General features: G+C 40.4%; 11 protein-coding genes and 2 long non-coding RNA genes across 22 annotated transcripts in view; 6 read left to right on the top strand and 7 right to left on the bottom strand.

The window, feature by feature from the left end:
- Positions 1-3,980, bottom strand: part of gpr157 (G protein-coupled receptor 157) — a 4,881-nt gene extending 901 nt beyond the window's left edge. The window contains exons 1-4 of the mRNA XM_038722783.1: positions 3,348-3,980; positions 1,527-1,740; positions 551-745; positions 1-165 (exon numbers count right to left, since the gene is read on the bottom strand). The exon at positions 1-165 is cut by the window's left edge and continues 901 nt beyond it. Of these exons, the coding sequence (XP_038578711.1) occupies positions 1-165; positions 551-745; positions 1,527-1,740; positions 3,348-3,724 (951 nt within the window). The 5' untranslated portion in view covers positions 3,725-3,980. The remainder of the gene's footprint in view (positions 166-550; positions 746-1,526; positions 1,741-3,347) is intronic.
- A 1,853-nt stretch (positions 3,981-5,833) lies between these two features.
- LOC119905605 lies at positions 5,834-10,920 on the bottom strand. The gene is made up of 2 exons (XR_005444844.1): positions 10,718-10,920; positions 5,834-6,729 (listed from the first exon to the last, which is right to left on the bottom strand). It is a non-coding gene; the product is annotated as an uncharacterized LOC119905605 (long non-coding RNA).
- A 14,520-nt stretch (positions 10,921-25,440) lies between these two features.
- spsb1 (splA/ryanodine receptor domain and SOCS box containing 1) lies at positions 25,441-36,222 on the top strand. 3 transcript variants are annotated; one of them, XM_038722782.1, is made up of 3 exons: positions 25,441-25,610; positions 32,213-33,085; positions 34,716-36,222. In XM_038722782.1, the coding sequence occupies exons 2-3, from the start codon at positions 32,392-32,394 to the stop codon at positions 34,841-34,843; spliced, it is 822 nt and encodes a 273-aa protein (XP_038578710.1). In that variant the 5' UTR covers positions 25,441-25,610; positions 32,213-32,391; the 3' UTR covers positions 34,844-36,222. The 3 variants fall into 3 exon arrangements, with proteins under 3 accessions (XP_038578710.1, XP_038578708.1, XP_038578709.1); XM_038722780.1 differs by having other exon boundaries at positions 32,209-33,085; XM_038722781.1 differs by having other exon boundaries at positions 25,443-25,601; positions 32,209-33,085.
- Positions 36,223-38,983: 2,761 nt separating this feature from the next.
- slc25a33 (solute carrier family 25 member 33) lies at positions 38,984-46,257 on the top strand. Its single transcript, XM_038722778.1, has 7 exons — positions 38,984-39,166; positions 41,310-41,483; positions 42,894-42,971; positions 44,080-44,180; positions 44,592-44,658; positions 45,142-45,419; positions 45,513-46,257. Exons 1-7 carry the CDS (start codon positions 39,126-39,128, stop codon positions 45,710-45,712), a joined length of 939 nt encoding a protein of 312 aa, XP_038578706.1. The 5' UTR covers positions 38,984-39,125; the 3' UTR covers positions 45,713-46,257.
- Positions 46,258-48,639: 2,382 nt separating this feature from the next.
- On the top strand, positions 48,640-54,635 carry si:ch211-150o23.3. Of its 3 annotated transcripts, none has more exons than XM_038722774.1 (8): positions 48,640-49,014; positions 49,807-49,845; positions 49,932-50,240; positions 50,530-50,838; positions 51,470-51,784; positions 51,988-52,137; positions 52,240-52,287; positions 53,834-53,971. In XM_038722774.1, exons 1-7 carry the CDS (start codon positions 48,984-48,986, stop codon positions 52,281-52,283), a joined length of 1,197 nt encoding a protein of 398 aa, XP_038578702.1. In that variant the 5' UTR covers positions 48,640-48,983; the 3' UTR covers positions 52,284-52,287; positions 53,834-53,971. The 3 variants fall into 3 exon arrangements, with proteins under 3 accessions (XP_038578702.1, XP_038578701.1, XP_038578699.1); XM_038722773.1 differs by having other exon boundaries at positions 52,240-52,312; positions 53,834-53,970; XM_038722771.1 differs by lacking the exon at positions 52,240-52,287 and having other exon boundaries at positions 53,834-54,635.
- A 2-nt stretch (positions 54,636-54,637) lies between these two features.
- On the bottom strand, positions 54,638-60,583 carry LOC119905599 (emerin-like). Its single transcript, XM_038722776.1, has 7 exons — positions 60,390-60,583; positions 60,076-60,174; positions 59,295-59,326; positions 56,745-56,770; positions 56,529-56,579; positions 56,368-56,430; positions 54,638-55,910 (listed from the first exon to the last, which is right to left on the bottom strand). Exons 1-7 carry the CDS (start codon positions 60,469-60,471, stop codon positions 55,700-55,702), a joined length of 564 nt encoding a protein of 187 aa, XP_038578704.1. The 5' UTR covers positions 60,472-60,583; the 3' UTR covers positions 54,638-55,699.
- Positions 60,584-61,749: 1,166 nt separating this feature from the next.
- On the bottom strand, positions 61,750-65,058 carry si:dkey-183p4.10 (spore wall protein 2). 3 transcript variants are annotated; one of them, XM_038722767.1, is made up of 7 exons: positions 64,908-65,058; positions 64,537-64,717; positions 62,685-64,451; positions 62,517-62,583; positions 62,341-62,410; positions 62,148-62,267; positions 61,750-62,045 (listed from the first exon to the last, which is right to left on the bottom strand). In XM_038722767.1, the coding sequence occupies exons 2-7, from the start codon at positions 64,577-64,579 to the stop codon at positions 61,929-61,931; spliced, it is 2,184 nt and encodes a 727-aa protein (XP_038578695.1). In that variant the 5' UTR covers positions 64,580-64,717; positions 64,908-65,058; the 3' UTR covers positions 61,750-61,928. The 3 variants fall into 3 exon arrangements, with proteins under 3 accessions (XP_038578695.1, XP_038578694.1, XP_038578696.1); XM_038722766.1 differs by having other exon boundaries at positions 64,809-64,922; XM_038722768.1 differs by having other exon boundaries at positions 62,341-62,407; positions 64,809-64,922.
- A 1,149-nt stretch (positions 65,059-66,207) lies between these two features.
- LOC119905601 lies at positions 66,208-68,442 on the top strand. Of its 2 annotated transcripts, XR_005444843.1 has the most exons (4): positions 66,208-66,803; positions 67,179-67,253; positions 67,361-67,470; positions 67,558-68,442. It is a non-coding gene; the product is annotated as an uncharacterized LOC119905601 (long non-coding RNA). The 2 variants fall into 2 exon arrangements; XR_005444842.1 differs by having other exon boundaries at positions 66,208-67,253.
- Positions 68,443-68,537: 95 nt separating this feature from the next.
- LOC119905596 (TRAF3-interacting JNK-activating modulator) lies at positions 68,538-75,137 on the bottom strand. Its single transcript, XM_038722770.1, is given in 15 exon segments — positions 68,538-69,683; positions 70,019-70,135; positions 70,462-70,607; positions 70,769-70,904; positions 70,985-71,122; positions 71,320-71,460; positions 71,685-71,756; positions 72,460-72,555; positions 73,191-73,220; positions 73,313-73,340; positions 73,453-73,570; positions 73,674-73,776; positions 73,778-73,819; positions 73,925-74,368; positions 74,962-75,137. Coding segments are annotated over 14 exon segments (1,779 nt in total). The 5' UTR covers positions 74,336-74,368; positions 74,962-75,137; the 3' UTR covers positions 68,538-69,482.
- A 520-nt stretch (positions 75,138-75,657) lies between these two features.
- atp5pb (ATP synthase peripheral stalk-membrane subunit b) lies at positions 75,658-79,696 on the top strand. The gene is made up of 7 exons (XM_038722775.1): positions 75,658-75,807; positions 76,559-76,595; positions 76,723-76,868; positions 77,901-78,064; positions 78,320-78,445; positions 78,690-78,869; positions 79,436-79,696. Exons 1-7 carry the CDS (start codon positions 75,780-75,782, stop codon positions 79,511-79,513), a joined length of 759 nt encoding a protein of 252 aa, XP_038578703.1. The 5' UTR covers positions 75,658-75,779; the 3' UTR covers positions 79,514-79,696.
- Positions 79,697-80,895: 1,199 nt separating this feature from the next.
- Positions 80,896-88,360, top strand: eps8l3b (EPS8-like 3b). The gene is made up of 19 exons (XM_038722769.1): positions 80,896-80,959; positions 81,233-81,348; positions 81,448-81,512; positions 81,616-81,774; positions 82,386-82,529; positions 82,728-82,810; positions 82,895-83,022; positions 83,212-83,303; positions 83,482-83,617; positions 83,757-83,833; positions 83,947-84,021; positions 84,171-84,316; positions 85,586-85,760; positions 86,305-86,345; positions 86,479-86,572; positions 87,206-87,322; positions 87,409-87,497; positions 87,597-87,729; positions 87,813-88,360. The coding sequence occupies exons 1-19, from the start codon at positions 80,922-80,924 to the stop codon at positions 87,852-87,854; spliced, it is 1,950 nt and encodes a 649-aa protein (XP_038578697.1). The 5' UTR covers positions 80,896-80,921; the 3' UTR covers positions 87,855-88,360.
- Positions 88,271-94,143, bottom strand: LOC119905600 (glutathione S-transferase Mu 3-like). The gene is made up of 9 exons (XM_038722777.1): positions 93,986-94,143; positions 91,148-91,223; positions 90,973-91,037; positions 90,785-90,866; positions 90,428-90,525; positions 90,240-90,335; positions 88,815-88,924; position 88,727; positions 88,271-88,654 (listed from the first exon to the last, which is right to left on the bottom strand). Exons 1-9 carry the CDS (start codon positions 94,019-94,021, stop codon positions 88,559-88,561), a joined length of 660 nt encoding a protein of 219 aa, XP_038578705.1. The 5' UTR covers positions 94,022-94,143; the 3' UTR covers positions 88,271-88,558.
- Positions 94,144-97,269: 3,126 nt separating this feature from the next.
- Positions 97,270-123,640, bottom strand: ampd2b (adenosine monophosphate deaminase 2b). Of its 3 annotated transcripts, none has more exons than XM_038723739.1 (18): positions 123,544-123,640; positions 106,183-106,307; positions 105,931-106,061; positions 105,750-105,818; positions 105,533-105,635; positions 105,165-105,357; positions 104,261-104,402; positions 104,023-104,112; positions 103,764-103,893; positions 103,461-103,655; positions 103,159-103,290; positions 102,891-103,054; positions 100,212-100,338; positions 99,953-100,116; positions 99,126-99,246; positions 98,813-98,986; positions 97,986-98,096; positions 97,270-97,864 (listed from the first exon to the last, which is right to left on the bottom strand). In XM_038723739.1, exons 1-18 carry the CDS (start codon positions 123,638-123,640, stop codon positions 97,649-97,651), a joined length of 2,484 nt encoding a protein of 827 aa, XP_038579667.1. In that variant the 3' UTR covers positions 97,270-97,648. The 3 variants fall into 3 exon arrangements, with proteins under 3 accessions (XP_038579667.1, XP_038579669.1, XP_038579668.1); XM_038723741.1 differs by lacking the exon at positions 123,544-123,640 and adding an exon at positions 110,658-110,796; XM_038723740.1 differs by lacking the exon at positions 123,544-123,640 and adding an exon at positions 106,644-106,799 and having other exon boundaries at positions 97,649-97,864.
- Positions 123,641-130,896: the final 7,256 nt, after the last annotated feature.

The following is a 130,896-nucleotide window of genomic DNA, read 5'->3' as shown; positions in this document are numbered from 1 at the left end:
GTCCTGTCCCGGCAGCAATCTGTGAGCGGCGCCATGCGAGTGCTGCACCTCTGTTCGACACCTGGAGCGGCAGCAGAGTGCCGTGCAGAGGCGTGCACGGAGAGGCTGAGTAAACAGTACAAACATGATGCAGTTGGCTGCTCCCTGTGAGGTGTTGCCAATTCCCTGTTGGGTAAAAATAAAATCCTTTAAGGAGAGTGTAACAGCGATAGATTATGACATTAATTAATGGTAAAAATGGTTACAGTAAACCAGTTAATATGCTACAATTCAAATGTTCAAAAGTATCAGTTGACACAGGAACATTTTGCGATGAACGCATGATGATTTTCAGGCTTCATGCACACCATCACCAAGTTTAACAGCACAGTAACAGCGCACACATAAACCCACACATCTTCTTGTGCTGTCATACACGCAAAACAACTCACACACAAAATCTAAAAAGGACAAAGCAATATTAGCAGGAGAAGTAAACTGTAGATTTAAAATTGTGATTAGTAGACAGCCTCTACATGGGACATCATTGCAAAAGAAACATTAAACTCACATGTAGAGTGACCAGCACAGGGTTCTGTCTGGCTGAAGAGCCGGCTAGCAGCAGTATGAAGCGTACTGTGCTCCAAATGCGCAGGAAGATGAAGATAACGGGAATGAGTGTTAGCTTCATATCAGCCATGGAGGAGAAGGAGTGGGATGAAGGCCTGTTGGCCAAGATGGGACGGTACTCGGACAGGGCAGCATGCTGCGACAGGCAGAGTTTTATTTAAACATGAAAACATGAAGCGGAAAAACAACATTAGGAATTAAAAAAAAAAGATAATGAATGGGTCATCAGGGGTATCTTCAATGAAGATGGTCCTGGAAGTGATGGTGTGGCCCCCACAGAGCCCTGATCTCAACATCATCGAGTCTATCAGGGATCAAATGAAGATAGAAGCAACTGAGGCTGCCTAAATCCACAGAAGAACTGTGGTTAGTTCTCCAAGATGTTTGGGCCAACCTACCTGCTGAGTTCCTTCAAAAACTATGTGAAAGTGTACCCAGCAGAATTGATGCTATTTTGAAGGCAAAGGGTTGTCACGCTAAATATTGATATGATTTTCTTCTGTTCACTCACTTTGCATTTTGTTAATTTATAGATATAATCTATTAACATGTCTATTTTTGAAAGCATTGTTACTTTTTAGCATTTTCCCACACTTAAAACCTTTGCACGCTGCTGTATATGTATTTCACAACATGGCAGCCATGAGAGGCAGACATGTAGCTGTAGGATAGAAAAATGAAATTAAAAACCTTTGTAGGTTTAGTTTTTGATCCAAACATTTTCTATTTGTGTCTTAAAACAACAGATTTGTGTTTGGCCTCTAAGGTATTTGTTCTCTGAATGCTTTCTACTTTGAACTGTGTTTAATATATTCTTTTGTTATATGTATAAAATACACAATTCCACTGCTGCTACCTTTGCTATTTTTGTCAAAAGTGCTAGCAAGTAGCTGGTAAAAACCTGGTTTGGTCCTCACCGCTATGTGGATATGCCTCTTGATCAGGATGTAGAGGATGGGGAGGGTGAGGTAAGCCAAGAACTCCCAGATCTTTCCAGTCAGCAGCATCCACAGCACATGGTCGGGGGCGTGGATCCTGACCCAGCACCAGCCCACCGAGACCTCTGACGCATCATAGCCAATCTTATTCAGGGACACGGCTGCAACAGTGATGGCCAGAGGAACACCCCAGCTAGACCACAAAACAGAGAGTTTAAAGGATTAAACTTCCTCAAAGGTCAACTTCCACTTCTTTAAAACACCTCCACAAATGTTGAATATAAATGTTTGGTGGGTTAAGACATGTGACGCTGCATGATAGATTATCTTTTGCTTAAGGCGTGTGTGTGTTACACAGTGTACACTGCAGAGTCATACCAGTTGCATGGCTTTAGCTGTGTTCATGCTAAAACAGATACATAAGCATAAAATGATTTCAGCACCTTAAGAAGCGATGTCCCCCTGGAGCATTACATCCTCTCTATAAACATCAATTTAAAAGAATACTATATTATCATGGTAATACATGGCAGATCACCATGAATACACCAGTGCTTACGACTGTGTTGTGTGTGGGTGTTACAAACCCTCGATGAATGGTTCTGTTGTGTGATCTTCAATTCAATGGGGCATTTGAGAACTCACAGAGGCAAACTTAGAATGACCACACACAACACAGACACTGCGCTGCTGCGTACCCCAAGGGTGAAAATGTTCTTGCGTCCAAAAATAGATGCAGCACAGTAAATCAACTCCCTCCTTACATTTTCACAATCAACATGGACAGGTCAATAATGTGCAGAAGGGAAAGCTGACACAAAGGACAGAGCATACGTGCCTTTCAGAGCATTTGATTCTAGCTTGGAATAAAAGCAAGTGGCTTGCTAGCGAACGACCTTTAAACAGATCCATTTGAAGAAACCTTGTTTGATGAGGTTGTGAGCCTGAGAAACCCCAAGCTAATGAGTTGTGTAGCTGTTATTTCTAACAGTTTTTGTGGCTAATAACCCAAACCTAAAACACAGGAATGATATAATAGGTCAGCCCATCAGTATTGGGGGATGAATTAAAATAATGAAAGATGTCTGCATTTTGGAAACACTAAAGTTCTGCCTTTTTTGTGTGGTACATCAGGTATAATTTCAATGATCAAATCTAATAATTTTGCCAATCTAATCTGTTTAAATGCAACATATTCCAACGAAAGATGATTATAGAGGCCTATTGTTAATGTCTACATTTCCATGACTTTTAAAACCCTTTGTGATGATTTAAGGGAATTGATTTTTCCCTTATGATTGTGTTTTCCCTTAAGGCAATGCTGTAGCTGCATTATAAAGAGATGCTCTCAATAATCCACCTGCTGTGGAACAAATACACAAGCAAACATGAAGAAAATGCAATGTCAAAATAAATGTTACACATGCCTTTTGAGTTAGGCCCATGTCATTTGTGCACATCTCCTGTAGGACTAGGCTACTCGAGACACACACATGAGTACAGTGTAGCCTTTTTTCTTTGAGCAAGCTTTACGTTAGACCAGTGCTTACAAACTAACCTGAAACCAGTTTCTATACTCGGGTCATGCTTAAGGAAGCGGGTGGCAAACTTTTTTAGTTTCAAGTAAATTCCGTTTAGCAGGGCGTGCAGTCATAACCCGGTAAATGTCCCAAGATGCTTCAGGGTACAAGTTCGACGGCATTCCATGAAACATAGCATAAACATCATAGCTAGCAAATAAATAACCAATAGTTGGCATAAAAGTAAAAAAGAAAACTTCAGCCAACCCAGGTAAGTTACCTGACAAGGTGGAAAAACAGCACCAGGCTTTCGGCGGCTCGCTGGCTGGACCTCACGATGAGCACGTACAGGTAAACGGCAACTGACACGGTCCAAAAGAAAGAGCTCGTGTTGGCGAAAGTGGAGATCGCTCCTTGCACGACGCAGTCCAGCGAGTCGGTGTGAAAAACTCTCCAGACCCCGTAGGCGTAGGAGACGGCGGACAGCCAGTCGGACACCGAGAGGCAGACCAGGAGCTTCCTCGGAGTTGTCCTCAAATCTGGCCAGATGAAGAAGGTGAGGATGATCAGCGACGAGCCCAGAAACGAAAGGGCGCACGAAAACAAAACTACCACCTGCTCGGACAACAACACAACTGTCTGATTTCCGTTTGCCATCGTTCAGTGTGATTTAAATACGAGCTGCAGTCACCTCATGGATACGAGTGTCACTGTCAAGACAAAATGCGCAAACACTCCTCCGACAAGCAGACTAGTCTGTGATGTTGTACATTTAGGATGTTTGCCGTTGTCTCCGCGTTATTTTCCCTTAAACGGGCGGCATTTAAAACACAGAGTCGAGCCATATGATTTAACAAACTTCATCCATTGCTTACATGGGAGCTAAATAAACTTTTCTTCAGTGTTTAACCCATAGATAAGGTTTAACCCCTCCCCCTGCCACCAGAGCTCTACCGGAACCCAAAGCAGAAGTCAGTCAGCTGGTAATGAGCAGACTCTCCTAGCTGTATTTTTGGCTCTGATGGTCTTCACTACTAAACAAATGGCAAGTTTGCCACGTAAGAACAGACACCCTGTCAATTGTCCCCTATTCCAAGCATGGTTTATCTAAAAACGATTCTGTTTTGTTGCTTGTGATTTCAAGCAGTCCAGTAAAGTATCTTTCATCTTCTTTCATTTTTAAAAATTTGCTTTAACATGTAAAATTGATGATGGTGTCCATAAGCCTTAATAACTAGAAGCTTTCCAATACAGTAAACTCGCTTTACAAAACACAAGGTGAAACTTCCAGCACAAAGGGTACATAAAAACTTCATTAGGTAAAGTAAGATAAACTAAGACGGTAAAAGGATATTTGCGCAAGGTTTGAATTTATACAATAAACTGAAAAATAATTTCTAAAGGCATTTGGAAGCCAGTGGAGGGACGCAGATGTCAGTAAAATCCTAGAAGCAGAAGCCAGCTGTGGATTCCATAAACAGTGCATTGCTGTAGTCTGTTCTTTTATGAAAATATCTTCTGAAAGCACATGTAGTAGTCATCCCCAAAATTGTATTTGGACTGCAACTAATGATTATTTCCATTATCGATAAATCTTTCAGGTTCTTTTTTGGGTAAACAGGATTAATTGTATGCTCAAATGTCTTAAAAATATAAAAAATACCCATATATATATAAAACACACACACACACACACACACACACACACACACACACACACATATATGTGTATAAAAAACAAAAAAACAGCAATTGTGATTGTCATTTGTGATTGTCATTTGTGCTTAGTAAATGATTGGGGTGATTAATCCAGTATTAAAAGTGTTGCCAATTAACTTTCTGTCAATTTAATAATTAATTAGTTGCCTGATCATTTCAGCACTAATAACTGTATTATGGATATTAAAGTATAACCAGAACATATTTGCATTTCTCAATATTCCCAAAGCCCTGTGCTGTATTGCTAACTGAACTGACTGATCCTAACTAAAACATCAGATTTTCACAGTTGGAAAACTGGGAAGCACACATTTCCTTTTGTGAGAGGCAGTTCACAGTAACGCATTGCATTATCCATCCAACATGTAAGCTTTCCATTGTTGGAAACCCTGAGACTGTCACCATCAGTGAACGGGGACTGTCTTGGGCAATAAAATCATTAAAAAATTATAATACAAATGAATTAAAATGCAGATAACTCTTTGGTGACCAAAGAGTTGAAGTGTAGGAAGATTTAAAGCCATAAAGCGGGGACCTCGTGGGAAATGCTTCTGCATTGCTGCAGCCCAGAAAAACTGCAACCCCTTTTTGTGTTTGCAGCAATACAGTGGCACATTGTCAGTTTTCCTGCAGTCTGCAACCGAACACATCCTCGTGATCATCAGAATCACACATGACAACAATCAGTTTTACAATACACACAAAAAAAATCCACCAAGTGTTAGTCTATCAGTCAATCGACTTCAGTAATTCTGGAGACAGGAGCCGTTCTTTTGGATGTTAAATCAGGAGCACACTGTACAGTCAGCTGCGTCTGCACGTGTGTGTGTGTGTGTGTGTGTGAAAACCTAAATTAGTGTGCACCTGGCATCCAAGCAGTTCTGCCTCATCGGCACTCATTAGTTCTAATGCGTTCATATGGCAACGTCATTTTTTTCAAGGGTCTCAAAGTGCTTTTACACACTGCAAAGTGGTTTATACAACACAAGTTTTCCATAATTATGAAATGCATGTGTACTGTGAAAACAAACAAGGCGAATGAATATATTAGTCTTGATGTAACTTTTATTTGCACCTTTTCATAATTTATGACATAAAGAAATGATAAGGCTGCATCTCATATCTACTATTGATGTGTTCGCATCCAGAAAAAGTACTTGTTACTAGAGGTATTACTGTTAAGCAAAATTAAATTTGATGACAAAAACAACATGCATTTGCAACTGAAAGATAAGGAATCTCAAGTCACGGTAAGCTGAGCCATATTTTCTGAATGAAAGGTATTTTAGACTCAATAAAAAAAAAATACTATGTAGGTTTTACAAATTGCTGTGGTGTTTAATGAACAAAAGCATGCTGGGAGGTTGTTTCCAATCACAAGATGGCAGCAGAGGATCATAACAGTACAACACCAATTGTAAATATTATAGAGGCTGTTCACAAAAAGGCCATGCTCTCGGTCGATATATGTGCAATTAATTCTGTACCAGGTCCAAATTTTTAGTTAATTGCAATATCGGCACACATGTAAAAACTCACAGTAGCAGCTGCAGGATCCATGTTTGCTACAATACTGATACGCGTTTTGCCTCCCTTTCTCTTTTCTCCCTGTGACGGCTGTGGGATCCCGGGGCTTCTCATTGCGAAGAATTTCTGCGGCAGTATACTTGCTGATTGCTTCGTTCTCACTCCTCACAACAACCAGCTAAGACACTGCCAGAGAAACACCCACAGGAGCCGTGTCCAACCGCCCGTCCCTCCGCCCGCCTCTCTCCGGCAGGATGCTGACTGGTCTTTGCAGTGCACCTCCACCTGTGAGTCTGGCAGTACGGACACTCACACTTTCATGCCCATCTTCTTCCTGGTGGTGGTTGTTGGACAGCAACGGCCTCACACTAAAGGCCCTCGGGGGTGCGGTGCTTCTGTGCCAACAGCCAGAAGCTCTGTAAGAAAAGTAGCGGAAAAAATTAGTTCATGGAATAAACCTAATTTGGTCGTATATGGATGTAAAATTAAAACAAATATCTGGTTAGATTCATTTTCTTTTTAGAAATCTTAAACAGTTTTAAAGAGGCACTCTCCCCTGCCCAACTCAGTTTTATATAACTGCGATGCATTGATAAGTCTGCGCTCCGCTGCCCAAAGTGACCCACAGCTTCTTCCCAGTCAGATTCCTAATACTCTTTTAGCCTTTTGTGCAGCATCACTTTAAGTGCACACAACTTGGGCAAACAAAAACACCCCCGAACTAAGAATAGACTTGCCATGACTCATGATTTTGCAACAAAAAGCCCAGTTTGATATAGCTCTCATCTATTTGTGTGTCTGCGTGTGGCTATCTGTTCATCCAGAGCACCATAATGCATGTGTGTTTATGTACCTAAGGGAGAGCAACTAAAATCCTCTCGCTATCAGTTGCGTTTGCTCGCTGCAGTGCTATTTTTGGGCCCGCTGACCATTCCACAGCGTCCTCTCCCTGTGGACTCTGATTTGCTGACAGGACAACACGGGTACTAGAGAGCGATCTGCAGTCACTAGCAAATGAACAGAGGGAATAATGAAGGAGGTAGAGGTGTCGGGAGGTATGTTTGGAAAGCATAGAGTTGGATGAGCGTCTCTATCTGGCGTATCCTTTTTAGTGTTGAAATCCGTAGCAAAGCTATTTGTAGAACTCCATCTCTGCTTTTGGTGTATTTTATGACGCAGTTTTGGTTGAATAAATTGAAATTCCTCGCTCGATTGGTGGTTGGAACATACTGACCTTATCTAATGTCTAATTTAAAAACTTCCAAGGAAAATCTTTGTGGTGCTCTGGTGCAAGTTTGGACACAACATGGCCCGCTGATCTTAACACTACATATTTATTTGTCTGCCTTAAACACACAGACACAAGTGACAGTGCACTAACAAAGAAAGACCCCTTGACCCGCATTTGGTTGCCGGATGGCTGCATCTGTGTCTCTTTGTGGTGAGCCAGACGCTGCCTTCACTGAGCACATGATGACAGGAATTCCTTCCTGCTCAGGGCTTGATGTAATCCCTAATACAGGATTGAGGAATGCCAGTGAAAACAACACCCTGCTTGCTAAATGAATGACTGCACTGACAGCAAACAGCAGCAGCAACGAGCCCGGACTCACATACCTGTGCCAAAATATGTTCAGCTGTACTGAGACAATTTTGTCTTTCTATTTCTATACTATTGGCCAAACAAAAAACAGTGGTAGGAAATGTGTTTACAAATACTAGTATGAGGTGTGGATGAATATTGCATTTTTTAGAGTGACTAGAAGTGCTTTTCAGGTTTGCCAGGTTAAAAGTGAATTTAACTGTTCTTTATGGATACGACATAGATATAGGCTTAAACTATAGATATTAATATAGAAGTAGCTATGTCCTTATAGGCAATGTTCATATAGTTAAAGGAGCAAGGAGCGGGATACTGGTGCAAATGTGATTGTGAGCTAGAGAGATATCCATTTTCGAATTTCCTCAATCACTTTTCCTTAAATCCAACGTGGCGTCGTCAAATGTCTTGTTTTGTGTGGCTAAGACTTCAAAACCCAAAGTTTTTAGTTTACTGTCACATAATGCACAGGAAAACCCTCGCAGTAGAGCAGCTGGAACTAGGAAATATTTTTTATTTACTTGAAAATGGCTAAAACGATTATCAAAAGATTAATTTTCTGTCAGATCGACCTGTCGTTTCAGCTCAAAACACGATAAAAGTTATATAAGCTGCATATTAGGAGTTATATTTGACAGATGCTCAATTAAATAATATGAGGTGCTTTTTTTAATCTTTTTTTTTTCAGATACCAAAAGTGGGATGACATATTTTGGTCACATTCTTAATCTCCTTTACCGAGTTGATCAGATATTTCCTATTTTTCCCAATTTTAATCATACTATTTTTAATTAATAATATTGAAGTCATCTATATATATTAATGTTGTTTTCTAAGGCAGTGTTCTTGCATTAAGATGACCTGAAATAAGATTAAATAAATTTGGCTTACTTTGTTAGAGAGCAAAATATCAAAAAAGTATAAATTGTACCGATTTTAGGTGTCTTACTGGCACCAGTGTCAAACTTAACCATAAAGGTGCCTCATCACGACCGCTAAACGCTTAAAAAATGTAATACAGATATTTATTTTTCTTAAAGGTTAATGTAAATTAATTGAAGTGATAGAGGTGTCATGTTTACAGTGTCAGGTTTAATAAAATTCACATAGTGTTTATCATTTATTGAGGTAACTGTGTGACTTGCTCCTTAATAAGTCTATAGTTCATGACATGTTCATCCTACAGGCAGCAATGTTCCTCAGCAACACAGTAGATTTACCATGACAAACACAAAGACACACATGTACTCATATAGTATACACCCCAACCCCAGACCTACCCACACAATGAATGTGCTGGATTCCTCTGGATGCTAAAAAAACACACACACTCTCCCAGCTACCAAACAACACCAACCCTGTACATTTTACTTCACATCCCTGCCCGTCTTCGCTACTCTCCACTGTGCATTTCTTGGTTGTTCCACTGTTGGCTAACAACGCTCAAACAGTCATGCTTCCCTGCTCCAGTCCCATTCCATAAACCTAATCATCTTATGGACCAACAATGATATTAGTATTTACTGTAGAGCCATTCTGAACAATGCTACACATGACACGCACACTGATGGCATGCCTGATGCTGGAGTTTAGCCTCTCCTGGGGTTTATGTAGCACAAGTATGTACATTGATTTAGCTTTTTAGATGTTTTAATTTAACCACCGTTTTAATACAATACAAATGACATCACATTTATTTTCTACCTTTTATGTTGTAATTGGTCTCATCAGTATTGTATGTCAAACTGCAGTGTGTGTTAATTCAATTTTGAGTCTTACACACAGTGCACACTACCCCTGGTTACCAGAAAACAGAGTTGCCCCAGTAACTATCTGCAAGCTTGACACAAGGCAAGTAAAATACACAGATCATAGTACATAAGACACTAAATTGTTATTATTCGAGTCACTTGGGTGATTAATGTATTTGAGTTTTGACTGTAGAGCTAATCAGTAACACGTTGCGATCATGTGTGACTACGTGGATAATCGGACGCAGTTAAGATTGTCTCTATCTGCTTTCCTATGTACAGTATATGTAATCTTGCGACGCTACTTGACGCAAACCCTGACGAAAGTGAGGCCTTCTTGAGTCTCCCATTGTTAGTCATGATTGAGTGACATTTTTGTGAGCAGAAACTCAAATCAGCTCACTCTCCTGCTTGTATTTAACCAGATTTAAATCTTTTGTGAGGGATGAGGAGCTCTTTCTCTCCTTGGTCTCTGCTTTTCCGGAAGGAGAGGCGGCCTGCTGGGTATCCTGATGGAAACCGGCTTCCAATGGGAACAGAGGAGAAAACAATAACAAAAACAGCTGTCCTTCTCAGTGAGGATCAAATGTGGCCAGACAATGATCATCGAGTCCCCGGGGACCTGTGAAAGGGTCACTGGTGGTGCTCTGTCTGTGCGGAGGTTACTGTGCCACTGTGTGATTGGCAACTGGTGTGTTCGGGTGTATCACAGTTCTCTGCATTCAGTAGCCTTTTGTATAGATAGTTACCATGGCATCATATTAGCATCACGACTCTGCTTGGACGCTTTCACGGCACTTAGAGATTCAAATGAACGTTGTCCCATTTATACTTAAGTCAACTTACAGGCCTTATTAAGTTGATCTGAAGGCCCCATTTTTAGCACATTTTGATTTCCCCACACTAATTAGTGTTTCTGAAGTTTTGCTCAGAGTAGAGGTGCGCTTTGTCTGCTCCTCTTTGCAATAACAATTAACCTAGACGCTCACAGAAGTGCTCAGTTGTAATATTATATGCCCAAGGCTTTTATTCACACACGGTTTTGACACTCACCAAGCAGCGAGGCAGCAGCGGAGCTCCTCCATCCACACTCTTCTCCGGCGAGTGGAGTCTGGTGTTGACATCAGCAGAAGTCTGTCCACGGGTGCTGCAGGCTTCTTCCTGTTGTGTGGGTCACTTCACACTGGCAAACTGTTGACCACAAGCCTCTTCTCTCTCTCTCCCCTCCCTGTCTGTCTCTGCTTCACTCAGGCAGGACAACAAGTCAAGGCATGTTCCAACACGCCACCAGCAGCCTGCTGGCTGTATGAGCCTGCTCCTAGACCAGAGGGGGAGGAGCAGAGGATCACAGAGAGGGGAAACCCAGAAAAAAAGTCCAGCATGACTCAGCCTGCTTCAATAGGTTAGCATACACAGCTTTCACTTTAACACAGAGGTACATTAAGATTGATTTACTGTGTGACATGAAGAAGATTTCTTTACAAAACCAGAGCTGATGATGAGATGATGTGAGGGATGATGGCAACATACTGAAAAATGTCAGATCACCTTTGTTATATCATAGATCATAAAGATGTCCAGTTTGCACGCATGCAGTGACTTCTTTCTCTTTTTCACCCTCTCTGCCCAGCGGTTAGAAGCAGTTCACCATGTTGTCTGTCTTTCCTGGCTGATGCCAAAATCTCAGTCTTTACAGTCTGAATGGAATGAATGGATACAAGAAACTTATTATCTCAAATTCAGCTACAGCACTGCTAGTCATTCATGCTCTTATTAGCAAGTAATCCCGTTATATCTGTAACACAGTGGATGACTAGTTTACAGGAGCTTGAGCCGTGCACCAGCACAGCATACGAATGAAAGCTGCTGATTCATCAAATCATCTTACACAGTAACACATCCAGGTCACATCCATTACAGATGAAGCCCATCAGTGTGAATTAGATGACTGAAAGGGAATGCATGGACATAGATATGGAAAACTAGTGAAATATTAATATTGTCCTGGGACGGTAATGTTGAATGTCAAATCTGAATTTAAAAGCAGTTTAATAATAAGAGAGAATTCTAGTCTATGACGGATCATATCTATCTATCCTCTCTCTCTCTCTCTCTCTCTCTCTCTCTCTCTACATATATATATATATGTATAAAATGTGCAGAATCATCACCGTCCATGAGTGCTAATTATGCAGAGCTGCTCTGAATTTTTAAAACATTTTTTTTTTTACCAGAGGAGGAGTGATGCCAGTTCATCACTGCTGTAGTGGAAGTTGATCACTAGGCAGATTCTGGGTGCAGTGGCAGGAACCAGCTCAGCAAAACTCACCTGCTACAATATGGTCTGGCTGCCTTAGCATCTCTAGAGCACTGTAGTGTAAATCACTGGTGCTGCTCTCCACTGCAGCCTGTCAACAGACTGATGACCTTATCAATGAAAGAGCAATGTCACTATGATGTTAAGCCCAGAAAGAACTCAAAGCACTTTTAGCTCTGCTTAGAGGTTTGTCTTTTCCCCCACTGAAAGCAACTAGAAAAGCAGTGCAACTTTGTAGAAGAGCAGAAGAGGCGTATTTGCCTGCAGATAGTTGCTTTAATTTGTTGGAAGTGGTGATGCGGCACTGCACTGCAGAGTTTTGACAAAGTGCCAGCAGCAGTTTCACCAACTGAGTTGGTTCTTAATTTATGGAAGCATGAACTATCTGTTTGCACAAGAGTGAAATGTGGACGGTCATTGAGCTAGCCCACTCACAGGAAATTATTTTCTGCACTTTAATAGCTAAATGATCACATAAAACTGTCATTTGTTGTTCCTCCTACTTGGGACACAGACTGCAGCTGAGGCCTCACACTTGCATCTGTGTTAGTCGTGGGGGGGGGGAGGAACCCCTAGCCCAGCAAGTTCAAAGCTTGCTGCATTGATTACATCATCGGAACTGGAGTGCTGGAACGGGACAATGCACCATTGGGGGGGGCGGGGGGGGGCAACCGGCTAATCTCACCATTGCCTCCCTGTGGAGCTCCATAAGCAGAGAGTGTGTGTGTGTGTGTGTGTGTGTGTGTGTGTGTGTGTGTGCGTGTGTGCGTGTCCTTCTCTTTCTCTTCTTTCTCTAAACTCTGCTTAGTCCAGTGCAGAGTGAGATGGCCCGCTCTCCCTCACATTTACCACCACTGTGTCACGTGACTAAAGGACTGTCTGTGTCTGAGAGAGAATGATAGTCTCGATGTGCCTCCCTGTGTTTCTGTGTGCAGTTGTGTGTGTGTGTGTGTGTGTGTGTGCTATTAGAGGCCAGCACTGCAGGAACTCAGCTGCTGCAGGACACTGCAGGATTGCTGTTCTGCTGCTGGCTCTTGCTTTTTTCTCTTTCTCTCTCTCTCTTGCTCTCCCTCTCTCTCTATTCACTCAGGCAAATTGCTCAAGGAGGATGGTGAGAGCATGTGCTGCATACTTTTTCTTAGCGGGGGGGGGTGGGGTGATGAGTGGAGGAGGAGGAGGAGAATCACAGAGGTGCAAAGCATGATGGTGAGGCGCTGTGCTGGGCAACTGTACCTCAGAGAGAGACTACAGTAGAGAAATTGGAGCCGAGGAAGGAGGAGGAGGGAACAAGAGGAGAAGAGGTGGGGGGAGGGCAGAAGTGAGGTGCAAGGAACATCAGGTGAGTGCGGCAATTTCCTTTGCTGGCAGTGCAGCACCCACCCTCAGTGAAAGTGTGAGCAGTAGAACTGCAGATGTTCCAAGATGATGTCAGGCTCCGGCTGTGGCGCGGACCTTATGTACAGTTTGCTATCACTGTGTTCCCTCGTGCTCGCCCGCCTGCAGTGGGGGAGAAATCCAAAGGCCAGAGAGATGCCTAACAAAGAGCCGGCTGACGACGCAGGGCCGGCTTTTTCAAGGTCTTAGCACAGTTACCTGAGGTGAACTCAGAGCTGACCGAGCCTGCATACAGGCGAACTGACCTGGCTGGATCCATCATCCACACCTCCCAGACAGGTTTCAGAGCACATTTTGAAAACTGACTCACTTTTATATGAAGCTTTTTCGCCCACAAACTATTTTTACATGGCCTTTGAAAAGGCTCGCAGTTGAGCGTAGACAGTGCAGTATGGCATAAAAGACAAAAGTAGCAACATCGGCTTTTAGAGCAAGAGAGTTGAAAGAGATACTGCTGCATAGACATTACCAAGTGTAAGAAAGGTTTTGACCTTTTCATTTCTGTTTTTATCCAAGAGACGAATAAAAGCATATATCAAAATGCATGCGCAAACACCTCAGTGCTTTCTCTCAGACAGTGTGTGCTAAACTCTCCAGAAAGAGTCTTAAAGAGCTACACTTTACCCTGGTATTCACTTTTAGGACAGCAGAAAAGTCCTAGTAGCTAGAGCACAACTTCATGACTGCACCACAGCTCCCCTGTCCCATGCAGGCCACTGTAGCCTCATTCTCGTTTCCGCATTTCAGCACTCAGACATGACAGCCAAGGACCACTGACATAAGAGATCCTTCTTCTAGCATCACGTTCACAACTAACACATACTGCTAAATATAAACCCACAACTACCAGAGAAAAGTAAAGAGATGGGACTGTCATTCCTAAAAGCTAAGTCAGCAAACATGAAAGTCTCCTCAAATTGGAGAGAACTCTATGCATCCCGGTTAGTTTTTTTTGTCCTTGTGTCAAATGGCGAGTCCTCTCAACCAGCCGCTATCTGACACGCTGGCTGCTATTTCCAGCCTGTACCATGTGTTAAACATGGATGAGGGAGCAGTGGAGCCTGACTGCTAACTGACTGGCTCGCTGGCTGGTTGCTGCCTGGTTATTACTGGTGCAGAGGAGGCTGACACTGATGAGACAGAAGCAGCCAGGAGCTTCATCACTGCAGGCATGCACACCGACATACGCATATCAACTCCTCCTGATTTAAGAAGTACACCATCCTGTGCAAACAGATAGACATGGAAGGTGACAACACGCAAGGTAAATAAGACTAGAGAGGAAATAAATGTATACCTACGGATGAGTCTCGGGCGGCATCACACACGGCATCACACACGGGGCGGAGAGGAGGGAAACTTCTCTGCACTCACTCTGAGCCTCATGGTCGCGGGTGATGTGCTTTCATGGCGCGGCAAAGTTGACTGCAGCATTGCCTCCTGAACAGAATGACATTGTTTGCACTCTCTCTCTCCCTCACTCCTCCTCCTCCTCCTGTACGCGCTCGCTCGCTCCCCCTCCTCTTCTTTGCACGCTTGCTGGCAGCACAAACTGCACAGCTCAGCAGTGTTCCCCCACTGCCGCAGCAGATCCTGCATGAGCTCTGCGTATCTGAGTGGGATGGGACTTTTAAAGGGGAACACAACCTCCAGGGTCAGAGTGTGTGCACATCCTCAGTCTGCCCTACTCTCCTCCCTCCTCAGCACCCCACCCCCCACCCCCACCCATTCCCAGAGAATCATCAGCGTAAAGGACTCCTCACAAGAGAGACCCCCTCCACGCACACATAACTCTCCATCCCCTTTTATTCATTTTCACACTACAGCAAAATCTGCTTTGAGATACGAGTGTGCTTGAACCTCAATGAGAAACAGTTTGCTCCACAGAGAGGCCATCTCCTCTGGTGTGCTTTGAAACTTGTCAGAAAATCTCTGAAATCTCATTTCCTCTGAAAATGCCTGGGAGGATTTCTCCAGGTTATGAGTTGCAAAAAGATGTATTTTAGACCATTTAATTCAAAAATGTACACGTAAGATCAAAAAATGTGACACTGTGTCAGTCTAAATTTAAAAAAAATCAAAAGCCTGGCCACCACTTTTAAATTACCTGTCACCTGGGGATACAGTAAAGAAAATGTATTTGCTTTATTGTTCTCTTAAGCAATAGTTACGAATTTTAACCAAGTATGTCAGCAAAGCACAAAACACGCACCACAGGGTTATTGCACACAGATCACTGCGCATTTTGACAAATAAGCAATAATCCTGCAATCACTAAGTAATGTCACTGTCTAAAAGCTGCTATCTCAACACTCGCTCAAAGTTTCACAAAACGCAGGTACAAAATCCCCTTCAGTAAAATAAAATGTCCTTAATCTGCAATCCCTGTTACCTGCCTTTCATTACCCAAGATGCACAGCTCTACTGGTGCAATTCTGCAGTGCGCTAAAAAATAGAAATATCTTGACCAACCAAATTTGTCTTTTGCGCGTTGCACAACTCTGTGAGAGTGAGATCATCTATCATTGAGTCAGCCAATGGGGCTGAACTTCTCTTTCTGCAATGTCTTTACTCCACAAAAATGCATTTGGTGCTACACTTTCCCAGCTTTCAGTGATTTGCGTTTGCAATGTATTGCATGGGCTTTGTAAGGTAAATGGCGGCTCCATTATAAATTCTGTGCGTTTTAGGCATCAGAGTCTTGGCTATTCTCTGCAGCAGTGCAGCGCTTCGCTTCTCACTGCAGGAGCGAGCCTTTTTTTATTTTTTTTTTGCATGACTTTGTTCTGCCGGGGCCCCCGGGTGAACTCTGTGATCCTTCGTCCTCTGGTGGAAAACTAAGAGCTGCATGCATCTCATATTAACCGTGAACCCATCAAGTCAAGGTGCTGTTTTAAGCACATTAGAGTTTGTGTATTATATCAAGGCTTTTGTCCCTAATTAGCTTGTTTCTCTGCCCTTATAAGATACGCCTCTGCTGGAGCAGATTGCTGAATCAGCAGCACTCAAGTAATGGAGCATCTCTAACTATTGGGGATCAGCTGCATGAGTGTATCTGAATCATAGGTATGCATCATGCAAGCACTGTTCTCCATCGGATGAGAGCGAAGCATAATTTCCTGCATGTCCAATCTGCATGCAGTGCTGCTGCTGCATCAGTGTGCCGAGCCTTGCGGCATCTGTCCTCTCTCCTGTGTACCCTGTGACACCAGGGAAAATGCCCCCACCAGCATATCCCTCACATAGCCCATGCCATTTTCAGTAATGGCATCCCCTGTGATGAATAAGCCATGAGGAGGGGCCCTTTTACATGTCGTATTAGATTACCTCGCTATGTTTTACCTGGCTACTGTCACCTCATCGCCTCAGGCTCCCCACTCTTCTTAATATTCTTTCTTGTTAGACCAGCCAAGGGAAGAATGTCTAAATGTGTGTTAAGGCTCATAGATCATATGAGTGTGGAGATTTGGGGTTCAGTCCTCTATACAGTTCATTGAATGTACACGGCTCTCACTCATGTTTATGATTCGCATTAAGGTCTGGGAAAACGGCCTGAGCGTTTTTGTAGTTGATAGGAAATGTATACCTAAAGAGGTGATTTGGTTTTTTCTGCCTGGTATCATAGCAGGCAGCCGTCATTGTTTAATGTGTTATCTGACATGAGCTATGAACAAAACTGATGTAATGCTCATCTGAGGGGGAAAAAAGGTAATCTGTCAAGGATGGACATTCTTGACAGACAGTGAGTTTGCGTGTCTTCTTTTTTTTTCATTCACAGCCCATTCCTCGGCTCTATTGATCTGTAAGGAAAAGATAATAGACACATTGATTCCCAAGCTCAGCAGCTTGCTTGGTTTACACATCAATTCAGGCTAATTCTCAATAGTCCTCCATCAAGGAGGAGAATTGCCTTGAGTGATGACTGATTCCTGGGTCTGTGAAACTTTTCGGGTGAACAGTAGAGCAGAATTCATTTCTGAAAATCTGAGTATTTCAGTGAGCATAGATGATTAGGCGGTTATATGGGATGTTCTCAGGGGAAATCTGACATTGCTGATGAAAAACAGAATCAGAGAGGAGGTAATTGAGGCTAGCTAGCAATAAATCAGCTTAACAAAAATCTTGCTCTCTCTGTTCAGTTCAATTTGACTTATATAGCCCTATTTCATAACAGAAATGATCTCATTGCATAGTTCAGTCAATCTCTCAATAGGGCTAGACTGACTGACGGGGATACTGATGTTGTAGAAGGTGTGTGGTGTGTTTCACTGCACCAGTCCTCCTTTGTTGACCTCATTTTGTAAAGCTGAGCAGATTCCACTCTAGGCCAAGTAGAGTGAAAAAGACACACTGTCAACGATAAAACAGGTCAAATGTGGTTGCACAGAGATGTTTGAAGCAAACTGTTTAACATTTAGAATTGTGAATTCATAACAGATGAATTGTTCCAATTTCACTGACGAGGAAACACTAGTTTCCATTTAATCTAAGAGCCACATATGACATTACTCACCGTGATGTTAAAGACCCTTCTTTGAAAGGCAGGGCTCGATATGTGAAACATATGGTGTGTGAGGAGTCATCAGTTTCTTCCTCAGTGTGAGAGAGATATTAGTAAAAGGTCTATGATGGATTGACATTATGGTTGAGTGGCTGAACTTCTGACAGCTGGCGGCTCTGTTGTGGTGAATGAGCAGCGGCTTTGTCAGCTGCAGTTTGCTCTCAACAGTAGTGTTGTAGCACAGCATAACAAATAGATCAGCCTTAACTGAGGAAAACTGCGGCTGGGAATCCTATTATAACCATTGCAAGCATCCTTATGTAATATTTTAAGATTAACAGTAAAAAAACAGTTTTACAAGTTATGTTTTTGTCTGTTCTCTTCAGCATTTTGTGTATTTAAGATGACTGCAGTTAGTACATTGTAGGGCAGGTGAAGTAAATATTTCTCTGGATAGCTGTAAACCAGCTAAATTACACACACATTTCATGGCCTAACTGCACTTCTTAACACTGAACTAATTCAAAGCAGAGGCCAGTTTACACTGAAAAAGCAAAGCAAAACAAAATGATCATCTTGAAAGCACTCAAGGGCCTCACTTTGATGAAAATATCCTTCACAGGGAACTGCCACAGTCCATCACTGTAATGCGGCATTAAAAAAAAATAAAAAAATTAAACATTATCTGTGTGATAGTAAAGCCAAAAACAAAATTGTGTTTAATATAAAATGTGAATATCAAAGAAAATCCATTAATCTGAATATAGTCTCCAGTGTTATTTGTGTGCCATTTTCATCTGCAGAGATGGCGGGCAGCTTGTTATTTGGGTCTTTTTCCCTGCTGCATTGAGTTCTGGGTTCCAGGTTCTTGGAGGAGTGTTGCATCTCCTCCACAATAACTCGTGTCACCTGGAGATGTGTGTTGACTCCTGGCCTACATTCACTACTGCCATTTGTTACCGTCAAAAGCAGGTATAGCACATCGGGACAAAGATAATGTATGGGCTCCTCCAGAGTGGCCTGCCAATGCCTGTGAAGCATCTCAGCAGCAGCAGCAGCAGCAGCAGCAGCAGCATCTCCGAGGTGATTCCTGTCTTCACCCAGAACCCCACAACTCTGAGAAGTCTGCTGCTTAATGAGAGAGTCGTTCACTGGAGGAACGGACTCAAATCAGATCTAGTGTGAAAGAATGAAGGCTTAACATTTTCTTAACTGATGAATCAGAATATGCTGTATGTTTTGAATTAAGCTGCACAGTTCAGATTTTTTGCCAGTAATGTAAAAGCTTTTTTGATCATTATTGCAGAATACAGTCGATTATTCTAGTGCAATACTACCATGTGGCTAGTTTTCATCTGTGAAGTATACCTATAATACCTATAAGCATATTGTGATGCATGGTGCCGATGGCAGACGGTTAACAGTTGCCTCCTCATTTGTTTCCAAATTGTAACTTTCTTCATTCACTTAAGAGCTAAGCAAGGATAAGGCTGCCAATATTCTATATTTTAGTTACTGTCAACAAACCCCATTGAAAGCCAGAAAACAACAATGCATTTATCATGTGTTTCTCAGTACATTGTCAACTGTAGCACTCAGCCCCAAGCCCAGTTGCTTGTGAAGACAAATCTTGGAAAAAGTATCAAATATTTACTTTAATTTTGAAGAAAAAAAAGGCTCAGTAATTTCCTAAAAGTGCTGGGCATTGTATTTTTTAGCAAATATTACTCAAACATGAGTAGATGGTGCATTTGCTGGGACCTATTTTCACTCACAGATTAATACAATGGAGGATACACAGACAATCCTTGTTGTAAAACCCCTTTGGTTCAGAAATGACCGGCCAGTGGTAAAAGAGAAGTGGGCAAAAGATAACAAGCTGTGAGAAGTATAAGCCTCAATTTTATTGATACATTCTAATGTTTATACGTTCTAATGACTGCATCTAGTGTGTGTGGCTGATTAAATTACTGCAGATTGGAGGTCACGCCCAAGCACACCTGTCTACCATCAGCCCGTCCCCATGCGAGCACCCCATGTGAAGATCACACCCACCAAACACACACTAGATGCTCACTCATCATTCTATCACTGCACTCAAAATCAGGCCGATACTGGCCCTCCCTGTTACACCATCATTGTTGGTTTTGGTCTTTACAATGTCACCAGACTTGATATTTAAACTTAACTGTTGAACGTACTGATATGTTACTACTACTCAGAGCAAATACATAAATATTTTTTAAGCGATTATTATCCTTACCCGTACTTTCAAACAGCTGATATCCAATCAGATGGTTCTGTAACATGTAATTTTATTTGCCCATGCCATGATTAGGAATGCACCGATTTGATATGCTGGAATGATATCTGCGCAGATACTGACGCCCTTAAGTGGAATGGGTATCAGCCGTGACATTGATGATTGATCAACACTAAATACAGTGTCTATGTCAATGTCTTTATAAAAATGTGTCTCTGCTATCAATTACATTCTTTCAGTCACCGCAGTTTTTTTTTTTTGCAGTTGCTGCAAATGAAAATGAGTCCAATGAGTACCATGCAGTGCTGGTATACAGATGTTTAATTATTTAGTGTTGTTGGATACCCGGATCGGTGCATCCCTAGCCAATAGCCCTAATGATAAAGGTAAATAAAAACAAATTTTCGCTTAGCTGAAAGGTTTACCAAGCTCACATCATCAAAAAAACTTGCCTCTCTCAGTGGGCTGGATATCACAGAATATTGGAGTTACAGCATCTTCATTCACCACAGCCAGGAGAATATGGACTGCCAAGAGTGAGTTTGTGAAATGTATTCATGCCCTTAGTTCAAGGCAGCTCCATTATTTTTTTGCAACTGATGAGTGAGATTAGAAAATATGAAATACATTTCCATGATTCATGATCATAATTTTTCTCTGTGGACCAGGAAGGTGTTGACGCTGCCAATTTCCATTATGGACGTGTCCCACGCTGAGCTCGTGGATGCACACTTGCCTTATGGAGGCTGCCAAAAGAGCCTCAACCACGTGAGAGCCCTTATTCGCCATCTGCCAAACCACTGTGCGATGGATGAGAAGGCTCGTGTCCTGGATGCTATCTCACGAGCTGTGTGAGCATGAGAATGGCCGGTCACCTCCTCGCTCTGGCTCTGATCTGCAGGATGAGCTCCATGGGTCTACCTGTCTACTGCAACATCAACCAGCAGAACCAGGCCACCATTAATGCTGTGACCTCACTCGGCATCATTGCTTGTCCCAGTATGGAGAACATCTCAGTGCTGCTAATATGCAAGACAGAGTCTGTGTAAGCCAAACTAACTACAATACAGTCTGTTGGATGATTGAAACCACACTGGAAAAGGGATGTTTTATTGTAAAAGTGGAAAATGTAACAATTACTTTCTTTGTTCTATGATTTCTGTTTTTCAACGGTACTCAGGAGATGCTGTGCTTTAGACAGTTAGTCAATTTCTGACAGCAAACTCCAAGTAGAACAAACTCAAAAATAACATTTTCTCTGGCTTTAGTTTGGATTTGATGAATGCTGCCATGCTGCTCCTTTTTATTCACTGAAAAAAACACAACAAAAGGTATCCAAATGTGCCTTAATATGAAATAATTCTGTAAGAACAATACAAATCTGTCTTCAGTTTCAGCGGCTTTCATAAAATCTGCAGATCACCCAAGGAGGCTCTCGTCCACCTGGGACCCCTTCCTGGAGGTGTGCTGTTCCACTGCTGATTGCCTCTCTGTGTTTTAGCAGCAATGCACCATTCAAGTCTGCAGGCAACTTGACAAATGAGCAGCGATCTGAGCCGAGGGGATGCTCGTACTGCACCACACATCCTGTCCCGTCCACATCCCCCTGTCCCGCAGTGGTGCACCTCTCTTCACTGACGCCCTTTCCTTACTCTAAACCAGCTTCTCAAAGTCACACAAGCACAGCACACGCTAAATACATGCCTGCTGACGCATGTACACATATAGACACGGCTAAGAGATTAAGTAACCCTGCACATTTCTTGTGCTGCTTCTTTATAGAAATGTTAAACCGAATGGTAAATCTATATTAAGTTTCACAAATGACCAGACTGTATCTTTTTATTGTCCTTTTATATTTAAAATAATTTGTGTTTTATGCATAATTTTTGAAAATTATACATGATCATGACTGCATGTCATTAAAGTTGTAAATGTATAGAATTAGTCTATTAATCGAATTGGTTGGTTTGATAATCAGTCAATCGTCTAGGACACTTTTGTAGCAAAAAAGCCAAACATTTGCTTTTTCCAGCTTCTCCAGTGTGAGGAGTTTCTGCTTTTCTGTGTTTTTTATGTCATTGTAAATTGAATATAGTTTTGGCTTTGGACTGTTAGTGTGACAAAACAAGAAATTTGAATTTGCCACTTTTAGTTCTGAAATTGTGACAGGCATGTTTTACTTATTGATTGAGAAAAATGTTAGGAGATTAATTGATAATGAAAATAAGTGTTAGTTGCCCCCCTAGATCAAGTGTATTAATTATCTGTCCAAAATACAAATGTGATCAATAGTTTTTGTAACCTAATTGTTGGCTAGAATACTCTCAAAAGAAGAGATCATCCTGGTTAAAAACATTAAACAGTGGTGCTAAGATTGGTGTTAAATGTTTCCTCACTGGGCCTCTTGAACAATATGTTGTTAATAATATCTAACCAGAGGTCAGTTTTCCCAGTTTGTGATTTTCTAAGGCTCACTGTCCATGCACTCTACTCTAGTAACTGGTAAAGATTATTTTTATTGCTGTCCAGAGAGATTTCTGCTTTACAAAGCTGGACTGCACAGGTCTTATATTGCAAGCCATCCACTGAAACATGAGATATCTTCTCACCTACAACAGCATCAATCTATTAAAGGATGATTTTTTTTTAAAAGGGCATCAGGAGGGTTTTATACAAGCTGCATTGGTTGCAGTTCTTTACTCATTGTGAGGCAGGTGTGTGAGTCAGCTAAGAGGCAAAAAACTCAGAACATGAAGTACCTGACGGCTGAACTAGTTCTGTGGCGTCATCAGTATGTTGCCTGCAACTGCAACCACCACTTGAGGACAGCATCCACCCACCGGTCCTCCTCGGAAACTGCATCTCTGATGTGAAGTGAGGAGCTGAGTGTCTGACGCAGCATGCGATCATTCACCTTGGCTACGTTTGCTGCTCGGACTTGCCTTGGTGCGGCTGTCCACACATATCCCCATCCTCAACCCCCACACCCTACCCCCCCTATGGAGGCAGTGCACTCTGCCAGCCATGGAGTGGGACGTACTATCGATCCTGCTGAAATGATGGTTTCTAAAAGGGAGGCAGTAAGCATGTCTGCACTCCCCTCCTCCACTGTGGAGGGGCCCTGAGATATCACCAAGCTCAGCACATTGCACCATCACCGTATGGGAAAATGGGATTTTCACTGGGAGACGAGCTGAGGGGAAGGTAATTTAAGTCACCAAGCTATGTTCCACACCAAGGATGTAAAATGAGCCATATTACCTTCAGACGCCTCACACAGTGGACAAATAAGGTCATTTAAAATGTCCTATTAATTCCAGTCCTTGTCACAGAGAAATGTGATGCTAAATGGGAGAATTTGCATGAATGCTGAAGTTAAGACGGACGTGAAGAGAAGGAGGATGTTCATTCTGTAACCACTCATATTCACATCTTTAAGCACTTGTTCAGGGGGCACACGTGTACTGTCATGTGCAACGTGTGATTCTATAAGGATTTCAATGTTATTCTGAATAAGTGATAAATGAATGAAGCTGTGCTTAATGCAGACTGAGTTTATTACCTAATGTGGGGCTCTAAACATCCAGCAGAGGGTGTATATTTCGGAGAAACCACTAGATGGCAACTATGTGTTAATATTTCCCAACACTCCAGGTGTAATTTGGCGCATATGCTGTGACTTATACAGGGCTAGAAGAAATTCTGAACAGGCTTTTATAGCTGTCAGTGTCTGGTGCATAAAATAAAACTAAATAGGAGTTGATCATCATTTACTGGGGTAATTATTATGGAAAAACTGACTGTGCTTGTGTCCATTTCCCTTTATGAATGGAAACTGTTGGATATGAGCTCCTGTTACTGAAGATATTTGAAGTGACCAACAGTTGTCCTGTACGTGAAGGTCGTGTACAGGCTGCATCACCCTTGTCAGTCCAAATTGCCCGTCAATCACCATACTTGATGTTCCCCCAGGGGTCAGTGTGTCAGTCATTGGAGTATGATTGGGACTTACTGAGCAGCAGTGACTGATGTTTAGGATTTCCACTCGTCTTAACGTCACTCTCTGTTTTCCTAAGCCAGGTCAGCGAGGGACTGAATAGCCTGAAGGTCAAGGTTGAACAACAAAGTGCTCCAGTGTTTCAGTGTGTGAGCAATCATGGTTCACTGGTGCTGTCGATAATATCGTGCTCCTGCTGAAGTTGGTCATATGGTATGTGTGGGAATGATCAATTATGGTTCCTTTCAGTATCACACATCACATGCATGCCCTTAGGACAGACCATAATCGCATACTCCTGTCCCTACAATACATTTGAGGAGGACACACCAAACTAACAAAGAAGTAAATGGTGGCAGGCAGTTTGATGTCCTACCTGACTCGTTCAGCAAGTGATCCCAGTGCAGTGTGCAGTTTAGATCACACATTACAGTGTACAGTAAGGGTCCTGTGGTGGTGATGCACTAGTCTGAAGTTGGTTTTATATTGGGGAGAGGCTGTTGAATGGATATTGCATTCAGTATTTACTGTCAGTCATTGATGAACAAATTACAGCCAATAAAAAAATCAATACACAAGGACCCCAATGATTTTACCTTTATTTCTGTTTTTATGTGATGTATGTCAAGACTATGTGTGTGCAGTTATATTTTTGTCAAATAAGTGAATCTATCTAATGTTTTTGAAAACAATCTTTGACCTTTTAATATTTAATTGGATATTTTCATGCAGCCGCAAATTTGACATTTAATAACTACTATGCCCTAAGAGTTACAGCTGTGAAGACACATTTTCTGTGTTTGTACCATGTAATGTAATGTACAATGACAATTTAAAAAATCGATTTTTTATACTTTGTGTCAAAAAGAGCACTTTTAATAGTCTCAATCGATTTCTTACAATTTACAATAATACTTTTTTGTTCATCATACTATAATAAATACTACTACTACTACTAATAATAATAATAAGAAATATTAATATAACCTCTTAGCTGCCACAATGGCTTTTTAGCATAATGAAATCACTGAAATTTTACAAAACATCCTTTCTACATGTCAACAGTAAATTTAAATGTGTTTATAGCAGTAACAGTAAGTGGAGCAGTTGTTATAAAGGGGATTTATCTTCTTTAATCTCACATGCGTGCAAAATTGCTTGAACATGTCCCATGAATAATAAAAAAAAGCATAAACTAATTTACAAATGAAGCCAATGTCGCTCGGGTTGCAGTCAGTCAGTGGGGAGGTCCTAATCTAGCGTAGCAGCTGGGAGCATTTTACCACGTGACGCGAGTGATGTTAGAGAGCAGCCATCACCAGTTCACCTAATTCATGTCCAGCCTGAAGTGGTAAAAGGTAAGACGACAAGGAAACGGAAAGCTACGATGGAGTAGGTGAAGCCTGAGTCCTCTCCCGGTCTCATCCGCTCTGCTGTTTCACTGCCTCACAGCGTTACCAGGTTTGTTTGGTAGGTGCTCTTTACCCCTTTCTCCCCCTGTTTTCTGCTCATATGGTGGCTGCCGAAGCGCTTGTTACGGTTTCTGTGTTCATCTTTACGTCACACATTAGATATCGAAAACAACACCCGCAGAAAGGTTGGCACTTCCCAAACGTCCAGTTTAGAAGCAGCCACGAGTTGTTTTGTCTCTTGTCTTCGCCCCTTTGCTAACGTTAGCCATGTTGTGTTGCTGTTTATGCTAACACGGGTCGTGCTGCTTGTTGTGTAACAAACGTTTCGGATGCGACCGAGTTTCAGGTGAACAAAAGCATTGTCAGTAACGCTTGATTCACGCGCGGACGTTCCTTCAGCCAGGGGCACACAGGCTGCTTGGCCCACGAGAGCTTCTGTGAAGATTAGGCTGCTTTCACATTAGCTAGCATGACAAGCTATTGTGGGTCCAGAAGGCCTACTTACATGCACTCCGCTGCCAATATAACTTGGGCTAATGCACTTCAGTACAACAGACTATACGTTGTGTTTTCATAAAGGTTACAACAAGTTTTCTGTTTTTGTCGAAACGGCTTTGAAGAGGCGTTTATTCAACTTTATGGTCATTCTGGAAGCTAGTTAGTGGTAGGCTACTATTGACTTCAAACTGTTTCAGACCCATTTCAAAATGACCTTCCATTTCCAGAGTACTTGCAAAACTTTTTGTTGAGCAGCTCCTCTATTTGAAGAATATATTTGGTAAATTCCAATCAGGCTTTCCTAAAACACGTAGCCAACTGAAACTGCCTAAGAGTTTCAAATGACATCCTTGTGCAGGTCGACAAGGGGGAGCGACTCCATCTTAGTTCTGCTTACCTGGTGTAAGCCTGCTTTTTGATACCATCAACCATTCCGTCCTCATCAGCAGATTAAGTAGTTGCATTGGTATCTCAGGGAAAGCCCTCCAGTGGTTTGTGTCATTTGTCAAACAGATGGTTTTTGGTCTCTAACTTAACTCTTGGGTAACTATGTGACTTCATCTGCCCTGCTGTTATATTGGGGTGCCTCAGGGATCAGTCCTTGTGCCCATTCTTTTCTTTGTAGATGCTTCTCTTGGGCCATATAATCAGTTCTATACTCTATCATTGTTATGCGGAAGACACTCAGCTTTATGTTTCAGTAAAACCAGATGATTTTAACAACCCAGATACTTTCCACAACTGTTTAGTGACAACCGGTATTTATCACAGCTAAACTTCCATCTTTAACTTAGTTTTGACCAAACTGCACTTCTGACCATTGGCCCTGAAAATGAACCATGGGTTTTGGGTCTTACGTCATTTTCCAGTATATTGGCCCACTTGCCCCCTGTGTCAAACCAAACTCTAGGAATCTTGGCGTTTCATATGTGACCCTCAATTGGGGGGAAACTTAAACCATTTCACCAAAACTGGTTAAATCAGAAAATCACCTCTGGCTCCTCATATAAAACGCATCATTCATGCCTTATTTTTTTCCCCATCTTGACTTCTGCAATGCCTTTTCACTTCCTTTTGTCAAACTGCCCTGGTCTTCTGCTTATACAAAATGCGTCAGCTAGGCTTTTAACTAGGACTGGTCATAGACTGCACATCACTCCTGAAGCGAAGGTCAGTATTGATTTTTAACATTCTGTTAATCACTTATAAGGCACTATGTGGCTTAGCTCCTGCCTACAAAGCTCAAAAAATGGCGGAGTGTCCACTTAGGTCCTTCCAACCAAAATCTGTTTGCTATCCACGCACCGAACGCAAGGCGACAGTTCGTTTGCTGTCCTAGCACCCAGCCCCCACCCCTCCCATTAGATCAGCAGAGTGTGCTGACTGTTTCAAACAACATTTAAAATCCAGTTCCAATAGTGTGCTCTGGGTGGTGTCAGGTTGCGATATGATTTCTATTGTCGCATGTGCGTTGACTTTATAATGTTCTTGTTTGTTTTTGTGCTTGATATTGATGCAAATTGTGTTTGTTTGTTTTTTTTTAAAGAAGGTACCATATAAATAAAGTTTTACTTGGATGGCATTATTCTGAGATGCATTTTCATTATCGATCAATCTGTTGATCATTTTTCTTTATAAATCGATAAGCTGTTCGGCCCAAAAAATGTCAGAAAATTGTGACGGAGTACAAGGAGACATCCTCAAATGTCTTGTTTTATCCACAACCCAAATATACTCAGTTTACTCTCATAGAGGATTAAAGAGACCAGAAAATGTCCACATTTAATAAGCGGAAATCAGAAGATTTTTGTCTTTTTCTTAAATGACTCAGTGATTAGTTGTTTATGAAAATAGTTGGCTATTAATTTAATAGTTGACAACTAATCCATTAAGTGTTGCTGCTGTATTAAGAACCTCTGTTTAATGTCATACAGCCCAATAGCACGATAAACTACACCCTCCAAAGAGTGCAATCAACAAAAAATTAACATTAAAGCCTTTATTAAGAAAGGATTTATTGCAGCGCTATTGTAATAGACTGCATTTGTTTTAGTAAGGTGTCCCTAATAAACTGGCACTGAGTGAGTGTAGCATACATAATTACACCAAAGAAAGGGTAATTGCATAGAGAACTACAAAAGATGTCACTTTTCAGTTTGTGTCATCATAGGACATAGAAAAGTCAGACTGTTTTTATATTCAGAAACCCTTTTCTACATAACACATCCAAGCTTTGTAGCCGTACAATGGATGATGGATGACTTTGTCTTTGGTAAACCTTGAGCTTTATGTACTCAGGTCAACAAACAGGCTAGGGCTGAAGTTCAGGTGGGCTTGGTCTATATTGGGCCTTACAAGAGACAAGTGTTTTCCTCAGCTCAGCAAATCCAGCAAGCCCTTCCTCTTGCATTTTAATAAGCTCCAAACTAACCCAGGGGCCCAGGAACCCCGACCAGGCCAGGTTCCCAGCCCAAATATATCCTACCACAAGCCACCTTTTATACTACTAATGGGTATGTTTGTTTTGAAGTCCAAGGTAAATGTGGGAAGACCCTTTTTATTGTTCTGTTAGTTTTGATTTAGTTGAACATGTTGTGTGCGCTGTAAGGTGGCCCTTTGCCACAGTGAGAGGGAACGGTAAACCCCTGGCTCAAAGTGTGCAAATTAACATGTTTCACTCTCCTTGAATACTGGACAGGCATTGAAAAGGAGATTGTTTACATTCAGATGCTGGCCACCCGCTGCTTGCTTTTTCTTCCCTCCTGTTTTCCAATCACTGAAGAGACATGACCCATTTAAATGGTTGTTTACTTGCATTAGAATAAGAGCCAAAGCACTTCTCAATGAACTCTTGTCTACAATTCAATTAGAGTGGCCTTCCCAGCAGCACAGTTTTCCACATTACACAATGCGCTCTTCAGGCTAGCTGCAGCACAGGCAGAAGGACCAAGACCAAAGAGCAGCAGTAGTCACACCTGCGCCCACAAAAAGTCACATTATGTCTTTTTGGATATTGATCCTTAGTTCGCAGTGTGACGTATCGGACCAAATGGGGTTTTCACTATGAAACACTGGCCTGGCTGTGGTCTGTTGTGATGGAGTGGAAGTGAAGCATAGCAGGTATTTATCAGGCTTTCATTTTCAATTTTCTGAAACGGTTTCTGCCTCACATGAGCTGTGGTCCGGCTACGTCTCCCTCAAACGCGACGGAACTTTTTCTTTTTTTTAACCAGACATTTTATTGCTTTTCCTGTTGCCTCTGACTAGACAACCATATAATAAATGGCTGGAGTTTTTCCCCTCCCTTTTTTTTTTTTTTTTTTTTTTTTTTGGAGATTGTGGGAATAGTAGCAGAGTAATGTGGATGGAGGGCCTCTACTTGAGCGCTGCTTTTCATGTTAATTAGCTTTTGAGAAACCAACCGTATTAGATGGCATTTCAAAATGCATAGAGCCAAATCATTTATTATATTCTCCTTTTTAAGATTATTTATTTACACCTTTATGGTTATCACTTGACCAAATATGGTTAATTATGGTTGTGTACGCGTGCCAGAAAAAGGACATGATTTTCAAGTTTTGTGCAGGAGAAGTCCCTAGTTGTCAGTTTGTTTTGTTGCTGCTTAATAAGTGGTTGAAATTGGCAACATCATGTTTTATACATTCTAGGATTGACTCTGCATTATCAAGAAAAGCTGAGGAAGTAATATGTAAAATTGAGGACAACTAATCAAATCAGGTTTGAGTCACTTAAAGGAGCACATAACATGAGTGTTTACCAGTTACGCCTGTAGAGCTCTAAACCCTTTATAGCAGTGGTTCTCAAACTTTTTCACATCAAGGACCCCTAAACTGACACAAATTAGACCACGGACCCACATTTGATAAGATTTTGTCCCAGGGTCCCCCATCTGATAGGGTTTTTGCGAACGTGTGTGAAACCCATGACCCAAATAGTTATACATTCTGTCGTGTTACTTGCGGATGGAATTATGACCATCAATTATTCCCCTTCTTGCTGAGGACCCACTGGAACCCCCCTCAAGGACCCCTGGGTATTCCCAGACCCCATTTGGAGAACTATTGCTTTATGGAACTTAATGTCTTATAAACTGTTAGGAACTGATGATGATGAACAGGATCAAGGTAGCATGTTGCACATTTTAAGTGATCTAGGATGTTGAATAAATCCTTTGATGTGCTTATTTTTTTTAATGAATGTGAATATATCACTGACATGTTTCATTGTCTTTTGTAGGTGTACCATTGTTGTCTTAAGGTGATGCCACATAGGGCAGTTTGGTCCTAACTATTTTTAGATGATTGCTTATCTGTGAGATTGCGCATCTGTGAGATTCTAACAGATGCTCACAAGTCTCTGAGCTAGAGTCCAAGAAAAGTCTCAAGTCACTCATGATTATAATGAGCATTGTATCACCTGCTGCGTTCAATCCAGGCTGCTTATAACACTGCATAGCTATAAGGATTCTGTAACTGTAACCTGTTTTTCACTTACAGATCACAAACATGTAATGTGCAATGCAATTTTGACAGCTTATTAGCTAGCCTACTGTAAGTCAACACACAATCAAACCATGTGTAACGTTAACTAAATAAAATTGTAACATTACATGATCAATGTAATGTTTGCAGCCATCATTAATAATTAACGTGATGGCAACCAGCGGGACGTAAATGATTATGTTCATCAATTACCACAAAGTCCAAGTCAAGTCTGAAGTCTTTTGAGGATGAGTCTCAAGTCACTGTGTGCGACATGAGTCCAATCCTCAAACTCGAGTCCCCATCTCTGCGTTCTAATCATGCAAATTGAATTTCTCCCAGCTTCATTACAGCTAGTCAGGTGGTTTGTTTTTTTTTATTTTTCCTCTACATAGAGTTGGATTACTCAAATGCAGAATTAACCCAACAGAATGCTTTAAAGCGCAACTTTATGTGCTTTATGTGTCACAATGTGTGCACTGTTGGATAATGTTATATGTGGGTAGCACAGTTGGAAAAATAGAATGCATTTGCTTTGCTCTTTGTTTTTTAAATTTAGGGATTTAAGCAGACACCTTAAGTGTGGTTGCTATAGGGCTGCAACTAACAAATTTTCATTGTCGATTAGTTGTTTGCTCAGTTTTCAGCATTCAGTTTTTTGTCAGAATAGTAAAGAGACGAGAAAATATTCACATTTAAGACGCTGGAATCAGAATATATTTTTTCTCTCTTCCCACCCCCCCATATTTCTACGTCAATGGTACATGCAGAACTATATGACCGTATGTATTTTAATTTAAATTAACAGCTATAATTATTTTTTTTTAGTTTATGGTTTACCATTTACAACTTATGCTTCCATGGGCGCTGACATTGTTTTGTGACGTAATTCAGCTGCTACTAGTGAAGTCGGTACATTTTTATCCGAGTTCACAAGTAGGGAATCTTCTTGTGGAACGCCACCAGACTTCAGGTGGCGTTCCAGGATAGTTGGAGGTTGGAAATTTCCCAGGTCTGAGTTGCCTGGAACGCAGCATTAGTCTTAGTTGGCTCGATATCATACTGAAGAGGTAGGGAGGTAGAGAAAAATATATGCTGTACAGTCCTGCTACTGTCTGACTTTTCTGGACTTTAGATTATAGTAAAATACGGCACACTGTTATTGAAGTATTTACCATCTTCACTAAGGCTCCAGTGAGGCCGTGATCAGCTGATCCATGTTGTATAAAAATGTTATCAGTACTAATTGGTATGTTGGTTTACATTTTTTTTAGGTCATGGTACACTGCTTACTTTGTTCCAGACACCAAGCATCACATGAGGAGAAAGCCACTTAACAGCCCCGCAGCTAATATCAGTTGTTGCCCACTGATTACCAAATTAATCGCATTAAAACATTGAGTTAATTTTCCTTTTTAAATGTGAACATGCACTGTAAAATTTCCAGTAAATGCTGTGTGATGTCATTATAAAAGGGGGGTGTGTGTATGTATGTATGTATGTATGTATGTATGTATGAAAAGATAGACACTGTGCCTTTTTGTTTAGCTAGCTCTTGTGTTGTAGGATGCTAATGTTCGGTCCAAACAGAAAGATGGCTGATTAGTTAAAAATGAAAACAAAGTAATCTGCTTTCATCTCGCCTCATCTCCCCAGGTAGGCTTCAAACAACCCCTGGTCTGACCTTCGCTGTCTACATCTAGTGACACAGGAGCACACGCCTGCTTCTTGGGTTGCAGAAGAACAGTGGAGGAGAGGGTCTGAGGCTGAACACTCCCCCCATTAGTATTTTGAGGAGGGGGGAGGAGGAAGGAACGAGCTGCTATAACCACCCAGAGCATGGGGCAAAAAGTCCCAGGTGGCATTAAAACCATTGATATGCGGGATCCGGCGTTCAGCCCCCTGAAGCTGGAGCTACAGGCCCTGAGTCGGACCAAGCCATCTCGACTGGATCTGCTGCTCGACATGCCACCTGCCAGCATGGACGTTCAGGTCCAGAACTCATGGAACAACGATGACCGCTCACTGAACATATTTGTCAAGGATGACAACAAGCTGGTGTTTCACAGGCACCCTGTGGCGCAGAGCACGGACGCCATCCGGGGACGTGTTGGCTATACAAGGGGACTGCACGTGTGGGAGATCAGCTGGGCTATGCGTCAAAGGGGCACGCACGCTGTGGTTGGAGTGGCTACAATTGATGCCCCGCTACACTCTGTGGGCTACACAGCTTTGGTAGGAAGCAACGCTGAGTCGTGGGGCTGGGACCTGTGCAGGAGTAAACTCTACCACGACGGCAAAAATCACCCAGGAAAAAGCTACCCAGCCTTCCTCGAGCCAGACGACACCTTCATTATACCAGACTCCCTCTTAGTAGTCTTGGACATGGATGAGGGGACGCTGGGTTACATAGTGGATGGACATTATCTAGGGGTGGCGTTCAGAGGACTTAAAGGCAGGAAGCTGTACCCGGTGGTGAGCGCCGTGTGGGGACATTGTGAAATACGAATCCGGTACATAAATGGACTTGATCGTAAGTGCAAAAAAAAATACTTCTGTTAGTCTTTTCCCTCTTGAGAAACAGTTTTGCCATCTATGATGATGTCTTACATACAGCTCTTACACAACCAGTCGCGCCATTTATTAATGCAATAAACAAAGGTGTGACCGTTCAGGGTTTGTCACACTGTCGAAGCAGGACATTTACTGCAGACAGGGTTACTTAAATCAGTATTATGTAAAGCGGTACATGTGAGAACACAACTATTTTTGTTCTTGCCTTGTGCTTCATATCACATAAATTAATATTTAACTGTATCCCTCATTCACTTTGTCCTCCATATGTGAATGATGATGTGTCCTAATCTTAGTAAGGAGTCACCAGAGAAAATATGTGATCTCACTGTAACCTGCCCTAGCTTTTGTCATGAACTGTACTTTGACTTTGTCTTCAAACTAGATTGTGGCACCTCCAATATAGATGTCAGTGTTTATTGCTTTAAAAACATGCTCATGACCAAAAAAGACAAGCTGTTTGTTTTCCTCCCTAGACAAGTGTAGAATGGATACTAATTGGATTAATGCCAATAATTCCATGGTGAAAGGGTCAGGCCCATTTAAATGAGGAAAACATAGGTGCTTATTGAAACATGTTGTACTACCCACATGTCCCAAGTGCTCTGTGCTCATTAGATTTTTATGTAGAGCTCAGATCTCTTGACCTAGTTTAGGCCTGCGTAAAAGAAGCGCTACAGATGCAGACACTTTCTATTAGTTAAGACATTTCTCTTACTGTTGGATGTAGAGAGGGTGGGAAGTCCATGATCTTATACATTCATGTTAAAGGTTAGTCTCACAATATGTAGTCAGTCCTGTTGATCCAGTATGCAGGGTTGGCACTGCAGCTTAAAAAATATGGCTGCAAGTAAAATAGTTTTTTTTTTTTTTTTTTTTTTTTTTTCTTGCTTTTTCTGGCTCACTTACCAAACTAATGGTAAATATCAACAAGGCTGGATAATGAACATATGTGTTGAAAGCCAAAGAAAATGTCTGTAGCACACATTGACAATTGTACCAAAATATATTCAGATTCTTTGACCTAATAGAATACAAATGAATAATTTCATAAAGTATTACAAAATTGTTCAAGATGCCAACCCAAAATGACAATCACGTTAGGAGTGTTAAAACTGTCTTGCATTGAGCCACTGCCTTACAGATGTGTTAATATCACCTCTGAGGATGTTGTTTATTTCATCCCTCCTCCTTGAATTTCCTTCCTCTGATGGAACCTGCACACACTGAGACAACATCTTGATTTTAGATTTATTGCAATTAATTCCTATATTTCAAAGCAGAAATGGGTAGAATGGATGCAAAGATCTTTGCGAATGATCTCAGAATGACTATCTCCCACAAGCTTTTATTGTGTTCTCCATGGCAGTAGAAGATAAAGGTTATAATAGTGTTCCATTCCCTTTTTAATAGCAGGTCACTCCCCCTCTGTTTGCATTATTTTATTGTATTGTGCCTATCCATTTAATGGACATGACACAGTATCTCTCAGATTTGTGTTAAGGCTTGACATTTACACACTCCTGAAATGAGATTCGCTAACACACTAAATATGCTCTTCCTCACCTCTTGTCTCCCCCTCCCCACAGCTGAACCACTCTCTCTGATGGACCTGTGTAGGCGCTCGGTGAGGGTGGCACTAGGAAGAGACCGTCTGAGTGAAATCCATAGACTGCCCCTGCCGGCCTCTCTCAAGAACTACCTGCTTTACCAATGACTGCGCTGACAGTCACGTGACACTCGGTCTCTTTCTCCATGTTTCTCTGGGATCCTTCTTGGGTTGAACCCGTTTGACAGCATTGCTCAAGCCTCCAGGACTGACTCAGCCTTCAAGTATGCTTCTGTGTCGGTGGCTGGACTCCTTTTTTGAGTTTCTTACCCTGTTTTTATGACTCTTTGCAATTGTATTCTCTAACTTTATAAAATCAGGAATCACTGAGCACTATGCATTAGCTGATCCAGATGGTCACCATGTTGGTGTACCCCCTCCGGTTTGTAAGTTAATGTGGCACATGTGGTCCGTATCTCTGCTGTGACCTCTGGACTTTTTGATTATGAATTTCTATCAGGTAGCCATTTTAAATTTTAATGTTATTGGTTGTGCTAAAACAAGTGTGTGTGTGTGATAGAAGTTAAGCTAAACCTGGAGCATTGGTGCAGAAGTGCATTGCCAGTATCTGGTCACAAGGTGGCAGCACATACACACATCAACCTGAACATCCACTCAAACTAAGAATTATGACATGAAATACTAGTTGCTTTTAGAAATTGTGGTTTTTAAATGGATTATGAATTTAAAAAATGCCATACACAGAAAGGAGATGCTGACCACTCCATAGTGAGTCTGTAGTGCAGTGTGGATGAATGCACTGTGGCAGTTCTGACCACTCACAGCTTTATGGAAGTGTGCCCCATTGCTTACAAATATGGCATCCGTTAAGAACATCATCAGCAGGAATTTTAACGGAAGGATAATGTCACTGTGATTATTTGTAGCATGCATCAGCAGGAAATCTTTCTCTATACAATCACGTCATTTTTCTTTTTTAATGTTTCCTTGTAATGCAGTAGTTTTGAACCACATGCTGTTGTAGTCAAGAGTACTGGGGTTTCTTTTGTTTTTTTTAAATTTAATTCAACCAGTCTCTTATCAACAGATTTCACGGGGTTTGCACATAATTCAGGCGGAGAATGGAAACTAACCAATGAAATGGCCACTGAAGTGGTTCGTTGAAATGGAAAGAAATGCTACTTTTGGGTCTCAATGGCACATAGCTGAGAACCATTGATGTACTATTTGTGTTTTATGACATGTTAAGGAGAGAAACTTCAGATTTAAGGCACTATGACAGAAAAAGACAATCCACAAAGTGCTGCACAAATGTTAAAAGGTTAGATTGCCAACATATTGTCAAATGCCATATCATAGACTTCTTGACTCTAGGATTTTTAAATGTGCAGACGTGGTCCTTATTCAGCACTCTGCTGATGTGGACACACTGTGCCACCTTGCTTCCTTGCTTGCAGTTTCCTTTTTATTTGTATTACTTGTTGTAGATTTGTTTGTAAGTATCTATTAAAGTTTATTTCAAAGTATCTACTGTGTTTTGCATTGTACAGCAATCTACTGTGAAAGATGGAAAAAATATTAGCTGCGGTATTTTGCAAAATGATGAAATGCTGTAAACTTGAAAAGTGAAATTACATTAGATGGAGTTGATACGGTAGTACAAGATGGTCGTTACCTTATCCATATTCTGTGATTCTCCGGAGGAGGAATGAATGTCTTATCTAAATTGAAAATTGTTACAATATAGTGGCTACATGACAGATTTTGAGGTACCTTGTTACTATCAAGATTAAAATCTTTAATTCCAGTGCTTTTTAAAAAAAAAAAAAAAAAAAACATTTTAATGTGACTGGAGAGAGCGCAAAGGTGTAAATTATAAAATTTATGATGGCTGAATTCCATTTAGCTGCTTTGGTTTCGGGCTCTTGGCATTGTTCACGCTTGCTTACTGAGACATTGAATATAACCGGTCTAATCAGCCAGAATAACTAAACCCCTGCGTCGATGTGCAGGGCCTTTTAACCTCTCAAGGCAAAGCAAGCGAGTACCTTTCAACAACCAAGGCAATTCAGAAGTATTTACATATGGCATGGAAAGGCAAACGGGGAATTAAATAAACAAAAGGAAAATAGAAACACACATTCACTTAGGATTTAAAGAGTATGATAAAATACAAGATAGAAATAAGGTAAAATAAAACAGGAGAATAAAAATTGCAGTTAGATTTGGGGAGTTTGTTCCAGATACTGTAGGTGTTGCATAAAAACAGAAAGCTGCTTCTCAGCCTGAGATTTAACCCCTCTCTCTCACTGTCGCATCAGTCTCCAACTACTGTAACCATTTCACTGCGTAGAGAAACTGACACCAAAGATTAGGGTAGACAGTGAATTTGAACACCCACATAGGCTACATAGTATTGACCATGTAGAAGTCTTCAGTCACCTTTGAAATTTGTAGTTAAAGCCAGTTATCTGAGCTGAATGAGACTAATACTTGAACACAACTAAGCAATCCTGTTTTAGCCACACCACACAGTCGTTGGAGAACATTTATTTCAAGAAGATGAATCCTTAGACCACTAACTTTCTGTCAATAAAAAGCACAGGACCCTCTTTTTAATGTCGTTTCCAGAAAGGAACTCATTCCCTTCTGAAAGTCAGTGAGATGTGGGGGCACAATTTAATTATGTTTGAATACTACTAATTCTACTTTGAATATGAAAGTGAGTGATGTGATTCTACACACAATATATAGTAGACACTGCAATCAGTTGCATGTTTAGACTTGTTTAGTCTGCTAAAATTTGTAAATGTGACTCCTTTAGCGCTTAGCTAAATGCTAACAACCTGTGTTGCACCATATGCTTCCCTTTTGCTCTTGCAAGTGCAATATAGTGATTTTCATGCAGACATTCAATTTATTTCTAATTATTTATCTCGTGCATAAAAGAAGGAAAAATTCTGTGAAAATGCAACCAAATAACAAGCTTCAGATGATGAATATCATACATACAATGAAAAATCACAAACTATTGCCGCCAAAACTACCACCACCTGCAGATGAGCCAAGAACTAAGGGAAACCAATACTTAAGGGGTCAGGGAGTGGTGAGAGGAGTGCGGGGGGCGTTGAGCCTCTTTTACTGCTGCATCAGTCCGAGAAGAAACTGATACACTTTATTCCCTGTTATCGTCTGGCACAGGGTTAGGTTCAGCTAAGTTTATTTGCACATGCACACACACATTTGGGTGTATGTCGCGTTCAGCAGCTGTTTCAACGAAACCCAGACATATTTGAGAGCGCCCATAAAACTACACCAGTGGGATCTAAAATGCACATGCAGGAGGACATAAAGCAAGTGCAGCTGGGTTTAAAAGACTTTTGACATAATGGCAGAGATGTTATTGTACAGACATACTGAAAAACAAGGTGCTATAAAGGTGACTCAGTAACTGACAGCGGGAGTTACATTCTAACACACTGCTCACTGGTGGACAGCACATAAAATCACACGTCCTCCATGGCATGGTTCCCAGTCATGGATTCGTATCCAGTTAAAATCAAGGTCTTTGTTGTTCTCTGATCTTCCTGATGAAAACGTTTATATTCATCTCCCTTTATCTGTTTCTTACAATATGAACAGCCTAATTAAAGGTAGACAAAGGTAGAATAGAAAGTCTGTGGAGACTATTGCATGTAGTAATAAATATTAAATAATTACAGATCAAAATGTACCATTGGGGCCTATGTTGACCTTTGCAGGATATGTTATCAAAACAAGCCAGTCAGTGGCATTAGTTGTGTGCAGTTTGCACCTACACCACTCTCCAAGCAGACCTTTATTGAGAAAACTTGAAAATGCTGAAAAAAAGAAGATATGTCACATTGTTATTGGCCTTATAGGCCTACTTTCACAAGTGCAAAAATAGATAGTGTTTGGTTTAGAAAATGTTTTTGCAGACATCTTTGTCTTTCTTTTTTTTTTTTTGCAATATCTGTTTACAATACTTGCAGCTCTATATTTTGGTATTGCTGTATTTGTTCACAATATGTACTGCATGCATCACATTATTTATGAATAAATGCAATTATAAGAATATTGCAATACTGCAACTCGTGAAGGTTCCGGGGTGACTCAGAAGTTCAATGTGTTGTTTTTTTGGATCTTTGCTGCTAGCAATACTTATGCAACAACATGAAAAAGGACAAGACACAAGGTGACAAACACGTGTGCCTACGTCACGGACAACACCCCCGTCCAACCCACTGACGTAGTTTTGAGTAGCTCTTTAGGTCACCCTGCCGGTTGGGATTTAGATGAGCTGCGGCACACCGGCATCTTAAAACAGCCCTGCGCTGTCTCTTTCACACAAACGCGATTTTAAGAGGATCATAACACAAGTATGGTGGCTGTTTGAGACAGGAAAAAGATGGCCCAGAGAGACACGCTGCTGCATCTGTTCGCTGGGGGGTAAGTTAAGTCAAATCAATGCTAATGTTAGCTACAGCCAGAATAACGGTATTAATAACTCAGAGGTTAATGTAACATGAAGAGGCAACGCGACCTTCACACATTTTTTGCTACTGTTGCATTACTACTTTTGACAAGGCTGTCTGAAACCAAATATAAATTATACGATAATTTTAACGCATTTTCAGCATTGAATAGCCGCTAGCCATCATGCTAATACATGCAGCATGTAAATGCGGGCTAATAGTTAGCTGGCGTTAACACACCACGATATTTCGAAAGTAAGTGGGCATTAGTCCTTTTTAATTGTGTTCCTCGCTTGCTGACTATATGATGTATGATGACTAGCACTTAACATGTATTAGCTTTCAACATAGATATAACACTAACGTTGTCTTGGACAACAGCATCTTGATTTCCATAGATCCGCAGGCATTACGTCGGTGCGGAAGTTGCTAGCTGGTAACTACCGTTAGCTAGCAGGGTATCTCTGTTAGTTGTTTGTATCATGAAGGTCATATTCGTACTGCGACTAACAACGTGATGTTTTAGATAACACGCGATGTTAAAGCCGACTTTGTCATGCTTAATTCAAAACCGAGTTAGTGGTTCACTTAGTATCCAGTTGTCGACATGGCGCAGTCACGAGAGTAGGTAACCTTTCAGTCTTACGTAACGTTGACAGTGCACGGAAATCATAATTTGGCAACAACCATAGCTAGTGCCAGCGATGCCAACAGCTCACCTGGCCGAATGGTGGTGTTTGTTAACCCCGAATAATGTGTAGGACTTTGAAAGGACGAGCTGGATGGCTCCCAGTTGACGTTAAGGTCACAGTTAAACAGCAGCGGCTTGTTAAAAATGACACCATTTACCCTTGAAATGTTGCGACGAGCCTTTGAGGTTAACTTATTTAACTCCACACGAGAACTGTGTTTTTGAAATGCAAAGTCAGTCAAATTTATAATAATATGATGGGAATGTTGACCACTTTGCTTAAAGTCTAACTCTAGCTGAATCATATCATAGGCAGTCTTAAAACATGATGAGAGAACTGTAGAGAAAATGCCTGTTTACCTTCAGAGTTAAGGATCACTCAGAAAACTAGCCCAGCTTGTTTTGACAATCTTTGGTCTAAACAATGTCTTGAACTCTAATACTTAAACCAACATGCTTGTCATTTTCAGAGGGCCCACACTCGTGCACCTTTTCCTTCGGATTTTTTATCTTTGTGGTCAGTGGTCATGGCCACAACACATTATTACAACATGGTGTGTGTTTGTCAGCTTAGGTTATGCAATGTAAAAATCTTCCATAACCAGAGGATGATTTCTTCTCTATAATTCCCACAAAATCAGATACGTTTGGATATATGACTAATGATCAGTGAATGGGCATTTAGGTCAGGTCTGTCTTTGTTAAGATGTTTGACTGTACATAGGCTTAGTCTAATCTGTTCCAGACTTTTAAGATTGTCACTGACAAGGTTATAGACACTTTTAATACAGGATTTATCAGTGAGAGCTCTAAAGAACTAAAAGAATGAATTGTAAATGCTGAAATTGAAAGGTGGCTATCTTAAACAGTCTCTTGTCAGACAAACAACTCTTTCCAATTAGAACGTCTGATCCGCAAAACCCTGTGCACCAGATGTGTTGGGTTAACTCTGTGTATTTCCACTGCAGAACAAGACTCTGGCCTTTGACAATAATTGTTCAGTGCACTTGGCCAGTACCTCCTCAGCTGTGTTTTGATGGGAAAGAACTCTCTTCAGTCAAGGCTGATTTGAGTAACATTGCAAATAATAAAATGACACCTGCATTACAAAATGGTGGCTTTATGAAGGGGTTGGGGGTGTTGTGACTCGTTCTACCCATTAAAGAAACCCTAGGCTAAACTGAATGATTGATAAATAAAAGATAGATGTTAACGTTAAACTAGTTGTTAGTTTTAACCCCCACCGCTACCACTAATGAGCCTGAACTTGCAAATGATAAAACTTCAGTGCTCTAAGCAAGTTAACCATTGATTTACAAATATCAGAACATGTGTGTATTGACTGGTGGGACATCACCTACTTTTTTTGCAAGATTTTAAACATTTCAAGACTCATAATGTTGTTTTGTGTGTGGCCAATTTGCAGTTGTAGTGGTACGGTGGGAGCCATCATGACCTGCCCCCTGGAGGTGTTGAAGACACGGTTGCAGTCCTCTGGCCTCACCCTCCGACCAGTCTTCCAGGTCCAGCTGGGCACCCTAAACGGCACTGGGGTTATACGGCCAGGGACTGTTACACCGGGGCTGCTGCAGGTCCTACGGTAAGGTGTTTGTTTATGCTGTTGTTAGAGAACCAGTGCTGCACCCTGCATTGTGGGACCTCCCCTTGAGGCATTTTTTTCTTCCTTTTACATGCAAACAAAGGGACAAAGTGTTCTCTCCTCACAGCTGGTGCGCTTGGCTGTTTATCAGGACTACTCTGTAGAGAGTAGAGACTGGCATAATTGTTAGCTGGTGACATTCTACCCTGGGAAGACCTCTGTGTTCAGGCATGTCTGAGGTGTTGACATAACAAATTTGTCAAAATAAGTTGTATAAAGTCCTGTGCTTATCATGAGGAAAGGAGGTTGAGATGTTTGTAGTCCATGAAAAACACTTGCTTTCTGCTTTCGTAGTCTTTAAATGAAGGCCTCTAATCCTGTCCTACATAAAGTGAGGATTAAGTCCACAATATCCAGCTTGTACTTAGTGCCTTTAACCAGCTGTTCCACTAGGCCTTAAAATATAATCATTTTATTTTGTGGCGTCTGTGAAAGTAGCCCATATGACTGCTGACGTTGGTGAAGACTACAAGCAGACTCAAAGGGAAGGAGGGAACGTTTTAACCAGGGTCCTGTGTCAGTGTTATGTTACATTCAGAGGACAGGGGCCACAAACTGAACTGGTCTGGACTGGTGTCAGGCGGTAGATGCAAGTTTTTAAAGTTACACATGTCTAAAGGCAATGTCTTTGTTTTTGGAGAACAAATATTTCTTTTGTGAGTTTGGTTTTTTTTTTTTTTTTTTTTGTCAACCTACATTAGCTGATGCAAATAAATTTTCCAAGACATCCTTTATTTTTAACCTAATACATGCAAGGAATTTATTATGGACCTTAATCCCATTCTCAAGCCATTGAAAACTTTTTACTTCGAACACTACTTTGAGGTGAAAAGATGTCAGTTGTTTGTTTTTTTTTTTGTTGTTTTTTTAAACTCCTCATTGTTTGAGGAGGTGTTTGGTGTCAGAGAGCAAGAAGTGGAGATGTGTAAACGCTGCTTGAGAGCTGAGGTGTGCGTAACAGAAACCAGCAATGATTGCACGTACTGTCGCCCTTTGCTTGGCCCCAAGCAGACCAGACTGTCATCTGGAGAATGAAGGTTACTAACTACAAAGAGTTAAAAAAAACTCTTGGATGTGGCTGACTCAACATACCATGCATGACCGAGGGGACTTCACTGGGTTCAGTGAAGAAACGCATGCAAAACCGGCTCGAGTGAAGAGGACTGGCGTAACACTTGGGATGATTGCAGGAGGGAGCTATCACACTCACTCCCAGGAATACTCCTACACAGACCATTGCTGTAACATATGTAGAGGCAGGTTAACATGTATCATGGTGTATATGAATAAAACTCAGTTAAATACATGTTAGTGTTTTTGATATTTGATTGCTGTTTAATTTTGTTTTAGGTCAATTCTTGAAAAAGAGGGGCCAAGATCACTCTTCCGTGGCCTGGGGCCGAACCTTGTTGGCGTGGCCCCCTCAAGGTACAGTGAAGTTCATGTCGGCACTACATGTTTTAGTTTCTCTTTGTGTAAATGAAACCCGTCTTTTGGTGTACAGGAGGTGTCCTTTTTTCAAAAACAATTAACAAAGCAGAGGTTCAGATGGCCACAAAGTGAAGCGAAGTAGTGATTTCGCAGTAGATTCTGTTGTGTCAGGACACCTTGGAATGTATTATACCATGGTCGCTGACCAAAGAAAACAAAAAGAGGAAGCTGTAGGATGTTTACATTTTTCGCTTTAATGGTTAAAATCATAAACTGGCTTTGTAAACAGGAAGCTATTGTCGTGGCAACAACTTCCCCTCTAGCCTTGAAGAGTTCTGCGAATCAGCTGTTTGTGGAGACTAGAGTGTCTGTCAACATGAGTAGGCCTCTGTATTTGACTAAACCGTCTCTTAACTTGAGACAAATATGTTAAACTATATTTGAGTTTCACAGTCTTTGACAGACATGCTTATCAGAAGAGCTTGATGATAATTGATCTGATTACACTTTGTCTGTGAAATTTCAGTGTCTTACATGGGTACACCTTGTGAAGTTTCAATATCACCTTTTATTCTGTTTTTAGTGTAAGCAAATGGTCATTACTTTGTCCTGTTTTCTCATGGTTTATACGAGTAAACTGTTAAGCGTAACACAAACCGTCCTAATACATTTCCCACAAAATGTTGACTTTGAGACCTTGTTAAACTGGAGAAAAGGTCATGATCACATATACATTCCCCATGGTTAATGAGTAGCCGGAGCACGATCCTTTGCTCAGTTATTCCACTGCCCCTCAGTTCCACTGGCCAGCCTGGACAGGCTCACATTCAAAGCAGCTCTGTGGGCATCTGTGGTGCCCAGTGCTTATTCAGCCGATTCTGGTGTGGTAAAGGTTTGTTCCAGAAGCTGAGCAAAGAGAGAAGGCACAGACTGGTCTGGATGCACTCTGTCAAAGGCCAACACAAGTCCAAATGGAATCACTTAAATAATTTCCCAGTTGTTCAAAAATCACACATTATAAATATATTCATATTTAAGCACGGTGTGTTAACCTTTACATCTGCCTTCGCGTCGAGTTCTTACCAGCGTGTTCTCTGTGTTTCAGAGCCATTTACTTTGCTGCATACTCAAAATCTAAAGAGAAGCTCAATGGGCTGTTTGTCCCTGATAGTGGACTGGTGCACATGTCCTCTGCTGGTATTGCAGGTATGCAGTCTTCAGCCTTTTGTTACAAACATGTAATGGACATAACATGAACAGCAGAAAATAGTATGCAGTCCAGTGTCCTGCATAGATATTATATCTAAGGCTAATATTCTATATATAATATATATTTTTAGAGTCTGTGGTTAAAATAACAGAATGTTAACATAGAAAGAAATCTAGATAATAATCAATATGTGCTTCAAAAAAGTAACTTATGTACATCTGACTATATTTTGCAGATGTTTATGCTCTTGCTGTGTGATCCCGCTGTAGTTTCCCTTCAGTGAATTTGAGTGCAAGAAAAAAACTTCTGCTCTTTTGTTATGAGCCGCACTGAGGGGATGAAATGTATCTTGTGTCACACTGCTGTGTATAACTGAACATACTTCTTTTTTCCCCCCTCATCCTCAGCTTTCGTTACTAACTCTCTGATGAACCCTATTTGGATGGTCAAGACCAGAATGCAGCTGGAGAAAAAGTGTGTACACTCTAAACTTCACCTGCCCCAGACTGACTGTAGTGTTTCTTTGTAAAACAATCTGACTTATTTTAGGTACTTAGCAGGTGGAAAGGCACTCGAGATATGATTTGACCTTTTAATAGAAACCTTTAACAGAGCCCGCCTTCACTGAGACTGAGCGTGTGACCTGGCTCAACAAATGCACAGTGATGACGCAAAGTCCTTCGTGCAGAAGAAGAGTCTATATTTACATTGCCACAGTACAGCAGTAGTATCATGTGAGGTCACAGGAACAAGTCTGTTCACCCTGTTTTTAAGGAACACCTGCAGCACAAAATGGTTGCTTTTATGAATGGGTTGGGAGGGGCAGTTACTCATTCTACCCAATAAAGAAATCCTAGGCTAGACTACATGATTGATGAATAAAAGAACATAGGTGACGTTAAAATAGTTCTTAGTTTTAACCCCCGCTAACAAGCCTGACCTTTTTGACTTTTTTAGAGCCAAAGGAGAGAAGAAGATGAATGCACTGCAGTGTGCTCGCTATGTTTACAAAATGGAAGGGATTCGGGGCTTCTACCGAGGCCTGACTGCATCTTATGCCGGCATCTCGGAGACCATGATCTGCTTCCTCATCTACGAGACACTGAAGAAACACCTCTCCAAGAGCCAGTTCTCCCCGAATAGTGAAAAGGAGAAAGGAGCATCAGACTTCCTGAGTCTGATGCTGGCCGCTGCTTTTTCAAAGGGTTGTGCATCCTGCATAGCCTACCCACACGGTAAACGCGTATCCATTGTTTGTATCTTGCAACACAGCATAATGTGAGGCAGTATTTACATGCCTAATAATTTTTTTGTGTCCGTCTCCACAGAGGTCATTCGGACAAGGCTGCGCGAGGAAGGCAGCAAGTACAAGTATTTCTTCCAGACGGGGAGGTTGGTAGCAGTGGAGGAAGGCTATGCAGCTTTTTATAGAGGACTCATTCCACAGCTAATTAGACAAATCCCTAACACAGCCATCGTCCTCTCAACGTATGAACTCATTGTGCATCTGCTGGGGGACTCCAAGTGAAGAAATGCTAGGAAGTTAAGAGTTTCCTGACAAGTAATGGATGCCACACACTGGGCAAAAGACTTTTAAAAAGCCGGCACAAAAATTTTTTTATGTGGTGCTGCAGAGACTTTTTTTGGTGGAACTGAAGCAGGCTGTACTGATGTCCAAAGAGCTAAACACATTATTTTATTTAAAGCTTGTTGTTAGGAGTTTATCAAAGTAACTCAAGACGGCTTGGTACTTTTTATTAAAACTCAAAACCTGTTGGCGGGGGGGGGGAAAAGGTCATTGTCTTAGAGGACTAGTGTTAAGTTAACTAAATTATTTTATGTTTTGTTATTTTATGACTGTGTGTCTTCTTTTATCAATGGTAAATGTACCAACACATGTGACTGTGCAGGTCGACTCTTTTAGTTAATGATGGGAAGTTATTCAGATGAAGTTCTAGTAGTGGTGCAGTTCCTTGCAATGTAGTGACCTCAGATCATTTTGAGATTTCTGTTTCACAAATACAATGTGCTGATTTTGAAGTTTGAATTAGACATCATCATATTTTTCATTAATATATATATATATAATATATATATTATATATATATATATATATATATATATATATATATATATATATATATATATATATATAATATATATATATATATATATATATATATATATATATATATATATATATATATATATATATATATATATATATATATATATATATATATATATATATATATATATATATATATATATATATATATATATATATATATATAATATATATTTTACAGGTTTATCTGTATGGTTTTTTTGTGAAAAAGAGTCACCTTTTACAATATAATGCAAACTTGAATGCTTATTTGACCAGTGGTTCAATAAAATGCATCAAGAAACAGTTAAATCATATGGTGGTTGACCCTAATACTGACAATATGATGTTAGAAACATCTACTGTTGCTCTGTATTGTAAGCACCAGATAGAGCAGGATTGTTGCACATTGTTGTTCTGTTCTTAAGTCCAAATATTTGAATGAATACATGAGGATTTGGCTGTTTAAAAAAAAAAAAAGAAGAAACATTTTGGGGGATGGGATGTCTTCAGTCAGAGCTTTTTTTTTTTAGTTTTTAGTTTTTTTTTTTTTTTTTAATATATAAATGTCTCCCAGATGTAAGCATCAGCATAATGCTTAAAATGTAGAGTGAAGGCTCTCCATTGCTCTTTACTCGAAACGTAACGTGGTGAGTTTATTCTGTGACTGAATACCACATTTCTTTCCATGTGGTCTAAGTTGCTGAGAATGTGTTACCTTTTTTCAGCAGTGCTTGCTTCATGTACAGTCACACAGATCTGGAAACAAGTCTTCCACATTTCGGTCATGACATGTCAAGCCTATAAAAAGTATTCACCCCTACGGACCTTTTCATGCATATTGTTGTACAACAATGATTCAGTAGATTATCTGAAGCCAAAGTAAAAGTGTGTGCACTGGCCTAAATTAAGAACAAATATAAATGCCATTAGATGCGTATGTAAAGACCCTCTTTAAGTCAGTTTTTAATTGTGTAAAAAACTGACTTAGAGGGTCTTTACAGACTCATAATGCCACTGTAACTGCTGCCAAAAGTGTCTTTACAATTAAAGACACTTTTGGCAGCAGTTACAGCCAGGGTGTTCAGCAGGTCTGTATTTGTTTTGCACATCTAGGTACTGCAATTTGTCCCCTGTTCTTTGTAAAACTGACGAGTCTGTCAAATAGCATTGTGACCAAGAGTCAGCAATTTTCAAGTCCGACCACAAATTCTCTTCTCCGATTTGGCCATTTTCAGGACTCCTAACGTTGTTGTTTTGGAGCCTGTGTGGCTTGCATGGAAAATAAATCTTATCCCAAGTTCTTTCAGACTTTTCAGGATTTCTCTGTATTTTGCTGGATTAATTTTACACACTGCCTTCACAAGCCTTCCAGGCTATCATGGACTCATCGTGACAAAAAGACCTCCCCCGGCCACAGGAACGCCTAGTCATCTATTACAGGAACATGATATGGCGTGGGGAAAAAGTTAGTTAGTCACTCTGTATGTGAAACACTTTGACACATCAGATGTGAATCAGCCATACTATCTTCTTCCTGTTGTGGGCTTGGGTGATCTGTCCATACTGTCCACTCCAATTGGGAAGAACAGACTTGTGACCTCATGGTTTAAAGCAGATGACTGCAGCAGGAAAACTATGTTAGTGTTAAATCTCTGAACAGTGGATAATTATGTCAAGTGACAGAGGTGCTGGAACCCTATTGATGCCCGTCCCTCCCCCTCTCAAATGTATACAACTGGGTACCACATTCTAATACACCTTTTATAAATGGTTTTATTAATGTTAATAAATCATTAATTAATGCTTTAAAGATCAGACATAAGCCACAATACACTGGAGGAATTCAGGGCTACAGAAATCCAATAGGTGATCAATGAGGTGGCAGTGTGAAAACCCACCCAATACACATTGCTTGTCTGAATTCACAATAAAAAATATATATAAATGAGTCATAACTAGTCAAAAAGGCAATTCAACAAATTACATTTTAAAAAGAAAATAGCATAGGCATAGGTTGTTTATTTTCTCAGACTTGACATAGCAGATGTTTTCACAGGGTGAACACCTAACATAAAGAGTAAACTGGTAGTCATGTGTAAAATGTGTGCATTTATAATTGCTATATTCTATATTAGTTGGTTTGTTGGGTAAATCAAGTGTATACTTACAGTTTGCACTACAATACAATACATAATACAGTATTTGTAATGACTTTGTAGGGTCCAGGCTTTTTAGCTACGCCCCTGTCAGAGTGGTGCTCCACCAAGATGCTGGGTGAATGGGTTTAAATCGGTTTAAATGCAGCGCTGCGGCATGTGGTGACCTCTGTCTGCCGCAGGGAGAACAGCTCAATCCCGGGCTAAACTCCCAGACTGTTGTCCTGAGTATGGCTGCCTGACGGCATGTAGTTTTCCTCAGGTGATCCCAACAGTCATGGACATCAGTTATTGTGACATGCACGCGGACTCATCAGCAGCCTCACTTTATCTCGAAACAATAATTAATTGTGCATTAGCATTGCTCAGTTCTCGGTAATGTCTTTCAGTTGGTTAAAGTTGCTTAGCAGCTAGCTCTTACTTAGCTAGGAAGCCTTTGTAGCAGCACGTAAGCTAGCTAATGTCTTGGGCGATCTCTAGCTTTCAACGGCTGTCAGCATCATCAGCCCTCTGATGGAAGGGTGAGGGGGACGATGCTGGGATTCCTCCATATCCTTTTAACAGGTAAGCCAAGGCAGATAATAATGGTTAGCTAAGCCAGATAGCTATAAAGCTCTCCAGCTAGGTAGCTTATGGGTCCTGTGATTATGCAACGGGACAACTTAACCCGGCAGCGAATTGAGCTTTAGTTAGCATTATTGCACTGGCAACTGCTGTTCATTCACCAAATTAAAAGAAATAGTTATTTGTCATATTTGTGACTTCCGAATCGTTATTATGTAAATATGACTTAGCATCTTTCAACGCTGAAAAACTGACTTGTCCCATAACGTTAAGTTAATTAACGTTGTAGATATTAACGTTACCATTGTAAGTTAACGTTAGTAGTTAAGAGTAACGTTGCTCTTAGTTGCCCGTTTATTGGGTCCACCTGGCTCAAATTAAAGCAGTCTAATACACCATCCCTGTAATAAATCTACCCTCACTGACGGTTCGGTGTTTGATTTAGAGAGGCATTTATTTAAATTTAACGTTATGGTTATTTTAGAGACTGTAGTTTGTGGTTCTGTTGAACTGTGTTATACTGAGAGATGTTTATGATACCTTATTTACCCCATTTAAGTACAAACTAACTTACAGCCCCTAAAATTATCGTAAAGTTGAATCAGCAAATGTTTCAGTTTTCACCAAAAATGAACATTCATTACAGGACTTTTGTATTAGCCTATTCCACATTAGTTTATGTGTTAGGTGTACCTAATAAACAAGCAACTGAGTGCAAATAACCTGACAGTTCGAATGGATTTGAATCTGTATTTTCTTGAAAATAATTCCATGTTTGTATTTCCCTCACAGGCCTGATAGGTTTTCTGTGGGATGGAGTTTCTGCTTTTGGTAAGACTGGGATTGCTATAAACCTGCTGCATCCACAGCCTTCTCCACACTTTCAGTCTCAAAGTAATCATCTATCTGGTCCACAGGTGGGGTCAGACTAGTGGATGGGGAGAACAATTGTTCTGGCAGAGTGGAGGTGCTCCGCCATGACCAGTGGGGGACTGTTTGCGACCATGGCTGGGACCGCCGGGAGGCTCACGTGGTGTGCCTGGAGCTGGGCTGTGGCTTAGCTGAATTTGCCCTTCCTGGTGCAGCATTTGGTGCAGGCAGTGGAGAGATCTGGCTGCGGCATGTCCAGTGCTCTGGACACGAGTCCAGTGTGACACGCTGCGCTGTTGTCCTCCACAGTAACTCCTACTGCACCCATGAGAATGATGCAGGAGTGAAATGCTCAGGTGAGACTTGAGGTATTTCATCTACCAAGGTGCAGTGTCAGAGTGATTTCTGCTGGGTTTATTCATAGAGGTTATTCTAGATATTGACCAGTTAGACATATATGCATTTTCAGTATACTTGAGCATTTCATCTTTGACTTACATGTACATGTAAACACTCCTGTGCAGAGTAACCTGGACATTGTATATCCCACTTGATAAGTTGAGTGAGAGTGTGGTTCATGGGATCATTCACATTTCATGATTTTGTGGTGTCACATTTTGGGATTAACGTGTCTTTCCCTCACAGGTACCCTTTTAATGCCCACCCTCACCCTGCTGTCACCGCACACTGTGTTCTCTCCCGGCGAGGCCGTTCGCTTCGGCTGCAGCGCTCTGCTGGGTCACCACCTCAGTGACTTCCACTTGTACAAGCATGGAGTGTCCACGCCGCTGGTTACACAGAGGGCGGACCAGACCCAGCCCACAGTGGAGCTGACACTGTCCGACATAGAGACTTTCCACCAGGGCAGCTACAGTTGTGGGTACAGGATCAAGGGCGGCTTCCCTTCTCAGCTGCTCAGCTCTCCACCCAGCAACTCCATCAACATCACTGTGGGTGAGTCGTAACCGCATTGTCTAATCCATCATAACTGTGTCCCATAGCACTTTTTTTTTGTTGTGTAATCTAAATTAGATGTTTGACAACTCACCCTAATAGGTTTGTGCCATTTTTGATTAGAAATTCCTTTGCCTTGACTGTGCGTTAAAAAATAGAAGAAAATAGACTTGAAGTGTAAAAATATGCGACGGGTCACGTTGACATGTGTAGTGTAGTGTAGCTGTGCAGTTGACAACTTTAGAAAGCTAGTTTAGTGGAGTCTTTTGAGCTTGGGTTATTTTGTTACACATTGTTGTTTTCACTGCTATTTGTATTGTCATTCTTTCGTTTGCTTGTAGCTGTGTTGCATGTAATTGTCGTTCATTTTGATTTATTTCTTTCAGTTTTCCACTTTGATATTTGGTATTGGCAAGTGCATTTTGCATGTAATGGAATCTTTTCATCTAGTTTTCTGATTTTTCCAGTGTCCACAGAGATGGCTTTAACCCCACCAAAAACATTTAAGGGTTGGAAGGAAAACTAGTTTTATGGCTCAGATCCAAACTCCATCTTTTTTCTTTTGAAACCTAATCAAAACTCTTATTACCCTTTTCAATAACCCATTTCATTCCTTTCTGACTGATCACAGTGGAACTTCTGACTCCTCACCACTGGTACAACACGTCTACTGAGGCCCCGTCTGGTTCCGTCATTAAAGGCCACAACTTTAACATCACCTGCTCCACACCGCAGCAGTACCCTGGGGGTTCCTTCCAGCTGCGTCTGATCCGCTCCAATGGCACAGTGCGCCAGTCCCTGCCTGCTCTCACCCCGTCTGTCACTTTCACCTTTCCTAATGCCCAGAGCTCCAACGAGGGCTACTACTACTGCCTGTATCGGGTCCAGCTGGGTGGACGAACCTTTGTCTCTAGAGAAAGCCAGCCCCTGCCTATAGCCATCAGAGGTGAAACTGAACATTAGATAGACAATATATGTTAGGAATAGCATTTTTACATTTTTTTTTTTTTCCACACCAGTTAGACTGTATGTAGATATTCCTGGCACTTGGATGTACAGCTTTTGTGTGTCTCTTGTTGCAATGGATAAATTTCCATTTATGATAAGCCACCTTGTGTGTAACTTACAGACAACTCCTCTCACCCTCAGACCCAGATCCAGTACTGAGTCCAATGGTGATCAGCTGGCTTGTGTCTGGCCTGACATTTTTTGTAGCTGTCATCATTATACTTACTGTGGCCAAGGTACTGTGTAACAAGGAGAAGAAGCCCTCTGAACTGGAGCGAGAGACCAGAACCTGTAAGTTCCTTTTTCCTTAAGAAGCCTTTGAGCTTTGATGTTATTTTTAGAAAGCATCCTGTGTATGTGTATCCAGAGTAACAGATGTGCTTCTGTCTACAGGTGTGGACAACACTTATGTTGCCTTATCAATTAACAAGCTATGACGGGGTATGCAGGCAACTGATGACTGAAGGTCATGAATCTTGCACATACAATGCCTATAAAAAAAGTATTTAAGTTTTCACATTTTCTTGGGGTTTTTCCATAGACTGTGTAAAAGAAGTGGACATACTCACCATGACGTCCCCCATTCGTTTGTGGATGCCGTTTTGAAGCCTCAAGTTTTGCAATTGCTATGACTACCGTCTCTTTTGACAGCCAGATAAGACGCAAGACGGCGTGCTGACGTCACGTGTTTCCGTAAGAAGGCTGTTCGAAACCAATTAACAGAGATGCCTTCACTTGAAAGTTAAGCCTTCTGAGGCAGTGGTCAATTACAGTAGCGAGGCAACTGCCTTCTGTTTCGAACACAGCCGTTATCTATGATTTTTAACCATGATGCTAATGTGGGCTAGCTAATAACAGATTTAAAACAAAACGTACTTACCAGAAAAATTAACAGCTGACTCGTTATAAGCTTGTTCAACGAAGCAGGTTAAATTTACACAGTGCAGTAGATATAAGTCACTCTAGCCTGATTGACAGGTCGCCATGGTAGCAACTTGTCAATCACAAGGTAGTCCTGCCCTAAAGCATACGCTGCTTTATCGTCTTATTTTCCTCTAAATGGAACCATAATTTACAATAGGACAGATCTGCCAGGACCCCTGGCAGATCTGAGCACCCAAGCACATCTGGTACCTACACTGGATGTTGCCGCCTTTTTATATACAGTCTATGGTTGCCGCGTGTTTTTTTTTTTTCTTCTTCTTAACAGTAAATCAAAGAGGATTTAATATTTTCTTGGATCCTTTTTATCTTATTGTTTAAAAGTATGAGTAGGATTTTCCTAAAGAAACTTAAAAAAAAGCACAAAGTATAGACCATAGACTGTATATAAAAAGGTATAGACTCGTACAAAAATGATCCCCCTCACTCATCACTGTGACCCACTAGAAGTGCATGGCGGTGTCTGTATCTACAGAGACCCTGCCTTCTGCCTGTATTTTCTTGTGTTCGGGACATTTGTGGACACCAACCTTTGCGCAGCGTGCAAGGTGTGAGGTCGGGACATGGCGAGCAGGTCACACCACTGTCTCGGTTTCTCTCCTCTGTTCTCTGTCTGTGTCGTGGCTGTATGATGTGCTGCAGGTCTGCGTGACTGAGCTACACACTCACACAGACAAGTTGAAGCGTGCGCTACATTCACAAAATATTCAGCAACGTGGATCCTTCCAGGTTTGGCTGTGTGCCAGCCTACTACACACCCACACACGTAGAGAGATGTTTCAAGAGTTTTTCTGGGGGCTGGCCTGTGAAATTGAATAATATTCAGGGAGAAAATAGACTAGATTTACTTGTTTCTAAAGTAGCTGCTAATTATAGCTGGCGTTAGCTCAGGTAGCTGCGCAGCTGACTGCCCAGACACCTGAGGAGTGAATACTTTAAAAAAAAAATTTTTATAGGCACTGTAATATTTTATTTTTCATCGTCTGTGTCCATATTCATAATTGTGCAACCCTAGTGAATTGAAGTGACTCATTTTGTGTTTCAGACAGAAGGCTCTCACCGTGTCTATCGTGGATTCAGTCGGCAGGGGACCTAACACAGAAACAAACAGCTTGGTTGGACCTTATGAAAAAGGCACCACCTGGTCCCAGTTCAGTACAGTTTGGATGAGTCACTTCTTACTGGACTTACTAGAGTATTCTTTCATACCAGACTTGAGGCTAGTGTGGAAGAAAGGGGGAACAATGGATACGATTGACTTTTAAGGCAAGCTGTGAGGTAACGGACACAGAAAACTGACAGTAAGAACTATTTCAATTTCGGAGTCAGTATTGGTTCAAGCTAGACAAATTCACTCAGACTCGGCTGCTGCCATGACGCAGATGTATGGAGTGGGAAAACATTACTAAACTGACATGGGCTCTTCAGGTCTCTGTATATGCAGTTTAAAAACATTGTTTTGTATTCATTACCAGGTGACACTAAAGACAGACTAGCTCATTGTGTACTCTTCTACAGATCAATGGAATGAATTTTTGTATTAAGTCTAACCCAACTATGCATCTTATGTAATTTACAACATGTCCATTACCACATTTAAAGTCTGTAAATAGAAGCTGAAGTTGATTGAAATGCTGCTGCTGTTCGGGGTTCAATCACTTATGTTTGACAGTCTACAAATATTACTGCATGTAATGTAGGTTCATTTTTATGTCATCAGATCAAATTCCGTAAGAGGAAAACACTTAACAAATTCAATACTATGGGTTCGTTATTTTTTTTTATACACTATTCTTCACATTTAAAATGTAGCTTTGCTCCTGAATAAATTACTTGGAAGTGTCAAATGTTTAAATATACAAGCTCTTTTATAGTTTGTCTTACAAAACAGCAATACAAACCAAATCACAACATCAAACTACAGGATGTAAAGGTGGGATTATGTAGTACAAAAGTGTGATATTGCTGAACTATGTCTGCTGAAACAAAGCACAAACATGGTATTACAGCTTGTATAAATAGTGTAGTATGATATTTTTACCCGAGATAAAACTTTTCCCCAAATGCTTATTAAACACTGAAAAAAAAAAACATGAGGCACTTGCATTACAGCTGGTCTAAAAACTGTCCCAACTGTACTAGATTATTTCTGATAAATTGACAAAAGGAAGCATTGTTGTACCCCAAGATGATATACTACAAAGATTTTGTGAATCTCTTTACATTAATATACACAGGATCATAAACCGTTAAGACACCCTTATTACCAAGTACTATAACGCTGGGAAAAAAGGAACATTTTGGGAAGCTAAATAAATCTTTTATACACCCTGTCCATATCTCACCATAATGAAATAGAGTTGAATGGAATTTTGATTGTGATGCTCAATGCGCAAAACAAAACTCACTCAACAGCGTATAATGATAATCCACTGAGCTTGAATGGCCGACATCAAGATCTGTGGATATGTAATGTACTGTGGCACATTGTGAATATTTTCCAAATTTCTTTGCATATTCAGCACTGCAAGCCAAACACTGCTGTGTGCACTGTACTGGGAGGAGCTGTGGATGATTATCTCTAAATTTTACAGATCCCACTGAAATCATCTGAAGGAATCTGTTTTTTTTAGTTGTTTTTTTTAGTTGTTTTTTTTAGTAATATTTTCTTTTTAAAGTGGCATCTCATCTATTCTAGTAGTGATGTACTGAAGCTGTGTGACAGGTATATATTTTACATATAAGTAAGCAAGCAAGCAATTAAACTGCAATTACAACCCACACAAATATTGCATAAACCACAATTTCATCAATGTCTAAAATAAAGGCATAAACCAAAATACATTCCTCGAATTAAAATGCATAATAAAGTACAACAGCCCTCTAAAATGAGCACAAATAAAAAGAAAGATCATTCTATCCCTTTAAGGGATTCATTTGTCTCCATGTTGGAAAAAACTATGTAGAGGAAGGCGGCCACAGCCAGGAAGAACACAAACTGAAGCCAGAGTGGGATGAGGCGAGACGACTTTGGTGCCTTCGGAGCCTCTTGACCAGATTTCATGGTTGTCGACTTTAAGTAAGAGCTTCTGTAAGTGGTAGGTGTGTCATACATGTAGGGCCTGAAAAGGAAGTGCAAATTTTTAATTCTCCTTAAAAAACTAGCAACTACACAGGATGAATTATTGATAATTTTTATGTAATCGATTACGTCGACGAAAAAGTACAAGTACTACAAATCTGTACAGCACTTGCCTAGATATACTTGTTTACATTCCACCACTTTGATTAATCTAAAAATAATATTAATCAGTGATGGAAATAATTGTTAGTTACAGCTTTATTTATAATGAAGTAGTAAGGTTGAGCATTTCATCAAAAATGTTCAGATCTTCTTAGTGTGTGATGGATGTGTTTTTTTTCTTGGGATGGGGTTATGAAAGTTTTAAATAACTAACACTTTGATGCAGCTTCTGTGGTGGTATACAATGATAGATTCATCTGAGCAAAACTGAACCTAAATAGACTGATCAGCTGATAACATCTGACGACACTACTTGACTTTGTATAAATACTTACTCGTCAACAAAGTCCCTTCCTTTGTATTCAGGCCTTGAACTTGAGTAGTGTGAGTAGGATGTCCTGTAGAGAATGACATAAAACAGTGCATGTGTGACGGTCCTGTTTACTCACCAACTGCGACAGCAACCACTGCTTACATTTGAATAATTCCAACTTACTCATCATATTCCCTCTCAGTCCACTCTGATCTTGACCTCATGTAAGACCCACTAGATAGACAATTAAAAAAGCAATTACTAAATTATTGAATTAGACTAATTTATATATGCTCATAATTTACTGAAATACAGGAAGGCTGAAAACAGAAGACACTGAATGTTTCGAGCTAATAAAAAAAAATAAAAATATATATATATTTTTGTAAAAGAACTGACCTGTCTCCCGAACCGTCGCTCCGGACCTGCAAACAGATGTGCAATTATAGGCGATCTAAATATAATTGACTTGATTATTTTGTTAAAATCAGGCAGCATAATCTCTCAAGAAATCGGCCACTCAACATATGTTAGGTGCCCATAGCACATTTTTTACCCCAGCGCCTTAAGATATGGGCCACCGATAATTTGAGTATCAAATCTTTTTTTTTAAATGTATTTGCTATATGCAGTGGGGAGAACAAGTATTTGATACCCTGCTGATTTTGCAGGTTTTCCTACTTACAAAGCGTGTAGGTGTCTGTAATTTTTATCATAGGTACACTTCAACTGTGACAGACGGAATCTAAAACAAAAATCCAGAAATATATTAATTTGCATTTTACTGCATGACATAAGTATTTGATCACCTACCAACCAGTAAGAATTCCGGCTCACAGACCTGTAAGTTCTTTAAGAAGCCGTCCTGTTCTCCACTCATTACCTGTATTAACTGCACCTGTTTGAATTCGTTACCTGTATAAAAGACACCTGTCCACACACTTAATCAAATGGAAACCAACCTCTTCACAATGGCCAAGACCAGAGAGCTGTGTAAGGACATCACGGATTAAATTGTAGACCTGTACAAGGCTGGGATGGACTACAGGACAATCAGCAAGCAGCTTGGTGAGAAGGCAACAACTGTTGGCGCAATTATTAGAAAGTGGTCAAGATGACTGTCAATCTCCCTCTCTCTGGGGCTCCACGCAAGATCTCACCTCGTGGGGCATCAATGATCATGAGCAGGCATGTGATTGGCAAAGGGCAAAAAGCAGGAAATATACTAACACCCCAAAAAGGCCTTATAAACCCCCTCACAACCATTCACAAGAAGTTAATTTATAACGTTCCAAAGCCTTTAACATAAGGACGACTTAAAAAGCAATCATTCATACAGCAAATTGTAGCCTATATAGGCTACATGAGTGATCAATCGACAACAAAGTCATAGTAAACATTAGACATAGTCGTGCATTTACGTCAGGGATGGTGCGTTCAGTAGCGCAGCGTTACTTGGATTAGTAACAGTTTAGGAAATGGTAATCCGTTACATTACTCTTTACTGGGAAAAGTAATATTCCAGTATTAGTGCCCAACACGTTACCACTGATGCGCGAGAGCGACTGTGGTACACACTGCGCAGGTGTGGAATGGGTAGCTGCAGGCAAATGAACATCCTTGCTGATACCTTCAAAGTAAGAAAACTGTACACACTTCAGCCTGTAGATGTCGTCAAAGCCCCCCCCCCCTTTTTATTTTTTATTACAGATATGCATGATTCACGTGGGTCAGATTTTCAGGTCGGAAAATCTGGAATTACGGATTAATCCGGAAAAGTCACATCCCTGATGAGGAAGGTGAGGGATCAGCCCAGAACTACACAGCAGGACCTGGTCAATGACCTGAAGAGAGCTGGGACCACGGTCTCAAAGAAAACCATTAGTAACACACTATGCTGTCATGGATTAAAATCCTGCAGCGCACGCACGCAAGGTCCCCCTACTCAAGCCAGTGCATGTCCAGGGCCGTCTGATGTTTGCCAATGACCATCTGGATGATCCAGAGGAGGAATGGGAGAAGGTCATGTGGTCTGATGAGACAAAAATAGAGCTTTATGGTCTAAACTCCACTCGCCGTGTTTGGAGGAAGAAAAAGGATGAGTACAACCCCAAGAACACCATCCCAACTGTGAAGCATGGAGGTGGAAACATCATTCTTTGGGGATGCTTTTCTGCAAAGGGGACAGGACGACTGCACCGTATTGAGGGTAGGATGGATGGGGCCATGTATCGCGAGATCTTTGCCAACAACCTCCTTCCCTCAGTAAGAGCATTGAAGACGCGTCGTGGCTGGGTCTTCCAGCATGACGACCCGAAACACACAGCCAGGGCAACTAAGGAGTGGCTCTCTAAGAAGCCTCTCAAGGTCCTGAAGTAGCCAACCCAGTCTCCAGACCTGAACCCAATAGAAAGTCTTTGGAGGGAGCTGAAAGTCCGTATTGCCCAGCGACAGCCCTGAAACCTGAAGGATCTGGAGAAGGTCTGTATGGAGGAGTGAGCCAAAATCCCTGCTGCAGTGTGTGCAAACCTGGTCAAGAACTACAGGAAACGTATGATCTCTGTAATTGCAAACAAAGGTTTCTGTACCAAATATTAAGTTCTGCTTTTCTGATGTATCAAATACTTATGTCATGCAATAAAATGCAAATTAATTATTTAAAAATCATACAATGTGATTTTCTGGATTTTTGTTTTAGATTCCGTCTCTCTCACAGTTGAAGTGTATGATAAAAATTACAAAATAAAAATATCACATGCTTTGTAAGTAGGAAAACCTGCAAAATCAGCAGTGTATCAAATACTTGTTCTCCCCACTGTATGTATAGTCGAGCAGAAGGTTAATTCTTGGGTCACGTTTTCTTTAGATGCCTCTTCCCACGCTGGTCACGCTCAGCATCAAGAGGCAAATAATGCAAAACAAACAAACTGCGTGGACAGTGATACTTACAGGTGTCCTGTAAACATAGGTGACTTGATCCTCTGAAATCAAAACACAAACATGAGGCTAAATTTCAAGGAAAGTGTACCATTTCCTGCACATCTGCAATACCCAAGTGGCCAACACGAGTACAGAGATTGCTGCCAAGGTATATAGGGCAAAATACTAACTAGAAATAACCCCTAATTGCTCCCAATGGCTTTGCCATCGGTGTGTGAATGTTAATTTCTGTTTCGGATGAGCAGTTGGCACCTTAGCCTCTACCAGTGTATGAATGTGAGTGAACGGGTCAATATGATGTGCTTTTAGTGGTCGGAAGACTAGAAAGGCGCTATACAAGTACAGACCATTTACCATTACAACATTTCTGGATTATGGGGAAGTGTAGTATCCAATGTTTTTATTTAACCTATTTTTTTTAAGACAGGTAGCCCAGTGAGGTTAGAAGGAACTAAAAGTTAGAATATCTTGGCCTATGTGGCTTCAATTTTGATCATTATTAATGATAAATGGTCTGTACTTTTATAGTGCATTTCTTTAACGTTTCCGACCACAGAAACTGAAATCAACACATTCATACACATTTTCTCACACACACACACCCCTCTATGGCTACGCCATTGGGAGCAATTTGGGATTGAGTATCTTGCCCAGGGACACAACTTTACATGCAGACTGGGGAGCCGGGGATCGAACTAATTGTACTGGAACACTTACACACATGCATTTATCAAAGTAAATCTTTAGTATAAACTGCTGAATGTGGAGGAAAGACACAGGTAAGAGTCACCTTCTTCTCTGTAGAAGGTTTTGTCAGGTGATGGTTTGGCTCTTTTCCCTTTGGCCATGGCCTCTTTCAGTTTCTTTTCATAGAGACCTCTGGTGGATTCTGAGTGCAAAACAGTGAAAGCACATGTAAGATATTATGAACATGGATAACGTTACAGGCTAAAACCATAGAAATTCATCCGTTAACGTAACAAAAGGAGTAACGTTACTTAGTAACTTCACACAGACTAGGGGGGGCTGTGAAGTTAGCTGGCATGGACGTTGATTCAAAAACGGGCGCACAGTCCGGTTAAACGTTAAATCTGAGCCACTCACCGACCACAGGCCCGTGCTTTATCCCGTATTCATCGAGCAGGTCGCTAATTTCCTGCGCTGATTTACTGCTTAGCGAAGACATTTTTTTGGCTTGATTTATTCGTTCAGCTTTCCGCTTGGGTTAATTTTGCGTGTTCTTATTTCCGTTAAGATGTAGTTTCAGTTACCCAGAAGGGAGAAGCAACCATAACTCCTCCCACCGATAACGACCGGAGGCTCGTTTAGCTGCGCGTGTGTCACGGACGACCCTCTGCGGAGCCAAACGGCAGCTTGGAAGCGTGGGGAGACGTAACCCCGCCCTCGCTTGTTTGACTTAGCGTCTAAAACATTCGCACCTTCAGTCAAATGGTACATCACTTCCGTTTCCGTTGGACACATTCTTCTTTTTATGGTTTCTTTTTTATTATTCTGTTTCTTTCCAGAAATTAAACAGCGCCACCCACAGGATACTGATTAATACTGACTAACGCTAATGTTTCTAGTAAACTAGAAACATTATATATATATAATGTTATAATGTTTCTAGTAAACTAGGCAGATTCAGACACCACAGAGTTCTTACTATAATGTTTCTAGTTTCTGAATCTGCCAACTTCGCTGCCACAACCCGCTCCTGCAGCCTCGCTCATACGACTGTCTGCTATCCTGCCTCCACAAGAGCTCCTCATCGTCATCAGGAGAGCACAGCCTGTGCACTAGAGACCTGCGCGGGACTGTTTTCTTGATCCCGCTGACTTTGTGACCATGTGTGTTACTCTACCTGCAAACACTGTGACATGGAGAGTCAAAAAAGGACACACATGTTTTGGCTTTGCTAAACGCCCGTATGATAGAAACCAGCGAGGCTGTGCAGTGAGTAAAACTCATGGAGACTGATGTCAGCGGTCATGGGGTTTAGTTCTTCTGTCTGCGTGTCCGCCTTTCGCATCCGAGGTTGTTGGTTCGACTCAAATACGTGAAGCGTGTTCTCGTGAGCAGTTGCATGTTCTCTTTTTATTCTTCTTTTGGCCATCTTTAGGGTGTCATATTATTTTTTAGATTATTACTAAGCATTAGCAGGCTTAGCACAACTCATTTTAACCACTTTAACTACATACTCCTGCATGGTTTAATCTGTAACAATGTATCCTTTTAGTTTAGTTTTATACGTTAAAACTTCTATCTGCAAAGTGTCAAGTAACTATCCAATACTAAAAAGTAAAATGTATTGTTAAAACAACATTTCCCTATGTGATGATGAGTAGGAGCAGAAAATAGAATGAGAAAACTTATTTATCGAGTATAAGTACCTCAAAATTGTTTTAGTAAAATAAATGCACTGTCCACCACATTTTAGATGCCTTTATATAAATACGCCAGCTTCGTTGTAAACAAAGATAGATCTTTATTAAGCACAAAATTGCATATTACAGATAATGGAATGCAAGTCCATAATGCATAGCACATCACATCACATTCTTACAAGAAAATATTGTCAATTTGGATTTTTATTTATATCATCTTTAAGCAGGTTTTAAGGAGCAAAAAGTAGGTTTTGCCCTAAAAGAACGACATTTGGTTGAACCAGCCTACTTGGTCTGTGACCAACCAGAACATCAGCAGTCCCATCACTATCACCACACCCATCTTCAGTATCAGCTTCAGCATGTTGACAAACTGCAGGAACAAAGGACAGGATAGAGAGGTAAAAGTAGCCTAACATTTGAGGAACAAATTAACTATATGAAGGTTCAGTAAAGGCCAGTGAGTAGTACACACTTTATGTTTCCTGGCACAAATGTGTGTGTTGCTGACATCTGGCACATTCTCTGGTGGCTGAGTGTTTGGGGGATCACAAGCCGGCTTTATTTGCGTGGTGTCTTCAGGCTCCCTCAATTCCTGAACAAAGGCAAAGAAGTTTTAAAAAAAATATAGCCTGTGTGTGTGTGTGTATGTGTGTCCACATGCAAACCTCAGATGTGTCTGCAGGGCTCAGGTCCTCTTCCCTGTCTGTGGAGCTGCTGAGTGAATCTCTGTCACTGCTGAGAGAGGAGGAAGCAGGCACAGTTTTTTTTTTTCGTTTGGATCTGTCGCAGCTCAGGTTCTAGTTATTGTTCAAAGTTGATGCATACTAGGCATTCTGCTTACCTGTCCGTTTCATAGTGAATGACTTGAGACAGTGGATCTGCACAAAACTTAACTTTTATCTGCCTCCCTATAAAAATGCACAAATGGAAGCTGATGAATCGTGGAATGTGTACAACACTTTAAAATCATCAGTGTTGTAAAGATTATACCCTTCTCCTCTTCACTCACCTTCTCTTCCAGTCTCTCCGTCGCTGTCATCGTAAAACTTGAAGAAAGCGTTGATTCTCTCCTGCTCTTGTTCCCAGTTCCGCTCCTCTTCGTCCTCGTCGTCTCCCAACTGTCCCAGCTCAGTGGTCCCAGAGGCTTCAATTTCAGTGGTGAAGAAGAAGCTATCATCCAGGGATCCCTGGTTAGACGGACTTGTGGTTTTTGCATCCCCTCTCTTTACCGCTGAGTAGCTGTTGACGTCTTCTGCAGGACGCCAAGTCACATCTGAAAGCGGCGTTTCAGCTTCGTCTGTGTCCTCTGTGGTTAACAGGTCCTCAAAGAGATGGGTGTCAGCCGTTAACACGTCTAGATTCCAGTTTATGTTGAAATCTGCTGTATCTGTTCTGTTGTAGTCGTCAGATTTGCTCCACCTGGCAAACGCTGCACTGCTCCCACCATGAAACTGAGTCTCCTTCGGTTGCTTGTTGTTTTCAATATGATCGTACGAATTCAAATGATCCTCATCGCTCCCCTTTACTTGGACCTCATCCTCACTGGAGCTGTAGGAATCACTCTCACCTGTCTCGCCTCCATCATCACTCCCTGTCAGCACTGCGTCGCCCAACACACGCTCAACAATGTCTATTTCCCCTCTGCCTTTTTCTCCAGTTGCCACGCGCAGGCTCCTGAACCGATCAGCATCCACCTCTAAATCTCTGCTGTACAGGTACTCGTCTCCCTCCTCGTCAGTGTCCCCAGCTCTTCCCGTCCATGTTACACCCGCCACAGCTCTTTCCAGGCAGGTGTTCCACATTGCAACTGACCTGCTGTCAGACGTACAAGCCAAGGAGTTCAACTGGTCTTTGCTTTCTTGATTTTTGCCTCCGTCTTCTACATATTCACATGAAGAAAAGTCTGAGGGATAATCTGCAAAGCTCTCACCGGCCTCTTGGTGCTCCTCCCCTGAGAAATCCATCATTTTGTCTTCATACTCCCCACTATCAAATTCAGCAATAAGATCCTGCTGACTTTGCTTTGATATTTCTGGAAACTCCAAACCGGCTTTTGCTGGGCCATCCCTGGAAGGATGGTCAGCCTCCAGCTCAAAGATTTTCATGCCCTCACATTCAGAATCAGACGAGTCCGCTTGCTTTTCTTCTTCCCTTTCTTGCTCATCCACTTCAATCCCGTCACCTTTCATCGTCCTCTCGCTGCCACGTTCAGGGACTCTCTCAGAATAGCACACCTCCTCATCACTCTCCCTCTCCCCTTGCTCCTCGTTTCTAACTTGAGGGTTTTCAGCACCTTCTGGGGCCAGAGGTTGTCCCTCATCAAAGATCCTGTCCTCTTTATTGCCATTGCAGAGCTCGTTGCCACAGCAAATCGACATCAACAAATCCCCAGGTTCCTCTTCTGTTCCCGTATCCTCTTCCTCACCCTCTTCACCTTCTCCAGAGACAGAACCATCCTGTTCAGAATCCCCGTCTGAGCTTGTGTAATCCTCCTCCGGGGTTATGTCCATGCCCATGACCCCTGCACTTTCAAAATCCTCCTCATGGTTTTCATCATCAGACTGCTCCTTGCCAACATTTTCAGCCATGTATATATCTTTATTTTCTTTGCTAGACAAAACTGCAGTCTGACCCGTTGCTTCCTGGTGCAGAGGAACGTCTTCCTTTGTTGGTAAGTTTTGTTGAAAGATGTCTGTTTTGTCTTCCTCAAATTTGTCAGCAAAATTTAAATCCTCAAAGTCCAAATCCCCATCAGGGAATGATGGAACAGATGTTTCTGTAACAACATCATCATTTGAAAATAAAATACTTAAATAATAAATATAGTAATAAGTACCACAGTGCAGAGACATATTTCTTACCTGAAAATGCATCACAAAGTAGATCAGCAAAACTCTGTTCCATGTTTGCAAATGGCAAAAACAATAGTTCATATATTAGGAGGTTATATCAAGACAAACAATGCATTGCCACGGATGATCTCTCTGCGCAGAAAGGAAGAGTGTGCGAGGTATCTCATCTGCTGTCGCTGCAACTGGCTTCCTGTCAAACAGATGGTGCATAAATTACACGTTCAAACTGATATATCTGGTTAGATAAATGACTACAAATGTGTATATTCTGCAAAGCCTACTGTAAAACTGAAGATAATCAAAAGGCGTACAAAAAGTCTCTCTAAAAAGAGGAATCACAAAAGTATCGTTTTGTGTTGTCTGTTGCTGCAGGAACATACCTTCATGAGCTCATGAAATGATGTCAGCTTTGATGTGGTTTTGGTTTCAGATGCACAATATAAACTCCAGCAGCTGAACACGCAGCTCCCTCACGCTGAACTACTCATGTTTATTGGCGTCTTACATAACTGAGTTGAGCGCGGTGCCACTTTGATTTAGAGTTTAGTTGGAGTCATCATGACAGAACACTTGTTATCAGTGAATATATATGTTTTTTACTTGCTAAAATCAGGTAAAACTACAGTTAAAATCAAGACATCCTGGTTTGTTGTCCTGAGCAGTCTACAGCTCATTGCGTAGGAGGTAGCGGTGGTTGGGCTTCAGGTCAACTTCAACAGGAAAATGATCACTGACCTCAAGAGCCTAAAGTGCCGGCAGAAGAACAGAATTAATGGTCAATTTAAGTATATAACTGACTAATGAAAGGTATATTTCTGACTCGTTTACCTCCTCCTCAGTGAGATGGAAATGCTCTTTAAAGTTGAACGGTTGAGCTGAACCTGGCACTATACAGGAAATAATCTCACGTCCATGGACAATGATCCTGTTAAAAAACATACTGTAAGGCATTATTGTCTGACATGATGGGTATTCTAGTACCGGTAAATAAGTTTCCAGTAGTAAGTGACCTGTCGTAGGCGCAGTGGATCTTCTCACGGACAGCAGTGTCTTGCTCATCTCCGATCAGCCAGCGAAACTTGGGGTCACTCCTCAAGCGCATTGCTCTCCAGCCCTTGATGGTGACGTAGCTGCAGCCGGCGTTGAGGTCCCCTAAGATCATCACGTTCTGGGTGAACGAAAGGAAGCAAAAAGGGAAGTTCAGCAGATCGAAATGTCTCATATACTTGATCATATGTGGAAGTATGAGGCTAAGCTGAGGAAGTCTAACCAAGATATAGATAATTAAAAAAAAGACCAAATTGACCAAATAAACCCCACATAATCATGATGATGATGTGGTTTAACCTACGTCAGTCTTCCACTTGTTGTAAATTCTTATGAAGACTGTATACAGTTCATCAATCTCCTTCATGGCACTTTTGGGACAAGTGTGCTGCCCAATCAGGACAAAATCCTTCACCACTGCAAAAAACAAAAAGCAAGACATTTAGGCCACGTCTACAATGAATGTGTTTACATACAGACTAGTGTCCCAGTGTGGGACTAGTGTTCAAATCTGTGTGTGTATATGTGCGTGTGTGTGTGTGTGTGTGTGTGTATGTATGTATGTGTGTATATATATATATATATATATATATATATATATATATATATGACATACATATACATACACATACATACATACACACACAAGACTACCTCTGAACCAAGACAAGTATTTCAATGGTAACAATCAGTGCCACCTGCTGACCATTTGGCACCAAATTGGGAGATTTTATGCTACTGGAAGCTTTTGCATTGTTACACTCTTTACTGAGTTTTACCAGTAAAATGTCCTTGTAACTGTTATTTTAGAATTTTTTGCTGGAGTGACTGGAGCTGAGCTGTTTGATGTTGTTGTCAGCGATGGTTATTAGTTTGACGAAAGATGCTTTTAATTTTAATTTAATTTAATTCACCCAAACGTCATGTCAAATTAGTCCTACTTAAGAAAGTCAAGAACTACACAGTTTTGTTCAACGGGTGGATTTAAACATCCATCTGAAGCCTTACTATTAGTTGGATATAAGTCATAGTCAAAGTCTATCTTTGTTAAAAACAGCCCCAGATCATAACTGCCGTAATAGTGTGTACTAATGTGCAATTCTTTTCCTGTATAATTCCACAGATGCCTTTTGTTTCATCTCACATGTAGTAGGGGAGTAAAAGCGAACGATGAAAGGCTGCCTGGAGAAAACATCAGTTTCATTGGTCCCTTCTCCTTCTAGTTTACGGTACTGATAATGCTCCTTGACCTGCAGCACATTGTTCCTGGAGAAGACAACAGAGGAAAAAGACGACGTTAAGGATACCATGTTTAGCTGACCATTAACAGCAATGTGTTCTGTGTGACATGGGTTACCTGTATATGTAGACATACTGCTCCTTGTAGGTCTTCCTCCCCAGCCTTTCACTTTCCACATAGGAGTATGAGTTGGATTTGTCAAATCTGGTGACATCAGCATAAATGAGATAAATTGAAGGTGATGATTGGATGCCGTTTAACGTCACAAAGGATTCACCAGATGCTTCAATCTGCGTTTTTTAAACCCATGAAAGCTTGTACCTGTTAAGCTCCTTAACCAAAGCTTGAATTGCTTTTCCTTTAGAGTCCCGGACTTCCTGAATAAGACACAAGTCACACCGAGAAAGAATCTTGGGAGCAAAAGGAAAAAAGTTGTCAGGTGTCTAGCTATGTGTGGATGTTGCTCTGGTTGTAGTACACATACAGTAGAGTACCTTTAGTAGAATCCCCATAACCTTCTTGTTGTTTGCCTTTGATTCACCAAAGCTCTGAACATTGAAAGCGCAGATTTTCAGGGAGGATGTGACATTCCACACACACAACCCCACAACAACCAGCAGAACTACAGTCCTCATCTCGCAGAGGGTTATCGCTCTGTAAGTAAAGGAGAGTTTGGCAAGATCCTCTTTGTCATATATTGTGAAATATGTTACCAAACCTTCATCGCCCATATACACCCACAGCCTCTTACCTTCGGTGCCAGTTTCACCAGGAGACTGACCCCAGTCCAGCAAAGATCCATCTCTTCAATGGCCTGTGGTGTGTTTTGGGGAACATGCAGGTAAACGTGGGTGAAAGACAGGGGCTGTGGATCTGTGTGGTGGATGTGCTGTGTCAGTGCCTGTTGAGAATGGAGCTTTATCTGGAACAGTTAAAACCACTGAATACAATGAACAATTGTGTTTTGTCTGTAAGTTTGAGTGTAATCGGACAATAGAAGGTTGCCATGTGTCATGTCTGTTTGTTTCATGAACATTTGTGTAGAATTTACGACATTTCGTTCTGTCATTTGAGCACAGACACGAGCAGCTGGTAGTTACCATAGTGCTGCGCATTGCATTACTGAGACAACTGATGCTGATATAAGCCAGAGAAACCAAAATAAAAGATATAATTTCAAATCTATATTTAAAACTGCACACTTCTCATGCTATAGTAGCTCTTCTCATGAAACGTGTTGCCAATGTACTAATGATGAAAGTATAAATCAGTATGGATACACTTGACAAAAGCAAATATTGTACTTTTTACTTCACTACATTGATTTGACAGCTGTAATTACTTTGCAAGTTAAGAGTTTACATGTAAAACATGAGGAATTCTTCAAATACATTGCATTTTTATAGATTAAACTGTCCAGCAGTATAGTATATAGTAGTTAAAATTTGTTCCAGTTCAACTGGCTACAATATTAATCTGCTGCTTATATGCACATGTATCCATCAGTAATGATAATGATGTAATACTTAAGATTCTAAATTCAGAACTTTTAATTGTAATTGAGTATTTTCACAGTGTAGATTTGCTACTTTTACCTAAGTAAAGGATCTCAAAATGTCTTCCAACAATTGTGACTATACAAATGTTAATTATTGCTTGTTTACTTACATAAAGTAGTTGAAGCAGCTCAGATAGTGAAAAAAACATTCTATGATGCAGGCAGTCTTTTGAACACATTTCACTTTTATTACTTACAATATATTGACATGGAAACGTTGGGATTTTTTTATTCCAGTGGGACACAGGAAGGTTTTAGTCACTGAGTAGTATGAGATCTTATCCAAAGTGGAATGAATGTTGGTCAGTGGATGATGACGATAGTTCACCACTAATCAGTGATACCATTGTAAAGCTGAGACAGTAAATGATGTCTGCGGAGACCCATGTTGTGTTTCCTTGTTTGAAATGCATAGATGCATCCAAAAAACTGTCCATTCTGATACCTTCACCATGGATATCTCAGGTATCTTGTGTTAAACTTAACCCAGAGCACAATGACACTTTATTCTACTCGATTTCACCAAGGCTTATAATATTTTTAAAGAAAACTTGATAAACGGTAACATTTGTTGTGGTAACAATTTTTATTTATTTCATATAATATAAGACTCTACTAGCTCTTTGATTGAATGCTTACTCTCCTGTCTTGAGAGTGACTCTAAAACAACACCCGATACCTCATAGCACTGATGCTATTTCCATCACAGCTGAAAGAATTACAGTGATGTTGTGTCTTTGTATTTTAAATGCTTTTTATGTTTTATATGGCTTTTTGAATCATTCAAAGTGGCGCTTTTGACTAAAGCTGTTTACAGTACAAAGGATACTTGCTATTTTTCTACTCCTATATTGTTCACATTGTCGACTCACAGTCTCTTAAAATGTTGTTAACGTCAGCCAGCTTGTCAGCTGATGTGTGCTTTTCATTGTTGCAAACATTACAAAAAAACTTGCTGCTTTTTTCACACTGGAAGTGTTCACTTGTATTTGAATATCCTGCAAACATCCTACACATGTCAACACAACATTATCCCATCAACAGACTTCATCCTAAAAGAATCTTTAAAACAAAAGCAACAAAAATAATACTCCTTGAGCAGTGACATTATCATATTGGCCTAAAACAGCCTGAGTGTTGAGGAGAGGCCATTTTCATGAGATATTCTTCGATACGTGTCTCTATGTCTGAGTACAGGTCTTCAGCTTGCTCCCGGAAAGGAGGATGCCACAGCCACAACATGGCAACCCCTGCCACAGCAAGGAGTAGAAGGAAAAACACACACACCTTCCACCAGGAGCCACACAGCGTCTAAACAAAGAGGGAAGAAATGTTATATAAAATATAATACAGTATGTATATGTTTATATATATATATCTGTGTGTGTGTGTGTGTGTATTTATGTATTGGATATTTGTACTCATGTATGTATATGTATTGTTGTAGGATTTGGTGGTCACTGCAGCACAAATGAAGCAAAATGTCACAAAGTGCAAAAGACATTGGTGCTGAAAGTGTAAAACCATTCAGAATTATTGGCAGACAATGCAAGGGCAAATGAGAACATTTGAGTATGGCAAGGGCATTTAGTTTCAAATTCCCCCATATGCACACACACACACACACACACACACACACTGCTCACCGGCCTCCTGCGGCGGTGGCTGAGTTGCCGGAGCTCGTCTCTGCACTGCGACAGCCGGGCCTGGCTGGACTGACACTCCTGCTCGACAGCATGCAGCTCTGCCTGCAGCTCCTCGCACTGCGCGCACACACACCATGCGAAAGGGACACGTATGTGGGTCATAGTTGGCCATAACTCATTCGAAATACATTTACAATGCAGGTGATCTTCAGAAATACATTTTTCAAGATGTGTGTAAGCCTTAAATGGCAAAATGTACTATTATCTTTGAAATGCTTTCCAGAAACGATGGCAAGTAGTATGAAATGCATTTTGATAAATATATTTAAAATAGACAGGGATATTATCCTTATCGCTTAATTTGTTAAACACTAATTTTTGCCTGTTCATGATCAAACAAACCATTAGGCTTGTGAATGTCCCACAGTATATCTCCACTTTACCTCTCTCTCTTTGAGTCGGAGTTTCTCCTGAGTGTGATGGAGCTGCTCCTCCAACTGAGAGTCTCTCCTCACCGACAGTCTCGGCTCTGCTTCCTCTGATTTCAGATGCCCCTGCATCATGAAGTCCTGGTTCTCATTGCTGCAATCTATGAAACAAAGAGCAGTTTAAATTAATGATCCATGTTGCCTCTCCAGTATTTTAAATGCTACAGAGAGTACTGTTTGCAGAATTACTGCCAGATAGAGCCGATGATGGCTTCACGTTAAACTTTTGCAGGTTCAGGGAAACAAAACATGAGTGTCTTACCTCTAAGGTTCTGGATTTCCTCTCTTAACGCCTGGTTGTCCTCTTCCAGCAGGCAAATGTTGTACTGTAGCTCATTCTTCTCTTGTTTTAATGACGCCACCTCCTCTCTCTGCTCGGCCTCTCTGGCTCTGGACAGCTGCACAGGACACATATGTTTTTCACAACCATTTACACTGACACTTCTGGCCGTCCACGTGGTCACAGACTATATCATACCTCCACTTGGCTGTGCAGCTGCTGCAACTGGTCATTACTAAGGTGATGATTCTCCCTGAGTTGTCCAGAGGTCAGCTTCAGCTCCTCATAAAGGCTCTGCCACCTCATGGCATCTGCCTTTGCTGTAATTAGCGCATCCTGGTGGCAAAGACAAAGTATCTTTTTAAGATTCAGCTGCAATATTGACACTGCATTAAATCTGACTTTTTCACACACCAGCAGAACACATCTATCTCCAGAAAACACAAATATGTCAGTGACATTGACGTGTTTTTCTCTTTATTAAAATAGAAACGTTGCATTTTTTGGTTATAGACAAGCTATAGACATTTGACCTGCAGTGTCTCAGCCTTGCTGAGCGCCTCCGTTTTGTCCTGCGTGGCTTTCTGCAGGGTGACCAGGGCCTTCTCCTCATACATAAGTTTCTGCTTCTCCATCTGTAGCACCAGTTTCTTCACTCCATCCCTCGGAAACTTCTGTTATAAGGACAAAAACACTGCTGAGTCAAACCTACAAATGCTTCCAGGCGAAGATGCTCAATAGACACTGCACCAGTACTGCATGACAGAGTGGAAGTGCAGAGCAGTAGTGGCTGTTTTAGGATTCTTTTGGGTTGTTGCAAAGAAATAAAATGAAAAAGAATCCCATTGCATATGTAACGCTCAGTGGTTTCTTCTTTACCACCAGCTGCTGTTCTTACCTGCAGGCAGACTTGCAGCTGCGCCTCCAGAGCCTTGATCTTGTTTCTCAGTATGTCTTCACTGCAGCGAGCCTGTGTGGGTTAGAAAGGAAATGACTGAATGTCAAGCTGTAACATGCAGATGGAAAATGAATGGTTTGTGTACTGTTTGCGCTCACTGGCGCAGAAAGGAAAGGTGCAGCATCAGTGAAGATCACGTCTTCTGCATGTGCTGTTACATTACACAGTTTGTGAGTGTGGAGGGAAAAAAACATATAAGTTGCCCGATGATAACATACCTGAGTGAAAAACAATTTTCACAGATGAAAAGCATAAATAATTTAAAGTAAATAAACTTCGAGATCCTCAGCGGTTCAAATTAAAAAACAATAAAACAAAAAGGAAAATACCAATATTTCCCCTTCATTCATTACAGCCAGAGTAGCCAAAAGAGAGCTAATGAGGATGCATGGCACCTATAATAGCTACTGAGCCACGCCTTCCTGTATATGAATAACAGCTTGCACTAGTCCTATGCAGTATAAGCTAGAGCGGAAGCAGGAAGCTCCAAACCACAGACTGCATAGGCCTTCCTGAGGTGGCGGCAGCTGTACACTGCTGTGTACGTGAAATGTTACAGACATTTTCAGTGTAATTTCAACCAGAGAACCAAAGAACAACATGACCTCATAAAACAAAAAATATGTGTTTGGTATTTGGAATCTGTTACTGTGAAACACTGAGGATGTGTTTGATTTAAAGTAAATGGCCTGTGCATGCAGATGGAGATTCTTACTGTCCATATTGTGTTCGAGAAGTTCATGAGGTTTGATGTACTCTCCTGGAGGGCTGCCAGCTTCTTCTTCACAGCCTCCTCTCTCCACAGGGCCTCCTGACAGAAAACAGCAGACAGCTGAAGAGAGACAGCTACAACAACATGCAAATACCAAGTGTAGCTTGCAGTCAGTCAGCATCTTCTGTTAAAGTGTTAACCTGATATTTAGAATAAATCCTGCTCACTGCATCAGTTATCATCTCGTGTAGCCTAATGAATGAAAACTGACATCACACAGTATAGGTCACAAATGTACTTAAGTAATTTAAATTACACAGCAAAATCTAGCTAAAGTTTGCTAACATTAGCCACTATAAGTTATACCAAATTAAGTAGCTTCAGATAAACAACATCTAACAGACAGTTATGTTGATAATGGTAAATGGTAGTGTAAGAGTAACACAAGTACTGAAGAGTCACAAACTTTCTTCAGTAATGTCAGTAACACAGCAAAATCTAGCTAACATTAGCCACGATACTGTAAGCAACTGGTCATACAAGACCAAGTAAGACTATCAGTAAAATAAAAGTGTGTTTTACTAAGAAAGGATGTATTTTATTGATTATATATTTAATTAACTTTTCATTTATTAGAGGAATAATGTGGAATCAAAAGTGACATAGTCTTGCTTTAAAGAACACACACAACAGGATAGGATGCACTTTTTACACAAATTATTTGGTTGGTTTACCTGCAAGTAGTCTGTTAATCTCTGAACATCCTGTTATGTGAGAGATGGGAGACAAGGAAATCAGTTGTTAACTACTATTTTTAACATGCAAATTAGATTTAAAACTTCAGTTTGAAACTTACTGACTCCTTGACAGTGACAAGACCAGACCTGCACAGAAGAAAATATCTCATTACAGAGATATAAAACACGGATCACAGCTGCCTCTGATGTCAAATTTGAGATTTAATGTCAGGTTTCAGGGAGATTTAGTTCAACTCACTCTGTCTGCACACTGGTCCCTTGCAGTGTCTTTTTTTGGACAATATTTTCAGTTTGGACAGAGAATTTTTGCTGAATCTTTTCTGTTTTGATGAATGTTTTGATGCTCGTCTTTTGACCTTTGAGAGAAAGCAAAAAACAAACAACCCCCCCAGCAGTATTAGTATGAAAGAGCAAAGATAGTCCCTGGACGAAATGTTATGTGACTGTCAAGAATATTACCATTAATCCTATTCTCTCTTATATCTGTGCTTTTTGTCCTGTGCTGGTTTGATTCATTTATCACCAATGTGGAGGTAGATGCTTGCTTCCTTTCATGACCTTTTTTCTTGCCTCAACAGCGTTACCTGTTCTGACCATAATGAAGCCTGAGGAAATGAGGAGAGAGGAGGATGCAGGTATTATTTTCTGTGGATGTGGAAATATGGTTCTAGAGAAATAACACTCCCAATAAAAAAGGATACAGCATTTACCCATTTGCTGGTACTTGGGCCATCAGTTATGCTGCTATTTGGTGTTAAAATCATCTTTCGATGTCCATTAGCGGTGGGAGTATTTTGGATATTTGTATGCAGTGTCTCTAGCTTGCTGAATGAACTGTTATATGGCATTGAAAATGTCTTTGGTAAACGGTTTCTCTTTGAGGAACGGTTTGTAGACAAGTCATGTGGCTGTGGGCTCACTGATCTCCTCCTCAGAAATTCCAGATGCCTCTTTTCCTTCAGTTCCTTCTTTATCAGTCTTGTGTCAAACTCCCTCGTAGGGCTGCGACATGAAGTCAAGTTGTTACGTCCTCGCAGGTGTTCACGTTTCTCTGCTCTGATATCCACTTTTTGGTCAAAGTCTTTCATGGGGGAGAGCTGTATTCCAGCCAGGGCGTCCATTGCAGCTCCTCTGGCTATTAGAGTGCCTCAAGCCTGCAATGACAATATATCAGGACTTTTATTATAACTGTTTATAATGATGAAATATACAGCATATAAACAACTGTGTTGAAATCATATAATTTACTGATGTGTATAAAATGTTACAACTAGCTGAAAATGTTTTAGCTGTAGCAGGTGCCATGATGGCTCACGCAGCAGCTGCATCTGATGATAAACAATATATATTATAAAATATAAAAGTATAAAAAAGAAGTAAGTTAGTGGTTGTCCAAAAGTATGCAGTATGAATAAAAAAAGCAAAGTATTAACAGTATCTTTTACCTTTAGGATGCTCGGTGTTGCACAACAATGCATTTTCTCTATGAACCATGCAGGTCATTTGTAGTAGAAGCAGCTATAGTAGAAGTATCTCTAGTAATACAAGTAGGCCTTTAGTAGTACTTTTAGTAGTAATAATAGTAAATGTAATAGTAGATGTTGCAGTGGTTGCAATGCTGCTCTTATATGTTATCAAAGACAGACTAGGCCCTGGCAAGTGCTGATTGAGGCTGTGGAGGGAAAATGTGAAGATAATGCTAAGACAAAATGTCGCATAATAAGCTGAAAACCATGATAAAGCTTACCTACAATGCCATCTCATTCAGTGGGGGAAAGTTGGGCGGTTGAGAAAACAACCATTTTCTCACTCTTCTGAAGTTGTGTTCGGGGGTTTTCTCTGTGTTTCACATGTAACTGTTTCTGTTGAGCGTAACTTTACAGGAAGTGAAGAGAACCACAGCGTCATATGTTCCTCTATCTCTCCAGCCACTCACATCAAACTGATGCCATACAGGAGTGGGCTCAAAGATTACACACAGACCCAGCCAAATGCTCTTGCATGCAGTCCGGGATAAAACACACCCCACGGGAGAGAGAGCTATGCAGTGTGTGTGGTTGCCTCTTGCAAATTTGAATTTGCTTTATAACAGCAGTCTAATTTTTCATTAAAATGGGTTACTAACTTAAGTGATAAAGTTGTATATTACCATACAGAGCATCAATAGCCTCATCATATGCTGGTTGTATATATGTCTGTGTGTGTATGTGTTAGCCTTTTTGCATCATATTTTACTCAATTTTGAGCATTTTCAAGATTAATTAAACCACAACACTGGATCCTAGCATCATGTGTAACCTTAAATTGTCTAAATGAATGTCTTAATTACCTCTTTAAATTTAAATTCAACGTCAGGACAGCGACAAATTGTATCTTTGCGTACAGCGCCATCTAGTGTTTGCTTCATTTAACCACTCTCAAAATAGGAGCACCACTCTACTCTCGCGATGTTTCAAGAGGTTTTCTCGTGTATCCGCCATCCTTGTAGCTCTTTGCAGAAGGGCACGAAGAGGCCGAAACAAGGGTGCCAGGTGTAGTAAGAACTTGGCACTTCATCCTTTAAACATGCTGTCCAGGCTCGTCATTGTCTCAGGTATGAACTTACCTTGCATTTGAGAAGATTAATAAAACTAATTTAACTCTGCCATAACCGAACTGTCAAGCTGGAGAAGCAAATGTTAAAATGAATGTGAAGCTGAAGGGTAAAGTGAAGGCCGCGCATTGAATGACATGCTAACGCTAGCTGGAAGTTAGGTAGCTAGTGTAACTACAAACAAGGTCTGAAACTGTCGCTAGTTTACTACTTATAGATTGTTGTGTCAACAGACTGTGTAGCATGTTATGCATTTCTAGCAGACATCACTTCCAGCTGGTTACAGCTTAAGTCAGATGACAATATCTAACAAACCAAAGCTAGCGTTAGCTTTGCACGCCTGTAAATGTCACCTCTTTGACAGCATAAATTGGTCATTTTTGTCCTCTTTTCGTCTCTATTAAGGAGAAGAAGAAGTCCAACAAGAGTGTTTTTATTTTAATGTATTCACACTTTCATTTGAAAAAGCGTAATTGCTACTTTTAGGTGCTACGGTATGATAACCGTCAGGTATTGAACTTGGTTATTGTGTTGACTTTTGTCATTGCTATGTAAAGTTCTATAACGTTACACTTATTTTCCAATGTATGACTGAAGTTACACTTAGCTAAAGCAACAGTCCTGCGGGGATTCCTACCTTCATGAAAGTTATAATGGTCAGATTTGAGAAAATAACCAGCAGATTAACCATGAATGAAAACAAGCATTACTTGCAGCCCTGAATTTATGTCATTGTTTGTTCTGTTTGCAGCCAGCGCCCTGAAAGGCAGCGGCCCCCTTGGAGCTGGGTATGTGTCTCAAAAGTAGTTTACTGAATTTCTTACTAACATGATGAAACATTATAGCAGCAACATATATATAAAATCTTGTGTGGGCAGTCCCTCTCTGAGCTTTTAATAATATTGTCTCCCACAGTCTGGTCCAGGCTTCTCGCTCCCTGCACACAACATCCCAGAGTCTGGCCCCACTGCCACCTCTGCCAGAGAAGGGAGGCAAAGTCCGTCATGGCATTATCCCAGAGGAGCTTTTCCAGCTCCTGTATCCCAAAACTGGAGTCACAGGTCAGTAACTAGAAGCAAGAATCAACTTTTGGTTATTTCATTTATGTTACGAAAAGGCAGGCTTCAGTGTAAGTGAACGCTGAGCATTATAATATAGCTTTATATACCTTCACTCGTAAAATAATCAACAGCAATTTTACCATTACTAGCTACCCAAAAATGCCTATAATTAAAAGTGGGTCAACTGAAAATTTCAACAAAAGTCATAAATGGTTTCACAGGGTAAGTTTGTTTTTATAGCACCTTTTAACAACATGGCAATTCAAACAGCTTTACGTGTAACAGCAAATGCATTAAGACAAGATATAAAAGAGACACATAGTGGATTTCTGAAGGCTTAACGAGCAGGATTTGTCAGTTGCTGTTTGTAAAAACACCATTCAAAGTTGGCCTCTCCTCCTGGCTCAACAAGTGTGAGAAAGCAGTCATGGCTGAGCGAGCTAGAGTGTGCATGTTGAGAGGGAGCGTCATTGGCGAGAAGTAATAAATAGGAGAAACAAAATGTTGTGTTCTGATTTTTTTTATTTATTTATTTTCGTTCTAAAGCACAAAAACACAGCCACACCAATACAGCACATGCTTCATCCTGTCTGCTGTGGTCGCTCTGCACGCGTGTGTGTGGCTCAGCCTCGCATCGGGTTAAATAGATGCTCAGACCTGCTGCTCTTTATACATCCATGAAACGCACAAACAGAGAGAGGAGGGCAGAGAACGAGACAGCAGGCTATTATTGGCTGGAGGCTACACGCCTACTGCCTAAACCTTGATGCCGAGAAATGTCCCAACTGCAAAATTATAAGAACATACAGAGGGCAGGGTCTCTGCAGATACAGACACTGACACACACTTCTAGTGGGTCATAGGTGATGATTGAGAGGGATCGTTTTTGTCTTTTAGGAAAATTGTACTCATTCTGACTTTTTCAAGAGTAAAATAAGATGATAGACATAAGATGAAATGGGATAAGAGGAGAAGAGAAATGTAATTTCATTCAAAATGGGAGAAAATTCAGCATTTTCCTTTTCTCACTAGGACCCTACATGCTGGGCACTGGCCTCCTCCTCTACATGCTTTCAAAGGAAATTTATGTCATCAACCATGAGACCTTTGCTGCCGCCTCCATAGGCGCCGTCATCATCTATGGCGTCAAGAAATTTGGTCCAAGTGTTTCAGCTTTTGCTGACAAACTGAACGAGGTAGGGTGGCAGCCATATGGATTTGTGTTTTCATCTTCTTTTTTTTCTGGCTAATACCAGGATACTTGAAAAATATTTCAGGTTAGACAGTGTGGTGGGTACTTCCTATTGTTTTGTTTTTGTCAAAAGATTACTGTTAAAAGGTTCTAGATGTTTTTTATCAAGCTGTAGGCTTTAAGTCAGGGATTGTTGGACTTTTTTTGTGAACAACCTTTGCAAGCACCTCCTGTTACTCGTGTGTGTGTGTGTTTGCAGGAAAAAGTGGCCAAGGCTCAGGAGGTGAAGGACGTTGCAATGGCCAGCCTGGCTCAGGCAATTGAGGATGAGAAGAAGGAACAGTGGAGAGCAGAGGGAAGATCACTGCTCTTTGATGCAAAGAGGGTAAACGGCACTTTTACTTTCCGATATCTTCACTGGGTGTATTGTGCTACTTCATATTTAAACAGTCTGTAATGACTGCCCCTAATTTGCCCAGCATTTTTTTACTTTGAGCGCCAGGAGTTAAAGAGGCATTATTATGTTGTCTTTGACATTTATTGACCTCTACTGGCAAGAAGTAGAAATTACAACAGTAGCAACAATAGTGTGATTACAAGGAGTTCATGGACTCCTCTTTTGCTCTCAGAACAATGTGGCCATGCTGCTGGAGACTAACTACAGAGAGAGGTTACACATGGTGACCAGTGAGGTAAAGAGGCGCTTGGACTACCAGATCGGCCTGCAGGACCTCCACCGCCGGATGGAGCAGGAGCACATGGTCAACTGGGTGGAGAAGAATGTCGTCGGCAGCATCACTCCTCAGCAGGTCCGTCTTTTTGTGTCAAACTGTCAGAAGCCTCCCGCTAAGTGATGTTATCTAGTTTGGATGTTCAATTATTTGACTGCAGAGTTTAACTGCTTCAATAGTTTTTTTGGGAAGGTTTTGTTAAGTTTGCAATTAGGCTTAATTTCAGTAAACAATTCAGATTACTACCATGTTGTTTTTATGATTGAACATTTAATTGTCAGAGCTGGATATTGAACCTCAGTACTTTTTTTGGTACCAACTGAAAACACAACAGAAACTGAAAGTTGGCATTGAACATCACACCTGTAGTGTTGCGCATTTGCCGTATTGGCCAATGTGCAAGACGACCCTGATTATGAGAAGTTTTTGTAGAAAGTAAAGAAAATAAGGCATCAAAAAATTGATTAGCCCTATTTATTTACTTGCAACAAGAGAGAACCACAATTTTAAAAGTTTTTTTTCAAAATGGAAAGATTCACAATAACAAAATGATCTTTATAGTGAAAAGGTTTTCTTACGGTCTTGTTCATAGATCAACAAGGTGACACTTCAGGGCTTCATATCGGTGTGTGTTTGTCTTTCAGGAGAAAGAGAGCATCGCCAAGTGCATCACAGACTTGAAGGCTCTGGCCAAGGCCACTCAGACTCGAGCTACAGCCTAAACTGTCAAGTCTTCAAAGAAGGCGGCTCTAATTCCCAACTCATCAACCCAAGACGAGATGCTCACTTTTCTTTACAGAATAAACTATTTCCTCCTTAAAGATGGTCTCTGTCAATATTATGGGTGTGTACAGTATTTACACGTCAGCTGATGGTAAAATAAATGGTTCTCTTATTCAACTTCAGCTGCCTAGTTTGTGCTTTTTTTCCACTTGAAGCAAAGGTCTTTTCTTTCTTTCAACATTTTTCTCAACCTTTGCTTGCACATTTTCTCACTGACGTCCGATGTGAATGTATGTGGAACATTCTTAGCGTCACCATTTTTTATAGCTACAATAGATTACACCTGAGCTTGATAATTGCATGAGAGAATTTTCTGGAGCACTTCAGACCTTTGATCGTTCTGAACGAGATACTGTGAAGCATTTCTACACCTTTGGACTCATTACGAGCCACAGATCTGCTGCCTTCCACCGTACCTCAAATACTTAAACCACAAATGACGGGCCCACCCTCCTGATCGTCACTCCCCGTCAGATCGTTGCACTTTGATCCTGGTGCCTTCAAGCAGGAAGTCAAGGAAATTTTCTCGGTAAGCTGTGTGAGGAACAGGTGCTTTGTGCTATGACTTGTCTTAGTGGAAAATCCGTTTGAAAGAAGGGAACGATGACACCGGAGCTGAGCTGACACTGACAGGTAATAACTGGATGAATAAATTGTTTAAAATTAAGCGGGGTTAAATAAATCTTTGAGTGGTAGTGGCATTATGTCCTATTTAGAAATGGACGTGTTTGCTCTTGCAGAAAAGGGAGTTCATTTGAGTTAAAAACTCCTCTTACGTCCTACATTTAATACGGGAGATGTACGACAATTTGAACTTCAACACTGAATGTCAAATCACCAGTAATGTGTTATATCTTGTTTCTGACTTGGAGCAGGTGTTTGTAGAATTTGTGTCTTAACTTTGACCTCTTGATACGTAAAGGGCAGTCGGCTAACCTTTCAAAACACCTTTTATACTGATTTACCGTGTATCCTGATCTAAGTCCAGGCTGGGGGTCAAGTCTCCACAACACAGGTGAACAATTAACTGTTAATTTTAACCATAAATTTATAACCCTTTGTGTAAGTAATTAACCGGGCATTTTCCCTCTTGGTCTTATTTTATTGCTTGCGTTTGCATTTAAGTTTAGTTTTTAAGCCAAGAAAAAGAAAAGCAATCATCTGACCTGGTTTGATATGAAATGGGTGTTGTGTAGGTTAGTCCTCTTGTGTCAGATTGGCAGCATTAAACTTTTCCTCATGCTTTTTTCTCTTGTCGTACAGGTTGGACTGGAGTGATTCTTGACAATCTGAAGTTTTAACTTTTCAAAAAAATAAAAAAAGGAAGCTAGACGACATAGTTTGAAAATGTTTGGAAACACCGGACCTTTCTCTTATTCCCCAAGGTTAGTAAAAGCTTCATTTCACGTTCACCGGTCACAATGGATTAATTTAGCACTGATGTGAGATTTTAACAACCCTTTACACGCCTCTTCACGCCCTGCTGTGATAAAACTGTGTTGTGGTGACTGTGGATAGTTTATCTTAGGGTCACTGCACTGGTGGTGATGATGATGATGATGGTGGTTTTACTGACATGTAAGGTGCTTCAGACTGGCAACAGCCCATGAATGTGCCCCAAATCTCCTGTTTTACAAGTTTTCTTTATTATGCATCAGGGGTTTCTCACAGGAAGACCTCCCTCAGCAGAGGTGGGCTTTCCAACAAGATGACCTCAAGGGGAATCCTCTGCAGAGAAACAACTTCACCAGGCCCAGTGGAAAATCAATATACAGTATGTTCTGACATAAACACCTCTAATCTAATTATATTTTCAGTTTTTGAGAGAAAAAATGTGTTGGACATCTTTTTTAAACAATGCTCTTTACATCAGTGCAAAGAAAGGAGTACTCTGAGGAGCTGAACAGGCAATCGGACGACTTTCACGTCAGAGTGGAGGTAAATGAGTATGAAATCTTCACCAGCATGGAGACATACACGATACTTAACAGTACAACCTGTAGCTCTCTTCATCCATGACCCTCCACAATTGACTCCACAGCACCTGTTCACCTGTGAGCTGGATGGCCAGGAGCTGAAGACAGTGGACAGCTGTGTGGCCAAGCTCAAGAGGCTGGATGTCAAAGGTCGTCTGTGGCCCCAGGAGATGATCATGGAGGTCCAGGGAGAATATCTGCTGCTCAGTGACATTGAGACCAAGGTTGGCAGCTAAATTCTTCTGAGGAATTTAAACAAGTACGGCAAAAGTATGTGGACATCATAACATTCCACCCATAGCTAATTGTTAAACTTGTAAATCCAAAGGCTTTCTACAAGATTTTTGGACTTGGCTGCAGGGATTTGCTCCCTTTCAGCCATAGGAGCATTACTAAGGTTGGGCAGTGATTTTGGGAAATGAGGCCTGGCTCGCAGTTAGTTTTCCAATTCCTGCCAAAGGTGTTGGATGTGCCCTGGCTTTGTGCATGATCTTGTTGTTGCGAAAGAGTTGAAAGCACACTATCATTTAAAATATGTATTTTTTGATATTTTCCTTTTAATGTCAATAAAAAGGCTGGGCCCAAACCACAAAAAACAGCTGTAGTCCAAAAGTACACAAAGGATAAACTGAAGCAATAACCAGAATCACACAACCACAACTGTTTTAACTAAGATTTAACCTAAAATTAATATAGATTTTTCAAAGAGTGTTATATGTTTGTTAACCTACTTGACTTTTAGTACTAGCACAAGTAGCACTGCATTAACTTTCTGTGTATCCAGTTTCATAAACTTGTGGTCATAAAGTTTGTCCTGTTCAATCTGATACTAAAGGCAGAGCTGGAGTCGCTGCCCTTGAGTTGCATCCTGCAAACCAAAGCTGTGCTGGATAGCTGCGCCTACAACTCTTTGCTGACAATAACTGTGCAGGAACGCAACAAACGCCAGGTCTTCATGTTCCAGTGTGAGGAGACAGGGGTGAGTCACGTTTCACCAGAACCCTCACTGACCTCTTGACTGTAACTTTGACCCCCTGAAAGCCTACACAGAAGGTAGGATGTGTTAGTCATGTTGGGATGTGCAATCGCTGATCCATTATCACTATTTCATAACATGCTGTTTTTGCTGGTGTCACGTACTGTAGGAGTTTGATTTAAAGCTTGTCTGTCTTACCAGGCCGAGCTCATCAAGGGCGATCTGGACAAGGCAGTTCAAAAAGGAAGTGGTGATGCACAGCTACGCAGAGGCCAGTCTCTCAGGTACAATGTCACATCACATGAATACAGTCTAAACTGAGATGAAATCACATTAATGAGAAGTCAGATCTCTGTTGATGTTTTTAGGAGTAATCTTGAGAGTATCATTGGGCAACATGCTCCAGGAAGTCAGGCTGGGTTTCATCCTGTTCATCAAGAGAGGTACCCACCACCGCTGGACTACCCGGCCCCACAGTTTAGCAACAGAGAACTAGGTATGGCTTGATATAATTCTAAAAGTTTATCCTGGAAGACAAACAGTTGTGCTTCTCTACAGCTGACATATCATTTATAATTTCCTCAGAAATATCAACAGTTTATGGATGAGATCTGTGCAAATAAAATGGGATTCTCCAGAAGTTCATTCAAACTGATATTTGTCTCCAAACTATTCATCCCACTAGAAGCAACAGTGCACCTTCCTGATCTCCGTGAATTACAGAGTAGACCAGAGGTTGCTTTGACACCTGAGCAAACGGACACAGAGAGGAACACGGTCAGTACGGACATTTAAACTGTTTACACAAGTTTATAGGTAGTGGATTATATCAGGGACAACTTGTTAATGAATATTATTTTAATCATCTTTCTCACCTCAAGAAAAACGTTCACACAGGACAGCTCCCACATGCCGCTGAATATGTTTTTGTTCATGCTTTTTCTTCTTTTCACAGGACATTTTAAACCATGTTATAAATGATTTGGAGATCTTCATGGGCAAAGTGTCTGCTGCAGCTGGCGCGCCTTCCATACAAGAGGACAAGGGCAAGAAGAAAAAACTGTCAAAGAAGAAAAAATCCAAGAAAACTGGTAATATCCTTTTCCCTGTTTATCTTTCAACGGGCGTATATAACTAAAGATGTAATTAGTGGGGGAAGTGTCCTCCTTTAGGCATACACGCATACTGATAGCACAGCTGTTTGTGTCTGATAAGTATTCTCTTATGCAGCACCAGCTGTCAGTCTGCCGCCTTGGGAGGAATATATCGCCTGTCTTCAGAAAATCAAATATGGATTCAATCTGCTGGTAAGTGCTTCTTTAAACTTTGAATGTCTCCATGGATACCACTTTGACCATAGTGGCTTTGGAAAGAATTTGGTTGTATGATCTAATGTGTTGAAAAACTGTTAATATTGCAGGGCCAGCTGGATGGTTCATTGACCAGCCCTAGTGCTCCTGACTATGTCCACATCTTCTTCAGTAGTTTAGGCATGGTGAGCTCTTCCAACACTTATTTTTGATTCAAGGCACGACTATTATTGGCAGTGATTGCCCCTCCACTATAAAGACGTGTGTGTCCCGCTTCATTGTAGCACTTTCTTAATTGGGACAGTTAATACTTACTTCCTCCATATATTCACAGCTAGTACCTCAGTATCCTGCAGACCTGCCTCCCACTGTGCTCTCCCCACTTCTGACGGAGACTACTGTGCGGCTGCTGAGTCAGGTCGTTGACCCTGAGGAGGACAACCTATGGACGTCTCTGGGAGACTGCTGGAACATCCCCGGGTACGCCGTCCTTTATTAACCTCACACAGGAATACAAGTCTTTATAATGCTTGTTACCTTCTCATACACAGCCCTCTGATTGCAAGTGCACCTATACCTGCCCTGGCACGCCCTAACTTAAGGCACAAAATGTGTGTGCTTGCTGATATGTAAATATAGGTCAAAGTTAATGCTGCATTCATGTCCTATGGAAGAAATAATACACAGGAGTGTTTTAATGTGAAACTGCCGCAAATTTTGATATAATATGGTAAATTCTACTTGAGCCTGGCAATGGACAACAAGGAAAAACTGTGCAGGATAGATTAACTTGGATTGATATTTTAACTCTTTTATATGCTTTGTCTTTTTCTATCGGTTCTGACCACCTAATTTGTGGAAAAAAGTTGAAAGCTGAACCAAAATCAATTTATTTACAACAACTGATTAACATTTAAAACTGCGTTATAGAACTGGACCCACATTTGTTTCCTTATCAATTGCCTCTAGCTGATCTATATAGATTTATTAACCATAAATAAACCGTTAAAGGGATGGTTTGACATTTGATTTTATTTCTTGTGGAGAGTTTGATGAGAAGATTGATGCCACTCTCATGCTTGTCCATTAAATAAGTAGCTAAAGCCAGCAGCCAGTTAGCTTAGCACTAAAAACTGGATACGGGAAGAAACAACTAGCCTGACTGTCAAGCAACCAGCAGAGACTCCAGGAGATCCCCAGGCCCATTCAAGAAAATGGCCATAACCCCACAACGTCATTTGTCAAGATTGCTGGGTTAGTCATTTATAAACTTAGGTTTAGTGAGCTAAAATTATTTTTTGTACAGGCTAGTTGTTTCTAGTTAGCTGGCCCCAGCTTCATATTACAGCCTAGACACAAGTGGTAATGATCTCAACTAACGCTAAGAAGCACAAGTATATTTTCCAAAATGTTGAAAACAGTTGTTTATTCCTGGTTTTATACTCTTCATAAAGGATGTCTTGTTAAAAAGTAAAGTGGTACCAAAACATTTATTGTTCAAAACTCCTAAAATGACATGTCAGGACTCCAGACTTCTGATTGTGCTTTCTTCTTCTTCTTTGTGTACATTTTCCATGCTTGAAAGATCTCAAATTCATCATTCCACAGATGTGTTTGTGTTTGTGTGTGTGTGTGTGTGTGTGTGTGAAATAAGCCATGAAGTCAAGTGAAAAGGTCACTTCAGCATAGGATAGTTCCTTTTTATTTTTTACTTAGCTAACAGTTTTCTGCCCTCCTGTCACCTCATAGGTCTAGATGGCCGGGTGATGATGTCCCACCTTACTTCCCAGAGTTCTACGATGGCTGGCAGCCACCTGCCCGCTCACGCTTGCCTTCCCCACATCCTTTTCAGAACGGTCCAATGAGCAGGAGCAACAGCCAGCGCTTCCCACCTGGCCCGGGGATGCAACAGCAGCACGAAGAGGTAGACCTGACCCAATTCCCCACCTTTATCTCAGGCTTTTGTTTCCATACCCAGTTCTCATGGCAGTCATGTCAGCAGCTTTAGCAATGTTTCAAAATCAGTGTTAGTGATTAGGCCCCGTTGTTGTCAGCCCCTGAATAACGATTATCCATTAGCTGAGTGTTTAATGGAGTATGTTGAGAAATTGGAAGTAGCTTAAATTGCATAATCAACTCCAAAAGCAACATGATACACCAGCCATTATTACAAGCCTTGTGTTCAGTTTCATCATGCAGCATTTTATGCCTTTTTAAATGTGAAGATGAAAACCATATTTTCATCTTGTTGCTGCTGTTTACATTTACTTCAGACGCAAATTTAACAAATGCACTACAGAATATTCTGTGTTGCCTATGTATACATGTATGTAAATAACTGTATCTATTGTTTTTTTTTTTACATTACCATACATTTATATATGTTGAGTTTTGTGTGTGTAGCATGAAGGGACTGCGAACTTTCATTTTGTTATGCAACATAAATAAACTACCTTGACTTTTTCCAGCCTGCAACCAACAGTCAATGGGGTACACCGCCACCAACACGGTAAGTGTTGTGACACTGCAGAAAATATGGCTTTATGATCACATTTGTGGCAAACATGTCTTTTAATCGGTACACACTGGGCTTTATACTGGTCTTATGCACTGCTGTCAAAGTGTGTCTGCTGCTGTTTCAGCCCCACTGAGCCGCCCCTGTACATGCGGGTCATTTACGACTTCATGGCCAGGAACAACCAAGAGCTGAGCGTTATGAAGGGTGATGTGGTTCAGGTGAGATGAAAAACATTGTGCTTACCCAGAAATCCAAGTATTATCCTTGTTTTTGTGTGACACAGCTGTGCATTGACAAATTGCATTTTTTGCTTGGTACAATTTGTGTGCCTGAAAATTCATCTAACATGCAAATTATAGTGTTGTTCTTCAGGAAAATGTTATCCAATGATTCACACTTTAATTAAAACAGTCCAATAATGCCCTGAGTCCAATTTAACAGAGCTGGGCTTTGTTTTTGTCACACACCCTCACTGGCACACTCTTTCAAGTAAAATTGACAACAGATGTAGTCACACTCAGTGGAAACAACTGCATCTTTCCAGCCTTTCTAGCCAACATGTCAGTATATCCACTAGATGTACAAATACAGGCCATGGTACTAACAGTACACAGGTTGTTAATGAAGGTACTTTTTCCCTTATGGTTTATTTTTGTTGTCTAAGCTTTTGTTTTTTCAATAATTTATTGATCCCTTTAAATCTTCACATATTGTATTGAACACTATACTACTCTGAATGAAGGCATTATCCTACTTAAAAGTGGTTTGTATATATTTGACACAATTAAAATAATAGCTTGTCATTCAGGTACTTGAGATTTTGGGTTCTACTCTTTTTTTTTTTTTCACAGGTGGTTCAGAAATCCAAGCAGTGGTGGTTTGTTCGCAATGGCCGCAACGAAAAAGGCAACATTCCTCAGAATGTCCTTGAGCCGATGGAGAGCACCAGACACATGGATGATCCACCAGTGAGTTAGGCGGCACGTAGCTCTGCTAAGTAAATTAACAGGTTTCATATGTGACATTTTATCCCCATTTGCTCTCTCCCTCACAGCGCAACACTCACGGTCCAGTGACGCTGGACATGACCTCCACACCTGCAGAGGTCAAAGCCTGGCTGGTGTACAAAGGTTTCTCCAAAATGTGAGTGAAATAATACACACGGGGGACCAGGAACTATATTATCTTTGTACTGTAAATAAGACTTGTGTTCCATGATGTTTTATGCCTGTTCATGTACAGCACTGTGACCAGCCTCGGGGTTCTGACAGGTAAACTGCTTCTGGGGATGACCAAGGATGAGATAAGGACCGTGTGTCCCGAAGAAGGAGGCAAAGTCTTCTTCCAGCTTCAGGCCATTAAGTCAGCCATTGCAGTAAGTAATGTTATGTGATCAGCAAGTCCACACTCACAACCCAACTGCAGCACATCAGTAATGTTTCATCGTGTTCCCTACAGCTGGCCAGTGAACCGTCAGGCCTGTACAATGGCCGCTACTAACGACCTGCTTCAAAATCTTTTCTCCTGAATTTTCACCCACAGATCCTCTGAGTTTATTGGTGTCCAATTCATTTTTTAATGACATAAATGATCTGGTGTGACAACGGCTTTTAGCATTTCTGTTATTGAAAGGAAAGTGTTAGCAAATGAAACCTATGTTGTAAAATTTATTACCAGCAGCAATAATTTAGTTACTCAAATTCTCAAGTAAATTGTGTATAGTTCTCCAACAGTGATTAAACTTAACTTGTTGATGTTTATTTTTACTCCTACAAGCTACTATTGAGTTTTGCGTCATTTTTAGATACTGTATAAAATACAGCACATTCTGTTCTGCTGCATAAACTTCCATATACTATTCTTTTAATTGATTCTTAGATGTTATGTATTACACAGAAAGTAATGTTGAAACAAAGTCAGTACAAGATTTGCTTTAATCTGTCAAATCTGTTTCAGATGTAACAAAGAAATTGAACTCAAATTAAAGTTTCTGCTTATCTTCATAATATTAGTACAAACTTGGATTTCTTTTACACACTTCTTGTTAAACTAAAAAAGGTTTGTAAATGTTTTGGAGAGTGTTATGCGTAATCAAAGAACATGAAACTTACACAACCAATTAGTTAACAGGTTATAAAAGAAAACATTTCCCTATTCCTGAATTTATGAGTCAATGGGTCAGGAGATCTTGTAAACATTGCCCTTTACTCTTTCTTGTTTCCCCACTTGGCCATCTTGTTGTTGACAGGAGTCTTGATGAATCTGTTTGACTTCATGTAGGCAGCAATCTTCTCCAGAGCCTATGATGATATTAACAAGCATTAAAAGCAGTGAGTTGTATTCCTCTACTGACATGACAAAACATGTCATACACTATTTACCTATATACAAACACAGAAACACAAAAGATGATAGACTGCAGGACTTCCTATTTCCTGAGGATGTGTTGAGCCTTCTCACCTCAAACGGTCTAATAGATCTTTGAGGTTCTTGAAGTCATCCAGGCAGGTAGGTTCAAACATCCTGTGTTGATCCAACAGCTCGTACATAATGAAGTCCACAAAAGTGATCTGTTGTAAAGAAAAAGTTATATTAAATGTCGGGATGCACTGAATGTTTGGTGTTCGCCTAACAAGTCAAAAAACCGAATAAATTTTACCGAACAATTACGTTGACATGTTAGCAGCATGGAAGCATTTTAAAGTGTCAGAGAAGATGCAAAAATCGCTGTTTGAAGACACTGTTCTGCTGAAATGTCTCCTAGCACATTCACTCCATCTATGGCCTGACCCGCTTTGAGTGTTTTCTGTAACTCGTTTGTGAGAAGGCGATTAAGCTAGCCGCACCTACATTTGGAGTGCTCACACATTCAAGCCTTTGTGGTAAATCCACTGAAACGGACCAGAGCTAGCTGACAGGCAGGTTAGCACTTTATCCTGTCATTTTTCTCTTTACAAAGACAAGTGTTGCTGCATGAGAGTCACCTGAAGAGAGGCTGTGAAGTATTCATGTTGCGGGATACGAGAACCACATACAACATTATTTATCAAATTGGGTTGGGATGGTGATACACATGTGACACGTCTGCTTTTCAAAATAAGGCGTCTATACAGGATAGAATAAGATTAATTGGATTATATTCACAGAAAGTATAAAACATATTACATGCGTCCATTAAAGTAAATGGATAGACCCCCCAGTCTGTCCAAATTCTGTTAGAACCACTGAGTAAAAAGCACATTTGACTATTTAATTTATGCAATGGAAAGAAAAAAAGAAATGTGAAAATTTCAGATTTCGGGAAAGTTTTTTTCTCAGTTTCGGCCAATTTTCATTTCAGTGAATCTATAATTAAATGTGTTGAAAGCAAAACAAAGGCTCAAAGTAGACTTTAAAGCTGTACAAATTAGTTTTATATTAGTTAATAATAGTTGCATGTAACGTGAAAGTGGTTGTACACTGACAAACCCACAGATTCATCACCCAACTCAGTTCTCACTCAGCTTTATGATGCGTTTATAAAGCTGAGTGATTTATAACCCCAACCATTTTCAGAACGAATCAACAGCAGGTAGCTGTTGCAGAAAACAATAAATCTACTGTACACTACTTGCCTGGCCTAAGGAGAGCATCTCACAGCACAAGACCCAGTTCAATTTCTCAAACTCCAAATGTTAATATTGCCCTGTGTGTGATGGCTGTGTAAACGGGCAATTGTCTACTAACACGTTAATATATCAACTTAATAAAAGTTGAAATTAGGTCAGAGGTATGTCATTTTCAGGTTGTTCTGACCCCTAGTAGCCAGTAAAAACCTGAGTAATGCAGTTTTAAAAATGACTGTACCTAACATATGAAGCCTCCCATGTTTTAGTGATGACTTACCTTGTCACCAGCAAACCACTTCCTGTCTCCCAAGAAGTCTGAGAACTGCTTCAGTTTTTCTGGCAGCGCCTTAAGGTACCCTGGCTTCATGGTGTCCTGATGTCAGGGTGGTGATGTTGGCATTAGCAGAGATTCAAAGGTGTAAAATGACAAATTCATTGTCATTAAATGTTTAATGTAGTACTCACAAGGTCAGTGTAGCACATCATCACAAAGCCATTTCTGAAGTCCATTGTCTGGTTCTCCATGATGTCCACACGGATCTTCTCATCTTCTGTCTCTCCACCTGAGATCACATCAGATAAGAGAAACACACGAAAAAAGACTGAGATACTACACCTTAAAAGAGACTGTGAAACTTAACCACTGATGTTTACATGAAAACACTGTGGTTCATTTGAAGAGTTTCCAAAACAAAATACGCCCATTTGGGAAATAATGGTGGATATTTTATTTTGAAATTTTCACAATGAAACATAAAAAACAAACAAACATGTCTCATTTGAGCAATATATTCACATGTGTAATAAACACAGAATACTTACACAAACTGTGCTTACGAGCAATGTATCTCATGATAGCATTGCTCTGCACAATCTTCCTGTCTCCATCTTCCAAGTACGGCAGCTATGGTGAGATGTTAAATCACAATATTATTAGTTTAGGTTTTAAACACCTGCTTTACACTTAATATTCACACATTAAACTCTTCCAAAAGGTTAAAGTCACTTACATTAGGAAAGTCCATCCCAAGTTTGGGTTTTTCGTCAAACCAGCAGCTCTTGTCATAGTTAGGAGCTGTGTGAGAGAGATGTGGGTTAGATAATTCAATGGGTATGTTGCATGGAAACACCACTTTGTTTAAAATTATAACAGCTGTTTATCTGTTAGTTGAACAGGTAAGTTACCTTCACCACAGACATAAAACTTGTCCTCATACTTAGTGCCGGTGTACTCCAGCAGCAGTCGGATAGGCTGGGCGAGCTGTCCAAAGAATCAGAGAGGGGTTAATGATATTTCAGCTTTTCTAACACATTGGTGTTCATGAGACACGAGGTTTACACATGGATGTTTGCAGATGACATGCATTTACATTCATGCGGTAAAACGATTACCGGTAGTTGATTATTCGACCAGCAAAATTTTATAAATGACAATTTACCAATAGATTTTTTCCAGGGCTTTTAAAAAAAATCAATTGTACTGTTTATGTGCATTTTGTGACATCACATACATGTAAGTGCTTTATCAAGTAAATATACAGAACATCCATCCATCCATTATCAACCACTTATCCTGTGTACAGGGTTGACATTGTGCGAAAGGTGGGGTACACCCTGGACAGGTCGCCAGTCTATCGCAGGGCAAACAACCAGTCACACTCACATTCACACCTAAGGACAATTTTGGAGACACTAATTAACCTAGGCTGCATGTCTTTGGATAGTGGGAGGAAGCCTGAGACCCCGGAGAGAACCCCCCTGACACGGGGAGAACATGCAAATTCCACACAGAATGCCAGGGCAACTGGGGTTTGAACCCACAGCCTTCTTGCTACGAGGAGACAGTGCCATATTTCAAAATGTGAAGATTTGCTTACTTTAATATAATTCTAACCTTGGGGTTTCATGTCTTGGTCCAATAGCTTGATGTTAACCATTTAGACATGAACTTTCACCATTTAATAGCAGGACAGGTGATTTGATTTCAATCTATTCATAAATGAGCAAGCTATTTCAATGTCGAGTCGTATATTTGAAGACTTGATACTTGCTTGACTAATACAGACTAAAGACTCGACGTTGACTTGGTGTTCATGACTTGAAACTTGACTTAGACTTGAGACAGATGACTTGAAAATGACTTGATTTTTTAAATAGATACTTGCATTCGCTCATTCCAACCTTTGCGCATAATCCTGCAACCATGTGTGCTTCACGTTAACGTTAGCGGTCCAGATCTCCGTAAGACTGTTACATGCAGTACAACACAGACATTCAAGGATTATGTTGTGACGATGACGGTAGGAAGAAAAGAACAGCGATGTGCAAGGTTTGCAGCTCAAAAATCAGTGACACGCCACCACAACATCCAACTTCATCCGTCTCTACAGAAGCCATAAAGAAGGTATGTTACGTGACTGCGGCTTTTTAGCTAACTTAACTTATAGGCTGGTGGAACGCATAGAAAGCTATGTTAGGTCCACACAATCCAATCCAGTAAAACATTTAGTCCAAAACACATTATTCCATCAATAAATCCCCAGGGACTGCTACGGTTTTTACCTATTATTTCATGGGTAAGCCAAGCCAATTGCAACCAATTTTTGCTGATGACTGGTACTTCATGTAGCCAATAAAATTCTGAAAATAATGATATTCAACTTTAAGTTGAAGTTCATGATCTATCAGCAAAAAACACATCGGCATCAATCTATGGCGTGATGCAGCAGCAGCTGCTTGCCGCCAAGGGGCAGTGTTGTTTTGCAAAAAATATGCCGAGACAAAGAAAAACCTGTTCAAAATATTTTTCATTGTATAAAATTTAAAATTGGACTAGGTAAGGCAAAAAAATATATAACTTTAGTGTGTTTAAACTTATAATAAATTCCAGTAGCACTTACAGTGATTTTGACTTTTGGGTTAGACACTTCAGAGTGTTATCTTTCAGAGAAGCCCCAAAACCATGCATTTGCTCCAAATGGTTCAAGAACTGCATTCAATTAACTTTGGATATACCTTGACTGGCCATTTAAAACGAATTTTACAGGAATGGTAAGAACTTACCGTTAGTGACACATGTTTCTGTATTTTTCTACCCCATTACGATAATCAGTGAAGCCAATAGCAGACTAAATAAGAGAAACACCTTTGTGTAGAGACTGTAAGGTTAAGACTTGAGATTGGCTTGTGATTTGGACTTACGTGACTTACTCCCACCTCTGCTTATAACAATGATTTGCTCAGTTGTCTTTTAACTTTTTAAAATGTATTTTCACAAACACTACACTATTTATACGTTAATGGCGGTGTGTTGAGATTTCTATCAGAGTTTGAAATGGGTCCGATTGCACTTTTACAACTACGCCCACAGAGGTAGGTGCGTTGGACAGACTTGCGGTTTCTAAACTGCATCGTCATCTTTGGTAACTTTGAGTTAATATAAGCTCTTCTATATCCATCCCAAAAATTAGGAGTAATCGAGGCTTAGACCCGGAGCTATTGAAGGTAACAGCCGCGAAAACCCACCAATGTTAAATATGAAACTAACTTGTGTGCACAAATGTCTGCACAGTAAAGCATGTCGGTCCCAGTGCATTTCCTTTGCCACTTGCAAGTAGCTAAGTTGCTTCATTTTATGCACATTTGGAGGTCCATTTTTAAAAGATATTTCCCCTCCAACTCTACAGCTCTTTACTTATCCACAGGTAAGTTAGCATTGCTCTTCATAGTGAACAGCTCAAGCCGCTTGAACGCCAGTTTAACGTAACGCTCAACATTACTGCTAATTTAAAACTGGTTAGCCAAGTTATAGCTTAGCAGCTACAGTCATTGCTACCGTCACCGATCTTGATAAAATTTGAGCACGTGCACGCCCTAACGTTAATTTGCAGTTATAGTTTTACCGAGCGAGACGGTCACTCCGTCAACACTTGTTCCTAAAACACTAAGTTATGTAACAAAAATGCAAATTTCCGTAATGCCGCTAAATACAAACTGTGAAGAAGACGGCTGAACCTCACTTACCCCACGAATATCCCAGTAAGCCAGTTTCATTGTCATTTTGAGTCACTTTCAAAAACCAAGTGTCTGTCAGCGACTCCTGCAGCTGCTGTAAAACCACGGACGGTTAGGGAGAGAGAAGGAGAGGTAGGCTGGTTTCTTTCTGCAGCTAGTGAGGGACAGACGGAGGAGGAGGGCGGGGTGAACCGGGCGGGTCACACAGTTGATATTCTGAACCGGTTCTTTTGTTTCGGCAATTATGTAACATTTACGTGATGAATGTGAAACGATAATCTGGTAGGCAGCTCTGCTTCGCATGACCTGACATAAGAATGTGTTATTGTGTATGGAAATCCTCTTTTGTTCGAACAAATACAGAGTCATGTTGAGGCTGCAAGTCTAGACTTATCCATGACACAGAGAAACAACACTGAATGCTACAATTTAACCGTACTACAATCATTTATGCAGGGATTCTTGAATAATCCTTTTATATGGGTAACCTGCACACAAGAGTTGTGGATATTTAAGAGGGTTTTGCGCAATAATTTAAAGATGAAACTTCACTTTGACCTCGGAATTGTAAAACAATACCAACTCAGTCCAGTTACTTCCCATATCACATGGTCTTCGGCTTCATCAGCAGATATAATTCCTTCAACTGTCTACTATTATATCTTCATACACAGCACTTTTTCAAGCGTGACACAGTTGAAAGCTCTGGAAGAGCTGGTAAGTGGACATTGACTTAGGATTGTTCTGTCAAAAAAGGTACCAGTGCAGTACTGAGTACCACAAATAAGGGCTATCAATTAACTCATCAATCAATTTTTGATTGTGTAATGAGTAACATGCAAATATAATGACAAAGTGGGGAGAATTTGCCTACTCAGTCAGAAAACATTGAAAATCGATGTTATTTAAAATGATCCATTACAGAATGCGTGCACATCTTTACATCAAAGAAGCTGTAACCAACATTGTATTTATATTTTCACATGACAAAAAACTCAAACAATTAATTGTCATTATTACTCTGAGCTATTACTTTTCAGCACATCAACTAATTGAAGGTTAGGCTTATCGTTGTAGCACCAGACACACTAAATACCCACACAAATATAGATTGTATATACATATATCATACTATTAAGCTGCTATTAATAAGGTTTACTGCACAGTGTGTGTGAGCTAAGAATTCACTCTTTTCAGCCAGACCTCAATTTTGAAAAGATGGAGGTTTGTATTTGGTCTGAATTTTGTGTTGAGCTTCTTGCTCACTTTGACCCACATTGGAGAGAAATTGTCTGAACATGGACACACCACACAATGCACTCTTTGTTTCACCTCTTTTACTCACTCACCCGCACTTCCCCAGAACCCATACTAATTATCAACTGCTGAAACTCAAACAGAGCTTATTTCTCTAAATAATAAATATCTAAATAAATTATTTTCTCACTCTTTTTGTCTTTATCACTTGTGTCACCTGCAGTTTTCAGATTCAGAAGACATTCATTTGATTTCTGGGATGTATGAACTGTAGCAAGTCAAGCACTCCAACATGAACAACATTTATTTTTCTTACAACACAAATTTCATTAAATATATTAACAAGCACGTATAATTCTCTGGAAGGGACACTTTTGAATAGCAAGAAATAGGTCTACGGATAACATCAGGACCCAAACTGAAGGCAGGAGTTTGAAAAGGTTTTGTCAAGTTAAATGACTCGCAGTTCTCTAAAATGTGTTTAATCACGAATTTGGCACTGGTTGAACTTGTGCAAGGAGTGAAAACTGAAGGAACACATCATGCATGATTCACTGTACTATGACTCGGAAATGTATGCATTTTAAATATGTGTGTAAAAGACAAATGATATCAAATCAGAGTTGCAATTCAGACTGTCAGTAGAAACAATGTCACAAAATAAGAGCTACTATAAAGAGATGCACACCAGAAACAAATATTGACATGCCTTCATGCAACCCTACTGTTTCACTGTAAAAAAACAACATGAATATGACACTGAAGAGCTGTAAATATGTTGTTAATATAGCAAGAAGGCGAAGGACAAGTTTTACAGCATGAGGTTTTGTCCTGTGGATAATTAAGCACATAAAATGTGACCAAACAGACAAATCTGACTAAGATCTTTGCATCACATGTTAAACACATTTTGCTGCAAAAGTTCATGATTTGGTAAGTAGTCAGGGCCGTAGCCAGGAGTTTAGAAATACTAAGGTCATCAGTGGTAGTCTGCCTCACCCACTACTCCCCTCAACACCAAAAAGTACTTGATTTATTCAGTTACGATACGGTTTTAATGAAATGCCTCTGGATTGGTTTGTACCAGCTTTATGTTAATCCAGTATTTAGTGTGTGAAGCAGTTCCTGAATTCTTAAAACTTAAGAAATGTCTGAGCTAACTAGTAAAGACTTTAGTAATGAAACATCTTCCACACCGTCAAATCAAAAATAACAAAACAGGATGTGACTGTTGCATCGCAAGCTGTAATATAACTTCCAAATATAAGTTTAAGGAGGCCCTACAATATTTTAAACTCAACAGCCAATACTTTGTAAATGTAGGTCCTTTTTATACATGCGTATGTGTCAGGGTTCATGATATTAAGGAAGTTTTAAACAAATGTAAAATATACAATAACGCTGACCTAAACGTTATTTGCAGGCTAATGTTAGCTTTGCCAGTTAGCTCAGTTAGTTAGACATGTCATTTAGTCTGTGTACACATTTTGTAACAACTAATCTCTATGTTACCACTAGTATTTACCTGTTTTATGTTGTTATTGTGTAAATCTCCACTTAGTAAACACTTATGTTGTAGCAACAGCTAAAGCAAGACCCCTTTGAAAGCAACTAAACTCTAACTAAAATAACTATCTCAGAACTTTGTCTCTGCTTTCCCAATGAGTACCAGGTTATATGGGTCCCTCCAGGAGACTTGAAAGGACATTTTTGGGAAATTACAATTTATAAAATAAAGTGTTAGTGTTTTATCACCAAAAATGAAGGTCTAAAAGCTGTTTCTAAGCCTTCTCCATGCTGCACATTTGTTCATTTTGTTGGGCTAAAAATTAAACACATTTAAATGCATGGACTTCAAAATACTCTCCATGTGTACGTTTTTAACTGTAGAACATAAACTCCCTCAAGGTCACTAGAACCCTGAAATTGCTAAAAAAGATATTAATAACATGACCTCAGTGTCCTCAATGGTAGCTACAGCCCTGTGTGTAGTAGAAAATTGTTCCAGATTGTCTTCTTACTTTTATCGGTCAGTGTTGGATCCAGTTTATACGTTTTATTAACGGGTTGAATCTTGAATGTTAATAGTACTCAGTGCTTGGTACAGGAAAAATACAGACTTTGAACAGAAACTCTGACAAGATGTAGCCACAAACCATGAACATATAATTTAAAAATAATAGATCAAGAGACATTGTGAAATCGCCATGATAAATTAAACAAAGAATGACTTGATGAAACTAAAGGAAGGAAACACCTTGGGTACACGGATTGTAGATCCACGCTCATATTGCCACAGTAGCAACAAAGCTTATCTATTTCACAGGTGTGATATGTTGATATGCAAATCTGTACAATGTCCTGATATGAAAACAGGGAATGTAGCAAGAATTTATTTTGTATTGTGCCTCATGTTCACTTCTCTCCCTGCACAGCTCCCATACACAGACTCCCCTCCTCCTCGATGGTCTCCAGCTCATCTGTGCGGATGGCCTGTGTGATTAAATTTAACTCCTCACACATGGTCTCATACCGGTACGCCACACGGATGTCAGGAACGTTGGTGCGCCTGATGTCATTACTCTCCTGCCCCTCTTTGATGTAGTTTGGGCCAAGCCAGGACCTCTTTACCTGATCCAGAAGAAGAGTCAAGAGTCAAATCAAACTGTCTGAAGAACAGACAGACAGAGAAGGGAGCGGTATGGTTGTAGACAGTAAAATTGGATAATGTGTACTCTGCTTTAAAGATAACCTTATGAGAGAATCCGCTCATCAGCACACTGTTTCTGGCCAGCTCGCACATGTCACAGGAGCTCAGCTTCCACACCTGAGCAGCAATGCTGTACTCTTCCATCAAGGGCTCCTGCACAGAGCACAAAAGAAATATCACAATTAAACATGCACTGCTTGTTGAAGAAATTTTATTTTATATATTAAATATTTAAAATTTGTCTTGCAACTGAACAGTCTACATATACTACTGTTTTTTAATTATTATTATTAACTTTTTATCGATTAAATTGGTTGATTTGGCAACACATGGAGGTAACAGCAAGTGCATTTTAGTAATACAAGTCCCAGAGTTCTGTGCGCATTCACCAGCTTTAGTCCAGCGCATGCATGCGTAACTTCCTGTGAATTCCTTGTGTGAACACACACATTCAATTCGACGCAGGAAAAGCAGACTATCCAGTTTGCCTTCTTGTTTAAGGACCTATTAAGTGTCTAATTCATTCTTTATTGAAGACAGGTGGGCAGAAGAAGTCAGCCAATTAAGCTGTGTTAATCATGTCGACAAACAGCAATTACAACACAGTTATTCCACATGTTTGTCAGCTTCATGAGCCTAATTAGAGTGGTCAAGATGTAGAGCATTTCTGTTTCAATCAAAACCATTTATGATGAAATACAAGGTCAAACTTTCTCTTACTTCATGCATATGTATTCCTTTCTATTCCAGTACCATTCTTATAGCATTTTGCTTCTACCATATTCCCCATTCAAACAATTTAAGAGGCTTAACTATTAAACTCTAAAATGCAGGCTGTTACAATTGTTTGACTGGCTGTGTACACTGACCTTGGTGAAGTGAAACTGCAGAGGGTCGTCTGTTGACAGAGAGACCATGAGGCCTCTGGACAGGTACTCAGGCAGAGGGTTACGATGGTAGCTGAGGAACAGGCTGTTATTGCTGAGAGGGGACATGGCGATACCTATCTGGGCCAGGTAGTACACATACTGCAGCACAGGAGCCTGGAGGAACATAAGGCATAATGTTGTACTAAACAATCACTGCTCTAGGAGTAAATTAATACTGCGGATTAGCCAAGGACTGGCATTTTTTTTATTAATTGTGTTTTTTATTAATTTAATTGTGATATTGAGGTCACACCTTCCTGAGCAGCAGCCCGTGGGAGATGTTCTCAGACAACATGAAACCAGACACCAGGTGATGGATCGGCCCCGCCTCCCCACAATGAGGACGTAGGACGAGCGTGTGAAACCCTCGCTGCCTGGAACAAAGAAGACACTAGGATATACTAGAATACTAGGAGGATGACTTCAACAGTGTTGTTTAAACAATCGGGCAAAGTATAGTCTGCATAAATGAACATTCATCACTGTTCTCCAGTGACTCAAAGATGAGACAGATGAGGACAGCCATGAACCCATAAGCATAAGAATGTATTTTCTGGTTTGTTACCCTTTGTGCTATAGTAACATGGAGCTAATTTGGAAGCAATACTTCAAAAGTGCATACAAACACGCACAAACTGTTAAGAAGGTTTTTGAATTCTGATTTAATTGAGGTGAAGTGGGACAATTTGCTATCAAATCAGTTCAGGAAGATAAACTGCAATTTTGGTATAAAAAAACGAAAATTGTGTTTTATTTAAAATGTTAGTGTTACTAATATTAATTAGGTCAACAGGCATCGTATTATGTGACAATGAAACCTCTAGGTTGGGGCAAAACTATTTTCTTCTATATTTTCTTTTATCATAATTGTGAAAGCATGAGAGATGCATATTTCTACCCAACCCTTTATACTTCCTATTGATCTTAATTAATATCTAAATTGAAGCTGAGAAATCTATGAGAGTTAAGAAAAGTCTTTTAGTGTACTTGCTGTGGGCACCTAAAACATAAAATCAGTGAGTGATGACATTAACAAAAACATATTATGGCAGCCACTTGGACTAAGGTGTAGTCACGTACTTGCGCAGGTGATTCAGCACAGTCATGTTTGCATACATATAGTAGAGGTAGTAGGAATAGGGCGGGTTGTCCTCCTCAGTCCAGTTGACTGGCAGCGGGCTGTCCAAGTTGAAGATATGTTGCTCTGGTTTTGACTCGTCATCCACGCTGTCAAACCCCACGACCTGTGTGAGGGACCAACACGAGATCCATGAAACCCTCTGAGGTCTGGCTACATTGAATAATATATATTCATGATTCCACAGCAGAGACTTCATACATGCTGAAGGAAGAGGTGCAGCTCCGGGTGGCTGCCGGGATTGACTGTAACCTCGAACAGAGGCGTGAAGATATTCTCCAGCATCTCTTGAAAGTTGCACAGCTGTTTCTTCGTGTGGTAGACGTCACTTTGAGAGAAAAATGCAAATCAGGAAAGTCAGTTGTGCGATTATGGTTGCAAGGATGAAATGTTACCTTTCCTGGTCTTGTTTTACTCATGTACCCTGCAGATATTTTAAAGACGCTTGGCGTGGAATGATGTGGCTGTATAACTCAATAAGTGCTACTCACTGGTGGAAAAGTAGTCTGATCTATTTATTTAGGTGAAAGTAGAAATATCGCTATAAAAACAAGCAAATAAAGTCATGCATTGTACACATGTATAATAAGCAAAAATCTGTATTAAGTATTAATTATCATTATTTCTACGTATATAATTATTAGGAAAAGTGTCTTTACAAAGGTTACAGGCCTGTTTCCTATGCAAGCCTGTTACTTACTGACTAACTGACTAACTGGGTAGCTTATTTTACAACAAATCATCATACAGTGGGTACGGAAAGTATTCAGACCCCTTTAAATTTTTCACTCTTTGTTTCATTGCAGCCATTTTCCAAAAATCAAAAAAGTTCATTTTATTTCTCAGTAATGTACACTCAGCACCCCATCTTGACAGAAAAAAACAGAAATGTAGAAATTTTTGCAAATTTATTAAAAAAGAAAAACTGAAATATCACATGGTCATAAGTATTCAGACCCTTTGCCGTGACACTCATATTTAACTCAGGTGCTGTCTATTTCTTCTGATCATCCTTGAGATGGTTCTACACCTTCATTTGAGTCCAGCTGTGTTTGATTATACTGATTGGACTTGATTAGGAAAGCCACACACCTGTCTATATAAGACCTTACAGCTCACAGTGCATGTCAGAGCAAATGAGAATCATGAGGTCAAAGGAACTGCCTGAAGAGCTCAGAGACAGAATTGTGGCAAGGCACAGATCTGGCCAAGGTTACAAAAAAATTTCTGCTGCACTTAAGGTTCCTAAGAGCACAGTGGCCTCCATAATCCTCAAATGGAAGACGTTTGGGACGACCAGAACCCTTCCTAGAGCTGGCCGTCCGGCCAAACTGAGCTATCGGGGGAGAAGAGCCTTGGTGAGAGAGGTAAAGAAGAACCCAAAGGTCACTGTGGCTGAGCTCCAGAGATGCAGTCGGGAGATGGGAGAAAGTTGTAGTAAGTCAACCATCACTGCAGCAATCCACCAGTCGGGGCTTTTTGGCAGAGTGGCCCGACGGAAGCCTCTCCTCAGTGCAAGACACATGAAAGCCCGCATGGAGTTTGCTAAAAAACACCTGAAGGACTCCAAGATGGTGATAAATAAGATCCTCTGGTCTGATGAGACCAAGATAGAACTTTTTGGCCTTAATTCTAAGCGGTATGTGTGGAGAAAACCAGGCACTGCTCATCACCTGTCCAATACAGTCTCAACAGTGAAGCATGGTGGTGGCAGCATCATGCTGTGGGGGGTTTTGGTTGCAATCGAGGGAAAGATGAATGCGGCCAAGTACAGGGATATCCTGGACGAAAACCTTTTCCAGAGTGCTCTGGACCTCAGACTGGGCCGAAGGTTTACCTTCCAACAAGACAATGACCCTAAGCACACCGCTAAAATAACGAAGGAGTGGCTTCACAACAACTCCGTGGCTGTTCTTGAATGGCCCAGCCAGAGCCCTGACTTAAACCCAATTGAGCATCTCTGGAGAGACCTGAAAATGGCTGTCCACCAACGTTTACCATCCAACCTGACAGAACTGGAGAGGATCTGCAAGGAGGAATGGCAGAGGATACCCAAATCCAGATGTGAAAAACTTGTTGCATCTTTCCCAAAACGACTCATGGCTGTATTAGATCAAAAGGGTGCTTCTACTAAATACTGAGCAAAGGGTCTGAATACTTATGACCATGTGATATTTCAGTTTTTCTTTTTTAATAAATTTGCAAAAATTTCTACATTTCTGTTTTTTTCTGTCAAGATGGGGTGCTGAGTGTACATTACTGAGAAATAAAATGAACTTTTTAGATTTTTGGAAAATGGCTGCAATGAAACAAAGAGTGAAAAATTTAAAGGGGTCTGAATACTTTCCGTACCCACTGTATATTGCATGTGAATCACATGTTTTGTATGTGTGACGGCCTGGGGCCTTAGGACTGCATGGCGTTGGCCTGCTCTCTTCTCTTGTGTGTTTTCAGGTCTTTCTTCCTGTTCGGTCGGACACAACCACCCCGTCAGTGATTGCGGCTACCTGTTTAAGTCTTTAAAAACCATGGTGAACCCAAAATGGCTCTATCTTCCTCCTGATCTCCCTGGAAGGCGGGTGCCTTGTTTTTGAGTATGTTGAGTTTGAGTTTAATTGTAAGTTGAGTTATCTTTAATAAATCCTTTTGTTCATTTAAACTGTTTTCTGTGTGGACCTCCCTCTTTGTTATGCTCTTCAACGAGCTGGGGATAACATATAATTGAAACATGTAAAGTAACAACTGACTATAGTTGTCAAATAAATAGTGTAGTAAATTGTACAATATTTCATAGAGGACTGTATAAAGTGACATAAATTTGAAATATCTAAGTGCTTGATTAAATATACTTTCATATTTCCCACCGCTGGGGTTACTCACAAGAGTCGTGGCACTTGCACAAGCCAGCGCACATTATTGGAGTAGACCCTATGTTTGACAGCCCACTTGGCCAGTTTGTCCCACTCGTCTCTTGAGCGCCCGTAGATCGACAGCCTGAGCTCCACGTTCTGGTACTTGCTCTCCTCCAGGTCAGCCATCACCTCCTGAGAAGCAGTGACACAAACAGTCAGCAGAGGGCATCACCGCCTCACACAGTCATTCTGCAGGTGTCAGCGGCAATGACAGCGTTTCAGCTACTAGTGAGCACCTTAATAATGTGACCAAAGTATTTCCCCTCAATGTAGTTGTCTGTTTTGATGAAGATCTCTCTCAGGATGGACTCGCCAATGGGATTGTATTTGGCATTGAACTTGTCAAACCGGTGGAAAGTGTTACGGTCCTGCAAAAAGAGTGGAAAGACCGTGTCACTGTGATTCAAACAATCTCTTAACTGATGCTGCTGTTTGATTGAATCACTATTTGTCATTTCAACATTGCGGTGCATCTTTTAACCAGGCAGCACTTTTGAACGGATTAGCTTTTTACCTATCCTCTATGGGCGTTACTTACTGCGTGCATGTCCAGGGTGTCCACGCTCAGGTCAAAGGCTGTCAGGTTCATGCTCTCAAACACCTCCATGAGCGTCTGACCCCTGCCTCTTTCCACATGAACGATCTCTTTAGGATACTTCTTCATGGCCCTTTTGATAAAACGCAGAAGGTGCTTCTGGTTCATACAGGAGGACGCGTGAATGTGTGTGTCCACCTGTAAAATGATTCAGACAAACAAAACAAAAAAATTATATATTGAAGTCTGCTTTTGGATTACAAAAAAATAAATGTGATAAGGATTAGTGGAAGCTCTCAAATTCACCTTACGGATATTGTAGAAGTCTCGATGTGGGACTTTCTTCTGTGCTGCCAGCTCTTTCATCTCATTCAGCAGGATATGCATCTGGAACTTGGAGCTAAGATACTGCAGACGACGGTAGCAGAAGGACTTTCTGTGACAAAGTGAAGCAGATGGTTTAAAAAGGAAAGAGACAAGAAGGTCTGGGGTAGTCTTATAATTAAATAAAATCAATAATGCATGATATACACACTGTTTTGTATTCAAAATAAGGAAAACTTACACGGGTCCATTGATAATGAGGGCCATCATGACGTTCATATCAGCGATGTACTCCTGCAGGTCTGGATATGGCAGGTCCAGCTCTGTGCTTCTGTGAGCAACATTAAATCTTAACCAGAAAACTCACCGCAGCCAATACGATGTGTGAACTGAATCTAAAAACCGACAAGCCTCCTACCACACAGAGGACTACAAGATTAAACATGCATGTATTGAGTGATTTGTCATAAATATCTCACTTTTCCATAATGTTCCTTGTCGTGTACACATGCATGACACCATCCACCATCTTGCAGCTGTAACCCATGTCAGGGGGCATGCTAGCGGGGTCCTGGTTGTCATAGGGGTGCGTTTTAGAAACAGGTGGGTGCACTGTGGCATCTGAGAGGAGACAGAATGTGGCACTGTGTCACTGCTTTGAGCGAGGTGGGACTATGGTCTGATATTAACAGCTTGCACGTTGTAACAGCCTGTTCAGGGGTGTGTGACAGATGGATTGTGAAATATGGGGGTGTGCCCGGTTATGTCTTAATGTGAGAGTACCGCACATGACACTGAACATGAGTTATATTTCCATATTAACATTAGATTACAAATTATTTTAGTAAGGTCAGAGAGTAATCTGGAATAGAGCTACAAATAATCACTATTCTTATTATTAGTTATATATATATAGATATATAATAATAAGAAGAATATTAATTATTTATATATATATATATATATATCAATTTGGATAAAGATAAAATAGCAAAAAAAAACTTTAACAGGAATACAGGAAGAAAAGAAATATATATATATATCTGAATTAAGGATAGAGGTTGCTGTACAGATTGTAAAATTCTTTGAGGCAAATTTGTGATTTGTGATTTTGGGCTTCACAAGTTGATTAAATTATTTTTTCTTTTTTATAAAATGTCAAATAATAGTAAAAAAAAATGCACATCAAAAGATTCCAGCCCAAATTTGTTTTGTCAAATACTCAGAAACCCAAAGATATTCAATTTACAATGACAGAAAACCAAGAAGAGCAGAAAATCTCATATTATATAACCAAATTACTTAAATACTTTAGGATGAATAAATTATCATAATTGTTGGAGAGTATGAGGATGTTAGTGTGGGCTGTAGATGTGTATATACCTGCAGTGGCTGTGGTCTCTGGTAACTCTTCCTCACAGATATCAAAGTCCAGAAGAGGCCTCTCACTCAGCTCCTGCAGGTAACGAGCGGTGGTCCTGCAGAAACTCTGCAGCGACAGACCCATGTACTTCTGTCTAATGAACAGAGCCTTCACCACACATTTGGCAGCATCCAACAGATCTGTGAAGGGGACCTGACGGAAGAACAATAAAATGGAAAGGAATGAGAAGCAAAGAAAAAGGAAGGTGTCTTTTTGAGGGTGGATGTGTTATTTAATTGTGAGAAACAACACACAAAACATTCTACTAAGAAATACTTCTACTGTCTTTTCTAATTCTCCGTGCATTACTGCAGTGACTCTGACTTACCCCGCATTTCTCCTCTCCAGAAATACTGACCCGCTGGTACTCTTTCTCTGGAACTAGTTCTCTATCCTGCAAGTCAGGGAAATAGCTCTGCTCCTTCATGTATCTAATGATAGATCAACAAACATAGGCCTTAAATTATTTTCTATTCTGGTAGATAGTGAAACACATTCTATGGATGAAGAGATCACTTTTGCATATAACCAGGGGAAACACTCACTCGAGATCTGTGGCACTGTCAGTTTTCATGAACTCCTGTTTGGCTCGCAGGAGGATGTCGGGTTCAAATCTGAAAACAAAAGGCTGAGCTCACTTGGGGATAATCAGTGTTAGACTCTGGATCATCTGAACAAACCATGTGTTTGTAAATTAACTAATAATCTTCCTTTCTCCGCATTTACTTGACATCCTGGCTGATCTGTCGCTCAAGGCGATGACGTCTCTCCTCCAGCTGTTCAATGGGGCTGTCCTCTGGGAATTCATAGGGGGCGCTGCGCATCTCACTCTCTGCCAGGGTGCGAGAGAACAGCTCCTTCACACAGACACGCATACAAACAACATTTTGAATGTCTACACATCTAGCCACAAGTATGTTTAAAATACAAATAAATCTTAATAAAGTTAATAATGGAGCACAATCACTGAGCACTAACCTCAGCAATCTCCTTGTACTTCCCATCCATGGATGTACGCAGGTCAATGGATTGTTTCAAGGCTACGGGGATCCCAGGCAAGGAATGCTGGGAAGTGAGGAGGTGGCGGGCACCACGGAGATCAACTGGAGATAAAGAAGGGGAGTAGGAGGGAAAGAGATCTTAAAATGAGGGGTAGAAAACTATGCATCTTTGGAAGTAGTGAAGAATTCATATTAATCCAAGCTTTATTTTGAGACTTAAGAAAAGATGAACGGCACATTAAGGCCTCAGTGTCTTCTAATGAGAGTAGTCAGACAAGTAACTACTCATTTCAGTTACTCTAATGACACACACAGCAACTGATTTCAGTTCAGCAGTTCAGAAAGATGATGAATCCGTTCTGCTTGCAACAGCTGTATCCAATTAACTGTCAATGCGCTTATCAACCTTCTAAAAAAGAATAAATATTCTAATTTTACCCAGCATGGAGAGAACTCTTTCTTTATCATTCTTCATTCCTTCAACGTTGAAGTAATTCACAGTGAGCAAAACACTCTGCAGAAGCTAGTTATTCCTCCGTCAGTGGGCCTTTCCACAACAGTGGAGGTCTGAGCTCAGCGGCTGTTTGTGCCTCAAGACACAATGGACCATTCAGGTGGAGAGCCCATCAGCACATACACCGGCTAATACACTCCATTGTTGCCATTGCAAAACTCATGTTTTTATACAAACCCAGTTGTCATGGAAAGGCAAGAAGGGAAAACGAAGGGGGATGGCCACTGAAAAAAACAAACACTTTTGACAAGGACAGCTGTGAGTGGAGTGATGAGGAAAGCAGAGACTTTAGGCATTCCTCTGTGAGGAACAGAAACAGTAATGAGAGACAATGCCTTCACTCCTGTGTCTCAACCACCCCCGGGTGTATATTTAGCAGTCTGCCTGCAATGATATTAATCTTTCCCTTGAAACTACGCACCTGCCACTGAAATATTCATCATCCTACTAAATATTTGATCCTGTGTGTGTATCAGTGGGCCTGTTGTCTGGCAGTATTTATAGACCACAAGAAGGTCACAGAGGGTATACTGTATGATACCTGCAGTCTGTGTTGTCTTTCTACTAAATCTGCATTGCACTGTCTAAATTAAGAGTTAGATTTATTTAACACAGCATGTCTGAGTCTGTCTGCTCTTTGGGGACAGAAAAGGAGACCAGAGAGGCCAATTAACTAGGCCAATTAGGACTCAACAAGATGCATCATTAAAAGATATAAAACCACTTGGTGAGGCAGACAGAACGTTAGGTATAATGGGAAAAAGAGGTGATGGCATAATTATTGGGCAGACCACAACTCACCACGTGTTTGTCACCTTCTGCTTAACACTGTGCAATCAACACATCCCACTCAACGCGCTAAGTATCTCGGACTGAAATTATGTGGTCCTTTTGACCCTTTTGACCCGAGCTTCAACACTCAGTAAGTTAAAATGAATGGTAGAATGATGATGTAGAAATAACAATGCAATTTAACGTGCAAAGAGTTCACCTCTATCTAAACAATCAAAGGAGGACAATTTTAACCAAATGAGAAAACCTGTTGAGGACATTCAGTATCTTATTGAAAATTAAATAACTAAATCGGTGAGTTAGTTTGAAAATAATTTCACTCTCTAAATTGTATATGGTACATTTAAGTACATATTTGGAAAACATTAATAATAATAGTAATTCAAACTTTTTTGGAGAAGGAAAATTCTATGAAGGGTTGCAGAAACTAATTGCTTGTATCATCTAACAGTATGAACATAGATTAAGACAGTGCTTCAGTTGTCATCATAGTGATTACAAGGAATGCAAACTGGCGGCTTTAAAAGTTGTATTTTTCAATATTATTTCAATTTGAATTTAGTACTGAAATGATTGATGTGTTAATTGACCGAAATTAATCAGCAACTATTTTGACAATTGAATATACAACAAATTTTTTTACAGAACATTCCTGGTTGCAGCTACTCATTGTGAGGATTTGCTGCTTTTTTCATTGTAAATCTAATATTTTGGGGATTTGTACTGCCAGCAAGACAGAACAAGACATTTGGAGACTTCTTGTAGGGTGTTAGGAAATACTGTATAATGGATGGGCATTTTACAGACAAATAGTCGCAGTCTATTCAATAGTGAATAGTCTTTAGTTATAGCCCAAGTCCAAATTTAAATGCAAAAGAACAAACGTTGTCAGCAAACATTATGGAAAAACCTCTCCTGGACACATTTGGTAAATCATTTAAGAAATAATACCATCAAAATATTACTAAGTAACTTTCCTCTATCCAAAGCGAGCTTGAATCAAGAAAAATGAGAAACCCATGCTGTGAGGCCAAACTGTCCTCCAGTCTCAGTCACAAAGTCAAGCCACAGATCGATGTCCCTCTGGTGAGCACGTCTGTATAATGTGATGGCCAGCTAACACGTTATCTCTGCCGTCGGTTTGCGGCCTATCAGTTTGTTGTGATAACAGTGGACACTGGTGTGGAAGGCAGGAGACGACCAGCGGCAAGGACATCCATGCTGGGCCACAGTGAAGCTGAGCCTAGTCAAGCCTACCGGGCCTGGAGCTAATCCCCTAATGGCTGCTATATTTGGATCAGTAGCATCTACGGTTACGTAACAACTCATCCCCCCACAGTTGGAGAGCAAACCACTCAGAAATTAATAACAGCCATGTTTCACTTAAACATATACTACATAATCTAGTTGGCTGACATTTTTTTTTATCTAACAGGAGCAGGTGGAAAGCAGCATGAGGGCTTACTGTGACACAACATGAGCAAAACAGAGTATCCACACACTACCAGGTATATAATACAAAAACATGCTGAAACAAAGACAATGCAACACACCATCTTCAACGGCTCATCGTTCCATGTTGCAGCTGAGCCTCAAATCGAGGTTGAATAGTGTCAGCTTGCCGAGCAACTTCAACTGCATGCATATTTCAAAAGCAATATAGTAGAGTACAGAGAGTCGTACATTCAGTCTGACTCAAACCACATGGTGCGGTATAAAAGGTCCTCAGGGATGGAATCACGAGTGGAAAGTCATCAGAAGCCTATAGGCCAGAGGGGAGCAAGAGATCAGGGGTCAAGAGACATCCTTTGGAACTTCATCTGAGGTGCTGCTTTTTTTAACGTGTCCTAACTTCTCAAAGACAGAAAATAATCCCTGCCCTGAATGAAATAAAATGCATACAAATCCAGATGATTATACTTTAATATCAAGAGATTCCCTTTCTTTTACTCTCTCCTCTCTCTTTTTTCCCCATCGGGCAGGCCATGCATCATCAGCCACTTATTACCTGCTTCCATTGACTATGCAGATTTGGTATTCAGCCCACAAGAAATGCCAGTGACTCACAACCTCTCTAGCAAATGTCTCACAGCGAAAGCCAGGCTTACTCACAGCTCATATGTGCAAGTCCTGCTGAGAACGCAGGAAAACCGTGCAAATATAAACAATGCAATACTGGACATTCATTTTGAAGTGTTCAGCAAGATTGTCACGCTGATACACCACCTTAGTTCCAGTACAGATACCAAAATCATAACAGTTGTGTTACATATTATCTAATCACAAGCAGCAGTGCAAGAATGTTGCCTAAATGAAACAGACTACAACTGAATACGATTTAATTTAGGAACTGTATAGAAACAATATCACAACCAGACATTCGAAGCGAGTATCAGTGTTTAAGAGTTTTGATACTTTGTGCTTTGAATACAGTTACGTCTGTACTAAAGCACTGTTGAAGTTAAAATACTAAAAAAACAAGAAAAGTTCAGCTCAACAATTAATTCTGGCCACATATTGGGATTCTCACATCCAAAAGATAAACACAAACGCATGGCAGGCAGAATGCACCGGGGTCTAACGGCTCCTCTGCTCCTCTTGAGGATGCTTACTCCTCCAGCATCATCTCTCACTGGCTCTGCATAAAAGCTGACATTTCTCGAGATGTGTAATCAAACGCTTTCTATGGCCAGAGATGGTTTATAGTCTCTGCAACTGCATGTCTGCAGGCTGATGTTGGTATTCTTGTAGAAACCTCTTTCCTCGCTTGAATCATAAAGAGAAGAAATGCTATAAATATGAATGCAGGATGCTCACAAGTCTTGAAAAGAACCCTTTCGATCAGATCCCACAGTTGCCAGCATAGTCAGCACAATTTATCAACCTGCTCTGCTTCTCACGCACTTTTGTACCATCTCCAAAACACATGAGAAAGCTAGTTTGTGGGACAATCAATCGACAAACATTCTCCTCATCACACTCAAGACAGCACTGCTCAGGGCTACTACACAAAGCCATCAAGGGACAGGAAGAGGAGAGTGGCAGTGAGTGTGAGACAGTGAAAGGAAAAAAGGGGGGAGGGTCAGAGAGGAAGAGGGGAGAATGTTATTTGTGCTTTTGCACAGGATGAGGGTAGTGGAGCGTACCTGTCTCCTCAGAGCCTTTGTTAACCAGCACCTAGCTGGGCTGAGAGAGGAGAGAGAGACAGAGAGAGAGGGAGAGAGAGGCCGTCCTGGCAGATTGATGGAGCATGCCATACAGCAAATGGCCCAGGATGGCGTCTGCTGTCCTTTCAAGGTGGGTTAAATGTGATAGAATATAGAGAGAAACAAGAAAGAAACACTTGAGACACTCAAGTCAAATGACAAAACTGGCTAAAACACACATACGCGCTCACATAAACACATTCACAGAGTCAAAGAGTCATGCCCTCTATTCCATTAATCTGTCCCTGTCATACATACAAAGAGCTGGTCCAGCAGATCCATGAACTGCCCCTCATATCCCAGTGTCTGCCCCCCCCCCTCCCTCTGCTCTGTGTGCGTCCTGGTTCAGGCCAGCTGTCGCTGCACTAGCTACCTCTGGAGCTGATCCTCCTCATTTAAATGCCTCTGACATCTATCTGGGACGTACCACAGGAGGGAGAGGAGGCGGGGGGGGAGACGACATACATCACCGGCGGATATGTATTCTCCGGCTGTGAGTTTCTCTAACAGCACCCCCTGCTTGTCCACTTGATCCTCCGTGCTGTGTTTTGCACCATGTGTTCAGGATGTTTGTGTTGTCTGTGTGCATGTATGACAATAAAATGGTGCGTTCTCAGCGGTAAGGTTTGAGATGTCATGGTTTCTTTTTTTTTGCAGTCTGAGGGAGTTGATTGTCTAAGAAATGAGACCTTGCCTCCATCTCCTCTCACATGAATGGAATTAAAGGGCCAGCACGTTGTTCCCATTATGGTTGCATTCGTCATTTCTGGAACATGCTTTCCCAAGTCAAACACAGGACTGTGTGTATGCTGAAAATTATGAAGTAATATTAACATTTCAGTGAACAATTTCATAACACCGAATGATAAATGCTTTTCGAAATCCTTCTTTATGTCTGCAGAATGCAAGTTTCTCTGCAGTCATATCACTTTTCTTATTATACTTTTGCACTGAATGTAAATTTGCTCTGGATAACAGCAACAGCTGCATGCTTGAATTGAAAAGAATTGTTTTTGATTTTACTGAACTTACTGAATTGCACTTAGCTTCTGATTTGTGCAAGAATACATTCCATTTTTTTTTAAAATTTCCATTAAGCTCTGGAGAAAAAATGTCCAGTCACTGTAGATAGAATGCTGAGACATTTATCAGACTTATTCACCACACAAGGTTGCTGACGTTTAATTAGGTCAAAAAAGATTTGAAAACATCCTCATGACTGGCTTTTCAAGTGTTACAAGCTTTATAGATAACACCATGTTGAATGAATCAGTTGTTTGCTAAGACCTAATTCTAGTGGTGGACAAAGTATACAAATCCTGTACTTGAGTAAAAGTACAGATACCATTGCTTTTAAAAATACTGAAAAGTAAAAAGTACTATTAGTATGGTTATGTGTGGCATTCATTATAAACGGGTTGCCCTTTCAATAATAGTTCAAGTTACTCAGTTATATGTGTGTGTCAGTGGTGTATTCAGATGCTTTACTTAAGTAAAAGTACTAATACCACACAGTAAAAATACTCTGTTACAAGTAAAAGGCTTGCAATGAAAATGCTACTAAAGTAAAAGTATGTAAGTATAATCAGGAAAATGTACTTAACAGTAAAATTACTCATTGCAGAAAAATGTCATGTGACTGTTGTAATTGTTGAGGGGAGGCTCATTTTAACTATTTTGTGTCAGAGTGAAACTAATGATTATTTTCATCATGGATTAATCTGCTGATTATTTTCTCCAGAAATCGATTTTGGACTTTCTGTAAATAATGAGAAATGCATAATTACCCAGAGCCCAGAGTGACACCTTTACAATGCTTGCTTTGTCTAAAAAACATGACAAAGCTCACAAATACAAATAAATTAAAATTATTAAAAGGAAAAGCGGCAAATCTTCAAATTTGTGAGGGTGGAACAATTAAATTCTTTTACATGAAAAATGTGTTAAACGATCAAACTTGTCACCAGTTCATTTTAATGTCAATCTAACAATCGGGTCGGCTGTATGTTGGGTAGTTTAATTTATAACAAAACATAGCCTATTTTATTAAGTCTTCACATGTTTTAAAATGTGTAATTTGTAAGTAACTAGTAACTTAAACTGTCAGATAAATGTAGTGAAGTAAAAAGTACAAAATCTCCCTCTGAGATGTAGTGGAGTAGAAGTAGAAAGTGGCATGAAAAGAAAATACTCAAGTACCTCAAAATTGTACTTAAGTACATTCCTTGAGTAAATGTACTTAATTTCTTAATAATTAATTCCATTGATTAGCAATGAGTAAAAGAGGCCTTTAAGCTCAATCAATATCAGTTTGTATTGAGTGTTTGCACTGCCTTATCTTCTCTTGCTCAATACTGTCTAGAGTTCAACTCAAGTTGTCTTAACTTGGAACTCAACCTTTCCTAACCCTAATACAGAATGTTTTTTAAACATTTGTACTGTTTTCTTGTCACAAATGTATTTTTTCATTTTTAAAAACACTAAGTAAAACAGTTGGGCCCTGTAGTTCCTAGTTAATGTTACTCAAACAGATGTAAATAGAGAATTTGTTGGGGACTATTTTCAGCAGCTGGTGCTCTAGTTAGTATTTACAGCAGGAGGACAGTGAACATGGGATCAAGTCAAAATAAGCTACAGTTTACAAGGACTGTCTTGTATTCCACTAAATTTATGGGGTCATTTTGTTATTGAAATACAAGAGCATCAGCTTATTTTTAATACTGGATGGGGCATTTAGTAAGTGGGGTTCTGGGGCTCCTCCCCCAGAAAATTTTAAGCATTAAAGACTTTATTTCCTGATTTCTGGTGAGAATTTCTGGTCCTATTTTGGTCTTTTCTGCACCAATTTATGCTGGAAATGTTTTATTTATGTAAAGGAAAACACAAAATTCAAGTGGCAGGAAACAATTCAAAATAAGGCTCTCAGGCATTCTGTGTTGCTTTCAGATAGCCTATGTTTTCTCCTTCAGATTAACCTTCATCCCTGCTGAGTCAACACAGATGGTTTAGTCTTCCCTCCTTTTTTCTGTCTTTAGTTTGGGGAAGTAACGCCTTTAAATGTGTATGTGGCACCTTTTTCACGTCAATGATAAATTAATTAATTCTAAGTCAGTAATAAACTCCTCAACGTTAATAGCTCCTCTGTTTCAGCAGTTTTTCTGCTCATGTTCAAAACTTTATGCACATTCAGAATCTCCCCCACATATCTGTGTCCTCTGACATTTCGAGAAAAAAGGCGTAAGCCTAATATTAGGACACTAATGTCATCATTTAATGAGAATTTATTTTACTTTACTATCTGTGCTACACGCTGTGCATTGCGTTAGACACAGGACTGGATGAGAGCAGGAGGTGCTCAGGTGGAAAACGCTTGATGAACACGTGATCAGGTAGACGTCTCACCACAAATCCACACATGTTAACTTAAGCACATCTGATAAAGTGCAGCTCACAGTCTCAAACAGAGCTAGTTTGTGCCTCACTTTTTAATGTTACATTTGTAAAGTTACATTGCAAAACTCTACCTGTTCCGATTGAGCTTGGGCACAAAGCCAGAGGTGGGTCCACTTCATTACTGGCTGGTGTCGCATCTGGTAATGGATGCTGGACGCTGGAGGCTAAGTTACTTTCAGGGTAAGTCCGACAGCGGTATATCCCTTTTGTAAATGTGTAACCACTGCGATAACAAGGCTGTCACGGTGTAGGCCTATACCTCAGAAAAATAAAAGCTTTTATGGGATATTTTGTACGAAAGCCCTAAGCGGCCATCGATTCATATTTTTATTTTTCCCCTGCTAACGAGATAATTATCTCATGATCTAGTGATAACGACTGTTGTTTTCTCGTAATAACGGGATTATTTTCTCCTGATCTCGAGATAACGAACCATAGCTGAATACAGAGGTTGGCAGGTCTTCACAATCTGAAGACCATGGCCCTGTCCCAATATCCACACTGTGCCCTAAGGTCTTCAACAAGTGAACACTTGTTGAAAGTGAACTTGCGAGTAAGTGCGCAAGGGCCCGAAGCTGTGAAGAGCAGAATTTGGACAGTTTTGCACAAATCACCATCTACATCACTTCTGCTGTGATCAGGAGAGCAAACATGGCGCTGGCAACTGACAACTTCCATTTAAATTTGTGTGAAAGAAATGCATTACAAAATCATGCCCAACACATACCCTACTAACCAAATGCTGTCAAAATTTATAGATATTGATCAAAAATGTGAATTCTGCAAAGATGAAGACAAGACAATTCTGCACTTATTTTTTGATTGTCAATACTGATACACATTGGGATTCTGGGAAAATTTTTTAGATAACTTTGTAACTCAAACTAATCATTTAATCAAACTAGAAGCCAAGGATGTAATACTACACAATAAAAACAAAAATTTAAAAATCTGTAAAATGGTGAACTTACTTTTCTTATTAGGTAAGTACCACATCCATAAGATCAAGTTCTCAAGATCCCGACCATCATTCGAATTATTTAGTACAGAATTCAGAATGTATTGTGAGTCTATCCAATTTATAAATGACAATAAATGTGCCTATACAATTACTTTGTTACAGTAACTATCTATAGAAATGTAATGTTATACTGCCTTTAGTAATATGCCAATACTTTCGTTTTGCACCTTTAAATTTTCTCTACATTTATATTTTCATTTGTTATTCCTATAGTTTATATATTTTCCTTAAATTATTTACCAGAATGTTTATGATGTTATTTTTACTTGAATGTAATACCTCATATAGTGGTGGTGGTTTTGTATGTTCAATGATGGAAGATACTCACACATAGGCCTACCTGTTGTGATGCCTAACCTTGTTAACTTGTTGTGAACCAAATAAAGATTTTCATGAAAAAAAATGAAATAAACATGGCGCTGGCCGCAGTTGCGGTGTTCGCGGTACTCCTGCTAAAATTGATCACAACAAACCACCAGTTTCTTACCAGAAGAATTAGGTATATTCTAATCAAAAATCGATTTACACTTAAAAATAAATTTCTTCTTCATTTGTTTATGCTCTTGCCGGATTCCTTCTTCTTCGGAGCTTTCCCGGCAACCAGCACCATAGCAACCATTTTGCTCTCCCATTGGTTAGCTGTTCAAAACGTCACGACACTACAAGGATTCTGGGTAATAGCCCATAGCAAAGTGAGGTCTGATGCACACTTGAGAAAGGGGTGCATTAAGTGCGCTGATGATCACCCCTGGAGAACAACATTAGAGGATCGGGACACCCTAAGGTCTTGCACCCTTTAGCAAGAACGCGCATTGAGGAGCACAACGGGCGGAAGTGCGGCTGTTGGGACAGGGCCTATGAGTCTTGTGCCTTACCAACTTAATCAGTGACAATTAAATCACGTTGAAATTACCATTAGGCTGCGATCCATCAGGACCAAAACCTCTCGCCACAAAAACAGTTTCTTCCTGTCTGCAACTAACCTCATTAACAAGGCCCGGGTCCCCCACTGACACTCCCCCCTTGCAAATGATACAAATGTCTCTGCACATGTAAATACCGTTTCATCTCGTGTCGGGCTCAGATTTATATATATATTTATATATTTATATATATTTATATGTACACAATATTCTTTTCCGCTGCATTACTTCTGCACGGCACAGACCCAGAATATTGCACATGTATATATTTGCAACGTGGTTCTTCCATTACATATTTATATATTTCCACATTTATTTATGTCAACTGTATGTTTGTCTACGTGTAGCACCTTATCACCACAGCAAATTCCTCGTATGTGTAAAACACTACTTGGCAATAAAGCTCCTTCTGATCTGATCTTCTTCTTCTGACTGCAGTCTTCTCACCCTCAAAGTCAGACATGAAAGACTTAAATTGGATGAGTTTGTTGGCAAAATTCATGTATAGTTCTGATGGATATATGGAGAGTATTTACCTTTCCCACTATGACATCACTGTTAGACACCTGATCTGACATAAACACAACTCCAAAGAGTCGTACACCATGGTTTCCCTCAGCTTGCTCTTTGGTTGGTTTTTGAATGGGGGTTTTGGTTAGATCCCTGAAATAATGTCTGTGGTTACCGCAAAGTTGAGAGATTTTTGGTGCTTCTTCTATGACATAAAATAGACACAAGTGTATCCAACCTGTGAATTTTGGAGCTTTAATATAGCTTTAAAATGTGGTTGGTAGCATGTGGCTATATGAAACTACAATGGCTATCACACAGCACCTAAGCTGCTTGAGTCTTCAGGGTAAATGTGATGGTTTGTAGTTCCATTTAGCATGTCCTGAGTCCTGACAAATATTTGTGAAACATTAAAATTCTGTGGTTTTCAACATCCTCTACCAAATTGTCCCAGTTTCCACCACAATTAAAGTTATTATACTATACTTGTGTTCAGCACTAACATAGACCTTTATTAGCTTCCTTCCCACTCATTATTACCTAACCTAATATAAAACATAAAGAATGCACCACGCATCTGAATTCAATACTGATTTCTCTGTGGGCCTATGTGTTTTCAATCAATGTTGTTGTCAAGGCTGTTGCTAGCCTATGAGCCATAGTCATTTCTGGCAAACAGTATGCTAATAGTTAGCTGTCAAAGTCAGTCACTTTCTAGAGAGAGAGAGAGAGAAAGTACAGAGCAAGTCAGAACATCGTGTTACGCAAATAAAACACATTTTCTCCTCTCTTCAAGCATATGGGGAGAGCTGCTCTTACACTGGAGCAATCCAGATTGAAATGCACTGCTGACAAACTGACAAACTCCTATCACTACAGAGAGTCAAATGTAATCAGACTACAAGCAAATTATCACTCTGTCTCTCATTATTTTGTTCTGTCCAAGGCACCCAAAGCCAAAATAGTGTTTGAGTTGGCCCCAAGTGGTGCCCAACAAGTAAGATTTCCGGTCACTCATTCATCTGTGTAGCTGCATTTATTCAGACCAGGCTCCCTCTGATGGTTGAATGCTGCATCACAAACAAATCAACACAAGCTCATTAAAAGGCTGCAGAAGGTTGAAATCAGTGAACAAATAAAACTCTAGGGGGCGGCTAAGTATTAATCAGTCACACAAAGTAAAAGCAGTAAATGCCAAATATTAGCTGGTTTCAGTATTCTAAATTTTGCTTAAGTACAGCAGCTCTATGCAGAATGGTCCCTTTCATAAGTTTACATTATTATATACAAATACATTTTTATCCATAGGAATGCATTATATTTTATACCATGATGACATGTTTTGCATACAAGTTGTTATAGACAATTATTTTATTGATTGATTTATAACATTGGATATGAGAGCTGATTTTTTAAAAATATTTCTTTCAGGTGTTTTTGCTATTATTGGATAGTGACAGCTGCTGAGAGAGACAGGAAAGAAGGGATGACATGCAGCAAAGGGTTGGAAACAACCACTGTGGTAAGGACTCAGCTTTACAGCCTACAAAAGTAGCAAATCCTCACATCTGAGAAACTGGAACCAGCTAATATTTGGCATTTTATGGGGAAAAAATAAATTTTTCTGCTGCCCCTTCCAGAGAAGTGCATTGCTTAGCCTCCCTGCCGGGACTCACTTCACTGTTTTCTTCCCTATACTGGGGGCGTGCTGACCGCTGCAGTCTACTGTGGGTAATACACCGACTATGGATAAGTACCTCATACAACTTCATTTCATTTCATGTACTCTCCACTACTGAATAAAAGGACCCAATATACAAAACACAACAATATTTTAGCCACTTGAAATTTGCTGTACCTTTCAAGCCAGACTCTGGCTCTCCACAGAGTGTTGCAAACAACAGCTGGCATCAGGTAGGCCTATCTCTATATCTACTGCATCGCCACAAGTAAGAGCAACAATGCAACAAAGAGGTGGTCCCACCCACAGGGCACAAGTCCATGAGACCTCTAACAGGCCAGATGTTGGTTCATATGAGTAGCCGAGACACAGACAACTACACAACAGTACATGGTGTAGGTGAACATGCGGGTGACTGACTGAAGGTTATCAGATGAAGGTGTGTTGAGGTGGGAGTCCCACGTGTTCAATCATTAATTACAATTTGAACTATTACTTGTACTGATTGCGTTTTTGTGGGGAGTGACAGGGCTTAACATTTAACCTACAAGGCCTCTTTCCTGTAATTACTGTATTTGTTCATGACACATACCTCAACATGTGTGGGCATGTTACGATGAGAAGGCGTGACACAACCAAAGGAGGCATGAACAAGTTGTGGGCAAAGTACAATGTGTTCAAAGATCCATCATCAACCTACTGTGCTGAAAAAACAACCATTTTGAAAAACGGTCTGATTGTAGTAAATTGTATATGTTTGGTATTGTTGTAGTGTGTTATTGCTTTCCTGCAAGGGTGGAAAGTAATTCTACACTTCTACTCAAGTGTACTTCTACTCGACCAACTGAGCCACATATTGTACTTTTTACCTCACTACATTTGCCTTGCAGCCATAATTACCTGTTACTATCAAATTACAATTTTACATAGAAAACATGATTAGTTTATAAAATCGTACATATTATATTATTATATAGTTTTAACTACCTAACAGTATATACTGTATAGTAGGTAAATTAGCTCCTTCAACTCAACTAGCTATAACATTACAATACAATGCTGTTTACACATTAATGCATCAGTATATGAAAATATAACACTATAACACAACAGGAGTCCTTCTGTTACAAGGGAACTTTTGCTTTTGATACTTTCAGTAGTACTAGTAGTAGTAGTAGTAGTTTTCCTCAGTTTGCAAATATCTAATGATACATTAAGTTCTTTTCATTTGAGCCAATTTAAGTGGTTCAACAAGTGCAAAACAGCAGGAGGCACAGAATCGGCTAAATGGTAAGTGTTTGTGGCTCTAATCTCAGAACTACCTTTTTACAGCCAGAGAAATGATTCACCCACTGCCGTTCTCTGCTGAGTTCACTCCACAAACCTTGCAATAATGTGTTAAATATGGACAAAGCTGTGCCTCAGCTCTTCACACAATAACTGTAGAAAAGAGCAAAAGGCTGTCTGATAGACATGGAGCAGTTCATCATGTCTATTGGGTGTCTGTGACCTTTAAAGAAAGCTACAGTGGGTACGGAAAGTATTCAGACCCCTTTAAATTTTTCACTCTTTGTTTCATTGCAGCCATTTTCCAAAAATCTAAAAAGTTCATTTTATTTCTCAGTAATGTACACTCAGCACCCCATCTTGACAGAAAAAAACAGAAATGTAGAAATTTTTGCAAATTTATTAAAAAAGAAAAACTGAAATATCACATGGTCATAAGTATTCAGACCCTTTGCTCAGTATTTAGTAGAAGCACCCTTTTGATCTAATACAGCCATGAGTCGTTTTGGGAAAGATGCAACAAGTTTTTCACATCTGGATTTGGGTATCCTCTGCCATTCCTCCTTGCAGATCCTCTCCAGTTCTGTCAGGTTGGATGGTAAACGTTGGTGGACAGCCATTTTCAGGTCTCTCCAGAGATGCTCAATTGGGTTTAAGTCAGGGCTCTGGCTGGGCCATTCAAGAACAGCCACGGAGTTGTTGTGAAGCCACTCCTTCGTTATTTTAGCGGTGTGCTTAGGGTCATTGTCTTGTTGGAAGGTAAACCTTCGGCCCAGTCTGAGGTCCAGAGCACTCTGGAAAAGGTTTTCGTCCAGGATATCCCTGTACTTGGCCGCATTCATCTTTCCCTCGATTGCAACCAGTCGTCCTGTCCCTGCAGCTGAAAAACACCCCCACAGCATGATGCTGCCACCACCATGCTTCACTGTTGAGACTGTATTGGACAGGTGATGAGCAGTGCCTGGTTTTCTCCACACATACCGCTTAGAATTAAGGCCAAAAAGTTCTATCTTGGTCTCATCAGACCAGAGGATCTTATTTATCACCATCTTGGAGTCCTTCAGGTGTTTTTTAGCAAACTCCATGCGGGCTTTCATGTGTCTTGCACTGAGGAGAGGCTTCCGTCGGGCCACTCTGCCAAAAGCCCCGACTGGTGGATTGCTGCAGTGATGGTTGACTTACTACAACTTTCTCCCATCTCCCGACTGCATCTCTGGAGCTCAGCCACAGTGACCTTTGGGTTCTTCTTTACCTCTCTCACCAAGGCTCTTCTCCCCCGATAGCTCAGTTTGGCCGGACGGCCAGCTCTAGGAAGGGTTCTGGTCGTCCCAAACGTCTTCCATTTGAGGATTATGGAGGCCACTGTGCTCTTAGGAACCTTAAGTGCAGCAGAAATTTTTTTGTAACCTTGGCCAGATCTGTGCCTTGCCACAATTCTGTCTCTGAGCTCTTCAGGCAGTTCCTTTGACCTCATGATTCTCATTTGCTCTGACATGCACTGTGAGCTGTAAGGTCTTATATAGACAGGTGTGTGGCTTTCCTAATCAAGTCCAATCAGTATAATCAAACACAGCTGGACTCAAATGAAGGTGTAGAACCATCTCAAGGATGATCAGAAGAAATAGACAGCACCTGAGTTAAATATGAGTGTCACGGCAAAGGGTCTGAATACTTATGACCATGTGATATTTCAGTTTTTCTTTTTTAATAAATTTGCAAAAATTTCTACATTTCTGTTTTTTTCTGTCAAGATGGGGTGCTGAGTGTACATTACTGAGAAATAAAATGAACTTTTTTGATTTTTGGAAAATGGCTGCAATGAAACAAAGAGTGAAAAATTTAAAGGGGTCTGAATACTTTCCGTACCCACTGTAAGCTGTGAGCAATTCAAACTCATTTAGTGCTGATTAGATGCTGCTGCAGCCTTCCGCATCTACTCCATCTGTTGAGCTGATTGATCGACAGAGAGCTTATTAGATTGGATTGAAAGTTTAGGATTCTTATTAAAACAATCTAGTAAGCCAAAGCTCCTCCATTGTTTCAATTTAGACAATCGTTAAGCAGGCCAGAGAAATTAAAGTGTCTATGTATATATAATTTATGATCCTGTTGTGAGTGGCTGCAGCAGATTCAAAACAGCAATCACTTTATTATAGGTTCACTGAGCATTTAAAGACATGGCACTGGCAACTATTCAAACAGCCTGTCTAATAAAATATAATGATCATGTATCTGCGGCCTATTTTCACTGCACATACTACTATTTTCACAGACTGTACTGTACAATCTGCCCCAAACTAGATTAGTGCCCTTTTGAACAAACAAAACAAAAGAAGATGAGTCACCTAAATGTCATCTTTGCTAACTCAGATAGTTCCCTGGATGCTTTAACAGCATAAAATGTGAATGTTATCTTTATGCGTTTCTGCAGAGACTTCCTAAATCGAACCCCAGAGGCTTCAGAACAGAATCTGGACACAGTAAAAAAACAAAAGAGAAACAGACCTCTCTCTCTGTCAAAAAAATAAAAGCGAAGACTGTCTCACATCACTCCAACTTAGACTCTAGACATTCACTGTCAGCTACGAGCTGTAAATGAGGGTAATCACAGACAACATCCTAACTGGAGGGGTAGTAGATAAATCACTCAGACCTCCAGCTGTTGCATTTATTGTACAAATCAATCTCTGACTATCTTGACAGTCATTGTAATGTCACAGCAGGTCACTGTCTGCTGTATGTACGTGTCCCCAGTGGTACCAAATTTTTAAAGATACAGTATAATTTTAAGGCAAAATTTGTAGGTATTTATGTAATCTAATATTATATCATCAGCTTCCAATACAATTTACCTTTTAAGTGTCATTTTCTTGACACAAGTACACCAGTCTTTCTTATTCTATCTTGTTTCAGGATATTAATATTCATGTCTGGATTATCTCATCGCATCTGCACATATTTTCGTGCATAATTAAAGAAAAAATGCTGAACATGACACAAAATGAGATATTTTCGCAAAGTATAATTTTAAACCGATGACATGATGTGAAGACCTTCGTGGTCGTGTGGGGCTGAATGAACCTCTGTCAGTCTGTTTAGATTGAGAGGTGACACTGAATGAACAGAGGGAGGGGTATTTAAATGGCTGCTATTTTGTCATATGGTCATTCTACACTCTTTGTAGTTTAGATGAAAGACTGACCAGCGTGTGCATACATCAGAGGGGAGGTTAATCCTCTCATTCAGCGGGGGATCAAGTCCTGAGGTACCAACCTACATATTCTCTCCAGGCCACAAACTGCCATCAGGGTAAATGAAAAACACTGTCATCACATTTATTGAAGCAGCACGCTGCTGTTCTCAAGGGAAAAGTCATGTTTTTAGGTTCAGATAGCATTTTTTTTTACCTTATGCAACATGTTGTGAAAGAGTGTCACGAGCCAAAGGGTCACTAGCTCATGAGGGAGCATTTCATCCTTTAAGTTAAAGATGAAAACTGATGAGTTTTTACCTGACAACAACAAGTTATGCAACAATTTCAACAACTTTGAAGAGCTGACTGATGCTGGACAATGTATGTTTGCATCTGTGTCACTCCTAAAAAACTACACCTGAAAATAAGGGATGAAAGGAAAAGCAATAAGCCAGCGCACTAACATGAATCTGCAGGTTATGAATGCCAAAATCCTCTACACAGAGCATCCTCTGCTTCACCACCCTAATCAACAGGTTTGCATTTCTCCAAACTCCTCTCAGAGAAAATGTACTGCACCCTGTGTCTGTTTTTTCACGAGTGCCTTCTGTCACTGACAAAATAATCCGAAATATCATTGTTCAAAAAGTCAGATTTCACGTAACAATGCACAGTGCCTCGAGCTCAGTTCATGTGAGATTCCTCCTTCTGTTACAGGACCAACACGCTCAAACCGTCCCCTCGCTCCCTCCACTCACCTGTGCTGGCTGTGTACTGCAGGCTGCCTCGCTTCCTGAAGGGTGAGAGGGGCTTGTTCTTGGCCCCGGCGGTCCCGGGGGGCAGGTTGGAGGACATGTTCCCAGGTTTTGTGGTGCAGCTTGGCGGACAGGAGAAGGACGGCTGAGTGAGTCAGAGCTGCGGAGGACGGAGCGTCGGAGAGCTACAGATTTAGAGAGGAGTAAGAGAAGAAGAAGGACCTGAAAAGAGAAGATAGAGGACAGAAAGGAGACGAGAGGTGAGAGATGCAGCGCAGATGCTGGGAGCTTCAGGGGATTTGATTGCAGTCAGTGTGCAAATGTGAGTATGTAAGTGTAATCTGTGTGTGTGTGTATGTGTGCTACGTGCCTATGAGCAGGGATTTACAGACTGGTTGGTCCAGCGTGGGGCTGCGGAGCATCCCTCTGCAGCGAAACAGGTCCCGCCCCCTCTGAAAGACTCCTGTGCCTTAGCTGCAACGCTGATGGGGGGGGGGCTGATGGAGAGGCTTGACTTCCCCCCAGGCACGCACACATACATGCACACAAGGCAAAACAACCCCCACCCCCTACACACACACACACAGCAATGCACAGTTCTTCTGTTGCCATGACAACCACAAATTTATGCAGGCACTCCAATGGAGAGAAAAGTTACTGGTTATAGTAGAAATGACATGTTGACAAATTCAAAGTTTCAAATAAATGTGACAAAAATGTTTGTGAGCAATAGGCGTATGTAATAATAATGATCATGATAATATTAATAATAACTAAAATGACATGTGTAAATATGGTATAAAGTTTAAAAAAATATAGAAAATATGGTATAAAGTGAAAAAAAAATGAAAAAAAAACCACTGGAACAGAATCAGGTTGAACTGTAATAACTTTGGTGACTTTTCATCTAGCGCTATCATCAGTTCAAAATGTGTTTCAAACAACAAAACACTACAAAACTATTGACATTCCCATCAGCCTCAGATGTACGCACGCTGACGTTAGCAATTAGCTCAAAGTATCTATGAGCCTAAGTACAGCCTCACAGAGCCGCTAGCATGGCTGTAGACTCTTACTTGTTAAGTGATATAAAAGACACATGAGGAAGCACTTCTTGGATCTGACAGTGATGCATCACAATTTGATGAAAAATTTAATTATTATTTAAATGTAATTAATGCAAATGAACGTAAACTTTAGAATATTATAATGAAACTTTAAAACTGTCAAGTGACTTTCCAAATTCAAAGGTGACATCATTAAAACTGCTTGACAACGTGTTAATTGTGTAATGTTTGTTTTATCAATCATGTACATGGCTCTATAAATGTAAGAAAATGGAGAAGCTGGAACCACAATGTTTGCTTAAAAAATGACTATTAAAAGAATATTAAATGAGCATCTGATTCATTTTCTGCCAGTCAACTAATCGATTAATTGACATAACATTTTAGCTCTCATTATATACAATATATAATAAAAACACACTTGACAATTACGGTGTTGTTCAACCCCAAATGATGACTCTTGTGTGAAATGCAGAATGAGTATCATCACATCTCATTTTTTCATTTGATTATTGTGACTTCCACTTCTCATAAGAGGACAGTGAGACGAGAAACAACTCGCTGGATTACAAAATTTGAGAGAGGGAAGAGCAGAATAAAGGGAAGCAGAGAGACTTGTGGGACTTTAAATCATTATAACGAATTAAAAGAACATGTTTAGAGAACCAATATACTGACAAAAAATCTTTTGGTAAGAAGAGAGGACAATATGATGCACAATGAAATGACTCTGGGTTGTTGCAAAATGTGTAGGAATGTCCATAGATGCAGATGAGTGCACAAATGGAAATCAGTCGAACATCCCTCTTTCCTATCTAAAGGATGCCATTCTGAATACAAACTAGGAGCTCGCTGAAAAATATGACAAGATAATAGACAGCCCACGTCCATTCAGTCCCGGTGCAAACATTTGAAACATCAAGATGCCAAGTCAGTTTCACCTCTTGGCTGAAAACCAAATAAATATATATGTAAAGAATGTCCATGTATGTTTATCTACTTTTAAAACTCTAAAATGAGAAACTTGCAGCGAATTGATGAATAATGATGAAGTAAAAACTGACAGAGAGGACTGACTGAAAGAGGTGGTTGCAGTAAAAGTGTGTGCACTTCTTTGGGAGTGAGCCAGCGCCCTCTTATGGTAGGGCCTTCTCATTAGGAAGTAGCGAAACTGACTGCTGCACAAGTAAAAGAGTGAGTTAAGCTGCTCAGTGACACCATTACAATGATAGGACACCACACAAAACACCAATCCCAAAAATCAGAGGCCTTGGAAGGGCACATAGTGTTTACTTATATTAAATTACTCAAATGCTCTTTGTTTCTTTAGTTCCGATGGATGGATGTTTATAAAAAAAACTTGGGCTGCATTTTAGGAAGGGAGCCTTTTTTGTGGCAGATTTTATTTGTGAAGATTGAGACAGTTTTTTTTGTTTTCTGGGTAATGAAGGAAGTTATCTTATTTTGGTGTTTTATACTGTAGGTCGTATGTGCACTGGGCACTTGACCCAATAAACCAGCCTTTAATGTTTAAAAATGTAAATAAATAAGTAATTTCTCAACTAACGCCAGCATTAGGTTTTAGACTAGGGTTATATTATGCTTAGGGAAGGTGGTATATTGCACTGCTGTAAGTTCCTCAGTATCTATGATGTACCAATCTAATGTTTGTAAAAATGAAAACCACGGTCAGTGAGAGTGAGTAGGTTCAAATTAAACACTCGCAGCGAACAATGTTGAGGAATCCAGAGATTGCAATGTTTTTGCAATTTGTAATGCGGCAACACCTTCCCCCCTAAGGACATTTTTAGAACAGAAGGAGATGGATGTGTGGGTGAACAGAACGGCTGCTCTGAATTTCACTGTGCTTTCGTGCAGCTCTGTGATGGAGGGCTGCAGGCAGTTTAAGACAGTCAAGGTGGTGCTGTATCAGACAGTAATAGAGGAGTGAACAGGTGAATGGGGACTAAGAGTCTAATGTACTGTATCCATGAATACAATCACCATAATCCACTCTTGTGCACTCTGACTTCTTTTCACTTGTTGCCTCTAAAGTTAATCCGTCTGTGGTTAATCCCTCTTCATATATATACTATATATATATACGTTGACCTTAGACAAGCTTCCTATACATGCAGCCATTGACGAGAATATTAGGAGAGAATTTAGATTATGTTGCTTATTTTAACAAGGGGGTTGAGTATCCCAGCATGTGCATTGCAGACAGCATGGATACGTACAATAGGTGGCCAATCTGTTACAGCGCATAAACACAGACAAACATTTTATTGATCGGGTTGAAGGGAGGAACGTGGACGAACAAAGGTGGACGAAAACAGAAAGAGGAAAGAAAGTTATATTTATATATATTTAATTTTTATTTATATGGCACCAGTACATAACAAAAGTTATCTCCTTGCACTCTTCATATAGAATAGTTCTAGACCGTACTCTTTGTAATATTATTAACAGAGACCCAACAATTCACTTGTAAAAATGAACAGGCTTCATAATATAAGTTTTCCATTATAATTCAGTCAGTGGTAGTTATATGAGGAGCTGCGAAATACTTTGTGTAAGAGGATTAACAACGAGTATCACAACATCTTGTGTGTAAATGCTACCACATGGCGTCACCAGTGAGAGTACACTTACTGTATGTATTTTGCAGACTTATAGGCTAAATCACATGAGCTCATCAGTGGGTGGGAACCTTCTGGAGCCTGCTGAGGATTTAGAGAGTAACCACATCAAGAGGATTCACTTGAATCTATCAAGCACAAGTTACCCTTATGTTAGTTTGAAACTGTCAGGAAAGTGATTAGATTTCACCAAGATTTTGGGGGAAGTGATATAACAGAGGTCCTTGAGGATCTGCCTACTTGGAAGGTTTATTTGTTTGCATGTTTGTTCAAAGAGATTCTACAGTCCAACCTTACCAAAGTCCCAAATTTAAGGAGGAGAATCAGCTCTTTCTTGTGTATTTATCACTGAAATATCAGATGTTTAAGATTCACAATTTAAAAAACAAACAAGTGTTGGTGTTTTACTTATGGTGTTGAGGACGGATTAGTGAGTCTCTAACTTGACCTACTTGGACAAAGAAATGTTGTAAGCTGCATCTTATTCATCCTTTCTGCACCATGATGTATAGTAGCATGTTGCTGAAAAGTCCTACATCAGTTTACATTCTCTTAATTGCACCCACCGCCCCCAAAAGACGATGTGTTAAGCCCCTGCCTCTTGGGTTGATCTGAGGCTCTGTGGGTAATCTCGTCAACAGATCAGAGACGCAGGGACTGAGAACAAAGCGGGGCTACGCCATCCACCGCTTAATGGGATTGGCCGCCATCACTAGATGTGCTACACTGATTAGCCTGCTTGGAAGAGTTCTGGGATTTAGACCCGAAGCTCTCTGCCCCAGGCAATTAGCACTACATGCTTAGGCTGAGTGACGCGAGTTTAATGCTTTTGAGGTTGAACTTACTCTATGGTCAGATGAGATTTTCACATTTTATAACAGGAAACAAAGATTTTACAAGGAGGATATGACAACTTTTGAAGCCACTGTGAAACTTACTGAAATCATTTTTTTTTCTGTCTTCACTATCAATCTTGTGTCACACTTCTTTTTCAGGGGCCCCACTCTGTCAATCCCTTAACTTCCCGCTGAGCCTATTTTACCCTGACGTCACTATACTGGATCTCGGCTGTCTGACTGGGTGAAGGACAGACCCAATTGCTGTTAAACCTGCTCCTCCTACAATAAGCTCTCAGAGAAAGTTAAAAAACAAATGGGGACAATATATGCAAAGTTTACACAAAGCCTTTAAAAAAATCTGTTAATTCCCATCTAGTTTAGATTGAGCAGTCACGGTCTGCCTTCGTTTGATTTTATTTGATGAAAAAACTTTATTAGGTGACTGTGCAGTTCACCAGCTGCTGGGTGTGGCTCCAAAACTGAAGCCTGATAACGAGACACTGCCCTACTGCTGATGTGCTGCTGCAGTTAAACAACCAAACATATCTGCGATCACTCCATTTGGTCACATTTCACCATGATACATTAAACACAAAGACTTACAACAATTAATTTAATGATTAGCAGATATTTCTAGCTCAACATGCTTGTAGTAACACAACACATGGGCAGTATTAATATTAACTCCATACGTTGAAGCCATAAAGTCACATTTTCCCACATTATCAGAAACGATGACAAAAATCATCTGCCAAAAATTTCCCTCATGTAGACATGTTGTCGTACTTGAAAAAAAAAAAAAAATACACGATCTTTGACTCAATCAAATTAAGAGTGCATTTTGTTTAGTTTGAAAGTGCCTGTTTGAGTTTTCCCAGAGAGTGTCTGCTGGCTGAACTGCGGTGTAGAGATGCAAATTTTAAGAGGAAATTGTGTATTACTAACACTTCAGAATATACCCACTCGATTTGTTTAGCTCTGACTTATGAAGCTTCATTTTAGCTTCAGCTGAACTTATCAACCATCATTTAGACTGGAAACACTTTGCAGCCTGTATGGACAAGAGAAACATTTACAGTGACCAATAACCCTTTGAGTTTACAGTTATGTATGGGTTATGTGAGTATTGGTCATGATAAACGTGATAAAATATGAGTCTGTACTTTTTACATTCAAAATGTGTCCATACAAGCGTCAGTACATCAGTAATTGATTTAATACCTGAGTACATTTTGTGATGCTTAACTTTGTAAATATGAACAGCCCCCACAAAAACTAAAAATACAAGAATACAATTTAGTAAATTACAATTTCAATCTGAAATTCTGTGTTCCAAGAATAATCAAACAACATTCAGAATATGATCGACCAGTCAGTACCAATTTTCAGTATACTTTTCATTTATCAACAATCAAAATTCAACAAGCATTGATACTCAGCTCTACTGTGAACTGTGACACTTTGATTGCACCTCTAAAATGCAATGTCAAAATGATCCATTTGACTAGATGTACCATCTAGTGGAAAGTAAAAGATAAATTAAAAAGCTACAATTTAAAAAGTGATGCTGCAAAAGCAGAAAATGCCTTTATCTTTCTGAGGACACTAAAGTTACTAAATTATACTTTGTTAACACACAAAAACATACATTAGCAACCTGTCTGACTGAGTTAGCAACCTCAGCTGCAGTATCTCAGACCTCTAACACGTAGGGCGGGAGCGTAATAGTCTTGAAGACAAGGCCCACTGGCCTCCACCCATCAACCCTGCAAAGTTGACCTCTTCACAGATCAACTGCTCCAATCCTGCTGCAGCATCCTTACTGTATGTCACATCATGCCCCATTGTCTTAAAACCCCTGCTCTGGCTGAAAGAAATGTAATATTCTGAGATGGTTTCATGTATGATGGATCCCATTCAATCTGATGCACATTAAGTAATTTGGGAAATCCGTTTAGGTCATTTTATCACTGAGACCCCGCTAAACAACACAGTGCAGTGACAGTTGCTTTATTTAGCAGGCACACCACACCACCTAGGATTTAGATGTCTTAGCTATAAGAAGTTCATGAGAGGTTAATGCCTCCCTCCCTGCTTTCGCCACGTGACTGTCACTGAAGTCAAGAGGGAAAATACTGTATGGATGAAAAGAGCAACACCTGCACACTGACTGAAAACTACCATTTCATCCCAGTCAGAACTTTGCCAGATCACAAAGATACCATATACTGTCACTCACCAATCACTTTAGTAAGTACACCTTGCTTGAAAATGGGAAAACTGTGGTCAAAAAAGAAAGGACATGGTCAGCAACAATTGTCTTTTAAACAATGCTCAGTTGGTACTAGTGTACCAAGAAAATACCCCCCACACCATTACACCACCACCAGCAGCCTGAAATGTTGATTCAAGGCAGGATGGATCCACACTTTCATGTTGTTTACGCCAAATTCTGACCCTACAATCTGAATATCGCAGCAGAAATCGAGACTCATCAGACCAGGCAATGTTTTTCCAGTCTTCTATTGTCCGATTTTGGTAGACACATTTGTAGACTCAGTTTACCTGAGCTGACAGGAGTGGTCTTCTGCTGCTGTAGCCCATCTGCTTCAAGGTTCGACTGGTTGTACGTTCAGAGATGCTCTTCTGCATACCTCGGTTGTAACAAGTGGTTATTTGAGTAACTGTTGCCTTTCCATCAGCTTGAACCAGTCGGGCCATTCTCATCTGATCTTTGATACCAACAAGGTTTTTTGCCCAGAGAACTACAGCATACTTTTCTCTTTTTCAGACCATTCACTGTAAACC

This window comes from Micropterus salmoides, unplaced genomic scaffold, assembly GCF_014851395.1.
Source record: "Micropterus salmoides isolate LMB-PRFRI ecotype aquatic unplaced genomic scaffold, ASM1485139v1 Ms_hic_scaffold_16, whole genome shotgun sequence".
NCBI lineage: Eukaryota > Metazoa > Chordata > Actinopteri > Centrarchiformes > Centrarchidae > Micropterus > Micropterus salmoides.
The sequence above is the reverse complement of the archived record's forward strand: the minus strand, read 5'-3'. Positions and strand labels throughout refer to the sequence as shown.

Bases quoted from the DNA above. Each gene is read 5' to 3' on its own strand.
- LOC119905600 (XM_038722777.1), bottom strand. From the start codon at position 94,021: ATGACAATGAAACTGGCTTACTGGGATATTCGTGGG. The intron at 91,224-93,985 runs GTAAGTGAGGTT...TTCTTTGGACAG, and splicing joins CTTACTGGGATATTCGTGGG to CTCGCCCAGCCTATCCGACT. The intron at 90,526-90,784 runs GTAAGTATTCTG...ATGTGATCTCAG, and splicing joins TGCTCGTAAGCACAGTTTGT to GTGGAGAGACAGAAGATGAG.
- ampd2b (XM_038723739.1), bottom strand. From the start codon at position 123,640: ATGTCCTCCAACCTGCCCCCCGGGACCGCCGGGGCCAAGAACAAGCCC. The intron at 103,894-104,022 runs GTAAGTTTTCCT...ACTTTGTCACAG, and splicing joins CTCATTATCAATGGACCCGT to AAAGTCCTTCTGCTACCGTC. The intron at 100,339-102,890 runs GTGAGTAACCCC...TTTCTCTCAAAG, and splicing joins GTGCAAGTGCCACGACTCTT to TGACGTCTACCACACGAAGA.
- eps8l3b (XM_038722769.1), top strand. From the start codon at position 80,922: ATGTTTGGAAACACCGGACCTTTCTCTTATTCCCCAAG. The intron at 81,513-81,615 runs GTAAATGAGTAT...TTGACTCCACAG, and splicing joins ACTTTCACGTCAGAGTGGAG to CACCTGTTCACCTGTGAGCT. The intron at 86,573-87,205 runs GTGAGATGAAAA...TTTTTTTCACAG, and splicing joins TGAAGGGTGATGTGGTTCAG to GTGGTTCAGAAATCCAAGCA.
- si:ch211-150o23.3 (XM_038722771.1), top strand. From the start codon at position 48,984: ATGCTGGGATTCCTCCATATCCTTTTAACAG. The intron at 49,015-49,806 runs GTAAGCCAAGGC...TTTCCCTCACAG, and splicing joins CCTCCATATCCTTTTAACAG to GCCTGATAGGTTTTCTGTGG. The intron at 49,846-49,931 runs GTAAGACTGGGA...TCTGGTCCACAG, and splicing joins GGATGGAGTTTCTGCTTTTG to GTGGGGTCAGACTAGTGGAT.
- slc25a33 (XM_038722778.1), top strand. From the start codon at position 39,126: ATGGCCCAGAGAGACACGCTGCTGCATCTGTTCGCTGGGGG. The intron at 39,167-41,309 runs GTAAGTTAAGTC...GCCAATTTGCAG, and splicing joins CTGCATCTGTTCGCTGGGGG to TTGTAGTGGTACGGTGGGAG. The intron at 45,420-45,512 runs GTAAACGCGTAT...CCGTCTCCACAG, and splicing joins CTGCATAGCCTACCCACACG to AGGTCATTCGGACAAGGCTG.
- atp5pb (XM_038722775.1), top strand. From the start codon at position 75,780: ATGCTGTCCAGGCTCGTCATTGTCTCAG. The intron at 76,596-76,722 runs GTATGTGTCTCA...TGTCTCCCACAG, and splicing joins AGCGGCCCCCTTGGAGCTGG to TCTGGTCCAGGCTTCTCGCT. The intron at 76,869-77,900 runs GTCAGTAACTAG...TTTTCTCACTAG, and splicing joins TCCCAAAACTGGAGTCACAG to GACCCTACATGCTGGGCACT.
- si:dkey-183p4.10 (XM_038722767.1), bottom strand. From the start codon at position 64,579: ATGGAACAGAGTTTTGCTGATCTACTTTGTGATGCATTTTCAG. The intron at 62,268-62,340 runs GTTTGCATGTGG...GCCTTTGTTCAG, and splicing joins GCCCTGCAGACACATCTGAG to GAATTGAGGGAGCCTGAAGA. The intron at 62,046-62,147 runs GTGTGTACTACT...TTGTTCCTGCAG, and splicing joins TTTGTGCCAGGAAACATAAA to TTTGTCAACATGCTGAAGCT.
- spsb1 (XM_038722782.1), top strand. From the start codon at position 32,392: ATGGGGCAAAAAGTCCCAGGTGGCATTAAAACCATTGATATGCGGGAT. The intron at 33,086-34,715 runs GTAAGTGCAAAA...CCCTCCCCACAG, and splicing joins GTACATAAATGGACTTGATC to CTGAACCACTCTCTCTGATG.
- LOC119905599 (XM_038722776.1), bottom strand. From the start codon at position 60,471: ATGTCTTCGCTAAGCAGTAAATCAGCGCAGGAAATTAGCGACCTGCTC. The intron at 56,771-59,294 runs GTAAGTATCACT...ATCTGTTTGCAG, and splicing joins CCTATGTTTACAGGACACCT to GTCCGGAGCGACGGTTCGGG. The intron at 56,580-56,744 runs GTCAGTTCTTTT...TTGTCTATCTAG, and splicing joins AGCGACGGTTCGGGAGACAG to TGGGTCTTACATGAGGTCAA.